The sequence below is a fragment of the Mobula birostris genome, chromosome 23 (assembly GCF_030028105.1).
Source record: "Mobula birostris isolate sMobBir1 chromosome 23, sMobBir1.hap1, whole genome shotgun sequence".
Lineage (NCBI taxonomy): Eukaryota > Metazoa > Chordata > Chondrichthyes > Myliobatiformes > Myliobatidae > Mobula > Mobula birostris.
In genome coordinates this window covers 30,603,799-30,718,746 of record NC_092392.1, presented here as the reverse complement: position 1 = coordinate 30,718,746, position 114,948 = coordinate 30,603,799, and the positions used below count along the sequence as shown (strand labels likewise).

Below are 114,948 nucleotides of genomic sequence, written 5' to 3'. Positions count from 1 at the left end.
TGGGATCTTTCTGGGTCTCTGGAACCTGGAGGCATTTGGCTGGCTTCAATGATTAGTCAGCCTCAGCTGCCACAGTGCTGTGGGTGTATCTCCGTGGAAAACTCCTGGCCAATGGGCAAAACTGTCAATTAATTCCGAGATTTACGAATATCTCTGACATCAGAGACATTTAAAAACTTAAAAACTGGTGCAAATATATAAACGAAAAAATCAGAATTAGAATAAGGATGAGGCTTATAATCAATAAATGTAAAATCTATACTTAAAGTATGAGTTAATTAAAACACTGGGTGGTGGTGGGGAGATACGTCTCTACCAAAGGTGGTATAAGGCTGTCCTTCTCTCCAGGTCACCCTTGGGCAAGGTGTAACTCCTGCTTAGCCCCTGATCAGGGTCACATGAAGCCACGGATGGTCATATAAACAGCTGGCGCACATCACAAATCGTGGTTATGTGACCACTGATGCCAGAAGAAGGCAATGGCAAACCATTTCTGTTGAAAAATTTGCCAAGAACAATTATGTTTATGGAAAGACATGATCGCCCACATCATATGATACAACACATAGGACATTAAAGCAAATTTTTTTAAAATCACTTACCCTTCCTCAGGTGCTGGCTAGAAATTCATTTGTAAATTGTTGTAATCTCTGATGCATTGTCAGTGTTTGGTGTAGAGTGGTCTAATGTTGAGGTCTCCTTCCAGGACCATGAAGGCTTGTGATTGATACAGTGGTATCTATCACTTATTAAGTCCCAGTGTTTACACCAAGATTGTGCTGTGTAAACAGCATGAAGCTGTAAACTCAGCCAGCTCCACGAAAACGCAGCATCCAACATTAAAGGACGCCTTCACCCAGGACATGCCCTCGTCTCATTGCTACCATCAAGGAAATGGTACAGGAACCCAAAGACACACAATCAACGTTTCAGGAGCAGTTCTTCCCCTCTGCCATCAGATTTTTGAATGGACAATGAACACATGAATACTGCCTCAGTATTTTTCCCTCTCTTTTTTCCACTACTTATTTAAATTATTTTTAATATATATACTTCTTATTGTCATTTATAGCTTTTATTACTGGGTATTTGCAATGTACCACTGCCGAAAAACAACAAATTTCACGATATATGCCAGTGTTGTCATACCTGATTCTGATTCTGAAGAATAGATGAAGCGAGGCCACAACTGGTTTAGTATGTTTCAGCTCCATGCTAGTATGTCATGTTGGAAGGAGAAATCAAAATTCATTCTCCAAGCCAACAAAATTAAGCAGATTGTGACACACAAACTTTCTCAATATCTCTACAACAGCCACTGGTGATTTGAGCTGGGCGTTTGAAAGTTTCAGAATGTTGTTACACTGCCGCCAAGTGACGAGGATCCAGTACTGCAGATAGGCACAGTGCTGTCACAGGAAAGCAGCATCCATCATCAGGGACCCCCACCACCCAGCCCATCCCACGCTCTCTACTCTCTGCTCTCTGCTTCCATCAGGAGTTAGGTATATGAGCCTCAGGACCCACACCATCAGCTTCAGGAACCGTTATTACCCCTCAGCCATCAAGGTCTTAAACCAGAGGGGATAACTTCACTCACCTCAACACGGAACAGTTCCTACAACCTTCGGATTCACTTTCAAGTACTCCATTTTTATTTCTAATTTTTTTTTGTATTCGCACAGTTTGTTGTCTTTTGCACACTGGTTGTTTGTATGTCCTGTTGGGAGCGATCTTTCATTGATTCTATTATGGTTCCTAGATTTGCTGAGTATGCCTGCAAAAAAAAGTACCTCAGGATTGTATATGATGACTTATATGTACTTTGATAATATATTTACTTAGAAGTACCCCCTGTTACCCAGTTGACCTTGAGCAGAGGAGCAGATCTTAAGTCTTGATCTGAAAATACTCTTTTCCTCCACTGACTAAGAACCATGTTGGCACATGGCTGGTAGTGAATTATATCGCTGATATTCTTCCACCAAGAGGCACCAAGAGGTAGGAACTGAGATATGGGAAAAGGTCCACATTTTCCAGAGTCTCCCTCCGACAATAAAGGTTCAGGAATAGTAAAGTAATAATACCTGAGGCCCTCTTCCCAATCATTCATTTAAGACTGTTGCATGAAATACTTCAGAGTTCAAAGTAAGTTTATGATCATAGATCATGTATGTATGTGTGTGTGTGTATATATATATATATATGATAGCTAAATTAAATAAGTAGTACCAAAAAAATAGTGAAGTTGTTTTCTTGGGGTCAATGTCCATTCAGAAATTGGATGGCAGAGGGGAAGAAGCTGTTCCTGATTCATCGAGTATGAGCCTTCAGGCTTCTGCACCTCCTCCCTGATGGTAGCAATGAGAATGAGGCATGTCACAGGTAATGGGGGTCCTGATTGATGGATGCCCACTGCTGAATACACTGCAAAGATGGCCAAGGTTCCCCATCTGGTTCTGCCACACCAGAGTATTGGGAAGTCCATCTGGGTGTAGCCTGAGGTTGTAAAGTCTGTAGGTTTCTTCACTATTGCACTGACAGATTAGGCAAATCTAATAACAGAGTATATTTTATATAGCACAAGCATTTGGAATTGATGACAATGCCTGGTACTACAATGTATTAAGGTCTTACTAATTTGTTCGAGGTACACAGACTTATGCACTCTACAGTACTGGAGGGAACAGTAGGTAGAGGTGTGGCAGCAATAATGTAGGACATTGGGGGAAGGTGGTTATTAAGGAAGAATTAGGCTTAAAGTAAGCTGTGGGTTGGAAGCATCAAAACATGGAAGCAGAAATAGGTGTGGAAAGCTCTGTGTGAGTCAGCCAGATGTAAGCGAACTAGAGGGTTAGCTGGACACGGGGTGTGGAGTGATTGCAACTAGACTGAACAGCAAGAAAGGATCCACTTCCAAGCTGATGGATGCCTTGAACTTCACGACAACAGAACAGGTTACCTTGGTTCCCTTTAATTGAGGCTGAAGCAGGTCTCAGCTCTCTTTGAAGGACTGTGTGCTCCACATTCGCAAGCCCTGAGTGTGCAGATGAATTCTGTGCAATTAATGTGAAAATGTGTATTGCATGCAAATTGTCTCATTGCCTATGCCAGGGATCTTTGTGCTTCTGTGCCCCAGGGTCAATTTTCTGGCACTTTAGTGTTAGTTTTCATTATATTTCAATCATATATTAAGATAGGGACTGCAGATTAGACCATATCGACAATATTCTTGCAGACCGGCCAACCAGGGCGGGGGGGGGGTGTTCAAGTAGGGTTGCCAACTTTCTCATTTCCAAATAAGGAACAAAAATAGCAGTCAAATACAGGACTCTTGTGTTTACCCCGAAAAAGACTACCATGACCATGAAGCCTTGCGCGGGCACCTGTGTGCACATGCGTGACGTGTGCATGCGTGTACATGCCGATTTTTTTTCTAATAATTGGTTTTGGCTTTATCTTCCCGATTCTGTTAAGTGAAACTACACTGTGCATACATTATTTCTACTTTATATAGGCTGTGTATTTACCATATCATTCCTGCTTTTACTATATGTTAGTGTTATTTCAGGTTTTATGTGTTATTTGGTATGATTCAGTAGGTTATTTTTTGGGTCTGGGAACGCTCAAAAATTTTTCCCATATAAATTAATGGTAACTGCTTCTTCGCTTTACGCCATTTTGGTTTACCAATGGTTTCATAGGAACGCTCTACCTTAGCGGGGGAAATACGGGACAAAGGCGGTCCCGTATGGGACAAACCAATTTAGCCCAATATATGGGATGTCCTGGCTAGTATGGGACAGTTGGCAACCCTATGTTCAAGTTCAACAGTGTGTGACAGGGAATGAGGAAAGGTGCAGCTGACTCATATGGTTTCATATCTATCGCCAAATCATATGGTTTCCTTGCGGCCCGGTAGCACATGCTTTGCGGCCTGGTGGTTGGGGACCACTGTGGTAGTGGACCCAAGTGCAGGACACAGACACAGAGGTAACATTAACAGAAGTGTATTTATTAACAGTTGCAAAGAAAGCCAGAGAGCGAGGATTATGTGGATGTGATCATTGGACAACAAGCGGAGGAGCCTGAACCCGGAGCTTGGTCATGGAGGCTGGACTTGGACTCGGACACTGGATGACAAAACCAAACAAAGACAGACAATTCGTATCTTGGCTCGGAGTAGCAGCAAATGGCCTGCAAAACTCAGCTGGACACGAGACAACAAAACCAAACGACGACAGTCAATTGGTATCTTTGCTTGGGGTAGCGGCAAACAGCCTGCAATCCCCAGCTGGACACGAGATGACAAAACCAACGACGACAGACAATTCGTATTTTGACACGAAGTAGCACATGAAGTGGCAAACGGCCAGCAATCACTTAGCTGAACACGAAGAGACAGAATTCCCAAAGCAACCCCAGGCACCGAAGCAACTTAGAGTCCACCATTCTCGGTGGCCTGGAACGTGCATTGCAGCACTGGCTCAGGTGACAGTCCAGCACCGAGTAGCTGTAAGCTGGAGTCTTTATGCTGCCTGTTCGAATGAGGATCAGGTGCCCTAATCAAGGAGCCCGATAGAACACAGGGAAAAGAAAATTAACTGAAATTAGGAGTCAACAGACCGGACCGTGACACATCATGGCTGATCCATTTCCCCCTCATCCTCAATTTCCTGCTTCTCCCCATATCCCTTCATGCTCTGATTAATCAAGAATCTATCGACCTCCACCTTAAATATATCCAATGACTTGGGCTCCACAGCTGCCTGTGGCAGAATTAGTAGCAGAATTCATGCGACTTCAGGATTTGAGCAAGAATTGAAAAGAAAAATATAAAAAATATATTGCTACAGGAACATCTGAATAATAAGCATGTTGTATTTTCTACTTGAATTCCATTTTTTAAAATTAATGGGTCTGATCTTCATAAAGATTAACATTTTCTTCATACACAGAATACAGATGGGAAAGCTGTCAATTCAGGACCCTAATGTCTCTAACTACAGAGACTTTAAAAAAACTAATTACGTTGATGCAAATATAAATGAAAAATCAGAATAAGGATGAAGTTTATCATCAATAAATACAAAAGCTATACTTAAAACATGTATTAATTAAAACACATAAAATCATTAAAACAATTTTGTTTTAAAATCACTTACTCTTCTTCTGGTGTTGGTTATAAATTCATCAGAATGAAAGGTCTCTGCCCAAAATGTTGACTGTTTATTCATTCTCATAGATGCTGACTGACCTGCTGGGCTTCTCCAGCATTTTGTATTAGTTGGTCTAGATTTAGGCAATTTCAATGGTTTGGCGTGGACTAGATGGGCCAAAGGGCCTGCTTCTGTGTTGTAGTTTTCTATTTCCAGCATCAGCAGAATCCCTTGTATTAATATTTTTAATCATGTTTAGGTGTGGTAGTGGCAAATCCTTCATTAAACCAGCACAAAAAAAGCAGAATTTTTAAACAAGATCTGAGACATTCACAGTAAATGTTAATCCTAGATTCAAAGGATTCAAGGTACAGTTGTTATCAAAGTAAATAATGCAGTGTACACCACTGAGATTTGTCTTCCCCACAGACGGTGAAGAAACAAAGGAGAACCATGGAACCCGTTCAAAAAAAATCAACCCACGCAAAAAAAAACAAATCTCGCAAGCAGCAACAAAAAAAGAGCGAAAACACAGGATATAAAATAGAAAATCAAAAGGCATATTTCAGTTCAGCTCAGTATTCATTATCTGCAGGCCCCAATAGTGGCAATAGCAGATCATATTTATTATTCATTGCAAGTCTGTAGGTGTCTTTGCTTGAACATGCAGTAACAGAGCTCTATGTCATATCATAAGTGGAAGTTCAATTGCATTAAATGTTTCTTTGCAGGAGCTGTGATCATTCATTTCAGGTTTGGCTTCCTTGGAACCCCGGACTCTGCACAATCCAGCTGTATTTATTAAAGACTAATCCCAAGTATAAGACCATAAGACCATAAGATGTAGGAGCAGAATTAGGCCATTTGGCTCATTGAGTCTGCTCCACCATTTCAACATGACTGATCCCATTTTCCTCTCAGACTCAATCTCCAGCCTTCTCCCTGTATCCCTTCATGCTCTGACTGATCAACCTCTGCCTTAAATATACATGAAGACTTAGCCTCCATGGCTGCCTGTGGCAAAGAATTACACAGATTCTCACCACTCTCTGGCTAAAGAACTTCTCCCTCATCTTCGTTCTAAGGGACAGCCCTGAGGCTGTGTCCTCTGGTCTTAGACTCTCCCACCATAGAAAACATCCTCTCCACATCCACTCTATCAAGGTCTCTCACCATTTGATAGGTATCAATGAGGCCACAACTCATTCTTCTGAATTCTAGTGTATACAGGCCCAGAGCCATCAAATACTCTTCATATGACAAGCCATTCAATTCTGGAATCATTTTTGTGAACCTCCTTTGAACCCTCTCCAGTTTCAGCACTTCCTTTCTGAGAAAAAGGGCCCAAAACTGTTCACAATACTCAAAGTGAGGCCTCACCAGTTCTTTATAAAGTCTCAACATTACACCCTTGCTTTTACAATCTAGTCCTCTCGAAATGAATGGTAATATTGCATTTGCCTTCCTCACCATAGACTCAACTTGTAAATTAACCTTTAGGGAATTCTGCACAAGGACTCGCAAGTCCCATTGCACTTCAGGTTTTTGTATTGCAAACAATCATTCAGGAAAATTTACAGGAACTAGTGAGTGGTTGTTACATTGCTTAAAGTTTGAGAAGTCATTTGTTTCTGATATAGCATAACTATGTTTCGCTCAATATCTTCACTCAACTTCACTTACCCCATCACTGAACTGTTCCCACAACCGATGGACTCACTTTCAAGGACTCTTCATCTCATGTTCTCAATATTTATTTCTTGTTTATTTATTATTATTATTTCTTCCCTTTTGTATTTGCAGTTTGCTGTTTGTAGGGCTCTTTGACGAGACTGGAGGTGAGGTCGCAAATGTTTCGTCACCAACCAAGGTGACATCATCAGTGTCAGCGTTGTTTCTGGCGAGTGCCCAAGTTTATATTGATCCAACTCATAGTTCCGATTGGTTGGCGTTCATGCTGGCTGCTAGTCATAGAAACATAGAAAATAGGTGCAGGAGTAGGCCATTCGGCCCTTCGAGCCTGCACCACCATTTATTATGATCATGGCTGATCATCCAACTCAGAACCCTGCACCAGCCTTCCCTCCATACCCCCTGATCCCCGTAGCCACAAGGGCCATATCTAACTCCCTCTTAAATATAGCCAATGAACTGGCCTCAACTGTTTCCTGTGGCAGAGAATTCCACAGATTCACCACTCTCTGTGTGAAGAAGTTTCTCCTAATCTCTGTCCTAAAAGGATTCCTCCTTATCCTCAAACTGTAACCCCTCGTTCTGGACTTCCCCAACATCGGGAACAATCTTCCTGCATCTAGCCTGTCCAATCCCTTTAGGATTTTATACGTTTCAATCAGATCCCCCCTCAATCTTCTAAATTCCAACGAGTACAAGCCTAGTTCATCCAGTCTTTGTCACTGCTGAGTCCTGGCAAACCACATGGCTGAGTGATCTCCGCTGGCCCATATCCCTGATTATCAGTCATCGTGTGCGTTGGCTCCTCGGATGTCCGCAGCTCACCATGCCATGAGGTGGAAGGTACCGGAACCTCAGGACTCACACCACCAAGTTCAGGAACAGTTACTATCCCCCGATCATCAGGCCCTTGAACCAAAGGGGATAACTTCACTTGCCTCATCATTGAACTGCTCCCACAACCAATGAACACACTTTCAAAGACTCTTCATCTCAATATTTATTGCTTGATTATTTATTATTATTTTGTATTTGCATAGCTTGTTGACCTTTGCACACTGATTGAATGCCCAAGTTGGTGCGGTCTTTCATTGATTATGGATTATGGATTGAGTATGCCTGCAAGAAAATGAAACTCAAGGTTGTATATGGTGGCATATATGTACTTTGATAATAAATTTACTTTGAACTTTGAATATCTAAGCTTTTCTCATGATGCCTGTTGAAAAAAGCAATAAGCTCCAGAATTACAGTTATATGTGGTCTGGACACGTAGCAGCTTGAATAGGGGTTCCCAACCTGGGATCCACACTCCCTTTTCTAAATGGTATTGGTCCATGACATAGAATAGGTTGGGAACCCCTGAGGTAGATGCACTAATGACCACATCCTGCACCTCACTATATTTCACACATTTGGATGTGAAGCAGAGTTTCTAATAGTGGGAGAGTCTGGGACCTGAAAACATAACCTCAGAATATCAGGGTGTTGCTAAAGAACAGAGATGAGAAGAAATTTATTTAACTAGAAGATAGTGAATCTGTGGAATTTATTTCAGCAGATGGATGAGGAAGTCAAGTCACTGGGCATATTTAAAGTGGAGGTTGATAGGTTTTTCATTCCTAAGGATGCCAAAGGTTACTGGGAGAAGGCAGGAGAATGGGGTTGAGAGGGAAAATAAATCAGTCATGATTGAGTGGCAGAGAAATCTCGATGTGGCAAATTGGCTAATTCTTCTACATCTTATGGTCACATTGAGGTTAAATTATGTAACAACATCAATGACTGAGTGTCATTAGCTTGAACAATTCCTGAATCTTTTCATTTATTTATTGGCGACTGGCGATCTCTTCTGTTGATCTCATTGTCTCGTTGCTGATGATAGTTTTACAAGTAAGTGTACAGTTTACTAAAGAAGGTATCATTGCAACATTTACCTAAATGTTCTGGACAATGAAGCACTAGCACAACACCTGCTCCTGTTGTGATACAGGCAGTCATGATCATGATGGTTGCAGTAGACAACACAATTCCAGAGTTATTCTCAACGAGGAAAATTCTTCACATTTGCGCACCACCAGCTTCAGGATGTACTCTCAAAAGGCCAGATCTATCACCTGTTGCACACCTGGACCATTATTTTATATTTTCACGCAGAGACTGGTGTTGTAACTGCATTGGAACAGCTTGGTTGGAAATGCAGCTGGTGGGGAGTGAAGGTCTTTGGTATTACAGACAGAAAGCCATCTGGTGTCGAGGACATTGCTGTATCCAATGTCCATGCCTGGTTTGTGTCCAGATTCTAGACACCACCCAGGCATGGACACTGGATGCAGAAATATCCTTGACACCAGAAGGCTTTCTAGCTGTAATGCAGGAGTTCCCAACCTTTTTTATGCCATGGATCAATACTATTAAGCAAGGGGTCCATTGACCTCAGGTTGGGAACCCACGGTCTAGAATGTATTGCATGTAGAAATGAGCTGCTCCATTTACCAAGAAGCTCCGAATGTTGTGCAACCATCTATGAACATCTCCATTAAAAGACTTTAACAAAATTGCTGTTTCTATTACATACCAATGCAAAATCATTCCCCAGATGGAGCTTGATGCCATGGAGTAGAGAGCACTGTTAGACCCACACCTGTCCAAATATAGGAAAATATTTAGTAAGGAAGAAATAACCACCTTTTAGAACATCCCAAACATTTGACATTGAAGAAACATGAATTACTGCAAAGAAATATGAGTCTCATTTAAGGAATTCTTCTTGATTCAGCCTGGTGTGATTTGGAAGCTGTCTTCAACCAAGCTTATTGACAATTGCACCCAAAACCAGTTGTCATCTCGTCACTGTTAAGTTGAGGTACTACAATGTTGTAAAGACCTTGATGAACCTTCATCTTTTTATTGGATGGAGAAAATTAATTCATAAAATAAACAAAAGCAAATTTAGTGGAAGCAGTATGCAAGTGGTTAAATATAAAATCACTTAACTCTTCTTGATTTCAGAATTGATGTCTGGCATTCTTGGTAAGTGCATTTTTGTTTACATTCTTACAGAAATCTTTGAAAGGACCTGGATTTTAATCTCACTTTTTAAATTTATAGCAACCTTTTCCAGCAAGATGAGAGCAGCCAAGCTGGGTACAAAATATTTTATTTGTGTCTCTCTGTTCTGATTAAGGACATGCCAAGTCAACCTTTGATATTGTCACCCTATTTCTGGAATTATGCTTCTCCCCTGCGTTGCAAAATATCGTCCCAATTTATCTGAAATGTGACTCGTTCCCTTCAAGCAAGTATGGTGATTGCAAATAAGTATTTGTCACAGTGTGTATTAATGCACTTGTACCATAAGAGGGCGGAAGCAATCAACTTTCAAGATGGAATGTATTTCACAAATGATGAGTGTGCAGGATGTATTTATTTATTTAGCAATACAGTGCAGAGTCAGTCCTTCTGGCCCTTTGACCATGTCTCCCTAGCAACCCCTGACAAACCTGATTAACCCTGACCTAATCACAGGACAATTTACAATGACCAATTAACTTACCCATTATGTCCTGGGAGTGTAGGAGGAAACCAGAGGACCCAGGGAAAGCCCGTGTATATACAGAGACTTCTTACAGAGGACGCCGGCATTGAACTCCAAACTCGGACACCCCAAGCTGTAACAGCGCCATTCTAACCGCTACACTACCGTGACGCAATTATAATGCTGGACTTTATGTCATATTCACATCCTACCTAGGAAATAAGGAAAAAAGTTCACAGGTTTGGGATAAATGTAACACTGTAATCAAATAGATTTTTGTCTTTTCCTATGATTCTGCTAGATGTAACTTCCAAGTAGGACTTTGCTGAGCTGTGAGTCATCCACCTGAAACTGTGCTCTCATTAATACATTTCTGAGGTTTTATGACCCATTTCCTTACAGCTCATGGTACTGAAATACAATGGGCTCAAGCAGTTGTGCACCAGGTATTAACGTCAATAGGAGATTCTGAGGCAGGGAAGGATTTCAGATTTCATTTTCATTTGATTTTGGAAAAAGTTATAGTGAGAATGAGTTTAAGAACTGAAAGATCAACACTGGTACAGTATCACAAAGGTGATATGGTAATGTGTCAAGCTGCAAAATATTCTAGCTGTAATGTACTGCTGCTGTAAAACAATAAATTGACAAGTGACAGAATATTACAGTACAAAAACATACTCTTCAGCTCATCTAGTCTGTGCCGGCCTGATCTTCTACCTAGTCCCATTAACCGGCACCTGGACTATAGTCTTCCATACCTATCTCCTGTCCAAACTTTTCTCAAATGTTACAGTTCAACCCACATCCACCACTTCGACCTGCACCTTGTTCCACACTCACATCAATGGAGAAGCCCCCCCTCAGATTCCACTGAAGTATTTCACCTTTCATCCAAAACCTACGTATGAACTCTAATTCCAGTGTCATCCAGCCTGAGGGGAAAAAGCCTGCAAACATACTTCTGCCAATTTTGTATACTTCTTTAAGATCTCCCCTCATCCTCCTGCGCTCCAGTGAATAACATCCCGATCTATTCTATTCAGCCTTTCCCTATAACTCAAGTTGTAAATTGTAAATTTTCTCTGCATTCTTTCAAACTTATTGATACCTTTCCTGTACATATGTGGCCTGAACTGCATACACTACTCCCAATTTGATCTCACCAACATCTTTCACAACTTCAACATTAACTCCCCAACTCTTGTACTAACTGCCCTGATTTACAAAGGCCAGTGTGTACCAAAAGCTCCCTTTATCACACTCTCTCAATAGGTAGGTAGGTACATTTCATGTCAGAGAAATGTATGCAATATACATCCTGAAATTCTTTTTCTTTGCAAACATCAACAAAAACAGAGCGGTGCCCCAAAGAATGAGTGACAGTTAAATGTTAGAACTCCAAACTTCTCCGTGGATTGTCACCTTGTCGTGGTGGAGAAGCTTGTGTGGTCCTGTGATCCCGAGAGCAATGCCGTCTGGAGCTATGCTCCTGGTAGGGTCACCCATGGCGGTAAGGTCGAGGGTGAGGTCCCTGACAACAAACAATCCAACCAAGACCTCAACGGTGGAACAGGCGGACGAAGTTATTTCAAACTCAACGGCTGTGAAGGTGGATGAAGGCTGCAACAAATCTATCAGTTCCAATCGTCCTGGTTTCCATGCCATTGGAATCAGTTGGTTGATTTGTGAAGTATCGTGTGCTTCTTGGAGTGCAACATCAAGTACACGTTAAACAAATACACGCACAGGCACCTTTGTTCTGTGGGCTACTTCTTCAGAACGAAGACCATCATCCTCAACCTCGAGGGATAGCCACGATGACCACAACGCCGAGAACCCCAAAGCCCCCCCAACTCCCCCCTCCCACGCATAAGCAGCAGCAAAGCAACAAGCCCCCCCAACAGCAAAAAAACCATCGACACCACCCACCAAGCACTCAAGCGTGCAGCAAAGCATCAATAAAGACACAGACTTGTAGTACCCCAAAGACTAATTGTTTGTATTTGACATACCTCAGGTTCTCTCTTGCCCTAATAAGAGGTGTCTCCATTTCACATCTGTGATGCTACTTTCAAGGAATCATGGATTCCCAGGTCCCTCTGTTCTTCCGTACACCTCTGTGCCCCACCATTCAATAAGTATGTCTTAACTGTAGTTTGTCCTCCCAAAGTGCAACACCTCACACCTGTTTGAAATTAAACTGTTCAGAAATTCAGTGAATGATAACAGTATCAGAGGAAATTGATAATAAATAGATACTATCACATGAAAAATAAAAAGGAGTGAACTGGCCATCTCAAATAAGAAAAAGGCTACATGGTATTGACTATTCAAGTATATGAGAGTCATAGAGTGATTATCAAAATATCTTTCCCATTGTATGAGTATCAAAAAAAAAGGACATAAGTATAAGGGAATCAGGGAAGAATTTTTTTTTGCAAACAGTATAGCTGATGTCTCCAATATACGGCTTGAAAAGACAGTTGTATCAGATATAATTATCATGTTTAAAGTGTGTTTTGACAGACACTTAAATAGACACATCATATGAAGCATAAGCTACTGCGGGCATAGATGGGGAAAAGGTTTGCGTGAACCTGGTGGTCCTGTTTCTGTGCTGTTCAATTTGGTCTTTTGAAAAGGAACCTGCAACCAGAGGATAGCAATTCACTAGGCATTCAGAGTTATTTTTTAACCTGTGTGTCGATGGTAATGGCTTCCATTTAATGCAGCGTTCAATATATAAAAATTTTCATTAAAATGTACAGGTGCCAGGATCTCTTGTCTGTAAATGACTGATTGCCTGAGGATGGTGAAGGATGAATGTTAAGCTGTCAAATGCTGTCAGGGATTTAAAACTGCACATCAACTGCAATGGTCTGTGTACGTTTGCAGTAGCTCCACTACTAAAATTTAATGGTCCTTAATATTGTGGGAGATTGCAATATATTCTGTGGAAAAAGGATTGCACAATATGGCTATTAACTTTTCCTCTTGTTATGAGTGATGTTGTAATCATAAGGATAAAGCTTATACGTTTTAAGTAAATATCTCAGATTTTATAGAACTCTCAAAGTCAATGAATGTGAAGTGCTTGATTTTATACAGAGGAACATAAATAACATAACCAATTGGATAAAAGTTGATGTGTATAGATGAGGGTTGAATCTGACCATTTCATTTTGTAATTTTCTTTGTAGTTTGATAATTATCTGTATTTTAAGTAGCTTTTATATGCATAACAGTTTATTATGCCCCTAGTGGCTATAGAAAGTATAATTCTGAAAACCTCATTAAGTGGGTAAGTGTTTTCTCATTGGTTAATTTTTACTGCAGTATTGAAAACACATTTTATAATTGATTGTCTCTTATCTACAGATTTGAATGAAATTTTCTTTATATTTAGGTATAAAAGTAGCTGTTTTATGCTAGGTACCATGCTTAGTTTCTCTCTCCTTCTCTCCATTTGCTGTTTCTATCAACTCTTAATAAAACAATCGCAAAGCAACAGGTTTTGTGCCTCATTCCTGACTTCTGAAAGAACCTTGGATCTAAACAGCTGAATCCAACATGAGGTGCTTCGTTGAGCACCTATGCTCCGTCTGCCAGAAAAAGTGGCATCTCCCAGTAGCCACCCATTTTAATGCCACTTCCCATTCCCATTCTGATATGTCTATCCATGGCCTCCTCCACAGTAGTGATGAGGCCACACTTAGTTTTCAGTCTGGGTAGCCTCCAACCTGATGGCATGAACATCAATTTCTCAAACCTCCTCCTCCAGGTTTCACCTATCACCTTGTGCTTCTCTCTCCCCTCTCCCACCTTTTAACCTTGGATCTAAACAGCTGAATCCAACATGAGGTGCTTCGTCGAGCACCTATGCTCCGTCTGCCAGAAAAAGTGGCATCTCCCAGTAGCCACCCATTTTAATGCCACTTCCCATTCCCATTCCGATATGTCTATCCATGGCCTCCTCCACAGTAGTGATGAGGCCACACTTAGTTTTCAGTCTGGGTAGCCTCCAACCTGATGGCATGAACATCAGTTTCTCAAACCTCCTCCTCCAGGTTTCACCTATCACCTTGCGCTTCTCTCTCCCCTCTCCCACCTTTTAACCTTGGATCTAAACAGCTGAATCCAACATGAGATGCTTCGTCGAGCACCTATGCTCCGTCTGCCAGAAAAAGTGGCATCTCCCAGTAGCCACCCATTTTAATGCCACTTCCCATTCCCATTCCGATATGTCTATCCATGGCCTCCTCCACAGTAGTGATGAGGCCACACTTAGTTTTCAGTCTGGGTAGCCTCCAACCTGATGGCATGAACATCAATTTCTCAAACCTCCTCCTCCAGGTTTCACCTATCACCTTGCGCTTCTCTCTCCCCTCTCCCACCTTTTAACCTTGGATCTAAACAGCTGAATCCAACATGAGGTGCTTCGTCGAGCACCTATGCTCCGTCTGCCAGAAAAAGTGGCATCTCCCAGTAGCCACCCATTTTAATGCCACTTCCCATTCCCATTCTGATATGTCTATCCATGGCCTCCTCCACAGTAGTGATGAGGCCACACTTAGTTTTCAGTCTGGGTAGCCTCCAACCTGATGGCATGAACATCAATTTCTCAAACCTCCTCCTCCAGGTTTCACCTATCACCTTGAGCTTCTCTCTCCCCTCTCCCACCTTTTAACCTTGGATCTAAACAGCTGAATCCAACATGAGGTGCTTCGTCGAGCACCTATGCTCCGTCTGCCAGAAAAAGTGGCATCTCCCAGTAGCCACCCATTTTAATGCTACTTCCCATTCCCATTCCGATACGTCTATCCATGGCCTCCTCCACAGTAGTGATGAGGCCACACTTAGTTTTCAGTCTGGGTAGCCTCCAACCTGATGGCATGAACATCAATTTCTCAAACCTCCTCCTCCAGGTTTCACTTATCACCTTGCGCTTCTCTCTCCCCTCTCCCACCTTTTAAATCTACTCCTCAGCTTTTCTTCTCCAACCCTGCTGAAGGATTTCAGCCCAAAACATCGACAATACTCTTTTCCATAGATGCTGCCTGGCCGGCCCAGTTCCTCCAGCATTTTGTGTGTGCTGCTTTGGATTTCCAGCATCTGCAAATTTTCTCTTTTGTGATGAAAGTATTGAGTCGAGGTTACAACCAGCTCAGCCATGATCTTGTTATATGGTGAAGCAGGCTCAGGCTGCTGAAGCAAGAGGTTAAAGGTCTCAGTGAACACACCAGTCAGTTGATCAGCAAAGGCCTATAGTACTTGGCCAGCTACCCTGTTGTGAATGCTTTTTGTGGTCTCATCCTCCTGAAGGCTGCTCACACATCAGCCGCAGAGACTGAAACCATTGGGGTCTGTGGGAGTTTGTGATGGTTCCTTCATGCTTTGAGAGGTCAAAATGAGCAGAGAAGGCATTGAGCTCATCTAGAAGCAAAGCTTTTCTGTCGCCAATGTTGCTTATTTTAACTTTATGGGAGTATTCAAGCCCTGTCACAACTGCAAAGCATTGATTCCAGTTTAGTTCGGAATTGCCACTTTGCCCATTGAGTTGGATCTCCAGAGGTTGTACCAGAACCTCTTGTAATTTTCCTGGTCACCAGACTGGAATGCCTCTGATCTGGCTCTCAGCAGACTGCGGATCTCATGGTTCATCCAAGGCTTCTGATTGGAGAAGACTTTGAATAGTCTTGTGGGGACAGATTCATTCAGATCTACAGATGAGTCCTTGAACACAGCACAGACCATTGACTCAAAGCAGTCCCATGGGCGCTCCTCTGCCTCCCGCGACCACCCCTTCATTGTCATAATCTCTGGAGCTTTGCTCTTTAGCTTCTGTCTGTACGCAAGCAGGAGGAGAACAGCCAAGTGATTCAATTTACCAAAATGCAGCCTGGGCATGGAACAGTTGGCATTCTTTGTAGTATAACAGTGGTCTAGTGCGTTGGGACCTCTGGCACTACAGGTTATATGCTGATAGCAAATGGGCAGGGCTTTCTTCAAACAAGCCTGGTTGAAGACCCCAACTATGATTTGAAATGCATCAGGATGGACTCTTTCTTGTTTCAAGACAACATCATGCAGTTTTTCAAGCGCTTGAATATAGCCAGCTGCTGGTGGAATGTAAAAATATAGCTAATCTCAGAATGCCAAATCAGGGAACTACGCTATTTATTAAGATTATTGGGTAGGTGATACAAAACTGGAAACCAGCTTCGAAGGCAGCTTCTACTTCGCTGTTATAATATTAATACATTGTTGCCTAACGTGATAAATTGACTCTTGACCTCACGATCTACCTCATTAAGATCTTGCATCTTTACCTGCACAGCACTTTCTTTGTGCTGTTACTCTTTATTCTGCTTTGTTATTGTTTTTCCCTTGTTCTACCTCAATGCACCATGTAATGATCTGATCTGTATGAACAGTATGCAAGACAAGCTTTTCACTCCATCTCAGTAGCTTTCCACCTTATCTCAGCACATCTGACAATCATAAAGCAATTCCAATAACATATCATAAGAATGAACTGCTCTGTTTCCGTGAATTTCTATATCTTGTGTTATGATGCTCCCAACATGGTGTTAAATGAGGAATTCCAAAAATATTGATCCAGCTCCAAACAACATCTGATAAAGAGATAATGAGTCCCTGAAAGTGAGATCATTGGTTATGGGAACATTTCAATGATGGGTAAGTGGAGCTGAGTGCAGTTATCCCCTTTTATTCAAATGCCTGATGGTTGAGGGATAGCAACTTTTTCTGAACCTGGTGGTACGAGTCCTGAGGCTCTTGTATCTTCCCCCTGAAGGCAACAGTGAGAAGAGAGCATGAAATGGTTGATGGGCATCTCTGATAATGGATGCTGCTTTTATTTCATATAGATGCACTCAGTTGTTGGGAGGGTTATACCTGTGATGGACTGAGTCACATCCATTGCTTTTAGTAGGATTTTCTGTTCAAAGGTGTTGGTGTTTCCATACCCGGTAGAAATTTGTCTCAGGGTAGGTAGAGAATAGAGACTTGAATCTGGTGTAGTATTTTGAATGTACAGAAACAAATGTTGCAGAGATTAGTTGACTCTATCTACAGGAGGAGCTGCTTCAAGAAGACAACATCTATCAAGGATCCCCACCATCCATGCCATGTCCTTTTCTCACAGCTACCATTGGGCAGGAGGTACAGAAGCCTGAAGTCTCACACCATCAGGTTTTGGAACAGCTATTTATCTTCAAACATTTGGTTCTTGAACCAGCTGACACAACCCTAATCAATTAAAGTGTAGCAACAATGATCACTTTGCACTAAAAGTGACTTTGGTTTTATTGTAATTGCATTAGAAAGCTACTAAAAAGTATTCTGATAACCCCTGTGCTACTGTGCCATCACGTTGGTGAATAGAGGAAACAAAGAATCAGGGTGTGGGGATACTGTGATTTTAACCGATAAGGGAATCATTCCTCACATAAATACAAAGGTATAATATTAAAGAGCTGCCAGAGGATGTGGTTGAGGCAGGTACAACAGTTAGGTAGCATTTGAACAAGTACATGGATAAGAAAGGTTTAAAGCAGGGGTTACTTAATGGTATTGGTCCATGGCATAAAAATGTCGAGAATCCCTGTTTTAGAGGGATATGGGCTAAAACAAGCAAATAGAACTAGCATAGATGGGCATCTTGGTTAGTATTGATGAGTTGTGCTGAAGGATGTTTTCCTGCTGTACACCTCTATGACTATGTTGGTGCCAACTCTATACTTTCCATTAACTTATCTGTAATGCAAAAGGGATTAATCCACTCTTCCAATATTCCTTTCCCATCGTAGCACACCAGCAAACATGGAGCATGGGACATCAACCCTTCCCACTATCCAAAATATCCAACAGTCCTAAAGCTTGACATACTTGTAGTTTCAATTCAATGCCCTGAGTTCTCTGTACATGATGGAGTCCTTGGTTTGAACAAATTGCACACATGTTGATTGTTTCTTTAGGTGAGCAAGCAAAAGTAAGATTGAACATCTGAGTGATGCCACACCAACATCTCACATAATGTCAAAAAGACCAAGGAGATGAATATTGACAACAGGAGGAGGAAACTGGAGGTTCATGTGTCAATTCTCATTGGGGGAATCATAGGATCAGCAACTTTAAATTCCTTGATGGTATCATTTCACATGATCTGTCCTGGGCCCAGCATTTAAGTGCAACTACAAAGAAAGCACTGCAGTGCCTCTTTTTTTCCAGAAGTTTGTGAAGTTTTGGCATGACATCTAAAACTTTGACAAACTTCTAATGACCCTTTGCATCACAGCCTGGTATGGAAGCACCAACACGCTTGAATGGAAACACCTATAAAAAGTAGTGGATATGGCAAAGTCCATCATGGGTAAAGCCCTCCCCCCACTGAGCACATCTATATGGAGTGCTGTCACAGAAAAGCAGCATCCATCATCAAGGACCCCCACCAGCCATGGGCATCCTTCTTTTTGTTCCTGCCATCAGGAAGAAGATACAGGAGCCTCAGGGCCCACACCACCAGGTTCAGGAACAGTTATTACCCCTCAACCATTAGGCTCTTGAAACAGAGGGGATAACTTCACTCGCTTCATCACTGAACTCTTCCCACAAGCAATGGATTTACTTTCAAGGACTCTTCATCAGACGTTGTTTAATCCACTACAGGACTGAGTTTTCTACATTGGCATTGTTCTAAAGAACCATTATTGAGACTATTGTGTCTATACCATAAGTAAAAGAGCAACCAAGTCCAATTCAGATTGTCCAGCAAGTCACAGCTTTTCATGTACCCACATACACTTGAAATGTGCTGGAGTTTCTGCCTCTATCAACCTTACAAATAGAAAGCTCCAGACCCCAATAGCTCTGGAAGAGTGGGGAGAAAGTACTCACTTCTCCTTTAATCCTTCTATTTACTTTAAATCCACTTGAATTTTGTACAAGGTCCTTAATATTCACCCTGTCTAGGTCCCCCAAATTAGTTATTGTCTCCCTTCAGCTGCAGGCATTCCAAAGCAACCATTTTCTTCACAGCTAATGGTAGTGGTGTGAAGATACACCTCCACCAAAGGAGGTGCAAGGCATTCCTTCCCTCTGCTATCCTGTAGGTTACCCTTGGGCAAGGTGTACCAGCTGCATAGCCCATGCCCCCTTATCAAGGTCCCATGAAGCCCTGGTTATGTGATCACTGTCACCAGGGAGACAATCTCTGACACAAAATACTCTGCAGATGCTGGGGTCAATGCAACACTCACAACATACTGGAGGAACTCAGCAGGTCGGGCAGCATCCGTGGAAATGATCAGTCAACATTTGGGGCCGGAGCCCGTCATCAGGACTGTAGAGGGAAGGGGCAGAGGCCCTATAAAGAAGGTGGGGGGGAGGGTGGGAAGAAGAAGGCTGGTAGGTTCCAGGTGAAAATCCAGTAAGGGGAAAGATAAAGGGGTGGGGGAGAGGGAGGGGAAGCAGGGAGGTGATAGGCAGGAAAGGTGAAGGAGGAATAGGGGAAACACAATGGGTAGTAGAAGGAGGCAGAACCATGAGGGAGGAGATAAGCAGCTAGGGGAGGGGGCAGAGTGAAATAGGGGTAGGGGAACGGAGGGGGAGGGAATTACTGGAAGTTGGAGAATTCTATGTTCATACCACGGGGCTGGAGACTACCTGGACAGTATATGAGGTGTTGACTCTCTGAAGAGTATTGATAATGGCTGCGGTCATCTGTCTTGTAAAGACCTGCCCAGAAGGCTGCAATGGCAAACCACAATCTGCTAAGACCAATCGCTCTCATAGAGAGACTATGATTATGACACAGCACATAATGGTAATGATGAATGGTAGTATAATGGCTAGCACCACACTATTACTTCTCAGGGTGTCAGAGTTTGGAGTTCAATTCTGGCACCATTGCTAAGGAGTTTAAACGTTCTCCTCAACCATGAGGGTTTCCTCCCACAGACCAAAGACACACCAGTTAGCAGGTTAATTGGTCATTATAAATTTTCCTGTCATTAGACCAGTGCTAGATAGGGTGTTGGGAGGCACAGCTCACTGGGCCAGAATGGCCTACTCCATGCTTCAGCTCTAAATAAACAGCAAAATATTGGACATTTTGAACCTTCTGCAGCATTCACCGTGATTGCACTCAATCACAAGCATAGGTGGCTATAGGCAAAATATGGAAAATACGATGAGAACAAATACTAATAGCTTATTTGTATGTCGTGAGTTGAAGAGTCCATTTCTCTATGTGACTATGACTCCAACACCATATTCCCACTGTCTCCCTATACCTTCTGATATCTACTGCAGCTAAAAATGTTATCTACTCAGCATATTCCACCTCCTCCACCTTCTGTGGAATCAGGTTGACATTAACTTTGTTTTGTGGCAGTACAGTGTGATACATAAAATGTACAAGTTTCAATAATATATAAAAAAAAGTCTTGCAAAAAAGTGAGACAGAGTTTGTGGACCAGTCAGAAATCTGAAGACAGAGGGAAAGAAGCTGTTCCTAAAACATTATGACAATGGGTCTTTAGGCTTCTATGCCTCCTCCTCGGTGGTAATGAGAAGAGAGCATGTACTGGGTCCTTAATGATGACTGTCACCTTCTTGAGGTATGTGACGTCCTTGATGGTGGGTGGCATAGATTGTTCCCACTATGGAGCTGGTTGGATCTACAAGCTCTGCAGCTTTTCCTAATCCTCTGCATTGGAGCCTCCATAACAGATGTTGGTGCAACCAGTCAGAATACTCTCCATGGTACAACTGTAAAAATTTGCTTATCTTTGGTGACATACCAAAGCTCCTCTAATTTCTAATAAAATACGGCTACCTTCTTTGTAATTACCACAATACATTGGGCCCAGAACACATCTTCAGAGATGCTGACCCCCAGGAACTTGAAACCTTACAAGCTGCCCAGTGAAGAAATTTCTTGTTTTACCTGTATCCTGAGACTGTGACCCCTAGCTCTGACTGCTCAGTAAACTCCAAACTGACAGCACTGCTGTTGAAGCGGTGGCTGCAGCTCTACTGGTCCCACTAATGAGATTAACTCTTGTTCTTTTAAATTCTCATGAATAGAGCTAGTCAATCCAATTACTCCTCCATGCTGTGATACAAGTTTTTCCATTAGACCTGTATGATAAACTTGACTTTTGTGTAAAGAATCTTCAGATCTTACTTACCAATATTTTCTAATGATCAATCTTTACTTAACATTTTAATTTCACCCTTGCAATTTCCATATATTTTGAGCCTTTCTGCAGTATTAAGCTCTCTGTATCCGACATACATCTTCCTTTTCTGCTTTAGTTTAGTGGCATCTGAGGAGTCTGTGTGCAAAGACAGTGTGCAGTGTAACAAGCGACCCTGTTGCACATTGCTAATGTGGATGGCGGGGAACTACATGGCCTCAAGCCGCAGTCACCTTTACAGCTGCCCCAGGAAAGCAGTGTCAGAGTTGGTGTGCTCCACCGAAGGCGGTATTGTATAGCAACCAAGCTAGAGCTGGTGCTGTCGCCCAGAGTTTGCTTGACAGAAGATAAGCTGTATTGTGTTCATCTGCAGATTGTTGCAACATTCATGGATTTGGGGTCCGTATGTGACTGTATTTCATTGGTATCTTGTATGTCCTTGCATCTTATATGTACCCGTGAGAGACTGTAAGAACTGCTTTGCACCCTGGCCACTCTTTGTGTGGCTGTATTCATGGGTATTCAATTCACACATGGTTGAACGACACAAGCCTGAATTTGACCTTACTATCTCACTGACCAAGGCATTGAACCAATCACCTTTTCTGTTGTAGCAATGTCATGAACTCCCAAATCGTTTCTGAATTGAAATACTTCAAGATGTATTTACCACTTTTGTTAAATTACTTGTCTAATAAAACAGCAGTATTCCAATTTAGAACATGTACTCCAATATAATTTGTCTGCTTCTACTTATATGCAATCTCCCAATAGATTATGATCAAAAGTACTGTTTTTAAAAAAAAAAAGTGGCAGTGGCTTATAGTTCACTGCCTATGTCAACCACCATCAAGCTTCACTTCTTCTCCTCTCCTCCAAGTTAGCAGCAGCTTTCAGGAAACATGGGTTTAATCATTCTTTCTTGCGCATTTCTGCTATAATCTTCAGTTGTTACTTGTCCAGCTCATCCAATTTTCTAGTGGCCCCACTTATTGCCTCCGTTTACCTCAGGAAGGTGGAATGACCCAATCCTTTCTGACTTGATTGCATTTCACCCAATCTATGATGTTCATATTTTCACTAACAGGCAAGAACCCATTGATCACATTCCTAAAATACAAATCCTGAGGATTTGTGACTAATATGAAAAAATAACTTGACTGCAGTTCCTGAACTCACTTTTCACTAAGAATTGTGGACCCAGAAATAACTTCAGTCTTTGAAATGTACAGCTATTAAAATCATTCAGCTGATTGCACATCTATCAAGTGTACAGCAGAGCAGTCAGGGTACCAAACATGAATCCAAAGGTTTGTCTATTGGTGTGGGTACATGGATTTCAATCCCATCATGACCCTGGTTGGATAAATATAAAAGATCTATTAATTAAACTAAAGTAGTAACAGAATGTGAGAAAAACCTGCTCCAGATTCACTGATGCTCTTCAGGGAAGAAACTCACCCAGTTTTTCCAGTCTGAAATGCACGGGACCTAGATCCACATCAGGTGGTTAACCACTTTCTGGGCAGCATGGTAGCATAGCAGTTAGTGCAATTGCTTTACAGCTCCAACAATCACTGATTCACTTGGATTCCTGTCAGTCTGTAAGGAATTTGCACGCTCTCCTAACTGTGTGGGTTTGCTCTGGGGTCTCTGGTTTCCTCTAACATTCCAAAGATGTTCGGGTTAGCAAGTTATGGCTATGCTATATTGGCGCCAAAAGTGTGGCGACCCTTGCATGCTGCCCAACACAATCCTTGCTTATTTGATTTGACACAAACAATGCATTTCACTGTATGTCTGATGTACATGTACATGTGACAGAGCTAGTTTTACTTCAATCTTTAAACAGCCAAAGTCACCCTGATCAGAGACAACCAACGATGGGAAGTACAGTGCAACCTATACCCAATGAGTAAAAATTCCATTTTAATTTCCTAGTTGTCACATAACTGAGTTTGTGTTTCAGGAGCGTTCACATTACTTTCCTGCATCCTGGTGCTTATCAGTCCTTCCTCCGGAAACAGACGGCCATTTCATGTTCAATTATCTAACCATCAGAACACACCGGAATTATTTAATTAATACACCAAATCATTTCTCATCTCCTTGCAGACTTTTAGCCCTATAGGGCCCTAGTTACTTATCCATAACCCTGTAATAGACTGTACAAGGCAAATATTTACAAAACCAAAAGCAGGTATAAAATGCATATTCCTCTATTCTTGTACTATTTTGCCCATTACCCTTGGCGATGTTCCTATAAGCTTTCAGTAGAATGCATATACTTCAGATTTCCAGAGGGAACATCTTTACTTGCCACATCAGCTTCCCTTCAATCGTCTCTTCCAGACTAGCCGTGTGTAACCTTGTGCAATTTTTTAAATGTTTTACAGGGGTCAATGCTAAGGAACCCACTAGCATCCTGTTCATCTTTATATCTGTTCTTATTAAGTTTTATGTTCCAGTTTGATTAAAGATCACTCAATTAACCGGTATTTTGAAGGTGATCCTTATTCTTATCCACTGGCATAAAAATGGCAGCAGATCCCACAGTGGCACAAATTATGAGCTTATTTGCATTGCAATGTGGTCCTTCTGGATGCTCTTCTGATAGGTCAGAACTGAGCAATTACACTGGAGAACAAATTTTTTCAAAAGTGTTGCTTCCTCAGAATTTTTTATGATAGACTGCTTGAAGATGAACACAAATATAATTTCAGACTACTTGTATCATGTAGGAATTTGGAGAAACAAATGAACTTTTATTGAATATAATGTGTTTAATTGCATAATGGTTCTGATGTTCAACTAAGTTAAAAATATTTTGTTAATGAATTTCATTTGTACTGTGTCTGAGGCTTCTCGCTTAAGTGTCCAACAATAATTCGCCAGCATTGATGGATTCCACTTGCCCGGTTATCTTTTCTCCATGACCACAATGTCCTGGTGAAACCTTTCATCATGCTTGTCACTAACAGCACCAAGATTTGCAGGGAAGAAGTCTAAATGAGAATGCAGAAAATGAATCTTTAGTGACATGTTGCATTTCATGTATACGTTTGAAGCATGCTTCCAACCAGCTGCACATAGTTTGATGCTCTGTAGATGCCGAGAAAAATTTCAACAATTTCCTTGAATGCGTTCTATGTGATTTTCTCCAGTAACACTAGAAATTCTTTAAATTGCCTGTTATTGATGACCTGTTTGATTTGTGGACCAACAAAAATGCTTTCCTTAATCTTGGCATCAGTTATTCTCAAATATCAAAATTCTTCATAGAAATTTTTATGCCTGGTGCTAGCAAATTCCATCCTTAGTCCTGAACCCAATACTGTAATTATTACTAAAACCTGTCCTGCCATGCAGCAGCCGCACCACCTAAGCATGCCTGGACAAGATAGGAAACTTTCCAGTTTATATTGTAAGCAACATTTTAATTGACTTGAAATATGAATTGAAATAAAAAAAACATAAGTTTATTTTTAAAAATGGTGCATGATAGAGAAATTTCATGATGATTTTCATGATCAGTAGCCCAAAATTCATAAGATACCCCTAAAGGTATTCAGGAAGCAAAATCTTTGTTATCCAGTGTTACTTACCATTGCCTTGGAAACAAGAATGGGAATTCATGGTCTTTTTTAAAAAAAAAGCTATTATCTCAGATCAAGGAATCTCAAAGTCCCAAGATTAAACTCTGCCACATTTTCAAATCCATTCTAAAATTGCTTCTACCATTGGGCAGGAGGTACAGGTTCAGGACAGTTATTACCCTTCAACCATCAGGTTTCTGAACCAGTGTGGATAATGTCACTCACCTCAACACTGAAACGATTCCACAAGTCATAGATTTGCTTTCAAAATGACTCTACAATTCATGTTTTCAGTTTTATTTATTTAAATTTTTTAATTATTTGCACAATTTGTCTTCTTTTGCACACTAGTCATTTGTCAGTCTTTGTTATTTGTAAATTCCTGCAAGAAAATGAATCTCAGGATTGTGTATGGAGATGTACGTACTTTGTTAACAATTTACTGTGAACTTTGGAGAAAATGGTTTGAGTGGAACATTATGAATTTGTTTCAGCAACGACTGCTAGATGCCTCACAGAAGCTGATGCATGCAGAATAAGACCTCAATCAAATGCACCTGCAAACAAATTCCCCACATTGTTGCTGTGAATGTTAGCTTTTAAAGGTAAGTGGCTGAAAGCATGGGTAAAATAAAAAAGCCAAATTATAATCGAACACCTACACTTCTGAGCACAATTTTCAGATTTTATTTGAGTTTAGAATTAGTGATTACAGTCCTTTCACACCATTTGGTCTCTCCATTTACAAAAGCTGCTCCAAATTTCAACATGGAGGTAACTGCCAACATTTCCCCCCCAAAAAAACCTTCAGTACAATACTGGTCTGTAAAGCAGCTTATTTCAGACAAAAACCCTCTATTGAAATACATAACTAGTCAGAATTCCTATGCATGATGGTAAAGTCTCAGTCTAGTTAGCTCCCAAGCTTACAAAGGGAGCTGATATATAGGATAAACTAATATTGCTAGAGTCAATTCAGATTGTATTCTTAATATTTTTTAGTTCCTAAAGGTGTAGGTAGATTGATGTGGGGTTGAATCCATGTTAAATGCTGCTTTATTCAAACATTTGGTAGGATCCAGTCTGAATGCTTCATTCAGATTGCTTTTACTGTATAATTTTCTGTTCATACAAGGAGATTCATATCTGTGGGATTACCTTTCTATGACTTAGGAAGCTTCGAAGACAGGCGAGATATTTTTGTACAGTAAATTTGTTAATAAATTTAAAACTATTGTATCAATAGTCAAAAAATATTAAATGAAAAATTCACTTATTTACTTTCCTTTTAAGAAGCTTCCTAGAATGGGGCCTTTAAGGCACAGACTCTTATTTTTGCCCACTTTCCAACTTTCAAAAACCTTCCCTAGAATACCCTTTGCAATCTCCAATTTCAAGTTCACTCCACTCCATTGTTTGGAACCAAAATGATGCTGAATTCAATCTATTGCAGACATACTTATAAGGGAGCATTAACAATGAAATAGAGATGGACTTCTTTCTCATGTCATTGAAAGAAAAGACATAACTCAATTAATCCTCAAGTAAATGCATGCTTTAGATATTGAGCTATGACAATGATGGGCTTTTAAGCCATCTGTAAACTAAAACAAGTTGCTTGAACAAATTCTTTGAACAAGTTGGTGCACCAGAACTATGTGAGCAGCAAAACTGACACTGACAAACACAAGTAACAAATCATTAGGATTTAACCCATTGGTCTCGACCAGAAAACCACAGGCTATTTCAATTCCGTAATGAGTTTAGCTAGTTATTCTGTCATGATAAACTCACTAATCAGATAATGCCTTAAGCAGACCATACTGTTGATAAAAAGCAATAAAGTTTCTACTTGCTGGAGTTTGGAATTTACAAATTGCTGGGAGAGTTCAGCAGGGCAGGTAGCATCTGTGGAGAAATGGAAAGAATGTTAAACCTTTTAATAAGCTTTGACAATTGACAAAGGTGCTGTACCCAGAACAGCTGCAACATGCCCAACTGAAGGAAAGCAAACTTGGCACTCCACAAATGAGTCAACAACATCCAATAGTGATAAGTTGATAGAGCAAATTACTAGAAATATTTCCCAATAAATGTGGTATCAAAGTAAGATGTGCATCAGCATCCCTGCAGATGCAGAGTGAGTGAATGGACTAGATTCTAAACTTGTCTGCATCTCATTAGCAAATACTGATGCCAAACAAACATTTAAAAGTGTCTAGGCAACACACAAAATACTGGAGGTTCAGCAGGCCATGTTGAGTTCCTCGAGCATTTTGTGTGTTGCTTTGATTTCCAGCGTCAGCAGATATTCTCATATTTGTGATTTAAAATATCTAATTTATTTGGCCCTTAAATGATCCATTTTGCTTAAATTTTTCATTTTATGAAATAGCCCAATTCTTCACTAGGTACCTGATGTTGCTATTGTTGGATAAGCTTGCTCTTATGGGAGACAATGACAGTAGACAGAATAAACTTGTTGTTATAAACCTACCTTTCAGTTGATTATGAAGGAAAACTATTGTGGAATGCTCCAGTGCAGCAAGCATATCAATACCCTACTATTTGAAAAGAACTATTTAACAAGCATTAAAAAATTCCAACTTTTCAAAGGCCCAAATTCTAAAATATAGAAGTACAAATACAGTCAAGACATGTACTTCACAACAGAATTTAGCACATACTAGGGCAAATAATTGATTATGCCCAACAACCAGCAAGTGTAATTATAAACCACCAAAGCTAGAGCATTATTACAAGATGCCTGGGAGAAACTAATTCATAGTAATAATGCAGGATGAGAAGGGTAAAGGAAACAGAAATAAGATCAACAGCAATCTTAGCAAATTTTGAATTTAATGAACTGGGTTATTGTGCTGTGAGAAACCTTCATAGGGAAAGATGAGGGGCAGGGACAGAGGAAGAGAATGCACTGGGGAAGCAGGGAAAAAAGGCCCCCAAGTAACAAAATCTCAATCTTCATACACTTTAACATATTATACAGAGACAAAGGCATGTACTGAAAAATAACATACAAGGAGTGGGGCAGGGAGAAAGGAAAAACTTTAAATATTCATTAGAGTATGCAAATTCAAGATATGACATCAGCAATATTATTCAGATTTAACAGAATAGCAGGGAATCAATAGAGCATAATTAAAAAAATAAAAACTAAGTTGTTTTATGCTAAAGATTAGTTGCATTTATAGAAAAGCAGATGCAGATATCATTTTACAAAATATAAAATGTATTAAACACTAATAACCACAGCACATAGTCAACATAATTGATTACTTTAAAAAAAAGTCATAGTGTAGTTCAATCTGAGCTTCAATCTTAGAGTACTTTACAGTAGCTCTCTTTTGGTCTGCGACATTTCCTGCATGATAAAACAGCGAACCACAGTGTAGACTAGCACATACATCTGTGTCTGCTACAAAAGAACAAATAGAAAACATACCATGATAACGTTATTTAAGATTTGCCTAATTGGACAGAAGTACTTCTCCTTCGAGTGAAGTGCTGGCCATGCGAATATAGCACAGAGGACCTACTTGTGTTTTGTTTTTATACAGAGAGAGCAACTGAGTGAAGTCAACACTAACATTACATCTTAACTGTGTGAATAAACATTACAAACCAAAGACCAAATGAAATCATGCAAACTGCTGCATTCCACTATCCGGTGCAACAACTGCAATCTGCAACTTTCTCTGAAAAGCTTTCAAGGCAACAGACTTGCAGGCACACAGTTTTCGTAATATATTGACCAGACAAATGAAATGGTGCTGCACTGCTGTTGGTAGAGTGTGCTCTATGTGAAGCACGTTAAGGAGAGCCTATGTGGCACAGACAGTAAGTGTCTATAGATTCAAAATGAATCAACAGTATTGGATAATAAATTCTCAACTTAGAAGCTGCCTTAGTATTAGGTGCATCTTCAGTTAATGTAACAGAAAAACAAGGCAATGGATTTATTTGATATCCACGCAACGTCTGCCAGAAGGCCGACACTCGGCAGACAAGTTAAATTTACAAAGTTGCTTGGGATGGCATCAGAATTGCAATAAACGTCATGTGTCTGGGTGCTTGGTTTTCTTTAAGACGTGGCACCAGGAGTTGGATTAACATTTTGTGTTGCAACCGTTGGAGCGACTTCAATGATCCGTGGCTTATCTATGATCCTGGCAGTGCGATTGCCCTTCTCCACTATTCCAATAATCCAAGCCTGGTAGCCTTCACCGTATTTTGGTGATTTTATTTCTGCACAAAACCGAGCTGCTTGTTCTCGTGGAAGACAAATCAAAAGGCCACCTGCAAAGGAGCATGTTACAGGAGTCAAGTGTCTTATTTGACTTTCACAAGATGGTAACAGATCACCAAGTTTCAAGAAAAAAAATCACTGATAACAAGGAACAGCAAGGTAGTGTTCATGGTCCATTCAGAAATCTGATGGCAGAGGGGAAGAAGCCGTTCTTGAATCACTGAGTGTGGGCCTTCAGGTTCCTATACCTCTACACTGATGGTAGTAATGAGAAGAGGGCATGCCTCCGGTTGGTGAGGGTCCATAATGATGGATGCCCCCTTCTTGAGGCACAAACCAAATATGTGGTCTTCTCCCTGCTCCCCCACCACTTAATTATCGAATATCTGCCAGCTACAACATTGTGTTTTCCTTCATTTTCTCCCATTCAATGGCCACTTCCTCTAATACATGATGGCTGGCATTCTGCATTCTTCTACACTGCCCTAATTGGATAGGATTAGGTTTTACAGATTTTCTCTCTTTCCCCCCAATTACTTCACATCAAATCTGTTCTGATTCCCCACACCATTCCTAAGATGATCAAGCTCTGCGGCAAACTATCCAGATCTTGTGTATATTCCGTAAAAGCAATCCTATTATTCTTCTGGCTCATGATTCTCAGAGACCTATCTGCAGATAGCCTTGTTGTTCACAAACTCCTGCACCCAATATTCGTATATCTACTCTACTTCAATTGTATCTGTTTTATTCTAACTATACAAGGCATTTTTTTTGTTAATTTAGCACACTACTTTGCACTCTGCTCTAAAATATGCAATTTTAAATACTGCTTGAAATTTACAGGAGCCAAAGTATCGCAGACAACTAGAAACAACAGTTACTTTTTGATAATGTTCCCTCAATTCCCCCCCCCCTCCCAAATGTGTGGACCAACCATTGCTCTGAACAGGAATTAATTTATTTATTTTTACAGCCTGAAAACGGCACAGCACTTAAATTTTTTTTGTGATATGCATATTAAACAAACAAACCACAACAAAAGTAAATGATGTCAGGCAGTCAAAACAACTAACTGGCAGAATGGCAAAAACAAAATATGTTTTAAACACTGGTGTTCAACAATGAGCTACTGACTTCCATTCTGTGTTTATTATTATTTCTAACAGTATTGTAACTTTGAAACACTAGCAGTGTAAATATATTGAAGTTCTAAAATGTTTCAAAGTTGTGGTATGTTTATTATTTAGAAAATTCGTAGATTATCAATTAACACAATCACGTTATTTTAATATTAACAATTATAATTTTTTTTGTTTCTGTTTGCACAATTTTTCTTTGTGTGTGGGAGGGCAGAGTTTGATTATTTTCCTTGAACAGGTTCCATGGTTCTCTTTGTTTCATGGATATATATGGGGAAGACGAATCTCAGGGTTGTATATTGAATAGACACATTAACTGAATTTCAAAATTATATTAACATACTGTATAAAATGAAAATTCTAGCTACATGGCAACAAAGTCTATGTGCGCAGGAGCATCTGAGTTACTGAGGCTGCCGCACTCCCACACATCTTAGAGGGAACAGAGCCTTTTGGTGAAATTATTATTTATAATTATGTTACTTAACTGTGGCCATCTACTCAAATAGGCAGGTGCTTTTAAAAGAAAGAAGAAATTAACTTTGTCACATGTACACTGAAACATCAAAATATACAGTGAAATTGGTCATTGACACAAATGACCCACACAATCGAGTATTGTGCTGGGAGCAGCCCGCAATTTTCAACACGCTTCCAGCGCCAACATAACATGCCCACAACTTAGTAACAGTAACCCATACATCTTTGGAATGTGAGGGGAAACCAGCGCACCAGGAGGAAATCCATCCCATTGCAAGGAGAGCACACAAACTCCTAACAGTGATGGAATTGAACCGTGTTCACTGGCACTGTAAAGTGTTTCACAAACCACTATGCTACCATGCTGACCCTGTAGTTTAAGGATATAACAGCAGTTAAAATAAATCACTAATTTATAAAATATCAATGAAATCTACCTGATGTTTCAGGGCAAGTGCCATGCATCAATCCAAACATGTTTCCACAAGCTTTGCTTACAGCTGCCATTTTAGCAAGGACAGGGAGGTTATGGATGACAAATGACACCTCATTTCGCTGCTGTTTTGCCAGGTTCTGTGCATGCCCGAGAATCCCAAAGCCTGTGATATCCGTTGCTGCATGTGCATTGAAGGTGTGCATAAGGCCAGCAGCTGCAAATAAAACAAAAATGTCAAAACTGTGGCTGTATTTATAGACATATGCCATAAGCAATTTAGAGATGAGTTGCTGACTGTACACTGTGTCCAATATCAATGAACATTGGAGCAAATAATCAAAACTTGATGAATAAACTACTGGAGGAACTCAGGTCAATCAGCAGCTGTGGACGTAGTCTTGACGCAAGGTCCTGATCAGAACCAGTGGCTCCACGAATGCTGATTTCCTCCAACAGTTTGTTTATTGCTCCAGAATTCTGCGTCTTGAGTCTCGCAAATCAAATTGGATATCAGATGCAATTACTATTTTAAAAACAGACAGAAGGTTCCTTCAGCACAAAGTAACTTCAAATTCATGTCATAAGCTCCGTTCCATAACCAAGTAACGGGGGAACACTTGCGTAACTGCTATCCCAACATTTAAGTCTATTTATTAAATATCTCATTATTTAAAAATACACCAATAATTTCAGAAAGTAGCTGCTGCTGCTGTAATAAACTGGAAATTTAATTTCACCAAGAGGGCCCACAAAATATTTACTTCATTATGAGGTGGAGCAAATAATATATTAGATTCTTTTTTAAAAAAGCCCTTTTAGTAAACAAGTACAAAAATTGCAGAATAAGACCATGTAGTTCTGCTATTTACTATCATGGACGACGTAATATTTGGTCTCAACCTCACATCCCTATGTCTGCCGATTCCCACTGTATTTCAACGATTTACAACTTTTTGAAAATGTTCCTGCACATCTTAATTGTCAACCACCTTATCTAGAAATTGTATGTCCAAAGACTAAGACGTGTCAATCCTCATCATAGCATCCAGCACTGTCATGCCCCTCCAGAACCGTGAGTTCCAGAAAAATCAGCTCATTTTTCTAAAGTCCATTATGCCCAGACTTCAAGTTTATTGAGGTCAGCTTCTTCAAGAGCTCAGAAGATAAATGCAACACTGACCATAAACAAGGAAAGTGGAAGTTTGATTGCAGGTACTTGCCAATTAGGCAGACTTCAACCAAAATGGAGCTGCCTTCAATTTCCCTAAAGACCCCTTCTGATCAACAGTCAAAGGAAAACTGTGGGGAAGTAACTCACATCCTGCAGAAAAATTTAGAGGTTTTAGCACTAAAGCCCATCTTTAAAATACCACAGCATGAGTGTTCGAAAACAGAAAATGCTGGAAATGCATAGCAGGCAGTGAAAGAGTTTTCAGATCAGTAATTTTTCAATCTTCACAAAAATAATGAAAAAATGTAGTTAAGCGAAGTTGTCCCTGAAGTGGAAAAGCCATTCGGAGACCACCAGCACAGATCTCCTTCTGATGCTGTAAAGGCCTTCACCCATTCTCAAAGTTACCTTTGTTTTGAAAAAGAAAATTAAGATAGCCAGAAAAGAGCATCAAAAATAGAGCAACGATTCAGTGCATACCAGTTCTGTTCAACCGTGCCATATTCATCATTGCTTCTTGGTAAGCTAGTTCCACATCTTCTTGTGTGACAACAAGCTTAATCTTATTCCATTTTTCTGGCTGTTGGTAAAATATGAGACATCTATCATAAGTAGCATGAAAAATAATTCCCGTGTACTAGGATTAATTTTACAAATATTCCACTCTTTGCACAATGTTGCATACAGAAATACGTAGAGTATGAAATGAGGTAGAAACCAAGCCTGAATTAGTTAGCTTACTGCAGATAATCAAAATTCCAAAAATAAATTTATAAAATGACCATTTAACTATCGAAATTCTATAATAGTTTAAAGTTCAAAGTCAAATTTATTATTAGAGTACATACATTCTACCACATAGAACCCTGAGATTCTTTGTCTGCAGGCATACTTAGCAAATCTATAGAGTAGTAACTGTAAACAGGATCGTAAACATTAGGAACTGTAAACAAACTATGCAAATGCAGATAATAAATAAATAACAAGTATGAAATAAGAGTCCTTAAATGAGAAGCATCAACTTTTGTTCGAGAGCCTGATGGTTCTTGAACTTGGTGGCAAGAGTCCTGAGGCAGTTGTACCTTCTACCTGATGGCAGCAGTGACAAAACAGCATGGCCTGGGTGGCCAGATACTGCTTTTCTATGGCAACGCTTCATGTAGATGTGCTCAATGGTTGGGAGTGTTTTACTTGTGATGCACTCGGCCAAATCCACTAGCTTTGGTAGGATTTTCTGCTCAAAGGCATTGGTATTCCCATACCAATGCAGCCAGTAAGCACATATCTATAGAAGTTTGTCAAGGTTTTTGATGACATGTTGAATCACAGCAGATGCCTGAGGAAGTAGAGGTGTTGTCGTGCTTTCTTTGTGATTTATATGACGAGTCCAGGACAGGTCCTCTGAGATAGTGACATCAAGGAATTTAAAGTTACTGACCCTCTCCACCTCTGATCCTCCAATGATTACTGGCTCATATGCCTCTGGTTTCCCTCTCCTGAAGTCTACTATTAGTTCCCTGATATTGAGTGAGAGGTTGTTATTAAACAATTCAACCAAATTTTCAATTTCCCTCCTGTTTGCTGATTCATCACCTTTGATACAGTGCACAACAGTGGTGTCATCAGCAAACTTGTATATGGTGCTGGAGCTGTACTTAGCCACACAGCCATGGGTGTAAAGCGCGTAGAGCAGGGGGCTAAGAACACATCCCTGAAGTGTTCCAGTGCTGATGGAGATTGTGGAGGAGATGTTTTTGCCAATCCAAACTGGCTAGGGTCTACAAGTGAGCAGACCTAGGATCCAATTGCACAAATTGGTATTGAGGCCCAGGAATTAAACAGTGATGTGCAAGTATTCAGGGTAATACTATTGAAATGGAAATTAAAATTAAGGATTTTGCTGTAAAATGATACAATAAGTTTTCACTTGAATAATACAAAAATGAAGAAATACTTTAATTCAAACAGTTTTATGTTGAGTTCCAACATCTAGCAGTAGTCATCCTATACTCACAAATATTATTCATCAGGTCAACATACATACAACAGCTTATTACGCTGAAGCCCAAGTCTAAATGGATCATTATTCTCAGAATGAAAAACAAATTGCTGAAAGGCACACTCCAAACTTCTATAAAATCTGCTTTGAAATACAATAGATTTAAACATTTAATCCAACACTAGCAAACACACTACACAAAATGAATATATGGTTGAACATTGGCAAGAAAGGTAAATAACATGCTTGTGGGTTGTGAGGAAGATGGTACTGCTTCAGAGGGACATGGATAGGCTGTAAATAGACAAGTGAATAATGCAATATGTTGTGGAAAAGTGAGAGGTTACCTATTTTGATTGAAAACAAACATTATTTTTTAGGTGACAAGAGAAAAGGTATTGATGCTCAGAGGTAATTAGGATCCACGTATGCAAATTACTGAATTTTAGTATAGGAGGCACGGTAGTGTAGCAGTTGGCATAACACTATTACAGTGCCAGCAACCGGGTTCAATTCATTGCTGTCAGTAGGGAGTCTGTACATTCTCTCTATGATCGCATGGATTTCCTCCAGGTGCTCTGGTTTCCTTCCACATTCCAAAGACGTACGGGTTAATAGATTAATTGGGCTCATGGGAGTAACTGAGCAGTGAGGCTCATTGGGCTGGGAGGGCCTGGTGCCATGCTGCAAGTCTAAATTATGCGGACAGCTATTATTTCAAGGGCATTTGAGTTCAACAATGAAGAGGTCTTATACTAATTATACTGGGCCCTAGTGAGATACACCCAGAATATTGTAAGAAAGTCAGGTATCCCTACACAAGGAATGCAACTCAAGATGTCACTGAGCATGATCAAGATTTGACATACATTTACATAAGGGAATTGAGCAGTATGCACTTGGTTCTGGAGAGACCACAAAGATAAAACAAATACCAGATGTGATCTTATCAAAGGATGATAAGCAATGGTCAACCACTGCTTCTATTTGTCATACTCTTAAAAAGATGACTGTAACCTTTTTGATGTGTGCATATTCTTGAGGATCATGGCTTTTGTTTATATTCCAGCATTTAGTCTACAACACTGACAAGAAATAGAATACAGTTAGTAGCTCAACCTTAAGTTCAAGGAAGGTGGCAATTAGTTTGAACTGCCAATTTTCTTTGAAAAGCAGACAAGAATGGGCTTAAAAGCAATTATATGCAGTTTATCACACAATATAAAAAGCAAAACAATGTACCACTACAGAAGCTCAGTTACTCACTATATCAAGCCACTGATGTACAGCCACTGCTACTTGAGTCCCAAGTGGTTTTGTTAATACCAATACATCGCCTGGTACTGCATTGTCTGGCCTGCAAAATATTCAAAAAACACTTTTAGCGTATCCACAATGATGAACTCACCACTCCGTCTGTCAACAGTTAAGGCATATGTACACGTAAGAGCATCAATCCGGTAAACTAATACAAATAGTTCAATGCAGACTTGGCAGATTTCTGAAGGAATGTGATCCTGAACAGATTATATACATGTGTAAGATTAGCACTTCTCTGGAAGAGATGTGTTGAAAACTTAAGCCACAACAATTCTGTAATTGTTCTCAATTGTTTTAAGACTACTTAAAAATGAGTAAAACAAAAGCATGCAATGTTACAAAATAGCTTACACCATAACACCATCCCCACAAGTTTCTACCAAGTTATTTTTTTCCTTTTTATTGGTAGTAGCAGTGCAATCACTCGAGCAAAACATGATGATCTCCTAGGGGTTGCCTATTATTGGGTCCTCTGGTGGCTGAGATGGCCAATTCAGGATCAACATATTCTGATGCAGTGTGAGCAAGAGTAAGTGTGGCTGTGGTTAGTGGTTGGGTCTTTTGGTTGTTTAGAGGCTCCTTCTACAGCTGCCACTTTTTCCCCTGCAGCAGTTAAGGTTGGTCTCATCTATCGCAGCTCCCTCTTGAACACATTCCCTCAGGTGTTATCTAGCGAGTGCAATGTCTTTCTAGTTTTTAAATATGTAATGTTGAATTTCTTCAGGATGATTTTGATAATATCTTTGAAGCGTTTCATTTATTAACCGACCTTCCTACAACTGGGAATAAACAATCTGTTGAGGGAGACAAGTTAGGCACCAAAATAACATGACCTATCCATTGGAGATTTGAAGAAGAAGAAAGCCCTTAACTCCAAGTGGAGTCATCCGGACGCTGTCATGAAGGAGTTTTTTTAAGCAGGCTTTCTTATTTTTACGAGGCCAAGTTGCTAGCTCAACACTCAACCCAGCACAGATGGAAAGCATGCAAGGGAGCCGGCTGGATTCGAACTCTGGAGCCTTCTCTCTGAAGTCCGGCGCTGATGCCACTACGCCACCAGCCGGCATCCATTGGAGATGGCATTACTTTATTGTGTTGAAGGCGCTGTTCATATTGGCCTCCGAGTACAATGATGCTGTTGTGTTTGTCCTTCCAGTTGATACTCAAAAATCTTTCCTAAGGATCTTTAGTTGTATTGTTCCAGGGCTTTCGGGTGTCTACTGTATGTGGTCCACAATTTAGCTCCATACAGTAATGAAGTAAGGATAGCTACATGATACAGTTATGTAGAAGGATAACATAGGAAGGATCTCCAATTGCTTTATTAGAGAATGCTGGCAAGGTCAGCATTTATTGTGCCGGGAAAGCAATGGTGACCCACACTCTGGAAATCATTGGCTTGCTAGACTACTTCAGATGATAATTAATAGTCAAACATTTCTGCACATCTGGCCAGACAGCTTAAGGATGGCAGACTTGCTCTGAGGTACATCGACGAGCCAGGTAGGGTTTTGCAATAATCCAGTAGTTCTGCAGTTTTCAGAAAGGAGTTTAAAAAAATAATTCCATATTAAATCCCAGTTTCCATAGTATTTGAACTCTCACCTCTGGATTATTAGGTCAGTATAACTAGTCAGGTAATTCAATCACACCACCAGCACAATAATGCCAAATGTCAAAGCAAGAGTGACAAGAGTATTTATTTCTCCTACAAACTAGAAATAATGCACTTGAAAACAAAATAACCCCAAAACGTTAGGATGCAATTCACATTAGAAGGAAAATACTCAACAGAACATTTTCATCATGTTTCTCCTCACTATTTCTGTTGGTCTTAGCTACAAAGCCTTTCATCCTTTACCCAGTTGGCTTGTTCACAACCCTTGATATTTTGGCACTGGGTAAACAGCAGCCAAGTATAGTATAATTTTCAGGAGACATCACATAGCTGTGCTTTCATAGTCATACTTTATTGATCCCGGGGGAAATTGGTTTTCATTACAGTTGCACCATAAATAATAAATAGTAATAGAACCATAAATAGTTAAATAGTAATATGTAAATTATGAAATAAGTCCAGGACCAGCCTATTGGCTCAGGGTGTCTGACCCTCCAAGGGAGGAGTTGTAAAGTTTGATGGCCACAGGCAGGAATGACCTCCTATGACACTCTGTGTTGCATCTCGGTGGAATGAGTCTCTGGCTGAATGTACTCCTGTGTCCACTCAGTAAATTATGTAGTGGATGGGAGACATTGTCCAAGATGGCATGCAACTTAGACAGCATCCTCTTTTCAGACACCACCGTGAGAGTCCAGTTCCATCCCCACAACATCACTGGCCTTACGAATGAGTTTGCTGATTCTGTTGGTGTCTGCTACCCTCAGCCTGCTGCCCCAGCACACAACAGCAAACATGTTAGCACTGGCCACCACAGACTCGTAGAACATCCTCAGCATCATTCGGCAGATGCTAAAGGACCTCAGTCTCCTCAGGAAATAGAGACGGCCCTTGTCAATTCGTATCCCCAGGTATTCGTAATCCTCCACCATGTCCACATTGACCCCCTGGATGGAAGTAGAGGTCACCGGTACCTTAGCTCTCCTCTGGTCTACCACCAGCTCCTTAGTCTTTTTCACATTAAGCTGCAGATAATTCTGCTCACATCATGTGACAAAGTTTCCTACCATAGCCCTGTACTCAGCCTCATCTCCCTTGCTGATGCATCCAACTATGGCAGAGTCATCCGAAAACTTCTGAAGATGACAATTCCTTGCAGTAGTTGAAGTCCGAGGTGTAAATGGTGAAGAGAAAGGGAGACAGGACAGTCCCCTGTGGAGCCCCAGTGCTGCTGATCACTCTGTCGGGCACACATGGTTGCAAGCACATGTACTGTGGTCTGCCAGTCAGGTGATCAAGAATCCATGACACCAGGGAAGCATCCACCTGCATCGCTGTCAGCTTCTACCCCAGCAGAGCAGGGTGGATGGTGTTGAACGCACTGGAGAAGTCAAAAAACATGACCCTCACAGTGCTCGCTGTCTTGTCCAGGTGGGCGTAGACACGGTTCAGCAGGTAGACGATGGCATCCTCAACTCCTAGACAGGGCTCATAGGGGAACTAGAGGGGATCTAACTGTGGCCTGACCATAGGCTGGAGCAGCTCCAGAACAAGTCTCTCCAGGGTCTTCAAGATGTGGGAGGTCAATGCCACCGATCTGTAGTCATTGAGGCCGCTGGGGCGCGGCATCTTCGGCCAGGGACGAGGCAGGACGTCTTCCACAGTACAGGAACCCTCTGGAGCCTCAGGCTCAGGTTGAATACATGGTGAAGTACTCCACATAGCTGAGAGGCACAGGCTTTGTGCACCCTGGTACTGACACCATCCAGTCCTACAGCCTTGCTCGTTTCAGCTGTCTTCTCACCTGTTCAGCTGTGAAGCCCACCATGGTGGTTTCGTGTGGGGAAAGGGTATAGTCGTGAGAGCAGGGTGGAGGACTGTGAGGAGGGGTAGGAGGGGAGAGTGGAATGTGTGTTGGTTGGGGGCCGACAACAGATGGCTCATGTGGTGGATGGGCAGGGGTCACAATGTCACATCTGTTAAAGAACAGGTTAAGTTCATTGGCCCTGTCCACACTGCCTTCAGCTCCTCTGTTGCTAGTTTGCCGGAACCCAGTGATGGTCCTCATCCCCCTCCAGACCTCTCTATGTTGTTCTGCTGGATTTTCCACTCAAGCTTCCTCCTGTCCTTTGTCACCCATGACTTGTTATTTGAATAACAAAGGACAGTTCTTGTCGGAACATTGCATTCCACACAGAAGTTGATGTAATCAGTGATGCACTCTGTGAGCCCATCAATATCCTCTCCATGTGGCTCAGAGTGCCTGCCAGTCTGTCACCTCAAAACAATCCTGGAGCGCCTCATAAGCCTCCTCCGACCATTTTCTCACTGTCCTCGAGGTTGCAGGTTTACTCTTCACCAGAGGCACCTAGCAGGGTTTTAGATGCACCAGGTTGTGATCTAACCTTCCCAGTGGGGGTAGGGGAGAGGAGCTGTACGCATCCTTAACGTTAGCGTACATCAAATCCAGAGTCTTCTCCCCTCTGGTTGTACAGCTCACATACTGCGTGAAATTGGGCAGTGTTTCAGTGAAGTTTTAGCATCACCCATCAGCCAGTTTTCTTAATCTTGGACTCAGTATCATAAGCACTGCCGTGATTGAGGTCAATTACTTGAGCATGTGCCAACTAAAATTTAGAACTGTCTTGATTCACATGACCCAAATTTATGACAAATCAACAATTAATATACCTGCCGCACCTAAAGTGGCCACCGTATATGTTCATGGTCTTATGCTGCTGTAGCCCATTCACTTCATGGTTTAACATGTTGCATTCAGAGATGCTTTTCTGAACACTACTGTTGCAACGCGTGTTTACTTGAGTTACTGACACCTTCCTGTCAGCTTGAAATAGTGTGGCCATTCCCCCCTGACCTCTTATTAATGAGGCGTTTTTGGCCACAGAACTGGATTTTTTTTTGTTTTATTTGCACCATTCCCTGTAAGCTCCAGAGACGTTTGTGCATGAAAATCCCAGGAGATCAGCAATTCCTGAGATACTCAAACCACCCTGTCTGATACCAACAATCATTACACAAAGTCACTTAGATCACATTTCTTCCCCATTCTGATATTTGGTCTGAACAACTGAACCTCTTGAGCATGCCTGCATGCTTTTATGGATCAAGTTGCGGCCACATGATTGGCTGATTAGATACTTGCATTAATAAGCAGATATATAGGTGCACCTAATAAAGTTACCACTGAGTGTATTTTAAAAATGCTACTAAAATTATACAATTAATGAAACAGGTTAAATACTAAAGCAGCAGAGGACAATATAATCCTTTGGTGCTCCAAAATTCTCCATTCAGAATGACAGGGTGCAAGTCATTGCCTATAATTCTTTACACACAAGGCTATATAATATTTCTTGTGCTGAAGAGGGGCAAGATATTTGCTAAAAGAGAAACATAAAAGTCATCATTGTTATTTGTGAAACAATTTCTCATGGCTTGCTCAACTTTTCAATATCAAAAGTCTTCTAAAGTTTAAAAACATAAATGGCAATTACTGGCACTTGATGCCTATCTGAAGCTTGTGTCATACATGATAAGTTAAAATTCAAAATCTCTACCACATAATAAGCATATACAAAATTCTGTCAACACACATCAAAGTTGCTGGTGAACGCAGCAGGCCAGGCAGCATCTGTAGGAAGAGGTGCAGTCGACGTTTCAGGCCAAGACCCTTCGTCAGGACTAACTGAAGGAAGAGTGAGTAAGGGATTTGAAAGTGGGAGGGGGAGGGGGAGGGGGAGATCCAAAATGATAGGAGAAGACAGGAGGGGGAGGGATGGAGCCAAGAGCTGGACAGGTGATTGGCAAAAGGGGATACGAGAGAATCATGGGACAGGAGGTCCGGGAAGAAAGACAAGGGGGGGGGGGGGACCCAGAGGATGGGCAAGAGGTATATTCAGAGGGACAGAGGGAGAAAAAGGAGAGAGAAAGAGAAAGAATGTGTGCATAAAAATGAGTAACAGATGGGATACGAGGGGGAGGTGGGGCCTTAGCGGAAGTTAGAGAAGTCTATGTTCATGCCATCAGGTTGGAGGCTACCTAGACGGAAAATAAGGTGTTGTTCCTCCAACCTGAGTGTGGCTTCATCTTTATAGTAGAGGAGGCCGTGGATGGACATGTCAGAATGGGAATGGGATGTGGAATTAAAATGTGTGGCCACTGGGAGATCCTGCTTTCTCTGACGGACAGAGCGTAGATGTTCAGCAAAGCGGTCTCCCAGTCTGCGTGGGGTCTTGCCAATATATAAAAGGCCACATCGGGAGCACCGGACGCAGTATATCACCCCAGTCGACTCACAGGTGAAGTGTTGCCTCACCTGGAAGGACTGTTTGGGGCCCTGAATGGTGGTAAGGGAGGAAGTGTAAGGGCATGTGTAGCACTTGTTCCACTTACACGGATAAGTGCCAGGAGGGAGATCAGTGGGGAGGGATGGGGGGGACGAATGGACAAGGGAGTTGTGTAGGGAGCGATCCCTGCGGAATGCAGAGAGGGGGGGGAGGGAAAGATGTGCTTAGTGGTGGGATCCCATTGGAGGTGGCGGAAGTTACAGAGAATAATATGTTGGACCCGGAGGCTGGTGGGATGGTAGGTGAGGACCAGGGGAACCCTATTCCTAGTGGGGTGGCGGGAGGATGGAGTGAGAGCAGATGTACGTGAAATGGGGGAGATGCGTTTAAGAGCAGAGTTGATAGTGGAGGAAGGGAAGCCCCTTTCTTTAAAAAAGGAAGACATCTCCCTCGTCCTAGAATGAAAAGCCTCATCCTGAGAGCAGATGCGGCGGAGACGGAGGAATTGCGAGAAGAGGATGGCGTTTTTGCAAGAGACAGGGTGAGAAGAGGAATAGTCCAGATAGCTGTGAGAGTCAGTATGCTTATAGTAGACATCAGTGGATAAGCTGTCTCCAGAGACAGAGACAGAAAGATCTAGAAAGGGGAGGGAGGTGTCGGAAATGGACCAGGTAAACTTGAGGGCAGGGTGAAAGTTGGAGGCAAAGTTAATAAAGTCAACGAGTTCTGCATGCGTGCAGGAAGCAGCGCCAATGCAGTCGTCGATGTAGCGAAGGAAAAGTGGGGGACAGATACCAGAATAGGCACGGAACATAGATTGTTCCACAAACCCAACAAAAAGGCAGGCATAGCTAGGACCCATACGGGTGCCCATAGCTACACCTTTAGTTTGGAGGAAGTGGGAGGAGCCAAAGGAGAAATTATTAAGAGTAAGGACTAATTCCGCTGGACGGAGCAGAGTGGTGGTAGAGGGGAACTGATTAGGTCTGGAATCCAAAAAGAAGCGTAGAGCTTTAAGACCTTCCTGATGGGGGATGGAAGTATACAAGGACTGGACATCCATGGTGAAAATAAAGTGGTGGGGGCCAGGGAACTTAAAATCATCGAAAAGTTTAAGAGCGTGAGAAGTGTCACGAACATAGGTCGGAAGGGATTGAACAAGGGGTGATAAAACAGTGTCGAGGTATGCAGAGATGAGTTCAGTGGGGCAGGAGCAAGCTGAGACAATAGGTCGGCCAGGACAGGCAGGTTTGTGGATCTTGGGTAGGAGGTAGAAACGGGAAGTGCGGGGTGTGGGAACTATAAGGTTGGTAGCAGTGGATGGGAGATCCCCTGAGCGGATAAAGTCAGTGATGGTGTGTATTCTGTAATGTTTTTAGGTGAAAATATAAATACTCTACCCTAAGAGTATCCCATTCACCAACCTAAACATATACTCTGTGCTTGGTGCATTATAACTGCAGTGTTGTAATCTCCAAAACGTACTTTAACAATTTTTCAATGTACCACACATCATACTACCTCTCCACTTGGAAAGAAAAAAAACAGGTGAATGGAAAGGTAACCATGTGTATAGACCCTTTCAAATCAACACCCAGAGTAATAACTACAGATGCTGGAAATCCAGAGCAACACACACAAAATGATGGAGCAACTCAGCAGGTCTTGCAGCAAATAGTTGACATTTCAGAGTGAGACCTGATCTCAGCTGAAACGTCAAAGCTTTATTCCATTCCATGGATTCTACCTGACCTGCTGAGTTCCTCCAGCATTTTATGCTTGTTACCCTGAATAATAAAGATTTAACACCAGGTGATAAACCTCCATTTTTGTTATGTGTGCTCAGGAAGGTTTCTTGACACAGTATGTAGATAAGCCTACAAGGAGAGGCTGTTCTTGATCCGCTACTGGGAAATTAACCTGGTCAGGTGTCAGATCACACAGTGGGCACCCCTGGTCAAAATTTCTGTTACTGTGAATAGCTAAGCAAGAGATGATATCCAAAAGGCATAAAGTTAAAGATGACACATTTCTTTAATTTTTAAGCAAGATTACTTTTTTTATTTCCATCTTTACAGTTCCAAAATAATTAAAAAGGAAAGCAGCCTGAAGCAAAAGTTTGGGCACCCTGCATAGTCAGTACTGAGTAACACCCACTTTGCAAGTATCACAGCTTTTAAATGCTTTCTGCAGCCAGCCAAGAGTCATTCAATTCTTGTTTGGGGGATTTTCACCCATTCTTCCTTGCAAAAGGCTTCTAGTTCTGTGAGATTCTTGGGCCGTCTTGCATGCACTGCTCTTTTGAGGTCTATCCACAGATTCTCGATGATGTTTACGTCAGGGGACTGTGAGGGCCATGGCTAACCTTCAGCTTGCGCCTCAAGGTAGTCCATTGTGGATTTTGAGGTGTGTTTAGGATCATTATCCTGTTGTAGAAGCCATCCTCTTTTCATCTTCATTTATTATTTTTATTTATTTATTTTTACAGATGGTGTAATGTTTGCTTCCAGAATTTGCTGGTATTTAATTGAATTCATTCTTCCCTCTACGAGTGAAATGTTCCCCGTGCCACTGGCTGCAACACAAGCCCAAAGCATGATCGATCCACCCCCGTGCTTAACAGTTGGAGAGGTGTTCTTTTCATGAAATTCTGCACCCTTTTTTCATCAAACATACCTTTGCTCACTGAGGCCAAAAAAAAGTTCTATTTTAACTTCATCAATCCACAGGACTTGTTTCCAAAATGCATCAGGCTTGTTTAGATGTTCCTCTGCAAACTTCTTACACTGAATTTTGTGGTGAGGATGCAGGAAAGGTTTTCTTCAGATGACTCTTCCATGAAGGGCATATTTGTGCAAATGTTGCTGCACAGTAGAACAGTGTACCACCACCCAGAGTCTGCTAAATCTTCCTGAAGGTCCTTTGCAGTCAAACGGGGGTATTGATTTGCCTTTCTAGCAATCCTACGAGCAGTTCTCTCCGAAAGCTTTCTTGGTCTTCTAGACTTCAACTTGACCTCCACCGCTCCTGTTAACTGCCATTTCTTAATTACATTACAAACTGAGGAAACGGCTACCTGAAAACACTTTGCTATCCTCTTGTAGCCTTCTCCTGCTTTGTGGGCATCATTTATTTTAATTTTCAGAGTGCAAGGCAGCTGCTTAGAGGAGCCCATGGCTGCTGATTGTTGGGACAAGGTTTGAGGAGTCAGGGTATTTATAAAGCTCTGAAATTTGCATCACCTGGCCTTTCCTAATGATGACTGTGAACAAGCCATAGCCCTAACAAGCTAATGAAGGTCTGAGACCTTGGTAAAAGTTATCTGAGAGCTCAAATTTCTTGGGGTGCCCAAACTTTTGCCTGGTGCTCCTTTCCTTTATTCCACTCCAAAATTGTACAAAAATAATACACTAATCTTGCTTAAAATGTTGAAAAGGATGTTTCATCTTTAACTTTATGACTTTTGGAGATCAGTTCATCTTCTACCCACTTAACTATTCACAGTAACAGAAATTTTGACCGGGGTGCCCAAACTTTTGCATGCCAATGTGACAGGGAAAGGATAGTAAGGTACAGGAACCATGGTGTACAAAGGCTGTTGAAGATCTAGTTAAGAAGAAAAGAAGAGCTTACGAAAGGTTAAAAAAAAAAACAGGTGATGATAGAGATCTGGAAGATTATAATGCTAGCAGGAAGGAGTTTAAGAATGAAGTTAGGAGAGCCAGAAGGGGCCATGAGAAGGCCTTAGCAGACAGGATTAAGGAAAACCCGAAGGCATTCTACAAGTATGTGAAAAGCAAGAGGAGAAGACGTGAGAGAACAGGACCAATCAAGTGTGACAGTGGAAAAGTGTGTATGGAACTGGAGGAGATAGCAGAGGTACTTAATGAATACTTTGCTTCAGTATTCACTATAGAAAAGGATCTTGGCGATTGTAGGGATGACACAGTAGACTGAAAAGCTTGAGCATGTAGATATTAAGGAAGAGAATGTGCTGGAGCTTTTGGAAAGCATCAAGTTGGATAAGTCACCGAGACTGGACAAGATGTACTCCAGGCTACTGTGGGAGGTAAGGGAGGAGATTGCTGAGCCTCTGGCGATGATCTTTGCATCATCAATGAGGACAGGAGAGGTTCCGGAGGATTGAAGGGTTGCAGATGTTGTTCCCTTATTCAAGAAAGGGAGTAGAGATAGCCCAGGAAGTTACAGACCAGTGAATCTTACCTCAGTGGTTGTTAAGTTGACGGAGAAGATCCTGAGAGGCAGGATTTATGAACTTTTGGAGAGAAATAATATGATTAGGAATAGACAACATGGCTTTGTCAAAGGCAGGTTATGCCTTACAAGCCTGATTGAATTTTTTTTGAGGATGTGACTAAACACATTGATGAAGGTAGAGCAGTAGATGTAGCGTATATGGATTCCAGCAAGGCATTTGACAAAGGAACCCCATGCAAGGCTTACTGAGAAAGTAAGGAGCCATGGGATCCAAGGGGACATTGCTTTGTGGATCCAGAATTGGCTTGCCCACAGAAGGCAAAGAGTGGTTATAGATGGTGAGTATACAAAGAGTGGCCTTTTCTCTTTGGAGCGACGGAGAATAAGAGGTGACCTGATAGAGGTGTACAAGATGATGAGGCATTGATCGTGCGGATAGTCAGAGGCATTTTCCCAGAGCTGAGATAGCGAGCACGAGAGGGCACAGTTTAATGTGCTTGGAAGTAGACATAGAGGAGATATCAGGGGTAAGTTTATTTTAATATACGCAGAGAGTGGTGAGTGTGTGGAATGGGCTGCCGGCGACGGTCTTTTTAGAGACTCCTGGATAGGTACTTGGAGCTTAAAATAGAGGGCTATGGGTAACCCTAGGTAATTTCTAAGGTAAGGACATGCTCGGCACAGCTTTGTGGGCCGAAGGGCCTGTAGTGTGCTGTAGTTTTTCTACGTTTCTATTTCCTGATCTAACAGAACTGTGATTTCACCACAATAATTCAGGAATGAAGCTCACCACCACATTGTTGTGGACAATTGGTTGGATACTGTCCAAACCACATAGTTACGGTACATCTATAATGGAATTGTTACTGTAGTAAATTCATACTAATAAACCAAGTGATTAAGCTCTAAATTTACCCAGCTTTTAAACACTACAAATCCTGCATCAGTTCTCTACAGATAGTAGCTCTATTGATCCACAGAATTCAGTAAAAGTATATAGATCACAGAAAAGATACTTGATATATACTCACCGAGTGTAAAACAACATTGATTTGAAATTGTAACCTCTTATTTACAATGCCTATATTCAAAGTTAGTCAGGTTAATATAGTCACTTACCCTTTTATCAGCTTTCGATATGTAATGATTTATTCATAAGAATTATCCCAACTTGGCATGCACAATGAACATCTGTTCAGCTATAACAGATGGAGGGGCAGGTGGTATTGAGGAAGTAGGGTGTCTGCAGAAGGACAGATTGGGAAAATGAGCAAAGTAGCAGATGGAATATAGTGTAGGGAAGAGTTTGCTCATGCACTTTGGTAGAAAGAACAAAGGTACAGTACTGACCAAGTTTTAAATGAGAAGAAAATTCAAAAGCCAGAGGTGAAAAGGGACTTGGGAGTCCTTGTGCTGGATTCCCTAAAGGTTACCTTGCAGCTTAACTCTGTGGTAAGGAAGGCAAATGCAATGTTAGCATTCGTTTCAAGGGGTGTAGAATTTAAGAGCAAGGATGCAATGCTGAGGCTTTACAAGGCATTTGTCAGACCACACTTGAAGTGATGCGAGCAGTTTTGAGCTCCTTATCCAAGAAAAAAATGCTGGCACAGGAGAGGATTCAGGAGGTTCATGAGAATGACTCTGGGAGTGAAAGGATTAATGTATGAGGAGCATTTGATGGCTCTGGGCCTGTACTTGCTGGAGTTTAGAAGAATGAGGAGGGATCTTATTGAAACCTATTGAATATTGAAAGGCCTAGACTGGATATGGAGAGGATGTTTCCTAAAGTAGGTGAGTCTAGTACCAGAGGGTACAGAGATGAGAAGGAATAACTAGAGGATAGTTGGGGGGGGCGTCACGTGATGATGTGGGATTGAGACGTGTAAATCCAGCTCTCCCGTAAAAAAAATCAGCAAAGTACCACTTAAACAAAACAAAGCTAATAAATACTTTCTGAAAACTATTTATAAACTTTGCAAGACTACTTTACGATATGCCTCCTAAACCGCAACAAAAGAAGTCTGCTGTTGCGAAGCAGCCGCAAGAGGGGAAGTAAAAAGGGCCTACTGCAACGATGGAGCCTCGGACTCAGGTTGGATCTCCTTCGGTAGAACAGGGAGCAATAGCGGCGGTAGCAGTTTCTTCGAAGAAGATGCCGGAAATGCGCATGCACAAATCGACACAACTCAAACTACAAGAACCGACAGCCACTGCAATTGAAAATGACTCACAGTCAGAATTGGATTCTGCAGAGAACACAGATGAAGAAGAGGAAGAAGAATTGGAAGTGATTGGAAGTAAAGGAGATGATAGAAACATAAGAGGCTATATTGCAATTAACGGCTGAACTAAGAAAAGTAAGAGAAGAGCTTAGAGATACAAAGATGTGCCTATAATAAAGCTATGGAAAGACAGGACAAAATGGATAAGAAGCTTCAGAAGATGGAAAGAGCAATGGGGCATATGAATGATAGAGTGGAAAAAACAGAAAATGATCTGCTTGTCTGGAACTCGGAAAGAAATCGACTCTTGGAGAAAGTGGACATGTTGGAAAATTTCAGTAGACGTAATAATATTAAAATTGTTGGTCTTAAAGAAGGTACGGAGGGAGAAAAACCAATAGAATTTTTTCAAAGATGGATCCCGGAAGTTTTGCAAATGGAAGAGGAGGTTCGACCAATTGAAATTGAGCGGGCACATAGAGCTCTAAGGCCAAAACCAAAAGACGACCAATATCCACGATCGAGTTTAATAAAATTCTTAAGATTTCAAGACAAGGAAAGGATTCTACAGGCAGCTGCTCGAGCTGCCAAGGATAGAAAAGGGCCATTGATGATTCAAGGGAACAAAGTTTTTTTCTACCCTGATATAAGTTATGAACTTTTGAAGAGAAGGAAGAAATTTAATCCAGTGAAAAAAATCCTATGGGATCACGGTTATCAATTTATATTGCGTTATCCTGCAACCTTGAAGATTTTTTTGCCTGGTGGAGAAAAAAGATTTTTTGATGACTACCAGAAAGCGGAGCAGTTTGTGCGAGATTCTCTGAATATCCACCAGATACAAGAACAAATCCAGGGGAGTAAGATAGATTGAAGATGAAGATTGGGTCAAAGATTGGACTTGTTGGATTTTTGAAGGTGGATGAATGTATAAATATTATTAATTATACGAGGGGGGGTAAGAAAGGTTAAAATTGGAGGAATATTAGTTGGGAATAGTAATATTAATTTTGTCTATATATATATATAGACCTGTAAAATGGAGGGGGGTAGTGTTGTGTATCTTTTCATTCACAACATTAGTGGGGGGGTATTTTGTTTTTTTTTGTATCCTTTCTATCTTTTTTTTCTTTCTGCCTGGAGGGTTGGGAGGGAAACACATAGCAACATGGTGAAGTTTAAAGAGATTCCCCAAGGAACTATGAGAGTTGAGAAGATAAGTAATGTTTTAGATTGGAGTAACTTTGTTAAGAATAATGACTAATTTATTGAATTTTTTGAGTTTTAATGTTAACGGGCTTAATGGACCAGTGAAAAGAAAAAGAATCTTAACACATATTAAAAATATAATAACTGATTCTGCGGGGAGATATGTGATTATACATTGTCAACTTTTTTCTGAACTATGGACTTTTATGAATATTTATGCACCAAACGAAAATGATGCAAAATTCATACAAGAAGCTTTTTTGAATTTGGCGGATGCACATGAAAAAATATTAATTGGAGACTTTAATTTTTGCTTAGACCCAGTCTTAGATAGATCAACCAAGGCTGTTATAAAATCAAAGGTAGTAAATTTCACTTTATCATTGATGAAAGATTTAAATTTGATTGATATATGGAGAAGAATCAATCCTAAAGGAAGAGACTATTCGTTCTATTCTCATAGACATAAAACTTATTCAAGGATAGATTTTTTTCTATTATCAATGCATATTCAACACAGAGTGAAAAATATGGAATATAAAGCAAGAATATTATCAGATCATTCTCCTTTATTAATGACAATAATAATGGCTGATAAGGAAGAAGTGGCTTATAGATGGAGATTTAATTCAACATTATTAAAACGTCAAGATTTTTGTGATTTTATGAAAAAGCAGATTCAATTTTTTTTGGATACAAATTTTCATTCAGTGGATGATAAATTTATATTATGGGATGCAATGAAAGCACATCTTAGGGGCCAGATAATAAGTTATACGTCTAAAATTAAGAAAGAATATATGGCAGAACTAGATCAATTGGAAAAAGAGATTACAAAATTAGAAAAAGAATCTCAAAGATACATGTCAGAAGAAAAGCGAAGGCAACTTGTCAATAAGAAGTTACAATATAATACACTTCAGACATACAGAATGGAAAAAGCAATTATAAGAACTAAACAAAGGTATTATGAGTTGGGTGAGAGAGCACATAAAATTCTTGCCTGGCAGTTGAAACCAGAACAAGCTTCCAAAACAATAAATGCAATTAGAACAAGGGCAAATAAAATATCTTATAAACCTCTTGAAATAAATGAAACTTTTAAAAATTTCTATTCTGAATTATATCAATCAGAATCTCAAAATGATGTTAATGAGATAGAAAGGTTTTTATCACAAGTATCTCTTCCAAAATTGAATTTGGAAGAACAGAAGGGATTAGATATGCCTTTTACATTAAAAGAAGTTGAAGCAGCTTTAGGATCACTCCAAAGTAATAAATCTCCAGGAAAAGATGGTTTTCCACCTGAATTTTATAAAAAATTTAAAGATTTATTATTTCCTCTCTTTATGGAACTAATACGTCAAGCAGAAAAAACACAAACTCCCAGAATCTTTTTCAACAGCGATTGTAATAGTATTGCCAAAAAAAAGACAGAGATGCTATGAAACCAACATCATACAGGCCTATTTCTTTATTGAATACAGATTATAAAATAACAGCAAAAATTTTATCAAATAGATTATCTAAATATTTACCAAACTTAATACATATGGATCAAACAGGATTTATTAAAAATAGACAATTGGCAGATAATGTAACCCGGCTACTCAGTATAATTCATTTGGCACAAAAAAGGGACGAGTATAGTAGTAGCCTTGGATGCAGAAAAAGCATTTGATAGATTAGAATGGGATTTTTTATTTAAAGTATTAGAAAAATATGGGTTAGGAACATCTTTTATAAATTGGATTAAAACTTTAAATTCTAACCCTAAGGCTAAAGTAGTGACAAACTCACAAATTTCAACACCATTCCAGTTAAAAAGGTCAACTAGACAAGGTTGTCCATTATCACCTGCTTTATTTGTACTGGCGATAGAGCCATTAGCAGAACTAATCAGAATTGATCCAGATATTGTGGGTTTTAGAGTTAATCAGGAAGAATATAAAATTAATCTTTTTGCCGATGATGTTTTGATCTACTTAACAAACCCACAACATTCGTTACATAAATTATCTTCTAGATTGGATGAATATGGGAAGGTATCAGGTTACAAAATAAATTGGGATAAAAGTGAAATTTTACCTCTTACTAAAGGAGACTATAGTCAATGTCGATTAGTAACCCAATTTAGATGGCCGGTAAATGGTATAAAGTATTTAGGTATAAGACTTGATAAGGATGTAAAGAATTTATATAAATTTAATTATTTACCACTATTGAAAAAAATTCAAGAAGATTTTGACAAATGGATGATACTACCAATAACATTAGTAGGTAGAGTCAATGTTGTAAAAATGAATATATTTCCTAGATTACAGTATTTGTTTCAAACATTACCAATACAATTGCCACAGAAATTTTTTCAAGAGTTAAATAAACGTGAGAAAATTTCTTTGGAAAGGTAAAATGTCAAGAATATCATTGAAAAAATTGACATGTAAATTTGGGTTAGGAGGGTTACAACTTCCAAACTTTAAAAACTGCTATAAAGCAAACCAACTTACATTTATTGCATCTTTCTTCGATGATCGAAAACCAGCATGGATTAAAATAGAATTAGACAAGATAGGAGAAAATAGACCTGAAGGTTTTATATATAAATGGGAATCTAAATGGATACGGGAAAAGAAAGAATCTCCTATATTAACACATCTGATTGATCTATAGAATAAGATAAATGTTGATAATGAAACACAGAAATCTCTATTAGCAAGGAGACCTTTGTTCCAAAACAGACTTATTCCTTTTAGAATGGACAATCAACTTTTATATAATTGGTACCAAAAAGGGATTAAATTTATAGGAGATTGTTATGAACGAGGTATATTGATGTCATTTGAACAATTAAAGGATAAATATAAAATATCAAATAATACTTTCTTTTGTTACCTTCAGTTAAGGGCTTACTTAAAAGGTAAGCTGGGTCAAACAATGTTTTTGCCAAAACCTAATGAAATTGAAATTTTAATTCAAAAAGGGAAAATTAAAAAAAAATTATTTCTTGTATGTATAATTTGATTCAAGAACAGACAATTAAACAAGGAACCCATAAGTCAAAGCAAAAATGGGAAACAGATCTGAATATTAATATTGATGAAACAAATTGGTCAAGACTCTGTCTTGACAGTATGACAAATACAATAAACGTTCGACTTAGATTAGTACAATATAATTTTTTACACCAATTATATATTACACCACAAAAAATAAATAGATTAAATTCAAATCTATCCGATAAATGCTTTCGGTGTAATCAAGAAATTGGTACTTTCTTACATTCTACTTGGTCTTGTTTTAAAATTCAACCCTTTTGGATAAATTTAAGAGTCTTATTGGAACAAATTACTGGAACTCAACTTCCACATAACCCTGTATTATTTCTATTAGATGATATTGAAGGGATTAAGCCAAAACTTAAATTGAATAAATATCAGAAAGAATTTATAAAAATTGCATTGGCAGTAGCTAAGACGACTATAGCAGTTACTTGGAAATCTGATTCGTATTTAAGTATAGATAGTTGGAATAATGAAATGGCTAGTTCTATTCCACTCAAAAAAATTACTTATAATTTAAGAGATAAATATGTAACATTTTTGAATATTTGGCGCCCTTATTTACAAAAGATGGGATGGCATATTTAAGTGCCCCAATAAAGATCTTGGTCCCTTGGGGAAAGTAACAAATAATTATACCAAATTTATTTTGAATCCCATGGAGCATGTGGAAACCTTCCAATACCCAGGCGGCTCTCTTTTTTTCTCTCTTCTTTCTTTTTAGGTAGGATATATGGGGGGGGGGGGGAGGGTTAAGGGGAGGGGGGGGAGGGTAGATTTTATCTCTTCATGTATTCTTTTTGAAAACTCAATAAAAATTATATTACAAAAAAAAAGAGGATGGTTAATCAATGAAATTCACTGCCACAGATGGCTGTGGAGGACAAGTCATTTGAGTACATTTAAAGTGGAAGTTGATAAGTTTTTGGTTAGTCAGGGTGCCATAGGTTACAGGGAGAAAGCACGAGAATAGGGCTGAGAAGGATAATAAACCAGCCATGACGGAATAGTGGAGCAGACTTGATGGGCCGAGTGGCTTAATTCTGCTTCTACAGTGCCTATCAAAAGCATTCACACACCTCCCCCTCACCCCCCAGGAAATGTTCACGTTTTATTGCTTTACAACATTGAATCACAGCGGATTTAACTTGGCCTTTCTCACACCTATCAATAGAAAAAGCCTCTTTCATGGCAAAGCAAAAACAGATCTCCACAAAGTGATTTAAATTAATTACAAATATAAAACACAAAATAATTGAATGCACAAGTTTTCACCTTCTTCAAGTCTGTATTTAGTTGATGCACCTTTGGCAGCAACTACAGCCTTGAGTCTGTGTGGATAGGTCTCTGCTTTGCACATCTGCAAGTTTTCCCCCCATTCTTTACAAAACTGCTCAAGCTCTGTCAGATTGCATGGAAATCGTGAGTGAACAGCCCTTTTCAAATCCAGCCACAAATTCTCAATTGGATTGAAGTCTGAAATCTGATGTTGCTACTCCAGGATTCTACTCCAGGACATTAAGTTTGTTGTTTTTAAAGCCATTCCTGTGTAGCTTTGGCTTTATGTTTGGGGTCATTGTCTTGCTGGAAAACAAATCTTCTCCCAAATCGCAGTTCTCTTGGAGTCTGCATCAGGTTTTCCTCCAGGATTTCCCTGTATTTGGCTGCATTCAGCCTGCTGCAATCAATACATCTCTACAGCATATACAGCCACCACCATGCTTCATGGTAGGGATGGTGCATTTTCATGACATGCAGTGTTTGGATTACGCAAAAAAAAAGTTGTTTAGTCTGATGGCCAAAGAGCCCAATTTTGGTTTCATCAGACCATAGAACTTCCAGGTAAATTCTAGCCCCGATTTCAGATGAGGTGTTTTTTTTCCAGCAGCGACTTTCTCTTTGCCGCTCTCCCATAAAGCTGCCATAGGTGAAATACCTGGGCAACAGTTGTTATATGCAGTCTCTCCCAGCTCAGCCACTGAAGCTTGTAACTCCTCCAGAGTTGTCATGAGTCTCTTGGTGACCTCCCTCACTGGTCCCCTTCTTGCACAATCACTCAGTTTTTGAGGACAGCCTGCTCTAGGCAGAATTACAGCTGTGCCACTTTCCTTCTATTTCTTGATGTTTGACATAAATGTATTCCAAGGGATATTTGGTGACTTGGAAATTTTCTTGTATCCATCTCCTGACTTGTGCTTTTCAATAACTTTTTCGTGGAGTTGCTTGGAGTATTCTTTTGTCTTCATGGTATAGTTTTTGCCAGGATACACCTCACCAATAGGTGGACCTTTCAGATACAGGCGTATTTTTACTACAATAAATTGAAACACCTTGACTGCAGACAGGTCCTCAAGAACAGATCTGAATTTAACTAAACTAAGTTATTTCTGAAACCAACTGGCTGCACAAGTGATGATTTAGTGTGTCATATTAAGGGGGGGGGGTGGAGGGTGAATACTTAAGCAATCAATTATTTTGTTTTATATTTGTAATTGAAGAAATCTGTTTCCACTTAGACACGAGTCTTTTTCTGTTGATCACTGTCAAAAAAAAAATCAATGCAATATTATGTACCTCAAATATTCAATCTGACAACACCAAAGTTTCCAAAGGATTAAATTCAGTACATCTGAAAAATTCTATGCCCTATACTTCTATAAACACACACATAAATACATATACAATTAAACAAGTAACGCTAGCAAATTAAAATTGCCAAATCACCTTCAATTCAGTGGTCCATCTACTATTCAATATTCACAGTCTCCCAAACTGACTCTGGATCGGTAAAATGTGAATTTTAGTCAAATCAAAATTTTCTTCTCTTATTAATAAAAGGGATTGCATTTTGAGTAAACAATACTCAAGGCGGAAAGTACCGCCATGGGGTTTCATCCACAATGCCAAGTACTATTATCGTCACAAGTGATTTTTGTAGATTCAATAGGTATAAAGGTATGATAATGCAAAATATCTAGTGAATTTTTTGGGAAATTTCTACAATGATGAATTGTCTGAATCTGATTTGAAGTAAAGCCACTTGAAATAACTGAAAAGTATGTTCTGGGTTATGAGTTGCATAAATTAGTAAATAAGTCTGGAGTGAAAATACCAACTCATATGGTTTCACTGCAAATTCATTGAACTGGTCTGTTATTTTAAGGATGTAGCCAACCACAAATTAGGGATTAAGTTAAAAAGTTACTTCAAGAGCATAAACTTTTCCACCCAGCATAAAATGCTTTCCCTTATCCACTATATGGTCAGAGTTTTACAAGTCAAGTCAAAGAATGTATATACAACCTTGAGATTTGTTTCCCTACAAAGCAAAAATCCTGAAACAACCCAATTAAGGAATAAAAACAAACACCCAATGCAGAAAAGAAAGGGAAAATAAAACACAAATCATGCAAACAATTGAGGCAAGCTAATTTTCAAACCAAATTTAGTCCTCAGATCTGAGCCCTGGAACAGCCCAGAGTAGACCCAAAGCCTCGCCTATCAGTTTATCATAATAGTGGATATGAAGCACAGCAGCCGGGGCAGTCTTCATAGCCTCAGCACTATGGAGAGAGGACCATCACACACAGCTAGCAAAATTGGTTCTCGCCTCAGATCCTGGCACTGTTTTTTTTCCAGTCCATCTAGGCCGGAATTTAAATTGACCAAACAGAACAGAACAGCAAAATGCTCCAGTGCCCTGGAGAGAGCAGTGAACACCACGGACAGCAAGCAAGATCAGCTCTTACCTCCAAACTGCACTGGTGTTTAAATTGTCTAAACAGCAGATTGTGCCTCGCGCTAGGACCTAGCTGCTGCGAAGGGCTCAGAGCCTAGACCACATTGCCCAGGACTTGCTCCAGGCCCAGATTCCACCACCCAGCCTGAACCCACTCTTCAAATCAGCTCAGCATCCAGAGCAATTCAACCTTGCACCCAGGCTAGTTGTACAGGCATCAGAACTCATCTACACCAGATTCTCCTCTTGGCACCCAGAGCGATCCAACCTCACACTCAGGCCAGTTGTACAGGTTCAGAACTCCACTACCCTGACTTCTCCCCCAATGGCTCACTCCATCTGCATTGATTCTGCAACACACCAACCCGGCTCACACCCCACCGCCCCCAAACTCACCTTGCCATTGCTTGCGACGATAATTTAAACACAATTTACCTCAAAAAACGTGTTTTTAGTGATGTTTTAAGCCGAATTTCTTGCCTTACTACCATACCAGTGAGCTGCCACATTTGTTCAGCAGCGCCATCTTAAACGGATGTTGCAATCATTAAATAAAGGAATACACTTACATGATGAATTCATTCGGTTGACAGACTGTAGTGGCCACACCTCCTAAAATGATCCAAGGGTTTAGTACCGTTTGCCCACCAGTAACTGATGTCCCTGCTTCATCTGCCGCATCTTTAAAACCCTGTATTATTAGTGGCATTACTTTGTCCCGCTCCTATGCACAAAACAGACAAAAATTATTTGAATATCTTCATAAGATAGTTTCTGTTAAAATTAAGTGCACTAGTTATCTTATAAATTTCACTACATAACTATGTGATACATACTAACAATATGAGCAACACTGGCATGCAGCGTGCAATAGTCCCTCAGGATAATAATATGTTTTACCATTCAATGTCAGACTGAAGTCAACTGCATATCACACTCGGCCGGGTGTCAAGTTCCCAGCTCTGCAAGGTAATATTGAACCAGCTGAGAAGACACCACTGACAGTTTTTATCACTCTCTGGAGGCTACCCTAATAATTATCAGATGTTATTCAATTTCACATCATGCTGTGAAAGAATTCAAACTCATCCAGAATGAAAGCCATTGGATTACTGCTTAAAACGCATCAAATGCAAGACACTTTACAAATTTTAAAATGTCAAACACACTACTATTTCTTGAAACAATCTTTCAGGACATACAAAATGTTTATTACCAGTTCAGAACATGGAACCAGTAGCTGACTATCAAAATCAGAGGTAGGATAACCTCTCATTACAACACATGAATCAAATAATCTCAAACAGCTCCTACTGTTGCCCAATGTGTATTCATTGATTCTGACAATCCAACTAATTGAAAACAGCTGTTTTCAATTGTTTTATTCTGCCTGAACTTGATGGGTCTTAAGATTTTAAAAGGGCTTCATTAGTTGATTAACCTTCAATGAAAATACCAAATAACCATGATCTTCCTTGTTGTGCAAATGGAAAGTAACAAACTGTATGCAACCTACAAGGGTCCATGCTAGGATTATCTAAATTAACTGTTCAAGTCATTTTATTTCCAGCATTGCATTCACAGTCATAGATTCACTGAGTTGTAAAACACATCAATGGGCCCTTCAGCTCATCTACCCTTAGAACAGTGGTCCCCAACCTCCGGGCCGCGGACCGATACACTGCCCCGAAGAATGCAGTGGTGCAGCGGTAGTTGGAACGCACCCAGCACATCTTTAAGAAAAAAGCTGAAATACTTGTTTATTACGGTTTTTTTCTTAAAGGTGTGTGCTGGGTGTGTTCCGACTACCGCTGCACCACTGCATTCTTCGCAACAATGTATCAGTCCGCGGCCCGGAGGTTGGGGACCACTGCTTTAGAGAACGATGGAAGAGAACAAAGGTCTCTGTGTTGATCAGCATTCCTTAACGAGTATTTACTGCACATTCCCTACATTACCTGACTTCACAAAATGCACTGCCACTTGTTGGAATTAAATTCCATCTGATCTATGTCCTGCTGTAGCTTTAGCCAATCTCCCTCATTACCTCACCAAAACTAACTTTCATAGCATCTACTTCATATCCAAGCCATGAATAAATAAAAATACAAGGGTCATTAATATCAAGGGTCCCAGCACCAATCCCTGTGGTTCCACATATACACTCTAACTCCAATCAACCACCAACTTTGGATCTGGCCAGCCAACACACCTTGGATCCCATGTATCTACAATCCCTAGACCAGCCAACCATGAGGGACCTTGCCAAATATCTTAATTAAAGTCCATAGAGACAAAGCCATTTGCCTGCCTTCAACGATAGGTCCTGCCTATTCCAGAAGTGACACCAGAAGTGGAGGAGAAGTCAAAAGTCATTAAAGCAGAGGCTGATAGGTTCCTAGTCAGTCAGGGCATCAAATGTTATGGGGAGAAGGTAGGAGAACGGGATTGAGAGGGATAATAATAAATCAGCCATGATGGAATGATGGAGGAGACTCGATGGGCGGAACAGCCTAACTCCACTCATGTGTCCTATAGTCCAACTACCTGAAGTCCTCTTTTCAGCACCATCAAGTTAGTCACATATTAACCAGTCTTATCCTTTTATTGCTACCCCCACTGGCACATGATACAGAGGGGTAATCCTGACATTATCCTTTGGCCCAGCTGGTCTATGTGACCACAGCAACCGCCCTGCTACGTCCCAGGTCCCAATCTGAGGCCATAACCCTCTAGGCCTTTCCTCTCCAATGTACAGTACCTATCCAAATGCCTTCAATGTTGCAACTGTGCCCATCTCAACCAATTCCTTTTGAACATTCTGCCCAACTTCCAAAATTTACTTTGCAGGAGCTCATCCCTCTTTCTACTTATGTGACTACTACTACTGACCTGTACTGTGCTGAAGTTTCACTCTTAGCCAAAAAAAAATAGCAACATACTCTATAGACAATTATATATAATTGTCTATAGAGTAGACAAGCATTTCTATCATTGTAGCAAGTTGATTTTCCACGTGGACTGAATTTGAACCCGACATCACCTGCATCCAAATAAACTTGCTGTGTGCTGACCAAAATATGCTTAGGTGAGTACAAGGAGACCTGGAATCAGTAGCCTTGTTTGGGAAAATTCTCCGTCTCTACTTGACCTATGAACAGTACACTGTAATTTCATACTCAGAGTCAGGTAATTGCTGGACTGCTCTACCAACTTTAATGGTACTTTCCTACCACTTCAATCACATGCAAGTGTTTTCCGACGTGAAAGTGACACTGTACTATCTGAATTGACAGAGTACATAGAACACAGAACAGTATAGCACAGAAACAAGCCCTTCATTCCATGTGCCATCCACAATCCCAATCCAAACTATTTCCACTTGCCTGAATAGATTCAATATTCCTCCATTCCCTATCAGTTCATGTACCTGATAAGTGCAGCTTAAATGTGGTCCAACTAAAATTTTATGCAGTTGCAACATGACTTTCCAACTTTTAGAGTCAACATCCCAACTGATGAAGTATGCCTTTCACTTTCTTTAGCACCCCCTCTGCTTGTGCTGCCACTTTCAGAGAGTAATAGACATGACTAAATTCATTCTCCATTTATCAAGAGTTCAGCCATTTACTGTACACTAGCCTTTTAAATCTGACCCTCCAAAAAGCTCAACATTGCACACTTGTTGGGATTAGACACCATCCACCACTTCTCTGCCTACATTTCCATCTGGCCTACGTCTGCTGAATCCTTTAACTACTTTCCCTCACTATCCACAACTGCAACATTTTTGTGGCACCTAAAACTAATCAATCCACTGGTCCATGCAGAACACCACTGGTCATCAACCTTCAGTAGAAATACACCCCTCTCTATATCATTCGTTTTGTGCTGTGTCATATGACGTGGGCAATTATGCCCTTTCTATGACCATGACTGTTCTGGTAAATTTTTCTACAGAAGTGGTTTGCCATTGCTTTCTTCTGGGCAGTGCCTTCTCCGGTTAAGCTAATTTTGAATTTTATCTACCACATCTCCTTGGATCCAATATGCCTTAATTGTGGTATCACATTTTATGGTGCAAGAACTCAACAAAACACAGTTTATATAAACAGAAAATACTGGGAAAATGATCTTCCGCAGTTTCACGTATTCAAAGATGACTTGCTTCCAATCCACTGCTGAGTTTTTAGGTGGCTACTGAGGCTAACATGGAAATTGCTCTCTTTCATACATTTGGTAGGAAATTCTTGATAAGGCAAGTAGGTGGAGAGCTTGTGAAGTGCTGCAGACCTAACATTTACACCGGATTACTTGTGTACCCATTAAACAGGACGCAAGGCTCTCAATCCCACGTTCTTTCATTTTGAGCACTTATAAGCCAGGGAATCCCAAAAGTCAGTGGCAATGTTGCATATTTTCCAAGCAGGTTATGAGCATATATCTGTTTTTTCCCCCCCTCTGTTCATCCAGGAATCTCCTCCTTTAACATTTTAAATTATGTGTTTCAAGAAGCATGACTGCTGAACATAAGTGAGTGTGATTAAGATGTCAAGTACTGGGACTGGTACTCTGGGTGAGGAAAGAAGGAAAGGAGAATCATTTTATTTATCCTTCCAGTGATTTTGGAACACTTTGTGGAGACAGCACTGATGTTAGCTTGCAAGATGGCTGCGGTAGGTAATCAGGATCCAAGGATGTGCAAGGTCAGAGGTCACATTGCCAAATACACCCCATTTTAGTGCCAGATTCATGGTTTTGATCTACAGATAACCTTTTTCTTGAACAAAAGGCTGTGCAAGCACACTGAAGGTCATGGGAGAATTTCATCAGTCTACCTTGCCCAAGGATGTAGATGTGGGAAGTGATCCACATTTCCAACTGCTGAGAGAAGTACAGGTCGACCTTCACTAATCCAGTACCATTGGGAGCTGAGGAGTGTCGGATTAGTGAAAAAGCCAAATTACAGAAGGATCACATTAAGCATAATCAGTGCCAGATTATCGAAGGAACCGGATTACCGGTAGTCGGATTAGTGATTTGCTTGCTTTACAGACATTCAACAAACTGCAACTTCCCAGAATTTTTAATTTTTGAGATACAGCATGGAATAGGGCCTTCTGGCCCCTCCACCCACACCTCCCAGGAACCACCTATTTAACCCCAACTTAATCATAAGACAATTTACAATGACCAATTAACCAGTACATCTTTGGACTGTTGAAGGAAACTGGAGTACCCAGAGGAAACCCATGCTGCCATGAGAAAAATGTAAAAACTCCTTACAGACAGTGGTAGGAATTATTGTACGCAAATGTAAGAATAGTTATTTTCTTTGTTGTATTCCATAGAATTCTTTGGTAGATTAGCAAAGCTACAGTACCATCCAAAAGTCTTAGGCATGCTGGGGGGGGGGGGGGGGGGTTTGTGTGTGTGTCTGTGTGTAAGTAAATAAGTGGTTCCTATTTAAATAGGAAGTTGCAGTTTGTTGAATACCTATAAAGCAAGCAAATCATTAATCCGACTACCTGTAATCCGGTTCCTTCGATAATCCGGCACTGATTATACTTAAAAGTGACACATACATACACATACACACACACAAATAAATTTTGTTTTAGACATTTATTGTCTTTTGCATTAGCATGTCAGTAGAAAAAGCAAATTTTAGATTTCCAAACACTTCATTTTCCAAAAAATTAAACATTAAAGTAATTTTTGTATTTCATTAAAGAAAGTAACATACTAAGTAATAGCCCAGTGCATGATTAAACAAAGATAACCAACAGGTACTAATGATCAATAACAGGAATGAACTGAACTGATTAACTGAAACCGATTTACGTAGAGGAATCAAACTGGGTGAAGGACAACCAAACTAAAAGATGAGCGTATGGCAGATGTAACAGTTTAACCTTCAAATCAGCATGGCAAGAGTGAGCAGGGCAACAAGACAAGGTGGCCATTCTGCATCAGCAAGGTCTCTCCCAAGCAGAAATTTCACCCTAGACACGAGTTTCAAGATGTGCTGTCCAAGCGCTGAAGAAGCACAAGGAAACAGACCAGAAAATGAGTGGGCAGCCACGGAAACTGAGTGCAGCAGATGAGACATACATCAAACTGACATCCCTTCTACATCAGAAGTCCAGCATTACTATCATCTCTGAACTCAGAGAAGCCCAAGTACACCCCTCTACAGTCCAGAGATATCTTGTCAGAAGTGGCCTCCATGGAAGAGTTGCTGTCAAAAGGCCATTCCTCCGAAGTGGAAACAAAACTAAGAGACCCATCTAAGCACAAAAACAGGTGGGATGCTAACAATGGCAGCAAGTGCTCTGCACTGATGAGTCAAAATTTGAAACTTTTGGCCCAAACAGGAGGCAGTTTATCCATAAAAAAAGCTGGAGAGAGCTACATGGATGAGTGTCTGCAGCCAACAATGAAGCATGATGAGGTTCCCTGCTTGTTTGGGACTGTATTTCTGCCAATGGAGTTGGTGATCTGGTCAGAATTATGGAATCCTCAATGCTGAGAAGTACAAGCAGATTCTCATCCATCATGGGAAGTCTCTGATCAGTCCCAACTTCATTCTGCAGTAGGGTGATGATCCAAACACACAGTCAAGGTCATAATCTTCAGCAAAATGAAAAACAAAGAGTTCTACAACAGATGGTATGGCCCCCACAGAGCCCTGATCTCAACATAATTGAGGCTGTCTGGGATCACCTGGAGAGACAGCGAGCACGAGAGCGAGCATGAGCGAGAGCAAAAAGCAAACAAGACAGCCAAAGTCTGCAGAAGAGCTGTGCCAAGTACTTCAAGATGCTTGGAACAACCTAATAGCAGATTTTTTTTTACATGTGCCTAGGACTTTTGAACATTACTGTATGCCCATGACACTTTGAAGAAGCTATTCAAAAGAAAAAACATTAATAGAAAATCTACAATTGTACTGGCATTAGAAATGGGTGGAGCATTCCCACATTAACAAACGCATGTTATTCAGATTACTTGGATGTGTGTGTTAATGTTCAGGCTTACCTTATCTGTCATTTTATTGCTGACTCCAAGCAGCATCAACATGTTGTCACACTCTGTGACACCCATGGCATAAAGATCACTTAAGACATTGGCACAAGCAATACGACCCTGCAAAAAGGATGAGGGGACAGAAGAAAATATCAAAGATCAGAAAACAGGCAAAGTGAAATTAAAGGAATCATCCACAAGAAAAAATTATGAAGGTAGCTCAAATCTCAAAACGAGTAAAATACCCAAATATTATAATGCATATTAATGCAAATTCTAATTGGAATTAATGTATATGCATACCTAAAATGAATTTGTCAGTCGTGTTCAAATTCTAGTTCAATGTTTGTTAAGGCCTCAGACTCTTGATGAACAGTTTTGTCATTAATTTTTCACATGTTGCAAGGAAATTGTAATGGACTGCACATTACAAACATACAAGCATTAAAAGAACTGCACAGTTCAATATGATCATGTACCTTTCAAAGGAATGAATTCAAATACTACAAAATAAACAATTCATACAAGGTCCTCTAAAGAAGAAGCTCCAGTGTTGGGATGGTTTCATTTGAAAACAATTAACTGTATACATGATAGGCAACAAGAACAGGCATCTGAAACAACTCTGTCCCATTAGGTTCATCCAAATGTGGGTGGGAAATATTTACAACTTGGAAAGAATCAGTGTGTAAATGCCCCAAAGCTACAAAGAATTGATTTCACTTTCACAATTCAGTTACTGTGTGGGTTACTCAGCTTTGACAGAAGGAACACAAGGAAACAAGCACAAAGCTGTAGGAGAGAAATAAATTTTGCAACTCTTCGGGGAAAACTTCTCGAACCTTCAAACACATCTTCTTGACATACCTGTACATCTCTAAGGAGTCAATAAGCCAAAAACCTGCTATAATAACAAATAGCACAGGAAGCACAGCCAACTATAGCCTACGACAGCTCCAAGTAAAGCAATCTCATTAGTCTAATTTCCTCATCTTAGTTCCCTGTAGACATACAATGTACTCTCTTCCATGTCCACAAAGTTTCCTTTCTGAATCTTATTACCATTTAGAGTTGGACAAGAGAGCACTAGTCTTTTTGCTACATCTGAACTGTCACTAATTTCTCCTACATTACAAGTGCACTTGTTCCTGCTCCAATATTTTAATACCAAAGGGGGAAAAAAATCAATTAATAACCTAACTTTTTTTTTGAATATTGAAGGAAAATAGTGAAGAGAATGAACAAAACTCTGAAGTCAGAACAGAACTAAGTTTGTACAGTTCAGGCAACAGCATGGCCTCCATAACCTCACAATGGGCTGTAGTTTCCAAGGCCACCATAATAATATTTAGACTACATTTTCTGTGTACCATTGTATTGGTGACATGATCAATGTTCTGCATTGGGACAAACCCAGATTTCAGTTGCCATGAAGCCCCTACAAAGTTAAGAGAACACTAGACATCTGAATCTGATATCTCCCACAAAACCAGGACCCCAGGACCCCTGCTCTGCCAGTGCCCATAAATACCAAACCCACAAATGCAATTTGTTTGGCACAAACATCGTTACAAATCTGTTTGCACACAATCTCCCAGTACACTTACATAATTGATTCTATGCCTTCTGTTTGAGCCTGTCAGTTCAAAAGGTAGTTACCGAGCCTTGGGAGCTGGCTTCTCGCAGGAAGGTACAAATTCAAACCACTACAGGAGAAAACATTGAGTACACTACAGGCAGTTAAGCAATTTGTGTTCACTTTCTAAATATGCAGCTTCCTTAAAGGACCTAGATTTCTGCTTGAGGGGTGTAGTAGAAAGAGAGGACAAGCAAGAGCAGTTATAGAAACCCTAGAACAATATTTTTGTCAACAAAAAAAGAGCTGCAAGCATTCCACATCATTTAAGTGATAATCACTTTGCTTTTATAATAAATTGTACACCAATATAAATTCTTCAACCAGTTGCATATTTTAGCACAACTGTAATTAGCAATTCTTATATAGGCAGAATATGTACATGTAATGTTTGGAAATCAGAAAAAAGTAGTCATTAAAGACTAATTTCAATCTAAAACAGAACCCCCAAACAAAGAGAAAAATCACCTACTATAAAAATGAAGTCAAGAAATAACAAGCTATTTGACCCCTTGAGCCTGCTCTGCCAAACAAGATAGTGGCTGATACTGTGCCACACATTCATTTTTTTCTGCCCATTTCCCAGGTCTTGAAATTCAAATGATCTGTTAACCTCAGTCTTGAACACACTCTACAAGTGTGTCTGCAACACCGAGGCAGGGATTCTAAAGAAACATCTCCTTCCTTTCACAAATGGTTGACTGCATCTATCCCAACACAATGACCTCTCAATCTGGGCTCTTCAGCTAATGGAAACAGAAGCCCTTTACTCACTGTTTGGGAGTGGGAGAGAGACTTTGAACTACAGCCTTCTATAAGTAGTCAATTTCCAAGCTCTGAAAGCAGGACAAAGAACCTTTAGGGTCTGATCTATAATCAACCAAAGCCCAATTTTTAGAAAGATAAGAAATTGCAACTTTCAGATTGAAACCTAATTAAAGCCTGAACAGTAAATCACTACCACATTGTTTGTAATAATGCACTCTCTCTCTCTCCACTAAAAGCAGCAACATTTTTAATTAATGCACCTTAGTTCAAAGAACACTAACAATGAAGAGTAGCAGGAAAGTCTGCAGTTAGTCACAGCATGAGGTTCAGTTACTGGAATATTAAATCAAATGGATCAATAATGGCAACTGTAAAGCCATGGGATTGTTATAACATCTTTCTGAAAGGAAAATCTGCTATCTCACCTGCCTTACTTACATGCTTGGCAACATCCTGAGCTTTAAATGCTTCCAAAATAACTTAGAAAGTCACTCAACTGTACTAAAACCTTTTAATGAAGCTCAAGAATAAACTAGCTGAAACTAAGGAATTGGGCTCTAAGCACAAGCACAGCCAACTTAACCCAGCTAACAGAAAGTTTTGGAAAGTTGTTCTCAGAGCAGGCAGCCAAACACCTGCGCACAGCCAGAAACAGAACCACATCTTTCAGATAACATGCCAATCCCTCCACCACCATCCCTAGTGACTGCACATTAGTTTAGAGTTGAATTGGCCCAGGCAGGATTCTGCTTAGTCTCATGGCAACAAATCAGAAGAGGACAAAGAAATCACCCTCCCTCAGCTGACCACCACTTAGAAGCAGTACCGAGGCCAGACAGGTTACAGATGTACTCCAAGTGGGAGCCCTCAATGTTGGTCGCTGTTGCTTGAATTGGCCAACTTCTGAAGGGCACAGCAGTGCAACAGAACTGTTCATAATTAGGGCATTGAAAACCTTGAAGCAAAAGCACAAGTCATCTAAATAATATATGGCTTTGGATTTTATTAAAACACCATCTACATAAAAACAGTATCAATTTGCATCGTCCAATAAGTTATACAAATTCTTTTACTGTTATTTTACAAGCATATTAAAGTACTCTTACCATCATATACGGATCGTCAACAATAGGATAAAAATAATCAGTTGTCTGAACCAGAGAAAGACCACCATGTCTTAAAGGAATAACGCATGTATCCATCCCGATACCTGAAAACATTAACAAATGTATATTAATACGAAAAATTCTCAAAAGAGGGTTGAAGCAAAGTACAACAGAAACTTCAAAGAAAATCAGGTTGCATCACAAATCTGAAATATTAAGGAAAAAGAGCACCTCCTCTGGACCCTCTTCAATGCCAACTTAGATAAGGGGCCCATAACTGCTCACAATACTCTAAGTGCATTCTGACCTTTGCCTTATAAAGCCTTAACTTTCACAAGAACAGCAAACACTGCAATTTAAAAAGATAAAGTCACAGCAAAAAACTAGATTTATTGTACTTAAAAAATACACTAAATGAAAATGCTGGAAGCTATTATGAAGAATGTAATAACAGTACTGGAAAAACAACAGCAAATGAACAGAGTCAGTATGTTTATGCAAGGAATACCATGTTTGACCAACTTAAGTCTTTTGAGATGGTATAGAATAGATGAAGTGGATCTGTGTATGTGGTCCATTTCAATTTTTGGAGTACACAAAATTACAAGCTTGTTGACATTATTAATTAGTTTGGGATGGCAAGTAGAGAGGAGAATGTAAAACTTGTCATTGAAGTTGACAAATCAAGTGGGTGAAAAGTCAGAAAAGAGCAGAGTATTTGTTAAATGGCAAGAGACAGTATAACACTAATATTCAAATAAACATTAGTGCTCATACACAAGCTGCTGAAAGCCAGCAAGTTGGCACAAGAAGTGATGAAGAGGTCAAACTGCATAGTAGTCTTTGTTATGAGAGTATTCTCCACTACTGAGGTCACATACAAGAGGCAATGTCTCACAGGACTGATCCCCAGTATCTAGTCCATGCCTTCTTCTATCGCTGCTAACAGAAGGTACAGGACGCTGAAGACCCACACCTCTAAGTTCAACCAACAGCTTCTTTTCCACTGCCATCAGGTTCTTAAACAAACCTGAAAAGCGCTGACTCCAGGAACATTGGGTATACCATACTATATAATATAGAAAACATAGAACAGAGCACCATACAGGCCCTTCAGCCCACAACATTGTGCCAACCTTTTAACCTACTCCAAGATCAATCTTCCCCCTCCCCTCACAGCCCTCCATTTTCCTTTCATCTGTGTGCCTATCTAAGAGGCTCCTAAATGACCCAAATGTATCGAGATAGCAACCTGGTAAATCACCTCTACATTCTTTAAAGCTTCCGCATCCTCCTTATAATGAGGTGACCAGAACAGAACAGAACACAATACAATACTCCAAGTGTTGTCTAAACAAAGTTTTATAGAGGTTCAACGTTATCTGATGGCTTGAGCTCTTGAATAACAAAATCCAACACACCATGTGACTTCAGGATACATTTAGAGTAAGGGGGTAGGCTGAATGGCCTACTCTAACTCTTATATTCTAGTTTTAAAAGTCAGCTTTGAATTGAATTTGAATTGACTTTATTACTTACATCCTTCAAATATACAAGTAAATATCATGTGACGTCTCCATCTAAATGTGCAATTTTTGTAATTTATAATTATATACAACAGGATAGTCAATATAACCTAGAAATACAGTATTGGAAGCATGAATTAAGCAGTCTGATGGCCTGGTGGAAGAAGCTGTCCCGGAGCCTGTTGGTCCCGGCTTTAACACTGCGGTACTGTTTCCCGGATGGTAGCAGCTGGAACAGTTTGTGGTTGGGGTGACTCAGGTCCCCAACGACCCTCCGGGCACTTTTTACACACCTGTCTTTGTAAACGTCCTGAATAGTGCGAAGTTCACATCTACTGATGTGCTGTACAAAGTGGCTTTATTGAAGGAAAATTATGTAAATAAGCTTTTCGCTAGGTCCTACTGAAGTCTATAGTTATCTTGTTCATAAGCAGGCAGTAAATAGTGCGAATAGATGTGGTTTTCAAAATTCAGCTGGTAAAGAGATCAGATACAATTCAATGACAGCACATTTCAGCAGTATATATTTGGGAGCAACAATGGTGACAGGATATGCATATTCATAGTTCTTGTAAGGTGGCAAGGCTAGTTGAAATGACAGAAGTGCATTAAAAATTAGTCTGAACAAAGAAGCAGGGTGGGAGGACAGAGGGTAAAGTTATAATGCACCTTGACACACAAGATGGGCTAGAGTACATACTGCAAGTTATTAAGGACGCTACAGTTTCTGAAAGTAGGCATTGCTGCCTTGGAAATATTACAATGTACACTACCCACGATTCAAAGAGGAATGGAGTACTTCAGCTAATTGGAGAGAGTACTGCTAGAATTAAGAAATTTATTCAGGAGTTATTAGAACTTGGATTATGCCACTTGATAGTAGAAGCAGATGCCAGAATCCATTTTAGAAGTCAATTAAACATATACCAAAGGATTTATTTACAACAGCAGCCAGTGGGTGTTGGAATGCAAGATAATCTCTGACATTTCAAAGCACCAAGGCAGGCAAATACTTAGCTTTCCAATACAAAAAAATTATTTCTGTCCCACATTACAGCTATCCCAAAGAACATGACAATCATTATCATTGGTATAGTTAAGGGAGTACATGCTCTAACTCCTTAACAAGTATCAGTGTGCCACCAAACCCTGGTTTCAAACAAACAAGAAAATCAAAGGATAAAGGAAAGAGCGAGTAAGAAAATAAATAGAAATAAGTATTTATAAACTTTCTCTTTGGCATCTTTTATATTAAACAAACTCAAAATATACAAGAGCCATTAACAGACATCAGAAAGACAATAGTAAGGCGAGTTGTGATTCGTAACCATAAGGCAATGTCTTTTTGCCTACAAGCAATGTCACTAAAGAATAAAGAAAAATTAAAGACCAAGTTATCTTAAAAGATAATTCCACAAATTTATCATTTATTTATACATTTTTGATAGAAACCTACAACAAACATTTACATAGCTATGACTTGGATACATTAAAAGAACACAAATATTTCTCACCTTTATTTCTTTTATCAACTTCAATCAACTGTGATGGAACAATATACATTGTTCCTTAAAATCAAAGTACTTTCTTCTCAAACATGCATTGTGTCATGCTCTGACTGGGGTAAATGACATTAACTGTACATACGACACAAGGTTTAAAAAACATGAAATCAATAGAATACTTTTTTTAATGAATGAAAGGAGGCACTCCTGGACATAGCCTGAGGCAATGGACTGACAAGGCTTACAGCAAGAAAATACCTAATTACAACATTGACTATACTTAATAGGTATTAAAAAATGAAAGTGAAAAAGTATATGAAAACAGCAAGGCCAATTTTACCAGCCTGTCAAATGATTCAGCATACACTGGCTAGAAACAGCAACTTGAAAGAACAGAAGACATTCAAGAAGATGGTTGGAATTTAGCATAAGTATCCTTGCCAAAGATTACCTCCAATTCTGGTTGAGCAAAACATAGCAAATAGGATTCAATTCATAGTAGTAAGCTAATGCTTTCGTAAGGGTAAACAAAACAGTAAGGCATTTGAAAAGGTTCCACTTCATAGGCTCATCCAGAAAATTAAAACACACAGTGACTTGGCTAAATGAATCCAAAACTGGCTTATCCATAAAAATCAGAGGGTAGTGGTGGATGGATCATATATGGATGGAGTTTTGCGACTCATGGTGTTCCACAGGGATCTGTACTGAGACCTTTGCTGATTTAGATGAAAATATGGAAGGGCAGATGAACAAGTTTGCAGATGACAGACTGGTGGTGTTGTGAAAAGCATAGATTACAAATGTATACAACAGGATACTGATCGGTTGCCAATACAAGTAGAGAAGTTGCAGATGGAGTTTAATCCAGTTAAGTATGAGGTGCTGCACTGTAGAAGATCAAGTGTAATGGGAAAGTACAGTTAATGGTAGGACTCCTAACAATGTTGATTAACTGAAGGATCTTGGGGCCCAGGTACACAGCTCCCTAAAAGAGGTTGCAAAGGCTGAAAGGGTGGTGCAGAAAAAGAATGGCATGCTTGCCTTCATTAGTTAAGACTTGAGCTTGAAGCTATGTTACAGCTTTATAAAACTCCGGTTAGGCTACATTACATTCAATTCTAAACACCTCATTATGGGAAGGATGTGCAGACTTTGAGAAGGTGTAGAGATTTACCTGGATTTTGCCTGGCTTGGAGGACAAATGTTATGAGGAGATATTGGTCACGCCGGGGCTGTTTTCTCTGGAGCAGTGGAGGAGATTTGAAAGTTTGTAAAATCATGCAAGACATGATGATCTACACACCCAGTACCTTTCTCGCAGGATAGAAATGTCTAATACCAGAGGACATGTATTTAAGATGAGGAAGAAGTACAATCGAGATGAGTAGGACAGCTTCATTTACAAATGCAGCATGGTGGGGTACTAGAATATACTGCCGGGATAATGGAGAGGCAGGTAGCAAAAAAATTTTTTAAGCGGTTCATCAAGGATAGCCAGAAAGGACCCAAATAACTAGGAAGACAGATTTGCAATAATTGGTAATTAACAAAGGTTTCATCCCAATTGCAATGGCACATTTGATTAGTATATTGCCTCAGCAGAGAGATGAAACAATTATTCACAAATTGCAAGAAATTAAGCTAAAATAAGATTAAAAATAAATGAGCGGGTTCCAGTGATGTCATCATTCAGAATGGTAACTTAAGTCAATAGCTCCTCTGGAAAAACGCATATTTTGCCCCATTAATCCATCAAATATAAAATCTTTCGAAAATATCTGAATTGATACGGGGGACAAGAATGGGGAAAAAGAATGGAGATAAAAAAGCATCACTGCGGAGCCTATGGAAGAGAGAGGTGCAGCGCACGGCTTTCCTACACGTGAGCGTGGCGGCGAAGCTGACGCTGGGCCTTGTGCAGGCAAAGCTGCAAATATGATAAAGATTCTGGAAGAGATAAGGGAAGTCCAAAAAGATATAAAATAGCAACTCAATGATATAAAGTCAGGGCTCGCCAACGTCAATCAGAAAATAGCGGTGGCAGAGACTCGAATTGAGAAGGTGGAAGATCGCGTGCAAAACATGGAACAGGTACTAAGAAAGACGATAAAAATATTAAATCAACAGGAAAGTAAATTGCTTGACCAGGAGGAAAGATCTCGACGGAAATATATCAGGATTTATAATGTTCCTGAAGGAGCAGAAGGATTGTCGATGATAGACCTTGTAGAAAAGCTGCTGCAGGAAGCATTGGAGATTTCCTCGACTATGGAGATTGAAATTGAGAGGGCACATCGTTCGCTCGTCCCGTGGCCTCCTGGAGAGCGAGAAAGTAAGCCCCATTCAATAGTACTTAAATTCCTTTGATTCAAGAGCAAGGCGGAGATTCTACGAAGGGCCTGTGGTAAGAAGAGGATTTTTTGGAACAGGAAGTTAATATACTTCAATCATGATTACCCCCTGGCGGTCCTACAGAAACAGAAGGTATATTCCGAAGCAAAAGGAATATTAAAGCAAGGAAAGATTAAATTCCAAACCCCACACCCGGCTGAATTGAGGGCATTTTACCAAGAAGGGATACGACTATATCAGATGGTGGAAGAGGCACCTACAGACATGAAGAACAGAGGATTGCCCATTAGCATGGTCAAACCAAGGGAAAGTTTGGCTCAGCAGTTATCCCAATCTGCTTGGGAAATAGTAAGAGAACCGAGAAAGCAGGGGACAGGAGCAGGACGAGAGAAGGATATTAGGAAAAGACGGTGAGTTCTCCGAGGGCAGCCCTCACCTCCTCCAGGAGAGTCATAAGGTTTGGCTAACCTTAAAAGTACTGATAAACTAAACGGAAGCAAAAATAGATGGTGATATACCCATCTCGAGAAATACATATTATAATGTAGATTTTATATTACTCAATTTTTAAAAATTCATTCATTCTTTTTCCCCACCTAAATGAGAATATATACATGGGAGGAATACACAGGGAAATAATTTCTGTGTAATGGACATAGATTTTTTTTTTTACTTTTATAGGTACTGCAGTGGGGGCCCTCAGCCCACAGGCAGAAGGGGCTATCCCCCACGGCTAGACATTTCTTCTAGCTCAACCCAGGGTCATCTAGAGACCCCAGCCTTGGAACCACAGCTTCATTACCTTTTTTTAAAAAAATTATTCGTGTTTCTTGGCTCTTTTTTGTTCAGGGAGTAGATCGATTAAGTTATATTCTGCAAATTTCAATGACATACTAACAGATAAATACACATAGCTAAGGACAAAGTAAAATTCATTCCTTTTAATGTCAAAGGGCTGTTGAATCCAGTCAAGTGTAGTAAAATTCTATCAAAAATTTGAAAAAAAACAAGCCCATGTAGTATATTTACAGGAAACTCACAAGTGATAATGAGCATGGAAAATTAAAGAGAATGGGTTTCACTAATTTGTTTTTCTCCTCATATAAATCAGGACATAGAAGGGGAGTTGCTATTCTCATCTCAAGCAAGCTAAATTTTTAACAAGTGTTCAAAATGGGAGATAAGGAGGGCAGATATATTCTGGTAAGGGGGAATATAGATGGAAATCCAGTTACTTTATTGAATATATACGCACCCCCAGGAAGTGATATTAGTTTCTTCCAGAAAATTACTAATATTATGGTAACAAAAACAGAAGATCTTTTGATATGTGTGGGAGACTTAAATTTACAATTACAACCAAAGTTAGACTCTTCCAACAGAAAAACTCATGAAACAGAAGTCCTTACATAAGAAAGTTAACACTTTTTGAGGATGTTCGTCTAATTGATATATGGAGGGACCCTTTCCCCGACAGAAGGGATTACACTCGTTATTTTGCCCCCCATTCCGTATATACAAGAACACACTATTTCATAACATTTGGAAAAGATAGAGACAAAATAATCACCTGTGGAATTGGGACAAAAGATGTAAGTGACCATGCACCTATATATTTACCTGTTGATTTTGACCTACAACCAAAGAATACTATTTGGAAACTAAATTCAAGTCTACTCAATGATCCCCATTTTAAGGAACAAATTGAAAAAGAAATTGGTCTTTACTTAGAATTCAATGATAATTGAGAGGTTTCACCTCCCATTCTATGGGATACTCTGAAGGCTGTCTTAGGAGGGAAAATTATAACGATATCTTCATATAAGAAAAAATTAAGGAATAAAACATTAGAGGAATTACAAAATAAGTTTAAGGAACTAGGGAAAAAAAACACAAATTGAGTTTGGCACAGGATACACTGAGGAAATTTTAAAAATTAGGAATGAATTGGCTACACAAATTAGAAAAAATGTAATGTTTCTGAAACAGAGACACTATGAAAGTGGATCTAAATCTATGAAAATACTAGCACAGAAACTGAAAAAAAAAAAAGCAGCAGAAAATACAATTCATAGAATTGGGGATCCAAGAACAAAAGTGACAAAAAATAAGCCAAGTGAAATTCAAGAAGCTTTTGAAATGTTTTACAAAACTCTATATTCCAAAGTTCCAGGGGGAAGCATAACCTAAATTGACACCTTCTTGCAACACACATCAAAGTTGCTGGTGAACGCAGCAGGCCAGGCAGCATCTCTAGGAAGAGGTACAGTTGACGTTTCAGGCCAAGACCCTTCGTCAGGACTAACTGAAAGAAGAGCTATTAAGAGATTTGAAAGTGGGAGGGGGGAGGCAGAAATCCAAAATGATAGGAGAAGACAGGAGGGGGAGGGATGGAGCCAAGAGCTGGACAGTTGCTTGGCAAAAGGGATATGAGAGGATCATGGGACGGGAAGCCCAGGGAGAAAGAAAAGGGGGAAGGGGGGGAACCCAGAGGATGGGCAAGGGGTACAGTGAGAGGGACAGAGGGAGAAAAAGGAGAGAGAGAGAGAAAAAGAATGTGTGCATATAGATAAATAATGGATGGGGTACGAGGGGGAGGTGGGGCATTAGCGGAAGTTTGAGAAGTCAATGTTCATGCCATCAGGTTGGAGGCTGCCCAGATGGAATACAAGGTGCTGTTTCTCCAACCTGAGTGTGGCTTCATCTTGACAGTACAGGAGGCTGTGGATAGACATATCAGAATGAGAATGGGACGTGGAATTAAAATGTGTATATTCACACCTTATATTCCGTCTGGGTAGCCTCCAACCTGATGGCATGAACATCGACTTCTCAAACATCCGCTAATGCCCCACCTCCCCCTCGTACCCCATCCATTATTTATTTATTTATATACATGCATTCTTTTTCTCTCTCTCCTTTTTCTCCCTCTGTCCCTCTCACTATACCCCTTGTCCATCCTCTGGGTTTTCTCCCCCCCTCCCCCTTTTCTTTCTCCCTGGGCCTCCTGTCCCATGATCCTCTCATACCCCTTTTGCCAATCAACTGTCCAGCTCTTGGCTCCATCCCTCCCCCTCCTGTCTTCTCCTATCATTTCGGATCTCTCCCTCCCACTTTCAAATCTCTTACTAGCTCTTCTTTCAGTTAGTCCTGACGAAGGGTCTCGGCCCGAAACGTCGACTGTACCTCTTCCTGCAGATGCTGCCTGGCCTGCTGTGTTCACCAGCAACTTTGACGTGTGTTGCTTGAATTTCCAGCATCTGCAGAATTCCTTGTGTTGACACCTTCCTGAATTCTTTAGAGTTACCCACTTGAAGCAAAGAACAAAACAGAACGGTGACTGCTGACATAACTGAAGCTGAACTAAAACCTACAATTAGTCGGCTTAAATTAAGCAAGTCACCAGGATCAGATGGATATAAGGCAGAGTGGTATAAGGAGTTTAGAAGCGAGTTAATTCCTGTACTACTCCCCACACTGAACTGGGCCCCAAGAAAGGCGCAAATGCTACCCAGCTGGAAGGAGGCGATAATCTCCACTATATCGAAAGGCAAGGATGAAATGGAATGTGGGTCATTTAGACCAATATCTATTCTTAATGTGGATTATAGAATATTTACCACCATCATGGCTAAACGATTAGAAGAGTTTCCACCCACACTGATACATAGTGATCAGGCAGGTATTATACAACAATGCCAAACACAAGACAATATATGAAGGATACTTCACATTGTGGATCATATAAAGAAAATGAAATTGAAGCAATAGTGATAAGCACGGATGCTGGAAAGGCATCTGATTCGGTTAATTGGAATTTTCTTTATAGAGTTTTACATAGATTTGGTCTACATGACACAATTATTAAAACTATACAGGCACTATACGACAAACATTCTGCTGGGATTAAAATTAATGGATATTTATTTAATAGTTTTACCCTAGAAAGGGGCACAAGACAGGGTTGTGCATGGTCACCGCTACTCTTCGCATTATATCTGGAACCATTAGCTCAATACATCAAACAAAATGAAGATATCAGGGGAATTACTATTCAAGAGACAGAGCATAAATTGGCCTGTTACGCAGATGACATTGTGATCTATCTAGGGCAACCAACATACTCTTTACCTAAATTGATGCAATCCTTTGAACAATATGGCCAATTATCAGGACACAAGATCAACACAGATAAAACCCAACTACTTTCATATAACTATAGCCCACCAAGAGAAATTGAAAGTAGATATCCTTGGGCATGGCAAACAGATTCTGTCAAATATTTGGGCATCATTATGCCAAAAGATTTGGCAAAATTATCAGAATGTAATTATCAGCCTATATATAAAAAAATTAAGGAAGATATAACAAGATAAAACCTAATTCCTTTTCTTGGTCTCAGTTCAAGGAATGAATCATTAAAATGAATATACTGCCAAGACTACTATATCTCTTTCAGACCCTACCAATAGAGATTAACCAAAATCAATTCAACGAATGGAACAAGATGCTATCAGGATATATACGGCAAGGTAAATGGCCTAGAGTTTGTCTCAAAAATTTGCAATTAGCCAAGGAAAAGGGGAGATGGGTCCTACCTTCTCTTAGAGATTATTATTTTGCAGCACAGTTGAGAGCTGGTGATATGCTGGTGCAACCCATCATATGACACTCAATGGAAAAACATTGAGGAGAGGATACTTTCCATCCCCATACAAGCAATTTTGGCTGATAACAACCTACAAAGTTACATAAATAATATTGACAACCCATGGGTGAAATGGACTCAAAATAAGGAAAACTATTATAAAAGAATATAAACTAGAGAAAGACACTGCATTTCTTAAATGGTGCACATATAACTTGGATTTTACACCGAATAAGCTGGATGCTAGATTTAAGGAACTGGACAGCTAAAGGAATAACAGCCATTTGCAATATAATGAAAGAAGAAACACTGTTCAGTTTTGAAATGCTCAAAGAGAAACACTTATTAGAAAAACAAGACTTTTACCGGTATTTTTCCTCTCCTTTCTATAAGTGTATACCTCAGATAAATATTATGTGGAGATTTGTGACAAATATGATGATATATATGTACAGTATCTGAAATACATCTTATGGAAATGTTTGTTTGATGATGAAATTCAATAAAAAATAAATCACAAAAAAAAGAGCATTTTTGAACTCAGTATCTCACACAAGCATTAACAATAAGCAAAGACTATTGCGGCTTCCTTTAATGTTACTTGTATATAAATGGACCTAACTACTCAATAATGAACTGTGCATTAGGGAAAACACTCATTAAACTCCTTTCCCAAATTTCTATCATTAACACGACCACACCCCGCACCCCCCATAGTAGAGGTCTCACACTAGAGGGCATAGATCTGGAGTACGCGATTAGATTACAGGAGATCTGAGGAAGAATTATTTTGTTTTCTTTTTGTATTTCCAGTTTGTCGTCTTTTGCAATTTGCTGATGATACTACATTATCTCAAATAACAACGAGGCACCCTACAGAGAAGAAGTCATCACCCTGACACAGTGGCGTTAAGAAAACAATCTCTCCCTCAATGTCACGAATACAAAAGAGCTGGTTGTGGACTACAGGAGGAATGGAGACAGGCTCATCCCTATTGACATCAATGGATCTGGGGTTGAGAGGGTGAACAGCTTGAAGTTTCTCAGCATACACATCAAGGAACTCACATGGTCTGTACATACCGGCTGTGTGGTGTAAAAAAGCACAACAGTGCCTCTTTCACATCATATGGTTGAAGAGGTTTGGCATGAGTCCCCAAATCCTAAGGACTTTCTACAGGAACACAATTGAGAGCATCCTGACTGGCCACATCACTGCTTGGTATGGGAACTGTACTCCTCTCAATCGCAGGTCTCTGCACAGAGTGGTGCAGACAGCCCAGCGCATCTGTAGATGTAAGCTTCCCACTATTCAGGATGTTTACAGAGACAGGTGTGTAAAAAAGGCCTGAAGGATCATGGGGGACCTGAGCCATCCCAACCACAAACTGTTCCAGCTGCTACCATCTAGGAAACAGTACTGCAGCATTAAAGCCAGGCTCCGGGACATCTTCTTCCACCAGGCCATCAGACTGATTAATGTGCTGATACAATTGTATTTCTAAGCTATATTGACTGTTCTGTTGTACATACTATTTATTACAAATTACTATAAATTACACATTTATATGGAGATACAAGATAAAGATTTTTACTTATGTATGTCAGCTACTACTATGTCGACTCAGGCCTAGGGGGCCGGCGTCGGGCCCCAATGACGGACTCTCCACTTCTCCCTCATCAGTGTGTTCAGTTCATCTGTATTAGCCGCTCCGCTATCTTCTAGGAGCGTGTTGACCATAGTCTTGGGAGGGCGCCCAGGGTTCATCCTCCCGTGCTTGGGCTCCCATATGATGACTAGGCTGGCAGGTAGCTCAGGGTGGCGCAGACATCCCTGCTAGTTGCAGTCTTCTCACCTCAATTTTAGTAGTGAGCATCAGTAGGTTGTTATAGAGCTCGACGTTCGTCATGTGCTGTTGCCAATTCACGTCAAGAGCCATCCGGAGCATTCGTGTATAGCAACCTTCTAGAGATGTTCGCATCGTCTTGGTGAGAGTCCACATCTCGCATCCGTACATGAGAATGGATTCTATGACTGCTATGAAAATCGTCTTTTTAAGCCCTCTGGTCAGGTTCAACTTCCAGATTTCCTTCATGTCGTTCATAGCCCTCCACGCCAGCGCCTTCCGTATCTTTATGTCCTTCTTCGAACTCATCATTCTTGACCCGAGGTACTTGTAGTCAAAGACTTTCTTAATGGTATCATTCTCAACAGTCTTGAGAGTACCTTCGTTGCAGTTAAACGCCATGTACTCTGTCTTTTTAGCGTTTAGGTGAAGTCCAACTTTATTGCATTCAATTTCCACTTTTGTCAGTAGCTGCTGTGCTTCCTCCATCTGGTCAGAGAGCAGGACTATGTCATCTGCAAAATCGAGATCTTTGAGCGTAAGTGGTCTGACCCTTTTAGTTCACCCTGGTTTTGTGGTAAAACCAAGCTTGCCACGATCTTTGGTAGCTTGAACGCAGAGCGTAATCAAGGACGATTATAAAGATGTAGGGTGTCAGAGTGTCTCCTTGCAGCACACCAGCTAGGAGCTCGTATGTATGTATGTGAAGGATGTAAGAAATAAAGTCAATTTAATTCAATGGTTGTCTTGTATGTAATATTGCTGATTCTATTTGTTTCTTTCTACTTACTGTGAATGCCTGCAAGAAACTGAATCGCAGGGTAGTACATGGTGACATATAGGTACTTTCATAGTAAATTTACTTTGAACGTTATGAATCAGTGGGTGGTTGGAATCTAGAAAACACTGCCCGAGGCAGTGAAGTCAAAGCCTCATACCATGGTTTAGTATTTAGATGAGCACCTAAATAGACAAGGCAGGGAAAGCTAGCAAACAGGATTGGTGTATGCAACTACTTAATAGTTGGCATGAACTTGTCAGACTGAAGAGCCCATCCCTGGTGCTCTACAACTATATTCCATAAATGTAAAACACCCGGCCATTACAATAGCAAAAAAAATTCCAATCTAAGATTATTTTTAAATTAACTGACACAAGAGGCGTTCAAGGATCAAGAATTTGGGTAGATCTGAGCAACATGCTCAGAACTTCCTTCAAGCAGATCAAACACTATGTCATACAAACACATGTACAATGCAAATCAAATAAACACAGCAACACAAAATGTTGGAGGAGCTCAGCAGGTCAGGCATTATCTATGGAAATGACCAAATAGTTATTTTGGGCTGAGATCCTCCTTCAGGACTGACCTGGCTGCTTTCATCACTTCACATCCATTTTAAGGACTTGGCTTTCTCACTTTATTTCGTTTCTTCCAAGCTAAGTTTTTGTTGCAGTGGGAAACGGGTTTTACCAGGCTCAATAATGAACTCATTGGATACAACTACAGGATGCAAATATGAGATAACACTATCTTAATACCTAAAAGGTATCTGATAGTGGCATTGAATCTGTTTATTCAGCCTCTTAAAACCCTTTTTGCACAGCGACAAATATTTTGCTTCTTCCAAGCTAAGTGAGTAAGTCAAGTGCATAAAATGTTCCCATTGAAGATGCAGTGGAATACTTTGGAGTCCAGAGAACAACTGAAACATTTTCCCAGAGGAACAAATGAAGTATGCATCTACATAGCACCTCTTACCTTGGCAACATGTACCATGTAACTTCACAGGAATGTTAGCAATAAATTTGACATAACAGATGAACAGCTACCAAGATAAATGTAAAAACTTTGTCGAAGGAATAGATTTTTAAGGACCATCTCTAAGAAGGAAAAACAGAGGGAGACACAAGGAGGGTGGGGGGGGGGTCATAGTTACGAAAACAGAATGATGAACATGGAGGCAGAAGAATTTGAGATTCAAGTGTAAAAATTTCAGGGGGTTGGGGCAGGGAAGAAGAATTACAATAAAGAGCAGCTTGCCATGAATGAATTTGTAAACCGGGTTGAGAATTGTTAAACCCGAGGTGGATAGTGCAAGTCAGTGAGGGGTAAGTGATGAATGAACAGGACTTTATGCAGGTCACAACATAGGTAGCAGAGATCTGGAAAAACTACAAAGTTTACCCTACACAGTTAACCCAGAACTAGTGAAGGTATGGATGAGGTTTTCAGATGCACATGACCTGATGCATAGAACTGCAAAACATTAAGGCACAAAACAGATTTTTAATCATTCAAACAAATATACATTTTTCCTGTGTATGCTCATTCTTATTTAATATATCAGTATTTGAGTGGCATTGTAAATATGCTGTTTGATTAAGAATATAATTCATTATGATTATAGGTAAAATTACATGAATTCCATACATCATGACGATACCATGTGCTCGCCTCGATAAAGTTAAAAACAAAGTTAGACCCGCAAATCTCGGCTCCTTGCTGTTCTTCCAATTAGTTTAATATTTTGGAGAAACAATGGTGATGACAAGGTATTTTTAAAATGGACCCGAGACAACTACCTACCCGTGGAAGCGCAGCAAGATGTTCCAGTAAAATAAAACAGTGCAGCATATGTTCTTCAGAATAGTTTTTTTTTAAAAAGCAGAAAACAGAAAAAAACTACAGATTTATAAACAGTAAGTATCTGGTTTAAAAAAAAATAAATTTTAAAAAAGCAGAAGTGGACCTTCCAAGATCAAGATGCACATCCCAGACAAAAGAGAAAGCACAGGATAAACAAAGAGAAAGAAGCCACAACTAGGAGAGAAGCAAGGATTAATATAGATCCAGAGAGAAAAGCCAAGAAAATGAGGAGAGGTATCCAGAACTGTCAGTCTCAGAGTTAATTCCCACAACCACCATGGAGAAGGCTATAAAACCCGAGATAGTTTCAGCCTCACAGGTCTCACCTGCCAAGCAAAGTGGCACCCATTTGTCAGGAAAGAAGTTATTCCACAAGAGTAAGAAGCCTTCCACCAACGATTAAAATTTTCAGCCTGAATGGGACTATTTAAAAATGTAGTATGCTGTGAAAGTCTATCTAGTAGTTGTACTTCGTATAGTTGAGATGCATTCTGTACTGAAATTAATAGATAAGCAGGGAGGAATGTTGTGTTATTTAGTATTTCAGTAATATTTGAGTAATATTGTATATATTGTCTGATTAAGTGTTCTTTGATTATATATGTAAATCTACATGAGTTGCATATGTCTTGATGCTACCAATTGAGAAGGGTGCGCCTCGCTTAAAGGATGAAGTTAGAGTTGCATCTCTCAGCTCCTTGTTTTTCTTCCAATTAGTTTAATGTTTTGGAGTTACAAAATGTAACACTCATGTTTTGCTTTAAAAAGAGATGACATCAAGAAAACAAAATTTTAAAATTTGGGCTAAAACCAACTGCAAGAAATAAGCATCTTTTCCTCTGTTTCTGTCCATTTGTGAAGGGATGAACTTTTATTTATTAGTGGAGCTGCTCTAGAACAATATCTGTACAGGCATTAAAAAAAAAATAAAAGTGAATGGAGACAGTGTGGCCAAGAACACAAGATACAGTTTGACAATGAGAAGGCGGCAAAATTATGACTAAAAGGAAGAAATGAGAAAAGGAAGCTGAGGGAAGCATCAAAAGGCTACTCATTTAAAGTAATCAAATAGGTTATTTGACCTTGTTCTGGTCAAATTTATTAGTTCTGTAGTTTTTGCAGGCATTTTTGAAGTCATACTATCAAAGATGATAAAATCCAGACCAAATATCTTGGCATTTACTCACCTTGCAGAACCAGCTGTGCTCAGTCCAAACATACATCGATTGGCAGCCATTAATTTCTGGGGATTACAAGTGCTGGAATCAAAAGCAAATAACGATTCCATGCCATAAATTCCTCTTAATTTGGGGGAAGTTCAAATAACAATTCTAATTTAACGTGAAAATTATTAAAAGTGTATAAGCAAATTGAAAGATTATATTCTAGGCATTATATTAAAAACAAAAAGAAAAATCAAGTCATGATCTGAAGAGGCTCTTGAGACATGAATTTAAACTTAAAAGTCTACTTTATGTCTGCTGTAATTGTAGTGTTTGGAATTCAACACAAGTTAAATTCTTTTTAAGAGGGTGCATGGAACTTCCCAATCTGGTGGATAATTACCACATGTTTAACCTCATTTTTACTTAAAACTACTTTTTTAAAAAAATAATCAATGGAATTAAGGTTAAACATATCTCTAAATTCTGGTTTCCAGAACAGACAAACTTAAATGGTGCATGGGTAAATGTTCAGATTGAATTTTGTTCATTCTGTTAAAAGTAACTATCACAAGCATGGGTAATTAAGCATGCTGGATAACAATTCTATTTTAAGTGTAACAAGTGCCAAATAATAAACAACTTTATTTGACCCAGTAAAAATATAAAGGGGATGGCATAGCCTGCAAGTTGCTTAAATTGAGACAGACCAAACAATTGTGACAACTTGACTGGTTTGTCATTATTCAATATTCTTTCATTTTTGTTTCTTTAATTCATTCACAGGATGTTGGCGCTGCTGGATAGGGACCACATTTACTATCCTATTTGCCCCTGAACTCAGCCTTACTAAAACAACTCCACAGCAGTTAGTAGCCAACTACTTGGATGTGAATCTGGAGTCGCATGTAGGCCAGATTTCCTTCAAGGATGCAAACAGCCCCTTTCTGTGATCATGACAACCTGACAGCTTTATGGTTATCATTACCGATAAACAGCTTTTTTATCTATTGGTCATTACTCAAACCCAAAATTGCAAGTTCCTGTGGTAATGATTAAACCATGTCCAGATCATGCATCCAGTCCCCTAGGTACTAGTGTAGTGACTTAATTACTAAGTCACTTTGAAGATGATCTCTGGGTCTGGGCTCTAGCTGAAAAGTTCTATTCATTCATTCATTCATTTATTTATTTATTTATAAAAGTTCTATTGCCAAGAAAATGGATGCCGATATTTTCATTCTGTGTTATGAGTCACCAAGTCCCAATAGTACCCAAGCCAGGCCACATGATAATAGCTTGATCAATAAATTAGTACAGTACTTGGGGAGCAATATGCCAGAGATCCTGTTTTATTATGATTAATTTAGTGAGATACAACGAGGAGGAACCTGTCACTAACCCCCCCCCCCCCCCCCGTCTTCCCTACATTTCCAGTTTCTGGAGGAATAGGATCCTGATAAAATACCAGATTAATAACATTCATAAACCCATAAGGAAACTCAAGTACCAGCTTATGCAGGTCAACGACAACCTGGGACCAGGTCATCTGGCATTCACAGAATTCCCTGTGAATACGGAGCAGCATATAATCGGCCAAACAGGACACACAGTGAAAACCCACATGAAGGAGCACAGATGTATCTGTTTAGGTTACCCAAAGAAATCCACGGTAGCGGAACATTGCATTCACAATCGCCACAGGATTGACTTCGACGGCACTAAACTACTGTGCTGTGCCAATGGCTTTTGGTACTGCCTGGTAAAGAAAGCCATTGAAACAAAACTGGAAGAAAATAATTTTAACAAAGATGAAGGTCTCATTCTAAACAAGATCTGGAATTCAATTTTAAACAAGGCAGGAGAGCAGAAATCTGATTGGATGAGGACTAACTAATCAGGAGGGATGGACCAAAGGGGTATAAATACCACCAGACTAGACATGCCCAAGCATAATCCCTGATGAAGATGGCAGAGTCTTTCATCGAAACGTCGGCTGTAATCAATACCCACACCTGGCTGAAAGCCCGAGCAGAGTTTATTCGTAATACTCAGAGCATTTAAAAGTCAGTGTTAGAGAAAATACTAAATATCAAGCTAACTTGAGGATGAGAAAAGGTGGCCAATAATCAAGTGGTGGGGGAAAACAAAATTTGAGGTACAGTTGCTCAGGAAAGTAAACAAAACCCCCAAAAAATTTACTATGTATTCTGCATCCTCCTCTCCATAATCCAGGGACCAGCAATTTTATTCCTTTGCTTTTGTCACAGCATGCATAGCTTTCTGATCTGTCCCTTAGAATTTCCCATCCCCCACCCTCTCCCAAATGCACGAATAATGCACCAAATAATATGCTAAACTTTTGTTTAGGAATAACATTGATCCTGACTCTCAGCCATCAGAAGATTTAATCGGCAATAAAGGGAATAAAGGCACAGACAATTTTCTACACGGAGCAAATTCAAAGATCAAAGGTGCAAAGGGACTTGGGAGTCCTTCTGGAAGTTTCTCCAAAGGTTAACTTGCAGGTTGAATCAGTGGAGAGGAAGGCAAATGCAATGTCAGCAGATATTTCGAGAGGACTAGAAAATAGAAGGGTGCAATGCTGAGGCTTTATAAGGCATTGTTCAGACCACATTTGGAACACCGAGAGCAGCTTTTGGCCCCTTATCTAAAAAAAAGATGGACTACCATTGAATAGGGTATGCAAGGGCTAACGTATGAGGAGCATTTGATGGCTCTGGACCCTAATTCACTAGAGTTTAGCTGACTAGGGTGAGATCTCATTTAAACCTATCAAACATTCAAAGGCCTAGATAGAGTGGATGTGGAGAGGATGTTTCCTATAATGGAATATCTAGGACCAGAGGACACAGCCTCAGAATAGAGTGACATCCATTTACAACAGAAATGAAGAGAAATTTCTTAAGCCAGAGTGTGGTGAATCTGTAGAATTCATTGCCACACACAGCTTGGAGGCCAAATCATTGAGTATACTTAAAGGGGAGGTTGATAGGTTATCAGTTAGTCAGGGCGTTAAAGGTTACAGGGAGGAGAAGGTAGGAGATTGGGGTCGAGATGTTTAATAAATCAGAAATGATGGAATGGAAGAACAGACTCAACAGGTTGAATGGCCTAATTCTGCTCCTATGTCTTATTAATTTAATCAATGCTCAATATTCAGCTCAAATTCTTGAAGTGATGAAATTAAATTTACTTCTGATGACTGGAGACTGCTACTGGAATACATATTAAACTTCACCTCTGAACATGAAAGAACGAAATAACAGACAAAATGCTGGAAGAACTCAGCAGATGAGGCAGCATCCGTGGAATTCCAGCATCTGCAGAACATGTTAAAGAAAGCCCACTTGCAGATGCAAAAAGGAAAAGCTTTCAGAGCACATTTTGTGCCAATTTATGAAATTATCCTTTGTGCTGTAATTTTACATGTTTGATTAGATTTTTTAAATATAAAACTACAAAACAAGGGAACAAGATGTTTAGGTAAATTACAGGGTGCATTTCAAAAGCCAACTATAGGCTTTGGCATTCAATTTCATGCAAATATAAAATAGCAGCTATAACATGCTGTTACCTTTTCACTCCCTTTCAAATATCATTTTAAAAACAATGAATAAAATGCGATTAATTTGCATAATTAACTAAAAACAAAGCGTCATAGAAGACATGAGTACACATAAATTATCTACATATAGCAGCACTGCAACAGGTATAGATGTTAATCCTTCCCCAAGAAAAGCGTTCGATATTTTTTTCCACTTGTATTTATTCACAAGGATAAAGAACCAAAAAATATTTGTCTGTCAATCTGCTTACAAGGAACATTGTAATTTGCTGCACAACATAAATATTGTATCGTGCATTAAACATTATAGAAACTGGTTAATTAGCATGAATAAACTTTACAATTTGTTTCATTTATTGAGATATAGTGCAGAGTAGGCCCTTCCAGCTCTTCAAGTCATACCACCCAGCAATCCCCCAATTTAACCTTAGCCTAATCGCAGGACAATTTACAATGACCAATTAACCTACCAAAGAGTAGGTCTTTGGACTGCAAGAGGAAACCAGAGTACCCAGAGGAAACCCATGCGGTCACGGGAAAAAGTACAAATTCCTTAAAAGAAGCGGTAAGAAATAAACCCAGGTCAGTGGTACTACAAAGTGCTTGGCTAACCACCAGGCCACTGTGCCACCCAGTGGTGGGTAATCCCAGGAAAGACAAGTAGTTAATTAGTCCAGCTGCGTTTACATTTTGGCAGCAATCTAAGGCTGAAAAATCTACAATTATAGCTAGAAATAAAAGTTCAAACAATGCTCAAGAATTACCCCACAGACCAGCACCAACAAAACCCAATTTGATCTTTGAAATAACTTCATCCAGAAACTAGTCACTTTGCAAACTTGAATGATGAGGCTACTGTAATAACCAAAGCATGTTTAAATGATGCAGATGCAAGGTTATTTGACACCCTTAAAAAAACAAGGAATCTCACCAACTGAAACAAAAACAAAAGTACTCATGGATGAATACTTGCAAGAATGGGAAAATAGGAATGGCAAACAATGTTTTGAAATTAATTACCTCATCTCTACACAGTTTTTCTCCACACAGCAAAGCTCACTGCAAGCATTTCAATATCATAAATGCAAGAACTCCATTCCCCTGAGATTAACAATGTAAAATTATTTAAACCAGAATCAGCATGCTATCTACAGCAGTAATAACTCAATGAAGTAACAGGACATCAACATTGCCCCTTATACACATTATAGACTCAGTGGCCAATATTAGGTACAGGAATGCAACCTGGTCTAGCCTTGGGCTGCTGTAGCCCATCCACTTCAAGGTTTGACATGTTGTGCATTCAGAGGTACTCATCTGCACACCACTATTGTAACATGTAGTTATTTGAGTTACTGACACCTTCCTGTCAGCTTGAACCATTCTCCTCTGACATCTCTCATTAACAAGGCATTTTTGCCCACAGAAGTACTGCTCACTGGATGCTTTTTGATTGTCACACCATTCTCTGTACACTTTAGGGACTGTTGTGTGTGAAAGTCCTGGATCAGCAGTTTGAAATACTCAAACCTCCCAGTCTGGCACCAATCATTTCACAGTCAAAAATTACTTAGATCACATTTCTTCGCCATTCTGATGTTTAGTCTGAACAACAACTGAACCCCCTGACCATGTCTGAATGCTTTTATGCATTAAGCTGCTGCTACGTGATTGGCTGATTAAATATTTGCATAAACAAGCAGGTATAGACAATAAAGAGGCCATTGAGTGTATATTTATAACAGGATCTGGTGCAAACTGTGACATAGACAAGTAAGATGAAACTAAGGCTATGTCCACACTAGACCAGGTAAATCCGTAACCGAAGCTTTTTCTCTTCGTTTTGACCCTCCGTCCACATTGAAACAATGTTTTCCTCCCCCAAAAAAGGAGATTTTCTAGAATGCCCTCCAGAGTGTTTAAATCTGAAAACGCCGGTTGGGTATTGTAGTGTGTACGGGGTAACCAGAGGTTTTAAAAAGCCTGTTGTCCCTTTCATCGGTGAAGAGACTATGGCTGTAGGAAATATTTCCAGGGTGACCCCTCTGTGGGAGTGGGGAAGATGTTGGTGGGGCCACCCCGGGGTCCGTGTGTCTGTATGTGTAGCTATTGTAGTGGCTATGAGGCTGGTATTGTGGCGGTGAAAAGTACCGGGGGGGGGGGGGGGGGGTAGCCATCCATCATATTCCTCATCATTGCAAATCCATCTGCACAAAAGAGTTAGTCAGTTTTTCAATGTTTGTTGTCAGCTGGGTCATACTGTATGTGAACTCCCTGTCGGTTGCCTCCATACACTCCAGTATTTGATTTTTTAGTTTTAAGTCCTCCTGCGCGAGAGCCAACAGCTGTCCATCGTTTGGCAATTTCCTTTTAAGTTTTTCTAGTCTGTAACTGGACAAATGCACACCAAGTATACCGTTTCCTTTTCGCTTGTTTCGTGTAGATGTGTCCTGCGCATGCCCAATAGGAGGAGATTAGCCCAAATACCCGTTTTAATGTGGACAAAGGTATTTTCAAAAATGCCTGGTGTGGACGCCTATCATTTTTACGCAAAACTGGCGTTTTCAAAATTATCCTGTCTAGTGTGGATGTAGTCTCAGGCAGTCAATGAAGACAGGTAGCCATCAAGAAGTAGTCAAGGCATGAATGAGGGTTTCAAATGCAAATGAGGTATGACATGGACAGAGTCCAAACACTCATCCTAATGATGGCAAAAATACATGATTGATAGCCCATCTTGGGGTCAAATATTATACTATGGTTGCAAATAATTTGATTCAACCAATAACTGCCACGAAGAGAGATTGAGACATTGCCTATGAAAAGGAACTGGATAGAACCAGAGTCCACAATAGTGATGGCACTGACCCAGCACCTGGTATCACACATGTAGCGCTAGAATTTGGAGATGCTGTAAGATTATCAACCTATAAAATATAAATGAAAAATCTCACAGATGTTACACAACAGATATAGTGATGGAAATACAAAGATAGGCAAAACACATGACAAAAAGAGCTCAATGCTATTAACCTAAAAAGTTCACACTTCACAGATCCAGTCTATGCTGCTAAGTATTTGCAGCTTTTTTTAAAATTTAGAGATGGCGTCAGGTTCAAGAGATACTGTGGTAGGTCAGTATTGGTGTTGGCATGACCGTGGAAACCAAGACTGTTTGTCGACAATGATACTGGGGGCAGCAGGTAGGTGATGAGAAATTAGGGCCAAACCTGAATCCTTGGGGGAATCCAGAGATAACAGACAAGGAAAAAAAACTTTACTTACTACTGTAATTATTGCCAGAAAATGGTAAGTAGTAAGCTGCTGTAAAGGGTTTGGAGGAAGTTGAAGTAGATAAATATTACAAAGGATGTAAAGAAAGTAAGGATAAATTTGTTCACCTCATTTATAACTTTATAACTGTGAACCATGGTGGCTTTTTCAGAAAGCAATGCGTTTGACTGGAACTTTTTCTCCACAGATTGTGCCTACCTCCAGAATTTTAGGTTATTTATTTTGGATTTTTAGAATCTACAACCTGAAGGAATTCAATGGGTCAAGCCGATCTGCTGGGGGGCGGGGGTGGTGAGGAACAGTTGATGTTTTGGGTTGAGATCCTGCATCAGTCTCCAACATCTACAATTGTGTTACTGAAGGCGGTCACCATTTACAGCATCTACAGGAGACACTGTTTGAAGAAGGCAACACCCAAAGATCCCCAACATCCTGTGACTGACTAGGCCGTATCCACTTTTAGGAGGATTTTTCCATTCAAAGGCATTGGTGTTTCTATAACACATCACGATGCAACCATACTGACCACCACACATCTATAGAAGTCTGTCAAAGCATTAGATTTCATGCCAAACCCTCACAAACTTAAGAGGTAGAAGTGCTGTTGGCTTTTTTCACAAAGCAATTTACATACTGGACCCAGGATAGATCCTCTGAATTAACACCGAGGAATATAAAGCTACTGACCTGCTCCACCTCTGACACCCTGATGAGAACTGGCCCACGGACCTCTGGTTTCCTCCTCCTTAAGTCAACAATCAGCTCCTTGGCCTTGCTGGCATTGAGTGAGAGATTGTTGTTATAGCACCATTCAGCCAGATTTTTAACCTCCCTCCTTTATGCTGACTCGTCACTACCTTTGATTTGGCCTATTACTGTGGTGTTCTCAGCAACTTAAACATAGCATTGGATCTGTACTAAGCCACTCAGTCACAAGTATAAAGCGAGTAGAGCAGAGGGCTAAGGACACAGCTTTGTGCTGATGGAGATTGCGGAGATGTTGTTGCCAATCTGAACAAACTGGCATAATCCTAATCACAATTTCAGTACAACACAATGACTATTTTACATTACACTCGACTTTTATTTAACAAAAGCTTTTATTTAGCCTCAAGGTTATTATTTCACTGCTCAATGAGAATGTGGTGCATTTATAACTGAATTCTATATAATAGCAATCTGCCACATCCTTTAATACATCCAGCTAACAAGAAATTCAAATTTAATTCTAGCATTATATCACTATATGGGAATTTTCTAAACTCCATTTACAATTTTCAGCTAGTAAGTTCCCAGTTTCATCATTGAATGACCTGGTTCTGCACCATTGTCCCAAACTCTACAAGCAGTGGAAAACATCTAACTATTGTTAGTACTGCTTATAACATTGCAGGTGCTTTGTACAATAGTCACTTCTACTTCTGCCCTGGATGAACCACGAGCTCCACAATCTGCTGAGGATCAGTTCAGAGGCATTCAAGTCTGGTGACTGAGAAAGTTACAAAAAGGTCTCTGGAAAGCCAACCCAAAGGCAAAGTGGCAATTCCATACTGAACTTAAATCAATGAAAGATGGCCACAGTTGTGGCAGTGCTTTGCTTCCAGATGAGCTCAATGTCTTCTGGACACCCACATCCTCCGATGATCCTATGATTTCAGTCTCTGAGGCCAATGTGCAAGCAACCTTCAGGAGGGTGAATCCCTGAGAAGTACCCAGCCCAGACAGGGTACCTGCCCAAGTACTAAAGACCTGTGCCGATCAACTGGCTAGGGTGTTCACTGAGATCTTTAACCTATTGTTTCAGCAGTGAGCAGTACCCACCTGGTTCAAGCAGGCTTCAATTACACCAGTGCCCAATAAGAATGCGATGACTTGTCTCAATGACTATTACCCAGTAGCACTAACATCCAGTGATGAAGTGTTTTGAAAGGTTGCTGACGAAACGTAACAACTCTTGCCTGAGAAGTGACTTAGATCCGCTTCAATTTGCTTACCAGAGCAACAGGTCCACAGCACTTGCCATCTCATTGGCTCTTTGCTCAACCCCGGAGCATCTGGACATCAAAGGTGGATACAATAGGATGCTCTTCATTGGCTACAGATCAGCATTCAATACCAATATCCCCTAAAAACTAGTCCATAAACTCCCACGGTTTTGGCTTCAATAGCTCCTTGTGCAATTGGATCTTCAACTCCCTCACTTGCAGACCCTAGTCAGTTCACATTGGCACCATCTCCACAATCTGCACCAGCACAGGTGCACAAGCTGTGTGCTTAGCCCTCTGCTCTACTCCCTTTACACTTATGTTTGTGTGGCTAAGCACAGCTCCAAAGCCACATTCAAATTTGCTGACAACACCAGTGTCATAGGCCAAATCAAAGCTGTGATGAATCAGCATACAGGAGGGAGATTAAAAATCTGGCTGAGTGGTGCCATAAAAACAACTTCTTACTCAATGTTAGCAAGACAAAGTCACTGATTATTGACTTCAGGAGAAGGAAACCAGAGATCCATGAGCCAATTCTCATCAAAGGATCAGCGACTTCAAATTCCTCAGTGTTATCATTTCCAAGGACCTGATCTAGGCCAAGCACGCAAGTGCAATTATAAGGCGGCAAAGCAGCACCTCTGCTTCTTTAGGCGTTTACAGAGATTCAGCACGACATCTGAAATGGCCCAGTCTACCATGGGTAAAGCACCCCCAATGAATAATCACACCTATATGAAATGCAACAAGAAAGCAGAATCCATCATCAGGAACCCCAACACCCATGCTCTCTTCTCACCGCCGCCATCAGAAAGGTACAGGAGCCCAAGGACTCTCAACACCAGGTTCAGTTACTGCCCCTCAACCATCAGGATCTTGATCCAAAGGGCTTGCTTTCAAGGACTCTTCATCTCATGTTCTCGATATTTATCAGTTTTTTTTTGTATTTGAAGTTCGTCTTTTACACTCTGTTGAATGCCCAACTTGGGCAGATTTTCACTGATTTTCTTATTATTAGTATTCTATTATTGAGTATGCCCATAAGAAAATGAATTTCAGTTGTATATGGTGAAATACATGTACTTTGAAATACTAGTAACAAATTTAATATCTTGTCTTTGTGGACCTACCTACAGCCTTTAAAACTATCACCCAATTGTGGCGGACAACCATGGACTGAAATGCTTCAGCGACAAAATTCACACCTATGCTGAGAGCAGCCTGCATTACCTCACTTCTACCTCTTCTAACCACTTGCTCCATTGATCCAAATTATTAGTCTGTCAACCAGAGCAGTGCTGCTATAAGGTAAGCTTCCTGCAACTAAAAGAAAATCAGACGACTGTAACCAGGTTCTTCATTCCACTCCTTAATATCTCAACACTCAGTCAGGCAGTTTACAACCTTCGTCTCACACCTGCTCCTAAACAAGCTTTGAACTAAACATTGGTACATTTCCATTGGTATTTTTACCTTCATAGGATGGGTTGAGTTAGCCAAAGTTAACTCAAACGTGCTGAGTACTTGCAGATTTAACTATTCCAGACATTTCAGGCTGCCTCTTCTATCACTCCACATGGACATCACTTGAATTCTGATGCAGAATTTTGATTCACACCATTGATAATTCCACTCCACCACCTCACCTCCCAAACCTAATACTTGATCCGCTGACTTCCTCCAGCAGGTTGTTTGATGCTCCAGATTCCAGTATCTGCAGACTTGTTCTTGTGCCTTTCATTACTTAACAGTTGACTAACAATGTCCTTACTCACACTGCCTGATTTATCCATTTCTTTATGATTGCTGATTCCAGTTAAGAAATCCTCATTCTTAAAAATTCATCCTCGCTAACAGGGGTTCCAAACCTGGAGTCCACAGACCCCTTGCTTAATTATATTGGTCCATGGTATTATAAAAAATGTTGGGAACCCCCTGCAATACTGTTGCTTCTTATCTCTAATTCATGCAACTGCCCAAGGACTCTTCATTCCTCCTAGTCCAGTGCTTGTTACTTCAATCACTTTGCATGAAAAATGGACTTCGTCCTGATTCTGTTTTATTTCTTGTAAAAATTAAGTATAAGTTATGTTTTTTTTCTCTTGTGAATGCTGCTTTATAAAGCTATGTAAAGGCAACGTAACTTCGGTTAGGAAAGAGGAGTTAGAATGCACAGTAATTATGGGAAAGATTGAAGGGAAGAAGGCAAGTGGAAGGCAAAGACAAATGATGGAGACAGCAGCCAGAGAACTGAAAGTGAATACCAATGAATTGATCCACTTGACCCGAAACAGCAGTATGGGGGCCATGGCAGTCAAAGCTCAAACTGGGCATGGCACCTGATGATGATAATGCTAAGTATCTGTGATGCTTCACTGCACCTGTGCATACACAAGAATGTGCTAATGCCAAATTTTAGTTATACCACCAATGCTGGCATTGCCTTCAACTAAATCCCTAACTTTTGGCATTTTCTTCCTAAACCTCCTCACCATTCTACACCTCTTAGATTCAAGTTTTTAATTTGTAAACATATTAACAATGCGAAGTGTACATGTAAATAAGTCTGCCAGATTCAACAGGCTGAATGGCATCAGTCTTTTTGATTAATTTTGTACCTGCCCCAACACAATGATCTATATAAATGGACTCCCCCACCACCCTCTGAGGGAGGCCCTCCATTAGTCAGGGTCGACCATGGATGTTGCATCCCAGCTGTCTACATGATACACAAGCCACAGGGCAGTACAATATGGAGAGCAAGCTGCTGCCCATGTTCAGACTGCCCCTCTCCACGCAGCTGATGAATCCAAGGGAATGGCAGCAACCAGTACAGATTGGCACCAGCAGTGTTGCCAATGAGTGGTGAATTCAATGTAGACCGTCTTAGGGACTGCAACTTCGGATTCATCTTCTGAAGCCTTCGCCATGAATGGGTATAGCTGCAAGGCAGCGGAGATTTGAGATCAGAGTTGTCCTACAAGATGATCTGCCACCCATGGCTGACAAACCCCATCTGCCCGAAGCAACTTGTTTTAAGGCTCCAGTAATCCACTTCTACCCCTTCTCTAGAAACCATCCCACCAGGTTTAGTAGATGAGCCATGTGAAGGCCAGAAACTGGACTTGATTGCCAGAGAACTATCTGGAAGCATTTAATAGATAGTGGGAACACACATAAAAGTTGCAGGTGAACGCAGCAGGCCAGGCAGCATCTCTAGGAAGAGGTGCAGTCAACGTTTCAGGCCGAGACCCTTCATCAGGACTAACTGAAGGAAGAGTGAGTAAGGGATTTGAAAGTTGGAGGGGGAGGGGGAGGGGGAGATCCAAAATGATAGGAGAAGACAGGAGGGGGAGGGATGGAGCCAAGAGCTGGACAGGTGATAGGCAAAAGGGATAAGAGAGGATCATGGGACAGGAGGTCCGGGAAGAAAGACTGGGGGGGGGGGGGGACCCAGAGGATGGGCAAGGGGTATATTCAGAGGGACAGAGGGAGAAAAAGGAGAGTGAGAGAAAGAATGTGTATAAAAATAAGTAACAGATGGGGTACGAGGGCCCCCATCCTCTGGGTACCCCCCTCCTTGTCTTTCTTCCCGGACCTCCTGTCCCATGATCCTCTCTTATCCCTTTTGCCTATCACCTGTCCAGCTCTTGGCTCCAATCCCTCCCCCTCCTGTCTTCTCCTATCATTTTGGATCTCCCCCTCCAACTTTCAAATCCCTTACTCACTCTTCCTTCAGTTAGTCCTGACGAAGGGTCTCGGCCTGAAACGTCGACTGCACCTCTTCCTAGAGAGGCTGCCTAGCCTGCTGCGTTCACCAGCAACTTTTATGTGTGTTGCTTGAATTTCCAGCATCTGCAGAATTCCTGTTGTTTGCGTTTAAATAGATAGTGGGAGTTTATCCCCACTACCACCTCCATCTATGACAACCTTAAGGAACTCCCGCCACCCTACATCTCTTTCAATCGTCAATAGTTCCTACTTTTCAATGAGTCTTGGTTTATGAAGCTTCTTTGTTTAATAAAATACACAAAATAAAAGGCATTGAATTACGTGGACTCTCAACCTTTCAAACTACCTCATTACGATCCTGCACCTTTTTGTCCACATGCACTTCCTCTGCAACTGCAACTCTCGATTCTACACTGTTATTGTTTCCCTTGTACTACCTCAATGCACCGTTATAATAAATTGATCAGCATGCAAGACAACTCGTCACTGGATCTTGGCACATGTGACAATAATAAACTAAGTTATCAACTTAACATCTACAAGTCTAGTTTGTCATCTGATCTCTGAATTAACATATATATGGGGGGGAAGAAGGGGGGGCAGCAGAATCAAGATAAAGCAGGGGTCTCCAACCTTTTTTTACCCCGCGGACCGGTTTAATATTAACAATATTCTAGCAGACCGGCCGACCCAGGGGGGTCGGGTTGCCAATGGACAAGAGCAGCAGTCAAATACGTTGTTTACACCCAGGGAAAGACTACAATGACCATGAAGCCTTGCACGGACACTAGTGCGCATGTGTGAGGTGCTGATTTTTCTTTCCCCTGCAAATCGTTTTTGGCAATTTTGTTTGGGTGGGGGGTGGGGGGAGGTGATGTTAATCACCACCAGAATATAGGTGATAAGTGGCTAATACACCCAATTTCGTTTCTAAAAGGGTTTATCTAATGAATTTAATATTAAACACACAGCACATATTTTCCTCGCATGACTATAGTGATTAGTCAATTATCAGGGGAGGACAGGGGAGCTTGAAGTAAGTGTTGAACGAACTTCCAGTAGAAGTGGCAGAAGCAGGTTCAATATTATCATTTAAAGTTAAATTGGACAGCTATATGGACAGGAAAGGAATGGAGAGTTATGGGCTGAGTGCAGGTCGGTGGGACTAGGTGAGAGTAGTGTTTGGCACGGACTAGAAGGGCCGAGATGGCCTGTTTCCGTGCTGTAATTGTTATATGGTTATATAAGTCAATAGCATCATAACATTTTAAGTAACGTTTGGATATTAAACACACGGCACATAATTTCCCCGTATGAACATACAAAATCATTGCAACGCACCAATATCGCTGAATCAGTGGGAGCTCTGGGCTTGTTTCCCTGCAACAAGACGGTCCTATCGAGGGGTGACAGGAGACGTCGATATTCGAAGGGGGTTCCTTATGTCCAGTCTATTCCACAATTTAGTTTTCATTGCATTCATTGCAGAAAACTCCGTTTCGCAGAAAAATGTTGGAAATGGAAGCAACTTTTTCAGTGCTTTCATGGCTATCTCGGGATATTTAGCCCTGACTTTGATCCAGAATGCCGGCAGAGATGTTATGTCAAACATACTTTTCAGCCCACTGTCATTTGCAAGCTTGAGAAGTTGATCTCCTTCCCGCGCTGATAAGAATGATGCGTGCGTAATGGTTCAACAGTGGCCGTGACAGGGAATGAGGAAAGGTGCAGCTGATTCATATCGCCAAATCATATCGTTTCCTCGCGGCCCGGTAGCGCATGCTTTGCGGCCCGGTGGTTGGGGACCGCTGAGATAAAGGATCAGTCCTACATCTATTTACAAGCAGTTATATTATATTGTGTGTATTAGTAATTGTATATTAATATAATTATGAATGAATGCTATACAATTATAACAAAGTTCAAATTGCAAAGCAAATATAAATATATATATATAAAATCACCACTTACAACCCTGAGATTCATTTTCCTGTGGGCATACTCAGCAAATCTACAGAACAAGATGAAAGATGAACCAGGGTGAAGACAACAAACTATTCTATTATATATAATGGAACCATGAATACATAGGGCTGTATTGCTATGAATCTGAATAAACACAGATAGGCCATATCCAAAGATGCCCATCCAGTTCCATTTGCCTGCATTTACGGCATAACTCCGCAACTACAATTTGTATAGAATCTGTTATGTACATAGAGCAAAGCCCCAAAACTGACTTAAAAAGACAGTGATGTACAAACAAACCGAGATATAATTTTTATATTATTCCAAACAGATTCTGAAGTTATTAACGATTTTTGTTACTTTTTTAAAAAATTACATCTTCAAGCTATCAATCTGGAATCTTGAGTGAAATAAAGTCTAAAATGTATTCGCAAAGCGGGACGCAATTAGAGGCAACACAGCGCAGAAATGCAGAATGTAATGGAATGCTTCAGGACTGCAATAGCATTGGAGGTATTGAAATACCACAGGGGTTCGGTCTCTTTAATTGAAGCGGGCGGACTCAAGAGTTTACACTAGTATTTGGGAGGGGAGGAGAGAGCGCCAGCCACACGGCGAGGTCAAGTACAAGGAACACGCACACAATAAAATGCAAGAAAGGGCGAATGCAGCACCAGCGGTACGAAGTCGAGGGATAGGGATGGGGACGGGGATGGGGATGGGGATGGGGGGAAGAAGGGGGGCCCGATGCACACTCACCCAGCCGGGGCATGACGGCGCCGAGGAACTGCTCGTCGTCCTGGTAGTGGTTGTCGTGCAGGGCCTCCAGCAGCTTGTGCAGGACATCCTGCGGCACTTTGCAGCCAGTTCCCCTCAGCTCGGCGAAGCGGCTCAGCCGAAAGTGCTTGTCCAACTCGTAGCTCTCAGGGTTGAACGTCTCCCTCACCGACATGGTCCGGGCCGGCGCGCTTCGTGTGTCTTTTTTTTTGTGTGTGTGTGTTTTTTTTCTCTCTCGCGAGCGTTGGCGCGTTGACAGGCGGATTAAAAATGTTATATACACTTTAAAATAAAAACCCTCCGGTCCGGTGCTCCGCTCCGCCGAACCTGTGTGGCGAGGTACACATCGGGTAAAGGTTAGAAGCAGCGCTGAAGCTCGCCGCTTTTTTTTAAACTGCAGCCAGTGGAATTTTTTTCCTTATTTCGCTCTCTCTCCTTTCCCTCTCGCTTTAAAAAGGTCGCCGTTTAAAATTATTAACCCTCGATGGTGCCGCTCGGCTCCTTACCTTCGATCCGAGCGCGCCTCGGCACCCAGCAGAACACCCACAAATCCCCGCGCTCGAGAGGTTGGGGAGGGGGAGGAGGTGGTGTAGGAGCGGGAGCGCGCGCGCCAGTCCTGCGCACGCGCGTTGAGCGGCTCTCGGCGGGGAGCCGGGTTCTTCCGACTGCGCCTGCGCAATATTTTTCTTTTTTTTTCCGTGGTACCGGGTGGGGAGAAGGGAAAAGTAATTACCCATTGCTTATTCCTGCAAAGGGGAGTTGAAAAGTGGACGGAATTCCTCTATAGTTTCCCCCGGAGCCGGGAGGGTCGGCGGGTTACGCATGCGCCCTCTCGCGGGGAGGCCGGCTGCCGTCTCTCGGGCGGGCGTGCGTCGTCCGAGCGCGAAGCCGGCAGCCGTCCCACCTCCCCTTCGCCAAAGAGCTGGCGCGCTAACGGACTGAGCGATCCGTGGCGCTTCTCGTCCGTTCGCACGGCGATTCATACGGCGCTTGCGGGCAAGATAAGCGCAGGCCCGCCAACTCTCTCTCCTGATGCTGAGCAAAAGAAGAAAAAACAGAAATCCATTTTTTTTGTAACACGACACAGCATATTTCTGGGACATTCCTTGTGCGAGGGAGTCAAGTTCCTGGTTTATTGGTGAAAGGGCCCGGGGCGCGGCTTCTTTAAAGGCTGCCAAATGGCGCCTTTTATTGCGCCCGCGCCTTTAAGAGGCCGCGGCCAAAAAAATTAGAAACATTTAAAGGGATCTGGCGGCAGGCCGCCGAGTGGGGGAGCTCGCCGGCTGCAGGTGTTTACTCTCGGCTGATTCTGAAGTCTCCCCATCCCCAACCTCCTTCTCTATTCCCTCCCACCCTCCCTTGTCCCCTCACGTCCCCTTACGACCCCTTCCTCCTCACCCACCCAGTCCCCTCTGTCCTTCCCTATTCCCTCACGTCCCCTTCCTCCTCACCCACCCAGTCCCCTCTCTCCTTCCCTATTCCCTCACGACCCCTTCCTCCTCACCCACCCAGTCCCCTCTGTCCTTCCCTATTCCCTCACGTCCCCTTCCTCCTCACCCACCCAGTCCCCTCTCTCCTTCCCTATTCCCTCACGACCCCTTCCTCCTCACCCACCCAGTCCCCTCTGTCCTTCCCTATTCCCTCACGTCCCCTTCCTCCTCACCCACCCAGTCCCCTCTCTCCTTCCCTATTCCCTCACGACCCCTTCCTCCTCACCCACCCAGTCCCCTCTCTCCTTCCCTATTCCCTCACGACCCCTTCCTCCTCACCCACCCAGTCCCCTCTGTCCTTCCCTATTCCCTCACGTCCCCTTCCTCCTCACCCACCCAGTCCCCTCTCTCCTTCCCTATTCCCTCACGACCCCTTCCTCCTCACCCACCCAGTCCCCTCTGTCCTTCCCTATTCCCTCACGTCCCCTTCCTCCTCACCCACCCAGTCCCCTCTCTCCTTCCCTATTCCCTCACGACCCCTTCCTCCTCACCCACCCAGTCCCCTCTGTCCTTCCCTATTCCCTCACGTCCCCTTCCTCCTCACCCACCCAGTCCCCTCTCTCCTTCCCTATTCTCTCCCGCCCTCCCTTGTCCCCTTACGACCCCTTCCTCCTCATCCACCCAGTCCCCTCTGTCCTTCCCTATTCCCTCACGTCCCCTTCCTCCTCACCCACCCAGTCCCCTCTCTCCTTCCCTATTCCCTCACGACCCCTTCCTCCTCACCCACCCAGTCCCCTCTGTCCTTCCCTATTCCCTCACGTCCCCTTCCTCCTCACCCACCCAGTCCCCTCTCTCCTTCCCTATTCTCTCCCGCCCTCCCTTGTCCCCTTACGACCCCTTCCTCCTCATCCACCCAGTCCCCTCTGTCCTTCCCTATTCCCTCATGTCCCGTTCCTCCTCACCTACCCATTCCCACCCCACCCCGTCCCCTCTCCTTCCCTATTCCCTCCCGCGCTGCCTTGTCCTCTCACGTCCCCTTCCTCCTCTCCCTCTCCTCCCCTCTTTCCTTCCCCATTTCCTCCTGCCCTCCCCATCTCCTCTCTTTCCTCCCTCCCCTTTCTACACTTGGTCCCTCAAGCATCCCCATCATCTCTCTCACTCCTCCCTCTTTTGAGGGAAAAAATCAAAAGACTCGTTCGTGGGCTATTCCCAGTAATGCTTGTTGAGCCAGTCAACTGTTGGAACAGTCAACGCTGATCTCCCTGGAATTTGTTGGTCTTCCATAATATGGGAATGCTACCAACTAGAACATTCCAAGATGCAGGAGCACCTGCTAACAGGTGTGCAGAAGCTTGGCACAGCCAATGCAAAGGCTTCATGGGGAAGGAATACAGCCTGGCGAAAGCTTTGAGATCTTGACACGTGGCTCTGTGTAACAACCAACCTGCTTGAGGAACTCAGTGGACTGAGCAGCATCTGTGACCTGGAAAAATGTTGAAACCCTGCACTGGAATCAAGAATAGAGAAAGAAGATAGCTGTATTGTCCAAATGACAACACTCTAAATACTTAGATTGGCAACACCATGAATGTAAAGAAAACGGTGCATTATTTTATATTTGTATATAATAAAGCTTATTTTGAAGTAAAAATTCTAGAATTGAATACAGTAATAATAAAGTTGCTGCTGCTGGAACTCTGAAAGGAAAACAAAATGCTGATAGCACTCTGCAGGTAAGGAGTGTTTGTGAAGAGAGTAGTAGAGTTTCAGGTTGCTGACTTTGAATATGCTAGGTTGTTTCCTTTGCAAAAGAGGAAGCCAAGGAGAGATGTAACTGGAAGATCTTTACTGCGGGGAAATAGAGTATAAGGTGGGGAAGTTCTGATGCAGCTTCACAGGACATATCTGAAACAGAATCAAATCAGGTTCAATATCACTGGCATATGGGGTGAGATTAGTTGTTATGTGACAGCAGTACATTGCAATAAGACCATAAGATATAAGAGCAGAATTTGGCAATTCAGCCCATGGAGTCTGCTCTGCCATTTCATCATGGCTGATCCATTTCCCTCTCAGCCCTAATCTCCTGCCTTTTCCCCATAACTGTTCATGCCCTGACTAATCAACCTTTGCCTTAAATATAGCCAAAGACTTGGCCTCCACAGCCACCTGTGGCAACAAATTCTACAGATTCATCATTGTCAGGCTACAGAATATGTGATTAAAAAGCTATAAATTACAAAAGGAATAGATACATAGTTAAATAAGCAGTGCAAAAAGAGCAAAACAAATCCGGAGTATTGTATGCAGTTTAGGCCTCCATGTTTTAAAAAAAAGGATAACCTTTGGTAAAATTCCAATAATATGGCATCCAGTTATTTGGAAAGCCTGATATTCATCAGTCTAGCAAATGAACTGGAGTTCTAAAGGCCAGGTTGGGTGTGTGGCCAGAGATGGGGGTTAGACTGTGGGCTGGGCTTGGATTGTGGCTTTAGTGGCTGGCCAGAACCAGGGAGGGGTCTGGAACATCAGTCAACAGTGGGGCATGTACACAGCAGGTTTTTGATTGTCCTTCGGTCTTCAAACTTTGACGTTGATCTCAGAACTCAATGGTCACAGAACGCTAGGCCTCGACCTCTAGACCTGCCAGTGATGGGACCCCGGACACACCGGGGGTCTCCAGCCTTGTTCCTCCTGCCCACACTGAACTCCAGTTCTGGAAGCCACCACAATTTGCTGCCCTTGGTAGGGTGGGGTGGGGTGCCCTTGTCAATGCTGGTTTGCCAGCTGAGTATCGGACAATGGATATTCTATGTCCATGTCGCTGGCTTTCGGATATCAGGATTGAATCAGTTTTCTACTTGTATCGCTGTGCAACCTCTGACACATCAGATTTCGTTCATTTTACCCTATTCATCCCTGCTCCAGATGTGACCATGCCATGCTCTTTCAGCGAGAGCTACCAACTACTGTGTCATTTAATCTCTACTGATTATGGAGTTTTATTACAAATTTTCCCTTTTATTCTCTGTGCTCTATTGCCTGCCTCCCACCTTAACAACGACTCAAAACTTACTTTATTGCCAACTTCAGCTCTGATTCGAGTTCAGTACCATGAAACAACAGCCATGCCTCAAGGGTCTCGGCCCAATACGTCGACTGTTTACTCTTTCCCATAGATGCTGCCTGGCCTGCTGAGTTCCTCCAGCATTTTGTGTGTGTTGCTTTGGATTTGCAGCATCTGCAGATTTTCTCTTGACCATGAAACATTGGCCTTGTTTTTCACTGTATGAACACTTTGTGACCTCCTGAGTGATGGTTGTCTACCGCGTCCAACAAAGACAGGAGACCTGTGTGGGAGAGTTTTTAAAGTGGAAAAGCTGTTGCACGGGGGCAGTTCTCTCTGGACCCTGGAAGTCTGGGTCCAGTGGTACGAACAAGTGTCACAAACTGGGGTCTTCCTTGGTTGCAGTGGATGACCATGACATCTTCTGTGCCTTGGCATGTCTTCACTCTCCATAGAGTACCACCTTCCTATGTGTTGGACCTCACCTGCCCAGTCCACCAGAGCTAGCTTCGCACGTTAGGACAGGTGGGTCCCTGTCTCGCTGGGGTAGGCCGCCGGCTACCCTCACCTGGTTTAGCCCACCTGTGAAAGCGGTGTACCGGGGTGTGGCTGCTGTCACACGCAAACAGCTACTTGGAGCCACAGCTCAGAGCTGAGTGTCCAGTGGGGACCAAAGGTGAGTGTACTGCCCTGGAATGAGCATGACAAGCCCCTCCCTGGGCACCTCATACACCCTGGCCTACTGAGTACTTACAGTATTTTATGTTTTCCTCATTTCAAAGATTCCTGGCCAACAAGAACACTCTCAAAAAGAATTCTAATCGAGAGAGGTCTCGTTTGGGTAAGAATTCTAATTAGAACCCACTTTCTGGATCATTTTCAGGAACCTCTTCTGGAGCTTCCCCAATGTCAGCAGATCCTTTCTTAGATATGGGGTCTAAATCTGCTCACAATACTCCAAATATGGTCTGAACAATGCCTTACAGAGCCTCAACATTATATCCTTGCTTTCATATTTCTAGTCCTCTTGAAATGAATGCTAACATTGCATTTGCCTTTCTTACTACTAGGATTCCCAAATCCCTTTGCAACTCCGATTTCTGAATCCGTTCACCATTTAGAAAATAGTCTACGCCTTTAACCTTTCTACCAAAGTGTATGACCATACATTTCCCTACACTGTACTCCATATACCAACTTCATCGCCCAATCTCTCCTGCAGATTCCCTGCTTCCTCAACACTACCTGCATGCCCCTCCAGTTATCTTTGACATATCCATAATCTTGGCCACAATCCCTTCATCCAGATCATTGACATATAAAGTGAAATGTAGTGGATCCAACACCAGACCCCTGATAAACATCGCAAGTTACTGGCAGCCAACCAGAAAAGCACCTATTATCCCCCTCTTTGCCTTCTGTAGCCTTAAACACCAGAGAATCTGTGGTGAAAGAAAGAGTGTTCTGCCTTCCTCCCCTTTCCTTTCCAGTCCTGAAGAAGGGTCGCAGCCCAAAACATTGATTATTCCTCTCCATCGGTGTTGTAGAATGAACCGAAAATTACAAACCTGCTGTTTTTAAAGTGTTCAATGATAGAGTGTTCATAACACTAAAAATTTTGACAGTAATCAGAGAAAAATTAAAAATACTGTATATATAATCTGCAAAAATCAGAACCTGATGTGTTAACTTTGATTCTCTCTCCACAACTGCTGAGTATTTATAGCACTTTTCTTCTGTTTTTATTTCATCTGTATTAGGATAAGAGTTGATTATTTATTGTTGCATACAGTATATGATGGTACAGTGAAAAGTTTGTCCAGCAGTCTGTTCATACAGATCAATTCATTACACATTGCATGGAGGTAAATCAAGGTATAACAACAACAGAATGCAGAATAAAGTGTAACACCTACAGAGAGAGTGCAGTGCAGGTAGAAAATAAGGTCATAATGAGGTAGATTGTCAGGTCAAGAGTTCATCTCAATCTATTAGGGAACTATTGCACAATAATAGATAATCCAAGAGGGCATAATTTTAAAGTGATTGGATTGAAGTATGGGGGGACATCAGAAGCAAATTTTTAACACAGAGAGAGGTGAGTGCATGGGGACACCCTGCCAGGGGTGGTGGTAGAGGCAGGTACATTAGAGGCATTTAAGAAACTCTTAGATAGGCATGTAGATGAATCAAAAATGGAGGGCTATGTAAAAGGAAAGGGCTAGATTGATCTTAGAGTAGGTTAACAGGTCAGCATAACATCATGGGCTGAAGAGCCTGTACTGTGCTGTAATGTTCTATCTTCATTCAGCAGACTTATACCAGTGGGGTAGAAGCTGTTCTTGAGCCTGGTGGTATGTGCTTTTTAGCTTTGGAATCTTCTGCCTGATGGGCGAAGGGATAAGACAGGATGTCCCGGATCACCAGATAAACACCAGTGTTGACCAGGTTATATGGGCACATCTTTCAGTGCCATTATTCCATCGCCATCATTGAGTGGAACGCCACAACTCATCTTTGCTCTGTTTGAGTAAAATAAACATCCCCTCAGAGATAACATCTTCTGAAGCTGCAGCTTTGAGGGCAATGGGCAGCAAGTCCAAGGGAAGGTCACCACATCCAGAATTCTCCTCAAAGTTGAGGTTGTACTGAGTAAGAGAGAGATTGCTGTTTCTTTCTTGTTGCTGGCTGTAAATCCTGAAAGTCCACCACAGTCTGCTATGGAAACACCATTGCCCTTGAACAGAAACTCCTACGAAAGGTAGTGCGTACAGCCCAATCCATCATGGGTAAAACCCTCCCCATCATTGAACACATCTGCGTGCAATGCTGTCTCAGGAAAACAGCATCCATCATCAGGGACCCCCACTACACAGGAATGCTCTCTTCTCACCGCTTCCATCAGGAAGAAGTTACAGGAGTCTCAGGACTCACACCACCAGGTTCAGGAGCAGTTACTACCCCCAATCATCAGCCTCTTGAACCAAAGAGGATTACTTCCACCGGCCTCAGCGTTGAAACGTTCCCACAACCAATGGACTCACTTTCAAGAACTCTTCATTTCACGTTCTCGATATTTATTGTTTATATATTTATTATTATTCTTATTTCTTCTTTTATTATTGCACAGTTTGTTGTTTTCTGCACTCTGGTTGAACGCCCTGGTTGGGCAGTCTTCCACTGATTCTGTTATGGTTATTATTCTATAGATTTATTGAGTATGCCCACAAGAAAATGCATCTCATGGTTGTGTGTGATGACATACATACACTTTAATAATAAATTTGAACCAATACCATTATGAGGATACCTTCATTTTCAATAAAGTAATCCACCACCATCTGGGTTGGGAAATAAATGTTGGCATTGATAGTGACAGGCCAAGAAATAAATTAAAAATAAAAGATATGAGTTTTCAACAATATTTATAAAGAATATTTTGTGCTAAATTCCAAATATTTTTCTGCTGAAAATATGTGACAGAATTTCATTTCTCAAAACTGAGGCTTTTCACTTTACCACTCACCAGATGGCGGTGTGCTGTAATGTAAGAAAATGCTAAATGAAACGATGCTCTCACTGGTCGTTTTCATAATGACGTCTAAGGCAGGCAAATTGGGGAAAAGCTCTGTTAAGGTTTGAATATTTTCTTTCCATGTCATTTCAGAGTGATCCGTAGTCTCTGACTGCTTATCTAAAGAAGTATCAGACCTAAAAAAATAATTTTTTACCTAGAAAAGGAGGTGGGAGGGTCAAAATGACATTCCACCTAAATGTAATATTGTAATAGTGCAATATGTAATGCATTGTGTTCTTGCAAATAAATGAGAAAGGGATTTGCAGAGTATCTGTTTCTAATGAAGATAAAAACGATGTAATAATGGTAGCTCTGACCACAATATCCTCCAAGAGAACCACAACAACCTTGTTGTGGTTTGCAGGCTTGTGTGTCTCAGTGACCTAGAGAGCTATGTTGACTGGAGTCAGGGCTTTATGTTTTGGCTCTTGGTAGGATCACCCTTGCCAAACAGGTCAAAGTGTAAAGGCCAGGTTACAAGTGGTCTACTGGTCGGTCCTCCAGGTTCAGGGGTTCAACTCAGAACTAACGACCCTGACTGATAAAACAAAGCTGTTACAGAAACAGCAATGAAGAATCCTTTTATATCTGAGCATGATGGTTTTCCTGAGTCTCCAACCAGGACTTGCATGACTGACTAGTGAAAACCAAGAGGAAGCGACTTACAGATAAAAGAAACCCTGGACACCACTAAAGATGGAGGGTTGCTTTGCTGTCCTAAACACCAGCAGTGCAACAGGCTGTAAATAAGTAAAGTGGTCACAATATGCAAACAGATTCTTTATTATAGGAGGTATAGATACTCATTAATAATTTTCATGACCCAATGCCAAGCTACACACCAGAACAAAGTAATAATCCTGGTTTATTTCAGCTTTCTTTTTTAGCTGGGTATGCTTATTGAAGAAAGAAGTCAGGCAAGGAAACGTACCCCTGATTAAAGATATTTGGGATCCCTAAAAGTATAATCTAGTGAATTATAGGCTGTTGAGCTTTATATCAATGACAGGGAAGATATTGGAGAGGATTTTTTAGGTTAGAATTTACTCACAAATGGAGAAGCCATGGGGTTATCAGGAAGAGTCAGCATGGCTTTATGCTGGGCAGACCTTGTCTTATGAGGAGGTGACAAAGATGATTTATGAGGGTAGGACAGTGGATGTTGTCTAAATGGACTTTAGCAAGGTGTTTGACAAAGTCACTTATTGTAGGCTGATCCAGGATTCACAATGACTTGACAGACTGGATTCAACATTGCCTTGGCCAAAGAAGATGGGGGGGTAGTGTTGAAGGGGTGTTTCCCTGACCAGAGGTCTGTGACCAGTGTAGTATTGCTCAGGAACCTCTAATGACTATAAGACACAGGAGAAGAATTAGATCATTTGGCCCATCAAGTCTGCTCTGCCATTCCATCACGGCTGATATATTATCCATCTCAACCCCATTTTCCGGCCTTCTCTGCATAACCTTTGATGACCTTACTAATCAAGGGCCTCTCAAACTCCACTTTCAATATAACCAATGACTGGGACAAACTTGGATTGTTATCTCTGGAATGTCAGAGGCTGAGAGGCAACCTGGTAGAAGTATTTAAAATAATGAGAGGCATATATAGGGTAGATAGTTAGAATCCACCCTATCTAGAGGCAACTTTTTTTATTACATGACCAGTAGATGCCCAGAACACCCTGCTGGGTGTCTGAGGCCTTCTATTGGTTGGTGTCAACTGTGGATATTGCGTCCCAGCTATCTACATGATAGGCAAGCTAGAATGCAAACCAGGGCAGTACGATATGGAGAGCATGCTTTTGCCCAGGCAGCTGGTGAATTCAAAGGAATGGCAGAGACCAATACAGTTCGGAGTTGCCAGTCAGCATTGAACTCAACATAGAACTGCCTTAAGGATTGCAGCTCTGGATTTTTCCTCAGGGTTCACTGCTGAACCCTTTCCCATGAGTGGGTATAGTTGCAAGGCAGCGGAGGCATGAGATCAGAGCTGCCAACCAGGGCTAATGAGCCCCATCTGCCCAAAGCAACTGGTTCTAAGGCCCCAGTAACCCAGCTTTGCCCCTTCTTCTATCAGTAGAAACAGTTCCACCAGGCTTAGTAGCTAAGCCACACCTGATGGCCAGGAGCTGGACTTGGTTGTCACAGGCTATTTAAGACGAACGCTATTGGAAGCATTTAATAGGTAGAGGGAGCTTATCCCCACTACCACCCCTGACTATAACAACCTTAAGGAACCAATTCAATCATGGCTGATTTACTATCCATCTCAACTCATTCTCCTGCCTTCTCCCTATATCCTTTGGCATCCTTAATAATGAAGAGCCTATCAACCTCCTCTTTAAATATACCCAATGATTTGACCTCCACAGCTGGCTGCATCAATGAATTCCACTGATTCACCATAATCTAGCTAAAGAAATTCCTCTTCATCTCTGTGCTAAAAGGATGTTCTTTTATTCTAAGGCTGTGTCCTCTTATCCTGAAGCAAATAGCTACCACACTGGATCTATAGCAGGTGATGAATATGGATCTACCAGATTGTTGTTAAAACCCTTCTAATTCACATTAGGGATAAAAATGTCCATCTTTACCCAGTCTGGTTACATGTAATTCCAGAACCATAGCAATTACACCCATTCTGAAAAATGAATAGAAGTAAAATCTCCAAACAACTACATTGGAAAGTGAATCATATGAGAGTTGAAGGCAAGGCTAAGATCTTGTAATAGTATTGACAAGAAGGGCCCAATGCTAATCGGTCCTACCTTCACTCCTGTCATCCTTTTTTTCTTCATGTAATTGAAGAATGCCTTGGGGTTTTCCTTTACCCTACTCGCCAAGGCCTTCTCATGCCCCCTTCTTGCTCTTCTCAGCCCTTTCTTAAGCTCCTTTCTTGCTTCCCTATATTCCTCAATAGACACATTTGATCCTTGCTTCCTAAACCTGACTAGATTTTCCACCTCACTTGTCACCCATGGTTCCTTCACCCTACCATTCTTTATCTTCCTCACCGGGACAAATTTATCCCTAACGTCCTGCAAGAGATCTCTAAATATCGACCACATGTCCATAGTACGTTTCCCTGCAAAAACATCCTCCCAATTCACACCTGCAAGTTCTAGCCTTATAGCCTCATAATTTGCCTTTCCCCAATTAAAAGTTTTCCTGTCCTTTCTGATTCTATCCTTTTCCATGATAATGCTAAAGGCCAGGGAGCAGTGGTCACTGTCCCCCAGATGCTCACCCACTGAGAGATCTGTGACCTGACCCGGTTGTCTATCAATAGACAAACAATATATCTTACACCAGACATGAGCAGCAAATTAATTAAGATGCAATTGGACACTGGCTCAGCTCTTTCAGTCGTTGCACAAAATGAATCTGAGCGGCATTTAAAAGATACTGCAGATATCCAACTAAGAATATACTGGAGATAAGATAACTCCTGTGGGAATTATATTTGTAACAGTGAAGTACAACAATGAACAAGCCACATTGGCCTTGTCTGTGGCAAAAGCAGGAGGGCCAGCATTGCGGGGATGTGATCGGCTGAGACAACAACTTGATTGGAGATTCATCCAGCATTAGCATGCAACGTCCCCTGCAATAGAGTCGACTGAAATTGAATTCAGAGAGATACAGGATGATGCCAGTGGTGTTCAAGGATGGCATTGGAAAATTCAAACATATCAAGGTTAAAGTAGTGTTAAATGAAAATGCCACATCCAAGTTTTGCAAAGTCCATGTGGTTTTGGATACCATCTGTGATAAAGTAGCTAATGAGCTAGATCACATTGATAGTGAAGGAACTCTTTCCAAGGTCGAGTGAAGCCCCTTGACAATGCCAGTGTTTGAGCAGCCAAGAAGAATGTTAGGATCTATGGTGATTTTAAGGTACTAGACAAGTACTGAAAGTAGATCAATACCCTCTGTCCAGAATAGAGAATATCTTGCAAACCTTTTTGGAGGGAAACACTTCAGCAAAGTGGACTTAGTTGAGGCTTACCTACAGATGGAGGTGGAACAAGAGTCGAAAGTGCTTCTCGCCATGAACACTCTCAAAGGCCTTTATTACTATATTATTGGTAAGGATGACAAGGAACATCTCCAAAATTTCAAGACAATGTTAAAAAGATTAGAAGATTATGGACTCAGAGCACGACACGACAAGTGTGAATTCTTCAAACCAAGCATCACACACTGTGGTCACACTATTGACGGCCAAGGATTACAGAAATGTGCTGGGAGAGTTTAAGCAGTGGTGGATGTCCCAAGGCCAAATGATGTGCCACAGTTGTGGTCCTTTTTATGATTTGTCAATTACTGTAACAGGCTCTTGCTAAACCTGGCTGCTGTGCTCCAGCCGGGAACGCATTACTACAAATCGGGAAGAAGTGGCAATGGACAAAGCTGTGTAAGGAGGCTTTCCAAACAGTAGAGGGAATGGTGACATCAGATACTGTACTCACACATCAAGATCCACATCATTTGGTGAACCTTGTCTGTGACATCTCGCCTTATGGTGAAGTCATATCACATGTTGTAAGTGATGTAAGTGAACACCCATTGCCTTTGCATCAAGTTCCTTTACCGCTGCAGAGAAAAAATACGCGCAATCTGACAGAGAGGCCTTAAGTCTGGTTTGATGTATAAAATGTTTCAACCTGTACTTGTAGGGAGAGAGTTGACCCTTGTTACTGATCATCAACTACTCGCGTCCATTTTCAATCTATAGGAGGGTGCTCCACTAACAGCAGTTACACAACTGCAGGGATGGGCTCTGTTTCTTGAACGACAGAATTACAAGTTTGAATTTAAAAGGACTAATCGTGGAAATGCTGATGGATTGTCCCATTTGCTCTTGGAAAACGAAACACCTGAAAAATCTACAATAGAGGATGCTCCTCCTGACGTATTCTCCGTAACGTGAATCTAAAGTCTCCCTATTACAGCAGTGATGACCCAAAGGGAAACTAAAAAAGACCCCGCACATCTCAAGTCTATATGGCAACCCAGAATGACTGGAATGTGCAGCAGAACCCATGTTCCACCATTTTTACCATCACTAGTGTGCACGTGCCTTTGATGGAAGCTGCCTTCTGTGGGGACTGAGAGTTGTTGTACCATCCAAGATGAGTGCTAAAGTGCTGGAGGAGCTACATGCTGGTCATCTAGGCATGGTTAAAATGAAAGCACTGGTTTGAAGCTTTGTATGGTGGCCAGGGCTAGATCAGCAAATCGCGCACCTTGCCATGCTCTGTGCGAGATGCTAACACGTCCGGAAGATGCCAAGAGCAGTGCCTCTCCAACTCTGAAAATGGCCTGCATTGCACTGGGTAGAGGGTTCATGTTGATTTTGCCATATTCTTCATGGGCACAAATTTCTTGGTAGAAGTGGAACCAGCTACAGAGTGCCCAGAAGTGTTCCAAATAACCTCCACTACAGCCTTGCACACCGTTGATTTGTTGAGAAGTCTCTTCTCAAGGACTGGTGTTCTAGAACACTTCATCAGTGACAATGGACCACCGTTTGTTGTGGAAACAACAGGAACTCTGCAGATGCTGGAAATTCAAGCAACACACATCAAAGTTGCTGGTGAACGCAGCAGGCCAGGCAGCATCTCTAGGAAGAGGTACAGTCGACATTTCAGGCCGAGACCCTTCGTCAGGACTAACTGAAGGAAGAGTTAGTAAGAGATTTGAAAGTGGGAGGGCGAGGGGAAGATCCAAAATGATAGGAGAAGACAGGAGGGGGAGGGATGGAGCCAAGAGCTGGACAGGTGATTGGCAAAGGGGATATGAGAGGATCATGGGACAGGAGGCCCAGGGAGAAAGACAAGGTGGGGGGGACCCAGAGGATGGGCAAGGGTATAGTCAGAGGGACAGAGGGAGAAAAAGGAGAGTGAGAGAAAGAATGTGTGTATAAAAATAAATAACGGATGGGGTACGAGGGAGAGGTGGGGCATTAGCGGAAGTTAGAGAAGTCAATGTTCATGCCATCAGGTTGGAGGCTACCCAGACGGAATATAAGGTGTTGTTCCTCCAACCTGAGTGTGGCTTCATCTTTACAGTAGAGGAGGCCGTGGATAGACATGTCAGAATGGGAATGGGATGTGGAATTAAAATGTGTGGCCACTGGGAGATCCTGCTTTCTCTGGCGGACAGAGCGTAGGTGTTCAGCAAAGCGGTCTCCCAGTCTGCGTCGGGTCTCGCCAATATATAGAAGGCCACATCGCGAGCACCGGACGCAGTATATCGCCCCAGCCGACTCACAGGTGAGGTGTCACCTCAGCTGGAAGGACTGTCTGGGGCCCTGAATGGTGGTAAGGGAGGAAGTGTAAGGGCATGTGTAGCACTTGTTCCGCTTACAAGGATAAGTGCCAGAAGGAAGATCAGTGGGGAGTTGTGGAACAGCTTCAGTCATTCCTGAAAATGAATTGAATAAGACATAGTACCTCCATACCGTACCACCCACCAATGGCTTGGTGGAAAGGTTTGTCCAGAGTCTAAAGGACACATGGTGAGTAATTTCAGCAGAACACACTACACTAACACTGAACCAAAAGCTCACCAATTTCCTCCTTGCATATCACAATGCAGCACCAACCAACAACACACCTTCTATATTGTTCCTGGGTCATCCCTTGCATTCATGCTTCAATATCCTCAAACCCAATCTCAGAAAGAGTATGCAGGACAAACAACTGAGACAAATTGAAGACTCCTCAAACAAGGAGGTTCGATGTTTCACTTCTGGACAAGCAGTCCTGGCAAAGGACCACAGAGGTGATCAAAAGTGGGTTCTTGGAAAGATAAAAGGACAGAACTGGATCACTCTCCTACACAGTGGAGATAGCATCTTATATCATCTGGAGATGAAATATCATTCAATTGAGGAGAACAGAATCAATTGTTGAAGAAGAAAGGTGGCCAGAGCTGTCAGAACCATTTCCTGCACTCCTAGTACAGTGCAAAGGTCTTAGGCATATGTAAAAAAAAAACAGGAAAGCAAAGATGTTTTCAAAAATAATGAAATGTTATGTTTCTAAATATAAAAAAATTATGATAAAGAATAGTAAAAGACTAAATCAAATGAACTTCTTGGAGAATTTGCCACAGTTCTTCTGCAGACTTTGGCAATCTCACTTGCTTCTATCTCTCCAGGTAATCCCAGACAGCCTCAATGATGCTGAAATCAGGGCTGTGTGGATGCCATACCATATGAAACCATATAATGGTGCCTAAAACTTCTGTACAGTACTGTATGTATATATACTGCATATGTACTGTATATTAGTTGAGATGCACTCTATATTGAGTTGGAATTTATAGCTAAGCAGGGAGGAGTGTTGTGTATTAATATTTCAGTAATATTGTAAATATATGGTTTGATTAAGCATTCTCTCTTGTTTACATACGCATTGCAGGTTATATGTGCGTGCCTTGCTAAAAGTAAAAGCAAAGTACACAGGTTTATCTCCTAGCTCCTTGTTTTGCTTTCAATTAGGTTTAACATTTTGGAGTTACAAAACATAATCATGAGTGTTAAGAGGAAAATACTCATCTCTTAGAGTCTTTCTTTCCACAGTGCTGTTGTTCTTGGATCCCAGTGTAGGAATTCTTCATGGTCCATCAGTCTTCAGCTGGTTCATCACTCCCTCTTCTCACTGCCTCTGTAAAGCTGCCAGCATAATCAAAAGCCCGACCCACCCCAGACACTCTCCTGTCCCCGCCCCCCCCCCGCCTTCCACTGGCCAGAGGACACAAAAGCTTGAAAGCACCTACCACTAGGCTCAAGGACTGCTTCTACACCACTGTTCTAAGGCTACTGAACAGTCTGCTAATACGATAAGATGGACTGTTACCTCATGATCTACTTTGCATCTTATTGACTGCTCTTTTTCTGTAATGGTAACACTTTATTGTGCATTCTGTTATTGCTTTTCTCTATGCTATCTCCATGTTTGATGTGATGAAGCAACCTGTATGGATGGGCATGCAAAACCAACGTTTTCATTGTATCTTGGTTTCTGTGACACTAATAGTAAACCAAACCAAACCAAATTATTCCACTGGCTACTTTAAATCTGGGTTGTAGATGCAGTCAGCTCCATCAGAGGCCTAACCTTCCCTACATCAGACACCCACAAGATAGTGGCGTCCATCACTAAAGCCCCTCACCATTGTAACATGCCCTCTTCTCTTTACTACCACTGGGGAGGAGATACAGGAGCCTGAAGACCCACACTCAACAACTCAGAAACACCTTCTTCCCTTCCACCATCACATTTCTGAATGGCCCATCAACCCATGAACCTTGCCTCAATATTCTTTTTTTCCCGCATTGTTCATTTTGAAATTTATAGTAATTTATGTCTTTGCACTGTACTGTTGCCTCATAACAATAAATTTCAGTCATATAAGTCAATGGTAATAACCTTGATTCTGAAATCTATGTCCTTGCTTGTTAATGCCTGTATATTTCAGTCTCTATCTACTAAAACAGTTAATGGCTGGAGTCGCCCGTCCTGTAAAGGCCCTACCCAGAAGAAGGCAATGGCAAACCACTTCTGTAGAAATATTTGCCAAGAACAATCATGGTCATAGATAGAGACCATGATCGCCCATGTCATATGACAAAGCACATAATGATGATGACTACAACAGTAATATCTACCGTTATTTGTAAAAAATAAATGAAGTATTTACTTAATTGTTAATTCCATAATTTGTTTTTAGTTAAAAGATCATGAAATTGTTAAACAAAAATTTCATCTTACCCAATAGGAGGAAGAATAACAATCATTTTAACTTTGCAGATTCATTGAGTAGGCAGTCTGCAGACTGTATTAAGCCACGATGCAGTATAATGGCTTATATG

The 114,948-nt window shown here is 41.0% G+C and overlaps 1 protein-coding gene across 3 annotated transcripts; it reads right to left on the bottom strand.

Annotated features, from left to right (window-relative positions):
* Window positions 1-24,404: 24,404 nt before the first annotated feature.
* sephs1 (selenophosphate synthetase 1) lies at window positions 24,405-98,533 on the bottom strand. 3 transcript variants are annotated; one of them, XM_072241262.1, is made up of 9 exons: window positions 98,491-98,533; window positions 97,967-98,311; window positions 66,943-67,046; window positions 63,445-63,552; window positions 56,973-57,127; window positions 35,975-36,065; window positions 33,190-33,289; window positions 31,540-31,752; window positions 24,405-29,530 (listed from the first exon to the last, which is right to left on the bottom strand). In XM_072241262.1, exons 2-9 carry the CDS (start codon window positions 98,157-98,159, stop codon window positions 29,316-29,318), a joined length of 1,179 nt encoding a protein of 392 aa, XP_072097363.1. In that variant the 5' UTR covers window positions 98,160-98,311; window positions 98,491-98,533; the 3' UTR covers window positions 24,405-29,315. The 3 variants fall into 3 exon arrangements, with proteins under 3 accessions (XP_072097363.1, XP_072097364.1, XP_072097362.1); XM_072241263.1 differs by lacking the exon at window positions 98,491-98,533 and adding an exon at window positions 82,661-82,716 and having other exon boundaries at window positions 97,967-98,015; XM_072241261.1 differs by having other exon boundaries at window positions 97,967-98,530.
* Between the last annotated feature and the right edge of the window lie 16,415 nt (window positions 98,534-114,948).

Coding starts and splice junctions, on each gene's coding strand:
- sephs1 (XM_072241262.1), bottom strand. CDS start 98,159: ATGTCGGTGAGGGAGACGTTCAACCCTGAGAGCTACGAGTTGGACAAG. Junction 67,047..97,966: donor CGCCGTCATGCCCCGGCTGG/GTGAGTGTGCAT, acceptor TAATGTTTTCAG/GTATCGGGATGGATACATGC. Junction 33,290..35,974: donor TACATCAGTGGCTTGATATA/GTGAGTAACTGA, acceptor TTTTACCAACAG/CCAGAAAAATGGAATAAGAT.